The 137,476-nt window shown below is 32.0% G+C and overlaps 18 protein-coding genes and 4 long non-coding RNA genes across 33 annotated transcripts; 10 read left to right on the top strand and 12 right to left on the bottom strand.

Moving 5' to 3' along the window:
* Positions 1-6,036: 6,036 nt before the first annotated feature.
* Positions 6,037-7,129, top strand: LOC108478857 (syntaxin-112). Its single transcript, XM_017781315.2, has one exon. The coding sequence runs from the start codon at positions 6,055-6,057 to the stop codon at positions 6,955-6,957; it is 903 nt and encodes a 300-aa protein (XP_017636804.1). The 5' UTR covers positions 6,037-6,054; the 3' UTR covers positions 6,958-7,129.
* A 1,489-nt stretch (positions 7,130-8,618) lies between these two features.
* Positions 8,619-12,033, top strand: LOC108478858 (tubby-like F-box protein 5). 2 transcript variants are annotated; one of them, XR_001870360.2, is made up of 6 exons: positions 8,668-9,122; positions 9,357-9,749; positions 10,144-10,231; positions 10,605-10,734; positions 10,821-11,600; positions 11,692-12,033. XR_001870360.2 is itself a non-coding variant. In XM_053021550.1 (5 exons), the coding sequence occupies exons 2-5, from the start codon at positions 9,396-9,398 to the stop codon at positions 11,491-11,493; spliced, it is 1,245 nt and encodes a 414-aa protein (XP_052877510.1). In that variant the 5' UTR covers positions 8,619-9,122; positions 9,357-9,395; the 3' UTR covers positions 11,494-12,033. The 2 variants fall into 2 exon arrangements, 1 of the variants encoding a protein (XP_052877510.1); XM_053021550.1 differs by having other exon boundaries at positions 8,619-9,122; positions 10,821-12,033.
* Positions 12,034-17,418: 5,385 nt separating this feature from the next.
* On the bottom strand, positions 17,419-21,073 carry LOC108478754 (uncharacterized). 2 transcript variants are annotated; one of them, XR_001870345.2, is made up of 4 exons: positions 20,842-21,072; positions 20,625-20,690; positions 17,925-18,057; positions 17,419-17,708 (listed from the first exon to the last, which is right to left on the bottom strand). It is a non-coding gene; the product is annotated as an uncharacterized LOC108478754 (long non-coding RNA). The 2 variants fall into 2 exon arrangements; XR_001870344.2 differs by having other exon boundaries at positions 17,419-18,057; positions 20,842-21,073.
* Positions 18,904-20,526, top strand: LOC128283631 (uncharacterized). Its single transcript, XR_008274026.1, has 2 exons — positions 18,904-19,384; positions 20,291-20,526. It is a non-coding gene; the product is annotated as an uncharacterized LOC128283631 (long non-coding RNA).
* A 6,179-nt stretch (positions 21,074-27,252) lies between the features above and the next one.
* LOC108478426 (zinc-finger homeodomain protein 6-like) lies at positions 27,253-29,553 on the bottom strand. The gene has a single exon (XM_017780885.2). The coding sequence runs from the start codon at positions 28,315-28,317 to the stop codon at positions 27,424-27,426; it is 894 nt and encodes a 297-aa protein (XP_017636374.1). The 5' UTR covers positions 28,318-29,553; the 3' UTR covers positions 27,253-27,423.
* Positions 29,554-32,126: 2,573 nt separating this feature from the next.
* Positions 32,127-36,874, top strand: LOC108478894 (sugar transporter ERD6-like 6). Its single transcript, XM_017781350.2, has 18 exons — positions 32,127-32,440; positions 32,543-32,605; positions 32,693-32,782; positions 33,459-33,518; positions 33,612-33,677; positions 33,817-33,882; positions 33,970-34,045; positions 34,228-34,292; positions 34,390-34,482; positions 34,579-34,659; positions 34,741-34,825; positions 34,993-35,039; positions 35,114-35,176; positions 35,369-35,428; positions 35,622-35,687; positions 35,840-35,899; positions 36,285-36,399; positions 36,627-36,874. Exons 1-18 carry the CDS (start codon positions 32,252-32,254, stop codon positions 36,737-36,739), a joined length of 1,458 nt encoding a protein of 485 aa, XP_017636839.1. The 5' UTR covers positions 32,127-32,251; the 3' UTR covers positions 36,740-36,874.
* Positions 36,875-38,543: 1,669 nt separating this feature from the next.
* On the bottom strand, positions 38,544-41,958 carry LOC108478397 (uncharacterized). Its single transcript, XM_017780857.2, has 6 exons — positions 41,810-41,958; positions 41,345-41,405; positions 40,352-40,528; positions 39,726-39,824; positions 39,398-39,643; positions 38,544-39,151 (listed from the first exon to the last, which is right to left on the bottom strand). Exons 2-6 carry the CDS (start codon positions 41,399-41,401, stop codon positions 38,861-38,863), a joined length of 870 nt encoding a protein of 289 aa, XP_017636346.1. The 5' UTR covers positions 41,402-41,405; positions 41,810-41,958; the 3' UTR covers positions 38,544-38,860.
* A 1,726-nt stretch (positions 41,959-43,684) lies between these two features.
* On the bottom strand, positions 43,685-46,074 carry LOC108479453 (uncharacterized). 4 transcript variants are annotated; one of them, XR_008274314.1, is made up of 5 exons: positions 45,935-46,073; positions 45,769-45,835; positions 45,189-45,684; positions 44,032-44,195; positions 43,685-43,945 (listed from the first exon to the last, which is right to left on the bottom strand). It is a non-coding gene; the product is annotated as an uncharacterized LOC108479453 (long non-coding RNA). The 4 variants fall into 4 exon arrangements; XR_008274313.1 differs by having other exon boundaries at positions 44,025-45,684; positions 45,935-46,074; XR_001870469.2 differs by having other exon boundaries at positions 43,685-45,684; positions 45,935-46,074.
* Positions 46,075-47,341: 1,267 nt separating this feature from the next.
* LOC108478364 (sulfite exporter TauE/SafE family protein 3-like) lies at positions 47,342-51,639 on the bottom strand. Its single transcript, XM_017780817.2, has 12 exons — positions 51,106-51,639; positions 50,792-50,951; positions 50,347-50,547; positions 50,164-50,228; positions 50,042-50,081; positions 49,120-49,181; positions 48,936-49,022; positions 48,769-48,819; positions 48,398-48,619; positions 48,014-48,107; positions 47,735-47,875; positions 47,342-47,645 (listed from the first exon to the last, which is right to left on the bottom strand). Exons 1-12 carry the CDS (start codon positions 51,325-51,327, stop codon positions 47,563-47,565), a joined length of 1,428 nt encoding a protein of 475 aa, XP_017636306.1. The 5' UTR covers positions 51,328-51,639; the 3' UTR covers positions 47,342-47,562.
* A 4,099-nt stretch (positions 51,640-55,738) lies between these two features.
* On the bottom strand, positions 55,739-57,868 carry LOC108478972 (probable polyol transporter 6). Its single transcript, XM_017781419.2, has 2 exons — positions 57,584-57,868; positions 55,739-57,377 (listed from the first exon to the last, which is right to left on the bottom strand). Exons 1-2 carry the CDS (start codon positions 57,678-57,680, stop codon positions 55,975-55,977), a joined length of 1,500 nt encoding a protein of 499 aa, XP_017636908.1. The 5' UTR covers positions 57,681-57,868; the 3' UTR covers positions 55,739-55,974.
* A 5,966-nt stretch (positions 57,869-63,834) lies between these two features.
* On the bottom strand, positions 63,835-65,930 carry LOC128284267 (uncharacterized). The gene is made up of 2 exons (XR_008274656.1): positions 65,620-65,930; positions 63,835-64,240 (listed from the first exon to the last, which is right to left on the bottom strand). It is a non-coding gene; the product is annotated as an uncharacterized LOC128284267 (long non-coding RNA).
* Positions 65,931-70,818: 4,888 nt separating this feature from the next.
* LOC108479006 (homeobox-leucine zipper protein ATHB-40-like) lies at positions 70,819-73,017 on the bottom strand. Its single transcript, XM_017781447.2, has 3 exons — positions 72,873-73,017; positions 72,428-72,738; positions 70,819-71,150 (listed from the first exon to the last, which is right to left on the bottom strand). Exons 1-3 carry the CDS (start codon positions 72,949-72,951, stop codon positions 70,920-70,922), a joined length of 621 nt encoding a protein of 206 aa, XP_017636936.1. The 5' UTR covers positions 72,952-73,017; the 3' UTR covers positions 70,819-70,919.
* A 15,992-nt stretch (positions 73,018-89,009) lies between these two features.
* On the bottom strand, positions 89,010-91,409 carry LOC108476831 (NEDD8-conjugating enzyme Ubc12). Of its 3 annotated transcripts, none has more exons than XM_017779188.2 (6): positions 91,038-91,409; positions 90,316-90,429; positions 90,006-90,114; positions 89,812-89,890; positions 89,604-89,720; positions 89,010-89,523 (listed from the first exon to the last, which is right to left on the bottom strand). In XM_017779188.2, exons 2-6 carry the CDS (start codon positions 90,422-90,424, stop codon positions 89,386-89,388), a joined length of 552 nt encoding a protein of 183 aa, XP_017634677.1. In that variant the 5' UTR covers positions 90,425-90,429; positions 91,038-91,409; the 3' UTR covers positions 89,010-89,385. The 3 variants fall into 3 exon arrangements, with proteins under 3 accessions (XP_017634677.1, XP_052878215.1, XP_052878216.1); XM_053022255.1 differs by lacking the exon at positions 91,038-91,409 and adding an exon at positions 90,947-91,027; XM_053022256.1 differs by lacking the exon at positions 91,038-91,409 and adding an exon at positions 90,677-90,699.
* A 13,026-nt stretch (positions 91,410-104,435) lies between these two features.
* On the top strand, positions 104,436-106,357 carry LOC108479848 (geranylgeranyl pyrophosphate synthase, chloroplastic-like). Its single transcript, XM_017782669.2, has one exon. It carries the CDS (start codon positions 104,879-104,881, stop codon positions 105,995-105,997), a length of 1,119 nt encoding a protein of 372 aa, XP_017638158.1. The 5' UTR covers positions 104,436-104,878; the 3' UTR covers positions 105,998-106,357.
* A 2,129-nt stretch (positions 106,358-108,486) lies between these two features.
* LOC108477405 (pentatricopeptide repeat-containing protein At2g01390) lies at positions 108,487-111,658 on the top strand. The gene is made up of 2 exons (XM_017779944.2): positions 108,487-109,512; positions 110,263-111,658. The coding sequence occupies exons 1-2, from the start codon at positions 108,783-108,785 to the stop codon at positions 111,267-111,269; spliced, it is 1,737 nt and encodes a 578-aa protein (XP_017635433.1). The 5' UTR covers positions 108,487-108,782; the 3' UTR covers positions 111,270-111,658.
* A 1,113-nt stretch (positions 111,659-112,771) lies between these two features.
* LOC108478160 (cold-regulated 413 plasma membrane protein 1-like) lies at positions 112,772-114,739 on the top strand. Of its 3 annotated transcripts, none has more exons than XM_053021933.1 (4): positions 112,772-113,330; positions 114,065-114,167; positions 114,258-114,328; positions 114,415-114,476. In XM_053021933.1, the coding sequence occupies exons 1-4, from the start codon at positions 113,239-113,241 to the stop codon at positions 114,461-114,463; spliced, it is 315 nt and encodes a 104-aa protein (XP_052877893.1). In that variant the 5' UTR covers positions 112,772-113,238; the 3' UTR covers positions 114,464-114,476. The 3 variants fall into 3 exon arrangements, with proteins under 3 accessions (XP_052877893.1, XP_017636068.1, XP_017636069.1); XM_017780579.2 differs by having other exon boundaries at positions 112,778-113,330; positions 114,065-114,172; positions 114,415-114,739; XM_017780580.2 differs by lacking the exon at positions 114,065-114,167 and having other exon boundaries at positions 112,779-113,330; positions 114,415-114,739.
* Positions 114,740-115,208: 469 nt separating this feature from the next.
* LOC108478484 (lysM domain receptor-like kinase 4) lies at positions 115,209-117,432 on the top strand. The gene has a single exon (XM_017780945.2). The coding sequence runs from the start codon at positions 115,273-115,275 to the stop codon at positions 117,208-117,210; it is 1,938 nt and encodes a 645-aa protein (XP_017636434.1). The 5' UTR covers positions 115,209-115,272; the 3' UTR covers positions 117,211-117,432.
* Positions 117,433-118,224: 792 nt separating this feature from the next.
* On the top strand, positions 118,225-120,645 carry LOC108478772 (lysM domain receptor-like kinase 4). Its single transcript, XM_017781233.2, has one exon. The coding sequence runs from the start codon at positions 118,525-118,527 to the stop codon at positions 120,415-120,417; it is 1,893 nt and encodes a 630-aa protein (XP_017636722.1). The 5' UTR covers positions 118,225-118,524; the 3' UTR covers positions 120,418-120,645.
* Positions 120,646-120,799: 154 nt separating this feature from the next.
* On the bottom strand, positions 120,800-122,948 carry LOC108477622 (serine/threonine receptor-like kinase NFP). Its single transcript, XM_017780143.2, has one exon. The coding sequence runs from the start codon at positions 122,814-122,816 to the stop codon at positions 120,951-120,953; it is 1,866 nt and encodes a 621-aa protein (XP_017635632.1). The 5' UTR covers positions 122,817-122,948; the 3' UTR covers positions 120,800-120,950.
* Positions 122,949-123,530: 582 nt separating this feature from the next.
* On the bottom strand, positions 123,531-125,855 carry LOC108479195 (cold-regulated 413 plasma membrane protein 2-like). Its single transcript, XM_017781653.2, has 4 exons — positions 125,402-125,855; positions 124,343-124,450; positions 124,190-124,260; positions 123,531-124,069 (listed from the first exon to the last, which is right to left on the bottom strand). Exons 1-4 carry the CDS (start codon positions 125,578-125,580, stop codon positions 123,816-123,818), a joined length of 612 nt encoding a protein of 203 aa, XP_017637142.1. The 5' UTR covers positions 125,581-125,855; the 3' UTR covers positions 123,531-123,815.
* A 2,276-nt stretch (positions 125,856-128,131) lies between these two features.
* Positions 128,132-131,544, bottom strand: LOC108479194 (uncharacterized). Of its 3 annotated transcripts, none has more exons than XM_017781652.2 (7): positions 131,084-131,544; positions 130,437-130,657; positions 129,991-130,191; positions 129,747-129,837; positions 129,276-129,549; positions 128,832-129,195; positions 128,132-128,484 (listed from the first exon to the last, which is right to left on the bottom strand). In XM_017781652.2, exons 1-6 carry the CDS (start codon positions 131,401-131,403, stop codon positions 128,860-128,862), a joined length of 1,443 nt encoding a protein of 480 aa, XP_017637141.1. In that variant the 5' UTR covers positions 131,404-131,544; the 3' UTR covers positions 128,132-128,484; positions 128,832-128,859. The 3 variants fall into 3 exon arrangements, with proteins under 3 accessions (XP_017637141.1, XP_052877453.1, XP_017637140.1); XM_053021493.1 differs by having other exon boundaries at positions 128,132-128,493; XM_017781651.2 differs by lacking the exon at positions 128,132-128,484 and having other exon boundaries at positions 128,551-129,195; positions 131,084-131,470.
* A 125-nt stretch (positions 131,545-131,669) lies between these two features.
* On the top strand, positions 131,670-132,232 carry LOC108479196 (uncharacterized). Its single transcript, XM_017781655.2, has one exon. The coding sequence runs from the start codon at positions 131,670-131,672 to the stop codon at positions 132,174-132,176; it is 507 nt and encodes a 168-aa protein (XP_017637144.1). The 3' UTR covers positions 132,177-132,232.
* The last annotated feature ends 5,244 nt before the right edge of the window (positions 132,233-137,476 follow it).

Below are 137,476 nucleotides of genomic sequence, written 5' to 3' on the forward strand. Positions count from 1 at the left end.
ATGAATTTTAATTGTATGATTGTTAGTAGCAAACGTAGCACGGATACGTTATCAAAGAAGGAAAAGAGAAAGTGAACGAAGATATCGATTAAATTCGATAAATAGTGGTTTGTATTTCTATAAACCGAGCTTAATCGTTATTGCTATATTTGATATTTATATTGTATGAAAATGTGAATGAGGTAAGTATTTTTACCATATTGAAATGAATGTGATTTTGAATACCCTATTAACGATTGTCGGGCTAGTCGGATATAGTTGACATGTCATAGGAATTGGAAGTATTGGGATATTCGACATTGAGTCGATGAGACACTATGTGTCGACTCTCGTTAAAGTTCGGATTTGTTCCGATGAAGTACTTTGTGTACTATAATGTTAAAGTTCAGATTTGTTCCGATGAAGCACTATGTGCTTATCCCGGAGTGTGGGTTGGATCCGTGTATCCGTTAGTGTCCGAGTTATGTTAATAAGGGTAAATAAAGTAAAGGTTATTAAAGTCTTGATTGATATTGAATAATAGCAATAATGTGTTTGAATTACCATGTTTTAAAGTTGATTAAGCTATTGTTTATGGAAATACCATGAGAGTATTCTCAGTGACGGTTTGTTTCGTCATGCAGGCTAGGTACGAAAGTATAAGGACTCAAAGATACAAGCCAATCCCCAAACTCAAATTGGTGAAGTTTCTATCTTTTGGAAAATGGCATTGTACCTAGGATGTCTTTTGGTTATATTGAAAGTATCTAAGTTGTTAAATGATATTTTGGTATGTTTTGTAAATGTTACCAAAACCTTAAGAATGGTATGTTTTGATATGTTAGTGAAGAGTAATAAGAGGAATTGTTGGTAAATGTTGTAGAAAGAAGAAATGAAGATGTTATAAACTTAGTTATCAACATTTTATACTAAAACAGATTTGGACAGTAACAGTAGTCCAACTTTGAAAATATACCAAAAATAGTATAAAGTGAATTAGATGATGAATAAAATATGTAATTGAAGCTTAATGAATCTATTTTTATATGGAAGAAACAAAATTGGTAAAAGAGTTGTATTTTATGAGATATTTACGTTTTGGTGAAACAGGGTTAGAACAATTTCTGGATTCCCTATTCTGACTTTAGAAATTCACCATAAATTGTGTATTAAGAATTAGGACTCAAACTTTATTTGTATGGATTCCTTATTGAGTCTATTTTTAATTGAAACAAATGGAATAGTCATTGGATTTCTGTACAGGAAGAAATTTGATTCGTAGTGCACAAGGGTCAGAGTAGCTGAACCCTGAAACAGGGGAGACTTCTTATAATAAACTGTACTAATTGGCCTGACCAAAAATTCTAAAAAAAAATTAGTAAGTAGATATATGAGTCTAGTTTCAGGAAAAATTTACGGAATTGGATTTCGAGTTTCGTAACTCGAGATATGATTTTTTTAGCGACTGTGACGCAGATGGATAGTTTACTACGAAAACTGTTTAAGTGCTAAGATAAGTTTTGTAATGTCTCCTGCTTGACTCCGGCAACGGTCTCGGGTAGGGGGGACGTTACAAAAATTGTCTCGAAATCTTCATCTGCAAACTCTAAACTATTTCAATTACTCTTCAAGTAAGCTTTTTTTAAACATAGTGAATTAATGTTACGAAAGTTAGTCATAAATTATTTTGACTAATATTATGATATTATTTTATTTACCAATTATTAATGGTAAATTTGTAAATGTGTTTTTACCAATGTTATATTACTATTGTCGTCACTACCTCTTGAAGATGTTATATATGTATGTTATAAAAAGTTTTGTAATTGAGAAGATGACGAATAAATTTATGATCAAAATTTATTTGAACGAGTATATGATTTTGAATGAGGATAAAGTTGTATTTTAAATCGAAAACTCTTTTTAATGTGAATTTTAAGAATGATGTTACTTACAATTATAAAAAGAGAATTCTTAGAAATATTCAAGTTAGAGATACTAAAAGGTCGATATTCAATATGAAGTGTATAAATATTAGGTTTAGCAAAAGTGTAAGAATAACAATAGATTTTAATGATGATAAAGTTGTCGAGACGATAGTCTTGGACACTATGAAAGTAGTGATGGTACAATAAAGCTATTAATAGAGCTTTCAGATATTACATATACAAGTTTCAAAATTTTAGATTATGCAAGCATATTGAATATTTAAAACTCTCTTATTTAAAGTATTTTATTATAATTTTGTAGGAGTAATTTTTAGTCTTTTAGGTTTTTTTATTATATTTTATAGTTTTCGAATTAATTATATTTTATATACCTTTTATTTATTTTATTATTTTTAGATTTAATTTAGATTTAATTATTTTTTCCCTTGTAGTTCAAAATAAGAACGAAAGAATTAGAGCATAAAACAAGAGATGGTAAAAATAAGTCTTTTCACTCCATTGGACCATATTAGTGATAGAACATATTTTAAGTTCAAAATTATATTTTTTTTTATTTGACGGAGCGCCACAATAAAAACTCAACATTTAAGGATTCGAGATAAAAATTTTTTTGGATAAAGGTAAGAGTAAGAGTTTATATGGAGACAAAAAAAAAAAAAAACACTCTCACACCAAGAGAAACTTCAAGGCAGGGGCTATAGTACCCTCTAAAATGAAAAATTTCCCTTTAGTTCTTTTTAAAATTTATAAATTATAAATAATATATGGTAAAATTATAGTTTAGCCCTAAAATGATAAAATTTTAATTTCATCTTTCTAAAACTATAAAGATTAATTTAGCTAATATAATGGTAAAATTGTAATTTAGTTATTATAAAAATATATAAATTAGTTTCAACTCGTATAAAAAATTTTAGCTTCGTCCCTACTTCAATTTTGAAAAACAAGAAGAAAATTATATCAAAATAACTCCATCCAAATTCTTCATCTATTTTCTTTATAGATTATTTCTTTTTACTATTTTTATCGATGCAAGACTGTCTTGAATATCTTTTGTGATGTTTTCTCAACTTAAGATAAATTAAACTAATTATTTATTCAATTTAAGCATATTTAATCTGCCTGTATGGTGAGTGACAATATGTATTAATTTGATAACCTTAATTTATCTTGAAAAAGAAAATTAAGGTTGAGATCTAGACTAAACAAATTAGTATTAACTCTAGCTGCACTAATGACCAAGTTAATCTGTGGCTAAAGTGGGAATACGTCCCATACCCTAATTAACTCGATAGGTTTGTTCTTAATGACTTAATTCAATTAGCCTAACATAAGAATATAACTAGTGGGAGAAAGAGATTGACTTAACTAGTTGCTTGAAAGGTCTAATTAATGCCATTAAATCTTAGATTAATAATTACATACATTGAATAATCAAATGAGAGATAGTTGATTAATTATATTAAGTGAAGTTTCTAAGTTCATAAAATTGATTGAGACATTGCCTTAATTCTGTAAAATCTTTATAATTTGCTTAGTTTAATATTTTAATAATAATTAGAATTAAGTTTATTGATTTGGATGAGATAAATGTGTAATTATTGGCACTAACCAACTTAGAAATTGGTGTTTGTCTTATCATTATGTTACTTGAGTGATACATTAATTGGCACATACAATTTGGGTCATCAACTATCCTGGTGCCAAGAGATTATTGGGAGATTCTCCTAATGCCAATATTTTTGGTAGCTATGTTGTGTGCTATATACGTAAGAGTCGACAATGCCAAATATTCGTGAATTGCAAGGAAAAGATGATGGTTGTTTCACTGTTGGGAATGCAGTGCGTGTCTTTTAAAAGATATTGGATAAGTATAGTAAATACTGAAACCTCAGGTATTCTCCCAACCAAAACATCATTATGATGAAGTTGGTGAGTTCACTAAAATCGAAGTCGAAGTTAAACCCAGGCTGAACTCAATATTGAAGCCCCACATATATGATCCAAAGCTAAAACACAATACAACAATTGTAGTTCTAATGACTCACAATCATCTTACATCACCACATTCGTAAATATGAATTTCTTAAATATATCGAAGAATGTATGGTTTGAATTTTCCTTTATTTAAAGATAATAATAAGCTTACAGTTGGCCAAGTCTCTCTATAGGAAGAGGTTGTCAGTAAAAGAATTGAGAACTAAAATAATTTAGTGGTCATCATTCGAGAGAACAAATTTTAAATTAATTAAATTGAGGAGTTTTATTTTATCATCTTAATTCGATTTGAAATTTTTCGAATTGAGTTGTGTGAAATAAAATTCGAATTAACTGAAATTTTTAAGTTGAATTAAAAATTAAACATGTCAAATAAAAATTTCATTACAGTATAATTAATTCAAACATAAATTTGAAACCATATATATTTGAAAAATTTTTCAAAGAAAAATAAAAAATACTTTAATATAATAAACTTGAATCATTAATTCTTATTTAATTTCCCAAAATTATTGTTCTAGAAAATTTTAATTTTTAACTTTCTTTTGAATTTTTAAAATTTTTAAAATATTTTGAATTTAAAAATATTTTTTATTTTTGTAATTTTTATTGAGATAGACCAATTTGCTCATTTTAAATTTGACAATTACTAAAGTGATATTTATACTAATCTGTTATTTAAATTATTGAATTATAAAATTCAGTTCAATTCAAACTTGAATTACTTATTTAAATTAACTTGAATAATTTTATTAAATTAACTTAAATTTTTTAAATAAATTAAATTTTATTCACATATAAATTCATGAAGTCCAGGGTGAACGTATATACTTGTAAATGCATTAAATACAATATTGATGCAGGCCTTCATTGTAAGGTTTGTTACTGACCAACATATTTTCCATATTTGCTACCAATTCTAAGATAGGATACGAAGTAGCTGCCTTTTCTACGACAAAGACTGTTGTCTTGTCTAATCCCTGCTAATTTACTTCATTTTCATGCGCAACATTTATGTCCTGCTACGGAGCGCAGTATTTTCTATCAGCAGATATGATAGGGGCACAGCTTCAATACCGCAAAATATGTGACGGACACACTAATTAATAATATGAAAATAAGATTAATGACAGTTGGAAACATAGCCTTCTAATTTTATAAATTTAATCCTCATTTATTTTCATTTTATTAGCACTTAAATTTATAATTTTTTATCAAATCACCTTAAAATAAAGAAAAATTTTAATATTTTTAATTTTATTGAAATTATATGTATACAAATTGCCATGTAAATAATATATCATCATTTAATTAATTTTAAAAATTTTAAAATTCAAAAGATTATAAAAAGTATATCCAAAAATTTTGTAAATTTTAATTAAATATTAGCCTGTCACATTGTGATAATTCATATATATGCTACATTAATATTAACAAATCATGTGAAATGCTAATTTTCTATTCCCTACTGTGTGATCAATAATAAATCAACTTAAATAACAAAAATAAAAATAAAAAACAAATCCAGTGGATGAATTATACGAAACGGCTGCGTTACATGTTTAACCTGTTGTGGCGGACTTAGATTACCTTTTTAAAAAGGGAAAAAAAAAATCCAACGGCTATTGTATGTGAAACGAACCTTTAAATTCCGTAACCGCACAATCACATTCCCGGATTCATTTCAAAAACTCCCCCTTTCAAGCAAACCCTATAATCTTACATAGAGAAGAAGAAGAAGAAAGAAGGCTTTGGCACTCAACAAAGCATGCTTAAGAATTATCCTTAGTTTTCTTGGAATCCCACTTTCAGGTTTTCTTCTTTACTTTCATTACTATTATATTTCTCATGGGTTTTTTTTAGTTACCTTATCCTTGCAAGTTGCAACTTTTTTTCTGACTCTGTCTCGGCTAACATGGTGAATTTAGATTGCAGAAGAATCATTTTAAAAGGAAAACACTGAGAAATCTGTACGAGTTCATCCAAACAAGGTTTTTTTTTTCTTTCTAATTTCTCTTCCTTTCTGATGTTTATTTTCTTTTTCCCGGGAGAAAAAAAGATTTACATTTTCTATTTCTTGATTGTTTTTTCTTTTTCAGGAGGGTTATATTGCAAAGTTCTTGCAAAGATGAATGATCTAATGACAAAGTCTTTCTTAAGTTATGTGGAACTGAAGAAACAAGCAGAGAAAGACTTGGAATCGGAGCTTGATGTCGAGAAAGGCTTTGGGAGACTCAACCCTACTGATGAAACGAACCTATCTAAGTTCTTCCAAGAAGTGGCATCAATCAAGATAACAATGGAAGAGATTACCAATCTCGTGTTTGATCTTCAAACCCTTAACGAAGACACTAAGTCCACTCACAGCGCTAAAGTTGTTCGAGGGTTAAGAGACAGGATGGAATCCGACACGGTTTCCATTCTCAGAAAAGCAAAGATCGTCAAGGCAAGGCTTGAATCACTCGACAAATCCAATGCAAACAACAGAAGATTATCGGAGGCATATAAAGAAGGGACATATGTTGATCGAACCAGGATATCTGTAACCAATGGCTTAAGGGCTAACCTTAAGCAAATGATGAATGATTTTCAAGCCTTGAGAGAGAAGATTTTATCAGACCATAAAGAAGACCTCAAGAGAAGATACTATACTGCAACCGGAGAGTTCCCGACCGAAGTCATGCTCGAAAAGGCGGTTTTCGGCAGCGAAAACGATCGGTTTTCGTTGAAGGAGACAGTCGAAATGGATTTGAAGAACAAGGAAAGGCATGAAGCAGTGATGGACATTCAACGAAGCTTGCAAAGGCTGCATCAAGTGTTCTTGGACATGGCTGTTCTGGTGGAGACACAAGGGGAGAAAATGGATGATATTGAAGAAAACGTGGCCAATGCAGGTAATTTCATCAGTGGTGGAACCAATAACCTTCATTATGCAAATCAAATGAAGAAGAAGAAAGCATGGGTTTTTTGGGTTTGGGGTGTTATCGTTATCATACTTGTGGTTTGCGTCATTTCGATGTTAGCTTCTTGAGAAGTACAAGATTAAGCGATAGTTCTTTTTTAATGTTTCATAAAGCGAGTGATATGAACTCTTTGATCCCATTGTCTAACATTAATGGGACATCACAATTGGTTTATTTTGGTGGGTTTCGGCATTTTGAATATTTCATTTGGATTCTGTTTTTTTTTGTTAAATGCACTTGAAGATTTTATACGATTGTTTGGAAGAGACATCAACTGGTAAAAATATCATTCTAGTCCCTTTTAGTTTAGAGACTGAGCTAATTGATCCCTCTTAAAGAAAATAGAGTAATTTAATCCCTCTCAATTTCGAAAGTGAGTATCTAAGGAATAATTAATCACAATATTAATATTTTTCGTTGATTGTACATATTTTTATTACTATAATAATGAAATTTTCTTTCGATGTTTATATATTGTAAGTGTTAACATAATGTGTAAATATTGTTGCGAGTTAAATTTACTAAATTAAAAAGTAAAATAACAAAGCATGTAAATGTTGTGAGTTAAATTTATTAAATCAAAGATCAAATTGACGAAATGCGTAAATATTGAAGACTAAATTTATTATGATACCAATAAAAAGTATCTACAATTTTCAAAAACATAAACATTGTCATCATTAATTATCCTTCACTCACTTTTGAAATCCACATTAATTAAATTGTTGTGATTTTTTAAAAAGAGACTAATTTGTTTAAAATTAAATTTGAGAGGGACTAGAGTGATGTTTTTACCTTGTTTACACAAAACTAGCAAGAAAGGATCATATATATATGGGTAGGGGTGTTCAAAAGTTAACTAATCGGTTCACTTAATCGGATTAGTATAAACCGAATTAATTAAACTTTTGAATTCTTTAACCATTGACCAAATCAAATTTAAAAAAAAAATTAACTGAACCAAAATATTTCAGTTAATTCGATCAGTTAATCGAATTCATCAAATTTATATTTTTTATTAAAATAAGTATAAAACATATAAAAAATAAATTGATAATGTTCATTTAACCGGATTAGTCAAATTAACTGAACTAGTATTAGTCTAATACATATAATATTTAATATTATTTATTAAGTTTGATTAATTACATTAATTACTTGATTTCAATTGAATTAACCGTTAATCAAAATTTTAAAAACTTTTAACAAACCTCCTACCGAACTAGATCAATTAATCTTTTGATCAACCAAATTAGATTAATTTAATCAATCAATTTGATTTTAACCGAAGTTTGAATACTCATAAGAGGGAATGGAGGGTTATGAGATTAGGTAGAAAATGGGAAAGGACTGTGTTATAATTATATTTAAAATGTTATAGTTTATATAAAATTTAATATATTTTATTATGTAACATAATATTTTTAAATTTATATTCTATGTCAATTTATTATTTGTAAAATAGTATGTATATCTGGGAAAATAGAAATTTCATTTTAAAACATTAAAAAGGTCGGTTGTCAAATACTAATCGTGTGGGTAGAAAAAGACGTATCTCCGCAAATACCTGATTGATTGCCATGTGTCTTCATCTACACGCTTTTTTCACTCAGTACAAGTGACAAAAATGTGAAATAATAATTAATCCTTAAATTAATAATTAATAATTAATAAAAATCACTTTTTAACGGACCTTAATTAAAAGAAACATCAAACAAATAAATTATATTTATTTTATTAATTTATTCTAAAACCAGAAATTAATTTTTTAAAAATATTATATATAAAAAACTTTGGATTCCCTTTAAGTGAAAGAGAGCTCTGGTCTTAAAAAGAGCAGGAGGGAGTTAGTTTTGGCTTCTGATCTGCGGAGAAAAACGGTGTTGATGGCTGCGGCGGTGACCGGGAGGATTGAACGTCGGCGTTAACGCTGACTGTATCGGTCACACTGGCGTTACCAATGACGTGGCCATCTTAAGATTCCAGCCAAAAAAAAGAAAAGTTGGCGCTTTCTTTTTCTAATACTGAAAACCTTCTTAATTATTTATTTCATTCTGATCTGATCTTTGTTTTTGGTTTGTGGTGTTGATTGAACTGTGGGTCCCTAAGAGTGTGTGGGGGGAGTGCATCTGAGCTGGTTCAGTTCTGGGTTGATTTGAACCGGTTTGGCTTAGAGCTGGTTTCCTCCTTTTCTCGCAATCCTGCTTTCAGGTTTTCTGGGTTGGTGATTCAGGTAAAAAAGGAAACTCATTTTTTTGTACGTTTTATGTTATTTCATTTATTGGTTGTTGATCTTTGGGCTTTCTTTCTTTTTTGGTTTTGGGTGTTAATTATGACTCAAGTTTTAATATTTTTAATTATGGAGTTTGATTTGATAAAAAAAATTGTTTTAGTGGAACTGGGAGCCTGAGATTTGAATAGTAGAGAAATGTTTATTTTTATTCTTTTTTGGTGTTTATATTTGTAGTTGAATATTGAGAGATTGGATTTGGCATGCTTATAAAAGATGTCATTGAAGAGTATTATGCGAGAGTTAAAGGAAATGAAGGAGGGGATTGGGAGCATATCAAAGAGAGGAGGGGAAAGCAAGGTTTGGCGTAGTAGGACTCGATCCCATGTTGCTCCTGATCGAGCACCAACTGAATCTGAATCTGTAGAACAAAGCCCTTGGGCGAACCTACCGCCTGAATTGCTCTTGGATATCATCCAGAGGGTTGAAGAGAGCGAGACAGCTTGGCCTGCTCGAGCCGTTGTAGTATTTTGTGCTGCAGTATGTAGGTCTTGGAGAGAGATTACAAAGGAGATTGTGCAGACTCCTGAGCAATGTGGAAGGCTCACATTTCCCATTTCTTTGAAGCAGGTTGTACTTTTTTCTCTATTGGAAATTATCTCATTTGATTTTGTGGACGGAAGGACTGGTTATTTCGATGTTAGTCTAATTTACTTAGGCCAAAATCTTTGCACTGATATATTTGTTGTTGCATCTTTGTCAAGAACATAATTGCCTATATTTCTATATTGTTGCTTTTTCAATCATGAAATAGATACTGGCTTATAATGGAAGGTTTCATCTTCGTATTATGAACTCCCAAACGCATGCTTATAAGCTAGGTCTAAAGTTTTTCTTTGTGTCTGCTATATACATTCAACAATAGCTCCGATGTCTGTGTACATAAATAATGGAAGTGACTGTTTTTTATCTCACTCTTCCATTTAAAAGGTTGTTTATATATTCTGTTTATGTTTGTGAACAGCCTGGTCCCCATGAGTCCCCGATTCAATGCTATATTAGAAGAGACAGAGCGACTTCGACATATCTTTTGTTCTATGGTCTGGTGCCTTGTAAGTCCTCTTGTCAGTTGTGCCTTTATGCTTCTATTCATCAAATTGGATTCATTGAGGATTTTGTGCTAGGGGAGTCAAAAAATAAGCTTGATATCTTGGGTTTTTAAATAAATTAAGATGCTAATCTCTCTATTTTGATGTGAAGGCTTTGAAACATGGTATAACATTGCATTTCGGTTTTCCTTTTCCCACAGCTGACTTATACTCATTGAATTTGGCTTTGAGTAATCAGGGTTACTTAGCTTTGTGGTTATCGTATTTTGTTCTCATTTTTTTAGCCAATTAATAAAGATTTGTTTGGGGTGCCACTTTTATGAAGCTTCCATACATTTTGAGAAGTATAAACTTGTGTTGCTTCTTTCATTTACAGCTGAGGGAGAGAGTGATAAATTACTGTTAGCAGCAAGGAAGGTCAGAAGGGCTACCTGCACGGATTTTGTTATATCTTTGGTTGCTGATGATTTTTCTAGGGCCAGTTATACATATGTCGGTAAACTAAGGCGAGTCTTGCAATTAGATTTCTTATGTTTTTCTGATCGTTCTCTCTTTATAATATCTGTGATGACATGTTGAAATTTCTTTTCAGGTCTAATTTTTTTGGTACTAAGTTCACAATACATGACAGTCAACCTCCGTGTGACTCAATAATCCCATCAATTACCCGATCAAGTCGAAGATTCCACTCGAAGCAGGTGTGTCCAAAACTATCTTCATCCAACTATAATATTGGTACCATTACCTATGAGCTCAATGTTCTGCGAACACGAGGACCAAGGAGAATGCATTGCGTCTTGCACTCGATTCCCATTTCTTCGATTCAGGAAGGAGGCACTGCACCAACACCATTAGCGTTCCGCCAATCCTTTGATGAACAACTTTCTCCCTTAATCAGTTCAAAAGGAAAGGAACCGATGACAAACCCCAGCTCCCCTACCCTCCCAGCTACTCCATTACACCCCTTGGGCTCAGGAGAGCCACTAACCCTAAAGAACAAGGCTCCTAGATGGCATGAACAGTTACAGTGCTGGTGCCTTAACTTCAAGGGGCGTGTGACAGTGGCCTCTGTTAAGAATTTCCAGCTTGTTGCTGCTGTTGAGCCATCACATAATGTATCACCTGAAGAGCAAGAGAAGGTAATCTTACAGTTTGGAAAAATCGGCAAAGACATCTTCACCATGGATTATCGATACCCTCTATCTGCTTTCCAAGCCTTTGCAATCTGCCTAAGCAGCTTTGACACCAAACCAGCTTGCGAATGATCAGTGAATTGGTGTTGCCATGGATTAACTCTCCCATGCTTTCAAGCCTTTGCGATCTACCAGAGCCGCTTTCTTCCAAATCCTCCTGTGAATGATATAGCATGTTGGTAAGAAGATACGTGCATCTCTCCTTTGGAATGCTTCCTTATTTTATTACTATCGTCATTTATGTTCCTAATGGAAGCTTTTCTTGAACAGCCATTGCTGGCTAATGCTTAGCTGTTCGGTGCCTGGCATTTCAGATCATGCAATCTGATTTGTATTCTGTTTGAGTCGTATCTTTGAATCAAAACTAAATTAACCGCAAATGCCTATATCTAGTCGTATAGTTAATCTTATTTAGCATGCATGCATATAACCTTGGTAAACTTCAACAATAGATATACAAGGCTATGTTACTTGAATTTGAACATAGTGTCGTCTGACATCAGTATGTTGAAAATTTGTAAGCTTTTTCATGAATTTGAAGGTTTATATTTTCATACCATGTCCGAATGTATCAAACAGAAGCATATCGAGCAGATACAAGGTATCCAAATATCTATAGCCTTTTTCTTGAATAATGGAATGGTCACGTTGTCTAAAGACATTGTGGAAAAAGAAAATCAGGAAAGAACCTAAAAGGGGAGTCTATCTAAGCTAGTTTTAATCTAATTGATACGACAATACTTACTCATTTTCTTCTTCTATCACTAATGATAGATATAAAGCCATCAGCATGTTTTATATTTACTTTCCTAAGAAAACCACGTCTTCTTAGTTCTGAAAAAATATTGGTTGTCTTGAGCAACACCCATAGTTCTTAACTTGGATATATGTTTAGCACAAGTACATAAATGTTCTCTCAATTTCTTCTGTGTTTAGAATGTCTTTGGATGATCATATCTCTATATATTCATGGCCGAATGTGTTGGACTTGGATGCTTCAAAATAATGGCTTGTAACAGCATTAGTTTTCTTCAGTTTAGAACAAGATTCCAGAAATCATATTCGACGTTAGTTTTGACCGAAAAGCAAGCTATTAGATCACATTTTACCATCTCAGAGTGGGGCATGTAATGAATTCCCTAGAGGTAAATTGGAATGGTGGGGTGGAATAAGATTCCTGCAATACATCATTAAAAAAAAAGGGTTTAAATCTAGAATATTGGTGATCAAAGAACTGATGCACTGAAAAAAGTAAGAATCTGTTGTAAAGAATCTGTTGTAAATCACGGTTGAGGTCCATAAACTTCGATCTGGCGGACATGATTATCCCTACCAATCAAGTGATTTGACAAAGCCACGATTTGCAGTATATATGTATTTAAAAGTTCTACTGCAAGACATTACGCCAAGTGTAATTTACCTCGATAATTCATTGTTATATTCACTTGTGTTCTCCGGGTTATAAACTGTTTATATTAACCAAAAGTGCCTAGCAACATAAATCGAACACAATTATTTTCATGAAACTTAAGATACAGGCATATGAAATTCCGGTACATCTCTGTTTTTGGCCCATACTAGGTCTTCAATATCAGTACTCCACCGTATACGGAATGTAAGGCTTTAAGAGTCCTTGTTCCAAGATGAAAATGGTTGCAGTTGCAGAAATATGATTCAGAGGGATATAACACAACAAAAGGCCATAAATCAAAGCGTTCAATATTAAGGCTTAAAACAATAGGTGGAAATAATTACAACGATGCAGCGAAGGGAAGAGTTGTAACGTACGTCAAGAGGCCTGTTGGGAGGGTGTTTACCAACTTCATATGGTTATATCTCCACAAGATTTCGTCATGAAGGCTCCTCGGTCCTTAATAACTTAAGCTGATCAGACTAATTTGAGTTCCAACCCAGCCACTGGCTATTGTCCCTTGCCAACTACTCATCGAACCTACCAATTATCCAAAACTTGCCTAACAACTAAAAGGGCCCATCAATTTTAAAGAACTTAAAAGCGAAGAAAGCATAGGATATGAGTTTATCATCTGTATTACGGGAAACTTCAATTACCTATTAGCTTTACATCAGCCACAGAACAAAATAAGTCGAAGTCATGAAATATTCTGAGGTTTGAGATCGTTTTCTAGTAAGAACAATTCCCTGCATTTGCAGGAAGCAAACCGGGCATTTATATGAAAAAAATGTGGAAGGCAATGATGTTTACCTCGGCAATCCCTGTATACAAACGTGTTCTATTTGTGATCTCTCGACCAATTTGACAACTTACCAGAATCTGATCATAGATAAAAAGAATTACACGAAGAACTTCAGAAGTTGCCAACAGCTGTAAATTCTCAAGAGTTATAGAACCAAAAAATTTATAGCAGATGCATTATACACATATTCAAATCTAAGAAACTAAACCATCAAAATTAGTGTTGGAGCCGGAAAAAATCATTTACCAACTAACTATATTTAGTTATAGTATGAGGATGTTGTAGCCACATTCCGGGAAGTGAACCCTTCCCAGGCAAGGAGAAAGAATATTACCAGGCATAATACTTGTTAACCCCAATGTTAATAAAGAGAAAAAAATCCAAGTCTAACCACACTAACTAAATTAAATTTATCTGAAAGTAAGTTTAGGAGGAAAACAACCCCTCTATGAAGGAAATGTTATATGTGGTAATGCACATTTGACCCTAATTATGATGAAAGAGTTATTAAGCATCCAACTTGAAATTATTTGGTTATATGTATAAAACCTAAGCTGAATATGGGATAACGCCACCTTTTTTGTCTCCACCTACGTGATGAGGTTTATTAAACCCATCACCAATATAGTAATCTTCTCTGTATTGGTGAACTGAAAAATATACTTTATGTGTACCCAGTTGGTTACAAATACTTTTTAGAACCAGGTAAAGCTTTTGTAAACAACTCTGCTTGTTGGTCCATAGATCTTATTGACTGTGTACTAATCATACTCCATATAAGTTTGTCTCAAACTTGATGATAATCCCCCTCAATGATTTTGGTTCTTTCATAAACCTCCAGCTTTGAGGTTATAGAAAAAGTATTATAAAAAACATAAAGTATTGTGTCCCACACCCTATCCAAGTTTATGGCTAGTGAGTGACAAGGCGATATCCATGAACTAGACCTACCCGCAGGCTCAGAACCTAACATATAACCCAGAGAGCAGAGGCCGTAAGAGAAGAAAGTATACAAACATGCAAATAAGAGGTGGAAAAACACTGCATCCAGTTGGGTTCATCATGGTCTTGATAACGATACAAGAGTACTACTGTTTCTTAACCTCCCTTCTATAATTGATTCATTATATTATCCAAGCGATCCATTATGATATGCGGTTAGATAGGATGGTAAAACTTGATCTATTCAATGGATTTTGAACAGATTCATACCGAATGGGGCAAATTTTTGTTTTTGAACAGTAGATGTAATGCGAAGCAGGATGGGGTGGGTGAATTTTTTTTGAAAAAGAATAATTATGTTAATTACTTCTCGCCCTGTCCCACCCATCATATAAAGTTATCTTTTTACCTTTATATAGGGTGAAAATATAACATTTGAAGAGACGGTGAATTTGACAACGTTTGCACTTGTCCTGCTCTATTGCCATCTCTAAAAGATATTAAAATTGGCTATTAACTTTCTATCATAGACTAGCATGCATGCGAATGAACCCCAAAGTCTGAAGCAAAGAAAGAACATTGAAAGATCTCTTTTGCTCCCTCAATCAGATTCACTTGTTATTAACATTTTTTCCTGAGCCATCTGTTCTTTTGTTCAAAAATTCCCTAAGAAAAATGTTCCATGCTTATGCTAGCAGATGTAGACTAGACAAAATTAGTGGATTTACTTTCATTAGCTTCGAACCAAAAGGTTAAGCGTTACTGCTTGATTGACTCATTATTAACAAGTTGGATTAGAATCCTAATATTCAGCCACTAATGAACTTACATCTTGAATTTCTGTATGGGTCTATTGCAGACATCTTCTGTTCTTTGATATGGAATCTAACCACAAAGGAACAGGAAGGCTATCTAGGCATCTTCTTTTGACAATTTCAGTCACTTCTTTAGGTAAATTCAAAGCAGCAGCCACCAAATGAGAACAATTCTATCAAGGTAAAAAATGGGAATCCATCCGTGTTACTTTGGAAGGAAAGCGGAGATATGATTCCAAAATCTTAGACAGATGAGGTAAAATGATAGTGCATATTCGCTCTACATTTAACCCCAAGCCACTATCACCCAACGGTTAGCCCCCACAACTACCCTTCTATTATTATTTGACGCCAACTAGCCAATAGTAACAACTACTCATACTGTGTAACAAGAAGAAAAAAAACCCTAATTCTTAGTTCTAACTTATGTTATTTGGATTTGGGTGGAAGTGTCAAACAGTATGTGTTCAACACATATATGTTTTTCTTTCCCAAACTTAGAGGTCCCAGTATGATGTCTAAATACGTGTCAAGACCGATATTTCAAGAAAAATGAAATGTTGGAATAATGTAGGTTCTGACTGCCATAGCTTCCAGAACCTTGTTGTCACTTAACCATTGTACAAAAAGGAAATATTGATCAAGTGAGTGAGAAGATGCAACTGAGTAACTAAAAAGAGAGTATAATTTCTAAGCATGAGCGTAGTAAAGACAATCAGCACATATATGCTTATAGCTAGTTAGATATAAAAGGATACGAAAACTGGATAAAATTTCCGTACGTTCCTCCTTTAGTCCGGTTGTTAGAAAGCAGTTTCTAGATTTTAACTGCGATACATACACATGATCACAGTTCCACTTGCAACAGGTCTGTTCATCCTACCACTTGCACAGTCGGCTAGCAAGGTTCTAGGTATATGCCGAGATATTATCTTCGGTTGAGAATCCATATGCCTCACTTTTCAAACGGTAATTTATATTTATATATGTATAGATTTTAGTGAGAATTCAGTCCATGTCTTGTTGGGAATAATAGCAAGTGGAAGAATCAATGGTCACAATCTGTGAGCCACGGAGTAAAAAGATTAAAGGCCGCAAATGATAAGATTCATCATCAAGATCTTTCAAGATTTGGTAGCGGTCCAGTAGGGTGCCATTGACAAATAATACAAATTCCCAGTACTATTGACCTTGATTATTTGATGTATTACATGAGGTATGCCGAGTCACAATCTGCTCAGGTTCAGAAAAAATAATGGAATTGAAATCTAAGTTTATCCGTTTGATCCTGAGGGTTCGATCGAATCGAGTGAAAAGTTTTTTAAGTTGACAAGTCAAATTTTATCATCTTAACTCGATTTAAAATTTTCTCAAATCGAGTCAAGTGAAATTGTTCAAGTTAAATTAAAAAAAACTAATTTCATATTAGATCCCATAAATTTGAAACAATATATATTTAAAACTTTTTCAAAGTAAAATAATAAAAAATATTTTAGTATAATAAACTTGAATCATTAATTATCTTATTTAGATCCCAAAATTATTATTCTAGAAATTTTTATTTTTTAACTTTCTTTATATATTTTTTATAATTTTAAAAATTTTATAATTTTTTAAAAATATAAATTTTGAAAATTTTATAAATATTTTGAATTTTAAAATTATTTTTAAATAATTTTGTAAATTTTGTTAAGAAATACTAATTTGCTAATTTTAAACTTGACAAGGACCAAAAGAGTATTTATACCAATCTGTTATTCGAATTATTTGAATTATTCTAGTTATTCTAATTGTAAATTCAATTTAATTTGAACTCTAATTCGAGTTTACTCGAATAACTTGATTCGATTAACTCAAAATTAAATTTTTTTCGATTTTTTCAAATTAAACCGAGTTTAGTTCACCTCTAATTCCTACTATTAGCCTAGCCCTAGCTTTAAGGTAGTAAAGTTATGCTGGTTTGCATTTTTTACCCTCCAAGAACATCAAATAATCGCCTTGTTGTCCCGTACATGAATGGTTCATTTTGGTAACAATACAAAATAGATAGATCTTAAGAACACTGAGAACCTAAGTACATGCTGGAAAGATACAGGATCATTGTCAAAAGCTATTAGAAGGTGGATCTGACTTAATCACTGCAATTTATGATTTATACATGCTCAAGAGGTGATTGCCTAGTTGATCAAAGTAAATAACCATGGTTGTTTGGAAGTTGAGAAGCAACTCTTATTCATGGTATACATTATAACAAATACAATTAATTAGACTTTTGAAGCTTTATTCTTCTGCTTCCCTGGAAGTCTTTATTCAGCTGGTAAGGAGTTGCAGAGATAAAAGCCGGTGAATCAGAAACGATTAATTAAGAAAGAATAACAAAAAAGTTTTTATATCTTTCGTCTAGCTATCATGGTTCAGTTGGAACCAACCATTGCACTTAACTGAGAGCTGAGCAAAAAGACCGTTAATTCACACAATAAACAATTATGGCTTTGTATGTATAACTTGAAACACCAAAACGAAACCTTACGAATCAATATGCGCCTTTGGTTTTGCTTCAAAACTCCATATCATTAACTTAAACTTCACCCGTCTTCTTCAGTTAAATAAGCAAGGCACATCATCATCTTTCTTTCACATGAAATTCATCATAACTTCGGCAGCTGCTTCAAGGTTTTGAATTTTCATTTGGGAAAAAGTGAAACACGTATTATTTTATAACACTTCGTTAGAAACATGTCAAAATCAATACTGACGAGCTGTTAATGTCTCTAAAACCCAGTTAGAAGACTAGAACCATTACCCAAGGTTAACTAAGAGTGAAATTATTCTTCACATGCTTGTAACCCAAGAATAAAAGGAAAAAGGAGTGAAATTTTTCTTCACATGCTTGTAACCCAAGAATAAAACGAAAAAGCGACCATGACGAAGTAAATCACTTGCACTTACCAAAAATTCTTAAACTGATCAACTTCGGTTTTATTGACCTTACGTTTCAATTATTCTGATTATCCCTTTTTGTTTTTCTATAATTAATATTTTATTCCAAAATCCAAAGCAAGAAAGAAAAACTTGCTACAACAGCAAAATAAGGGTAAAGCATAACAAGTTTTAACTATCATGGCTTATACCCCTCTGATGTCCACTTTCATGCTAAAAGAAAATTTATTAATTATGATTAACTAATGCAGCTACTGCTTTGCTAATTGATGCTTCATAACACACAACAGAGGATGAGTTTGCTCCAGCTAATGGTATCTGTATATGATATTTCTTTTCACTGACTAGCAAGCAATAACTAGCAAGGCAAATCCCACTTGCCACTGCTAATCAAGGAATACGGTCTGGTTTTAAAATTATAGAGATTGTTTTTTGATACCAATTCTTCTCTTTTTAATTTTTGTTCCTTGTACTACTCCATCTTGTGGTTCCTATGGAGACGGGTCACTTTATACTCTGCCGTTTTGGAGGATATATTCGCCCAACTGGCTCAACCCCACCACACTTTTCCTCCTGCTTATAAGGAGCTCCCTTCATTTCTCCCATACAACTCCTTCAAGTTAAAGTAATTTTCTTTGAGAGAAATAACCCCATCTTTTCCCTTTATACAAGTTTCAATTTATTCACTCTTTCAAATTCAGTAATTGACATAGTTCTCTAATTTTTTAGCCTGTCATTCTGATCCGAAGCTTGTTAAAAAGACCCTCTGTTTTCAGTTGTACTTATTTTCACTTATGTCATCCAATTTTCTCACTAATTCACGTTGCTCTAGCTCTTCCTGGACACCTAAACAAAACAAAACGTTCGAGAAGGCTCTGGCTAAATATGACCAGGACACTCCTGACCGCTGGCACAATGTTGCCAAGGCTGTGGGTGGAAAGTCTGCTGAGGAAGTCAAGCTGCACTATGATGCCCTAGTCAGGGATCTCAAAGACATTGAGTCTGGCCGCTACCCTTATCCATATCCAAGTGGAAGCAACAGCTAAAGCGGTGAGTATAAACAACGGCAATGTGCTCTACTTCGTATTTGCAAGTTATCCACAAACACTTAAATCTCTTCAGTTAATTAAGTGAAGAACCCTGTCATATGCATGAGTTTCACATCCTAAATGCAGTTTTTTTTCTTTATTGTAAGAAATAGCCGAATTCTACGGAGTTCATTCGATAAAACAGTGACTTCTAAGAACTACCAATGAGGGATCCATGAACTATATCCTTATCCTTCTAGCACCACATACCCACAGAAACTCTTACTTAGACATATACCGCCATTCCCGAAGTCCTTAAACATTGATAACTGGAGTCCCTAGTGGATATAAAATAATCTTGAAAATGGGAATAAGAACTCTTTTAAGTCCCTAGTGGATATAAAATCAGATTTTCTTTTTCCGTGGCATTCCAACCATCCAGTTCAACTAGCTGCTTCTCAAATTATCATTTATGTTTGATGTTCTTTTTAGGACAAAACTCCTTGGAACAACTTATCCTGTCTACAAGCCAAAAGGAACTCAATATGAGATTGGTCCTTTACTTTATACCAGTTCAGAAGATTCCCATGTATAATAAAAAAAAGGACCACCTTCTTTTGTTTGATTTTAATAAAGGGCCACTCAAAAAGCACACAACTCAATAGTTCACCATCTTTATTCTTGCTTTCTCAGTCACTTGGAACATTCTTTTATTAAAATTTTATGCATTTTGTCTTTACGCAGGACCAAACCAATTGCTTTCCAACTTATTTGGAAACATTGACTGTATTATTGCCTAAACTGATAATGTTTCTTTTTCCCTTTTCTGGATCGTTTTGGATTCGTTTTCAAGGTTTTCAGTGAGCTATGAAAAATCAATAAAATTCCTTTTTCCCATATTCTAACCTATATTCCCCTTGTCTTTCAGGTTCCCAAAGAGTTAAATACTAAAATGAACAAGAACATGATACTCGCAAAACCAGAGACCTCAGTCGCACAATCGCAGAAATACTAGCAATCTAGCATTGTATGATATTCCCCCAGAAAAAAAGAAAATCCCTACTGTAACAGTATATGCTGCTATTACTATTTTCTGTATTATCACTTTGTATTTTCCTTTGACTTTGTCTAGTTAAATTAAAATGTTAAATATTTATATAGTAATTTACCTTGTCTTTCCAAACACAAAAGCAGTGCCAACGAATCAGTTTATACTAAATTATAAACAAAGCAGGCTACGAAACCGTTGAAGAGAAACGAACCTGCTTAATTTCTGGAAAATCAATCCAATCGAAGAATCCTGTAGATCTAGCAGATAAGATAATAACCTGCAGAATTCAAGAACAAAATTACTACGAAAAAGATGGTAACACTTGAGAATTATTTGTATACATTTCAGTATCAAACATGAAATTGTTATAAATGAAAATTCAAAAGGCTCGGTTCTGAAATTCTACAAATAAAGTGTGGAATACCGACCTGATCGTTATAGAATATCGGGGATTTTTCGACGATTCGTAAAGCGATCCGATTCTCATTTTCCATCGCATAGAAGGAATCTGGTGTATCGTTATGATGAATTTCTAGGGAAAAAGGAGGACAAAAGTCGAAAAAGGAATCCAAATTCAAATGAAATGAAATTGTTTGTGTAAACGTAAATTTGCATTTAAAATAAACGCATGGTTTTAAGGCGGGAACTTGTTTTCCCACACGTTTTCCTGCTTAATAAGAAATCAAATTAAATGAAACAAACATTGATTCTTTTTATAGATTATGTAATTTATATTTCTTTAATTATGCTTATATTATTGTTTAATGAAAATAATAGCATGTCATTTTGTTTATTTTTATTATATTTTTAAAATTATCTTTCTCTATATCAATAGACTCTTAACTCAATTGACATCGATGTTGTTGGAAGAATAAAGAACATATGTATTTAAATACGCTAAAATATATTTTTCTTTTATTTAAAAGTAAGAAGAGATTATGCCTAGTTTATTTCAATAATATTATTTATGTTTATTATTTTATTTATGATATAAATTATATAACAAATCAATATAAGTATTTCATGTTATCTTGGATTATGACAACTCACTATATGAGTAAAAATGAATTTGATTGAAAATGTTAAAATGATTTCTAAGAAATGAAAATGAAAATATGTGAGACTAAAATAAAATAAAAAGTTGACTAAAAATGTTTTGTAAAATGAGAATGATAAAAATAATTATTTTTAAATTTAAATTAATTAACTCTTATTCAAACCCATATAAATGTAAAAATATTCTTCCTTTACAACCGTTTTAAATATTACATTTGATACATTGATTCGAATCCATATAAAGGTGGTTTTTATTTCAACTAGAGAAAATAGTTATAAAAATGTATTCATTTTTCGTTATTAAAATTAAAGTTCAATTTTTATTTATCAAACATATTTTTCCAATTTTAAATATAGATAATAAAAATAAAAATGAAACCAAACCAAACCAAACAAAGCTTTAATGTTTTAAGCTTAAATTATGTTATATGTATGTATTTTTTCTATTTTTAATATAAAAGGTAAAAATACTTTTAAAATAATATATTTTAGAGTATGTTTGTTTCATTAAAATGACTTTTAAAAATTATTTCTGGAAAATGATTTACTTTCCTAACAAAGTTAATATTTTTGGTGCTTAGATGAATTTTTGTAAAATATTTTCTGTTATTTAACAAATTTCTTAAAATATTTCATAAAAGTTGTTTTAATTAAACAAATATACATTTGAGATTTTTTTTATCTTTTAGTTACTTAATTGAGTTTATTTTATATTTATAAATTTATATTTTACATTATTTTTACATATGTTAAAAATATTTTGTTAAATTCAGGTAAGTCATTTTTAGTTACATAACTACTAAATGAGTATTTTTATTTAAAAATATGACATAAAAAATATTGACAAAAATATTTAACAATGTCAACAATTGGACTTGATTTTCAAATTTGAAAAGTAGAGGATTTAATTCTTGAAAATAAAAATACAAAGATTAAATTGCAAATTTTTGAAGAGTACAGACTTATGACATATTTTAACCTTTATACTACAAAATATTTATTATTAATATACTTATTATTAAAATAAAATTGAAATATTAAACAATTTATTAAAATAATACAGTATATTAATTATATTAATAATTTATTATATCACTAAATGTAAGTAATTAAATATGTATGTTTAATAATATTGAAAAATATAATATTTTATATTAATATTTTAAATATAACAATATTAAGCTTGGTTTAAGTTAATTTTATATAAAAATACCTATAAAGGAGTTCTTTTCCGAAAAATGACTTAAGCTTTTTAAAAAAGTAAGTCATTTTTCTTGTAAAATACTTACTTTACATTGACATGTAAATCATTTTCCGTTGACCAAGTTGTTTTCTGTGAAACGAACACAGGAAAATGCAAAATACATGTTCCGTAAAACTTTTTACATGTAAACAAACGAACCTTACTTCATAAAGTAACAATATTTTAATTGTTATTCAAATGAATTTATGCCCAATTAGCTTATGACACCAACTTAATTAAAGACCTAATACATAGTATAGATAATTAAAAAACAAATTGGGTTGAGGTAAGATTAAACTCTGAATATAAAACCCAACTCTTCTTTTTTTTTATAAATAAACCCACCTAATTTCAAGTTTGACCTACTCCTTTCATGTTATGTTAGAATGAGTATTTTTTTCCATGGAATGATAAAATGAGCCTTGAAAAAAATTTCAGCCAATTGAGTTTGATTCAGTTGAGTCTAGCATGTTTGATAAAACAAGTAGCATGATTAAGCTATAATACAAAGACACTCAATTGCTTCTTAATTCGCTTGAGATTATTGGATAAGTATTGAATTCTTATTATTATCTCTTTGGTGATTAAGAAATTAATTTAGAGATAATTATCTGATTTCTCAAAGAGATTTTTTTCAAAGGTTTATTTGTTGATTTAAGAAGATTATTTTGCTATATTTCAGCTTATAAATAGGCGTTACTTTCCCTTTGTGCTACACGATTTTGAGAGTTGGAAATCTACCATACATTTAAAGTTCTTTGTAACCGGCTTTTGTTTATTTTATTGTATTGAGTGTTTTACTTTTTTGGTGATTAATTGACTAACTCTTTTGAGTGAAGAGTTAGTAAAGAAAGTATGAGCAGTTTTAGGTTTTATTTGATAGAGATGAGTTATTACGATTGTTTAATTTAATGATAACAAAGTTTCGTAAATATAAAATTATTGTCTCGAACTTAGTAAATAAAAACTAGTTTTATTCCTTTTCTAAAAACTAGTTTTATTGTTTTTCTTTTCCTTACCTTATTTTTTTTATAATTAGTAAAGTTTTCGTTATTGAAAACTAATATTTCTTTTCACCCATTTCTATAATTAATTAATTAAATAAGTAGTTAAGTTAAATTAACTTGTAATCCCAACTTAATCTTTAATTTAAAAATAGTAAAATGAAAGTAAATGAGATGTAGATTCCAAATCAAAAACTACTAAAAAGGCATATAAATAAAAACCCAAGTCAACTTAAACACTTCTAATTTACGTTATTTCATTACTTGGCAGTAGTTAAACATCGAATGTTCATTTTTCTGTGTTCCTTTTTATAATGTTAATTGCCTGTTAAATTTTATGTTATTATAGGGACTCATCATTCTCATTTTATCACATAGATGAATAAAATTTCAAATGTCACCACCCTTAAAGTGATCTAACTTATTTGATTCCATTTTATCATATAATTATAATATTGTTTTAACTTATTACTAATCCTTTTCAAGAGGTCATCCTGTTTTGTGTTTCAACCATATTAGCACATTATATATATCAAGAATCTTAGCAAATTCAAGCATAAATGAATTTAACTAAGATGTACCGTACAATTTTATCAGAAAGAAGATAAACTCAATCTTTAATTTAAAAAATAGTAAAAATAGATTCCAAATCAAAGCCTACTAAAAAGGCAAATAAATAAAAACCCAAGTCAACTTAAACACTTCTACTTTACGTTATTTCATTACTCGGCAGTACATCCAGTGTTCATTTTTCTTTTTCCTTTTTATAATGTTAATTGCCTGTTATTTTAGGGACTCATCATTCTCATTTTTTCACATAGATGAAACAAATTTTACATGTCACCACCCCTTAAAGTGACTTAGAATGGTATCACATTGTAAACAAAATTCAGAAAATAAAACTATAAATTCATGACATCTAACTTATTTGATTCCATTTCATCATATAATCATAATATTGTTTTAACTTACTAATCCTTTTCGAGAGGTCATTCTGTTTTGTGTTTCAACCATATTAGTACATTATATATCAAGCATCTAAGTAAATTCAAGCATAAAAATTTATTAGGAAAAACAAAGGTAAATTATTAAAATAGTCACTTTTGTTTCCCTCAAGTTATATTTTAGTCACTTATGTTTGAAATGTTACATTTTAGTCACTTACTTTAACATGTTGCAACATTTTAGCCATTGAACTGTTAATTGCCGTTAACAGCGTAACGGTAAGCTAACGTGACATGTTAAATTATCATTTCAAACAAAAATTTTAGGTTAAATTTTACAATTGGTCCTCATATTTTTTCATTTTGAGCAATTTAAATTTTTTTTCTTTATTTTCTATTATTTTTTGCTTCTCCCTCTATTTTCCTCCCTTCTCCATCTCTTTTAACGTAAAAGAAAAAAATTAAATTGCTCAAAAAAAATATATAGGGACCAATTGTATAATTTAACCTAAAATTTTTGTTTGAAATGATGATTTAACATACCACATCAGCTTACCGTTAACGGAGATTAACATTTAGTGACTAAAATGTTATAACAAATTAACGTAAATAACTAAAATATAACATTTCAAACATAAGTGACTAAAATGTAACTTGAGACAAATAAAAATGACTATTTTAACAGTTTACCCAAAAAAAAATGATGTACCATAAAACGAAACTTAATTGGGTTGACCTAAAAGCCCAAAATTAACATGAACTTATTCCATTTCTTCCCAAATCCAACACAAACCCATCAATTTGTCAAGTACATATTAATTAGAGAAAAATATTTGACAGACAGTAAGAATTTTTAGATTTTAAAAATGACATTGTCCATTAAAAATTTAAGAATTAAAGAAAAAGGATGCGGCAGTATTTGAACCTACTCTTAAGAAAATACGAAATATGTTTTGTAGTTTAGAACATAGAAATCTTAGCTGAGTTTTTTTATATATTTACAAAATTAACTTAGGTTAAAGATAAGAAATAAATTGCAAATGTTAGAAATTTGAAGTTATTGATACTAGATTTAAGTAACCTTCCCCTATTGATTATGTGCGACTCTTGGCAGCTGTTCTCCCTTCAGATGGACTTAATTAATGCTTTCCTTTTGTTTTTTTTTTTTGTTTTTATTTTCTTCCTTCACCTACTTGTACCTCCATAATTTACATTGCTGAACAGTGTTCCTTAACTATCGATCACTTAATATTTAACCCAATCCCTAGTTGCCATTACTTAATGTTTCATTTGAATGACCGGTGAGGAGTCTCCGGTGCAACGCCAAACACCATATATGGTACGATTGAAACAATTTCATACAAATGAATCACTGACTAGCTAAGATATATATTAGTATTCTTATGGTTCCTTCAATAGTTGGGCTTTGTATAAATAGTGTGTTTCTCAAAGGTATAAGCTAATATTTAGTCCCTGAATTTAAAGATTAATATGAACTAAAAGTGGAGAGAAGTTGTCAAATTCCATATGATCCAATAAAAGAATTGAAGGATCAAATTGAAAAAAAGTATCAAGTTTAAGGATTAAAAACTCTTTTACCCTTTTTTGAACTATCTAAAATGTCCTTTCTTCCAATGAGAAAGGATTGAATGAAATAGTGACGCTACGTCATCTGTTTCCCTTTCCAATAGTTTTATGCCACATCAGTATTTCTAAAACTATTAGAAAGGGATACAGATGACGTGACGTCACTGTTTCATACAATCCTTTCCCTCTTCCAATTTATTTACTATGCATCTTTGATATATATCACAGTTGACATTAATCTGACTAAATTATACTTGTCAATTAATCTCCTAGATAAATGTGTGTATATATATATATCCAAGTGATTGTCTAGCATTTTCCACATTTCCATCAGTCTTTACCACAAAAGAATCTCTCAATTACGATAAGTCTCCTTCAAAGATGGGGCCAATATACATTAACACTTGAAACATAGAGAGTAAAATCAGGATTGCCATGTAAAAACATGGCCCAATTTGTAGCTCCAAAACAACAAAAACTCGGTTCCATCCAAAAAATTCTTAACCATAGAAATGGGATCTATGTATGATGCCTATATAATCATGTTGATATCGTAAAAAACCCATCAAATTCTCGTTGCCCCGGCTTTTATGGTAGGGATTGAAGCAACCAAAGATACCATGATTAAGGAGTGAATGTCAAATGGAAGTGGTGGAAAAAAGGTTGAAAATATCTGCATGCATAAAAGTAAACTACACCATTTATTTACAAACTAGTGAAAGAGCTGAAGCCACGGAATGGGGAAAAAAAAATAATAATGGGTCATGGGTCACACTCTTATATATGTTCTTAGCGGAATGTGTTGACTGTTAAATTAAATTATTGATTTTATTTAAATTCTAATTAATTTACTCACCTTAAAGAAGAAAATATGTTGCACATAAAAATCCTAGATGTTTTAGGGAAAAAGAAGTACAATCTTTATGTGTTTCGAAAGTTTGTAAGAACCGTAATATGTCCGAATCTGAAATACAATAAACAAACATTAAGAAGAAGAATGCCAGATTTAAATGATGTTAATTAAACAAACATTACTTTCTGAAAAAAATCAGGGATTATAGTAAGAGTTCTAATCTATTTCTTTATGCACATTTCTGACTTAAATTTATTCTCTCAATGTACACATTCTCCAAGGACTTGCTACTAATTTTAAAGGGTATGGTACAAAAATCTTCCTTACATTTGCTTTTTCTTCATAGCTTGTTTACTGTTGTGCATCCAAACTTTAAAAACCTGTCTCTTAACTCCCACTTCAGCACAAAATTGCTGCACTTCTGGTTCATCTTGTTTCTGGATTCTCCAACCCAATTTCTCAGCAAATTCCATCATCTTATCCTTTTGATCTCGGCTGAACTTTGTTCGAAACCTCTTCTTTGATGACTGTGGATATGATGGTTGTCGACCTCCTGCTTCATTAGAATGAAACATGTTCAGTTCTTCACTTGATGACTCCGTCGGGCCGCCACCGAAGTTCATCATCGCAGCCGGTGCAATTGGCAAACACGGACTGTTAGAGAATCCAAGGGAAAATCTTTGTTGACGAAGAGGTGTTGGTTGTTGAGGATGAACGGGTCCTCTTCTCTCATTGTTTTTGTAGGTAAAACAACACCTTGTGGCGGGATATTGTGTTTCGCCGTCGATTTCTTTTCTGTGGAAATTCCTATGGCATTCACAGGCTGCACATTTCAAGGCTTCTTGGGTACCGTCTTCGCCGCTGGGCATGAATTCTCCGCAGCCATCGACGACATGACCGCCCATGCTGGCAACGTGGTTCTTCAAACATTCCCTATATCTTATCAAAGGAGTTGAGCTTATAGTTGTTGATGTTGGAGCAGCAACTGTTGGAATCGGAGCTGAAACTGGATTTCGGTCATGATCTGGATTGCTTCTGGGATTGTCTATTTGATGTTGTGATGGGTTTGATTCATTGTATTGATCTAGGGTTCTTGATTGGTTTATAGGTGCAGAAGAAGATGAAACTTTTAAGGAAGAATCAGCTTGGTTCAGCTTATTATTACCACTAAAAGAGCTCGGCATCCCCATTTGCTTATCTTGGCCTTTCACTTCCATTAAAACTATGATTTCTAATGTATAAAAAACTCTTGATCTCAGACACCCTGACCTTTTATTAAACTAAAATATAGTAGTAAAACATTTACTAAAATCTTTTAAACCCTAATTCACCATCATTTATTCACTTAATTAAAGGAATAAGCAATAATACCCAAAACCTGTTTCCTGAAATTGTGTTTGAGTAGACAAATGAAGATTTTTTGAAGGACTAAAAGGGATTAATTATATAAAAAACCATAAATTTGGCATGAAAATTCAAACTGGAAATGGGAATAAATAATAAGGGGCCTTAATGGTAAAATATGCTAAAAGTTGCAAGAGAACTTACCTTTGATGAATTAAACTGATAAGAACTGGTGTGTTGTTGGATGTAAGAAAGTCAGCAGTTGCATGAGGCAGCAGATGGAAATGGAAGGAAACTTGTTTTTTAGCATAGATTAAGGAAGGCAAAAAACTCAACTTTGAATCTTAAAAAACTGATAAGTAAAAGGAGTTTAAATCCAGGACAAAGAGGTTAAAAGAAAAAGGATAGAGATATGTGAGGGAGCTTTTGTTTCCTACTTACCCATCAGATCCAAATAAAATCCATATAAACAAAGGAATAGGTGGGTTGTTTTGTACTAAAAACAACTAGTGATTAGTATTAACGACTGGTGCCATTGAGAGACCTAGTACTCTTACAGAACAACCGACAAGGCCACGTTAGTTCCTCTCAGAACCTGCAATACTGGCCCAGCTCCTAATTATTGCCTCCTTAACACCTTATTTTTATTTTTAAAGACCATTCTCTAATTCTCTCTTCTCTCTCTAATCTAACTGCAACTCCAAACAAACCCGTAAACTTTGATACTAAAAGACATGTAAATAATATTAGCTAGTATGTGATGAACGTTGGGTCTGAAATCTTCCTGCAACCTCAAGAACCCACATTAGGACAGGTTTTGAACAGTGGTTGGGGATTTTGTACATCACCAGACAATGAAACCTTTATAATTATTACAGAATCTGTTAAACAAAGGTAGTTAAGGTAAAGATGGATGGATGATCTAAAAGAGAGAGAGAGGACCCCATCCTGACCTTTATCTTTTGTGTTCAGCGGCAGTTGAAGTGCGGGAATGGTGATCCATAGCTAACACTGCACTTGTCCTTTTAGTGTGTGTATGCGTGTGTCAGATTCTCTTTCTCTCTCTACTTGAACCCTGTTTTACTTTTTAGGTGCAAGCAACAATTTTATTTTTCTCTGCAAGTCCACTATTAACTTTTTGCTCTACTAGAGATACAAACGCATTTATTGGAATTAGTCTTAAATTTAATGTAATATAAGATAATTAATTACGAATTCTTAAAACATTACTCTGAAGATTAAAGATATTTTAAAAAATATAAAAAAACAACAACCTCCCAACCTTCAAAAGTGTCATCCATGCCAAAATCTAACCCAGTAAAACTATTTCATTAAAGTTAAAAGTGAGTTTAAATAAGCGATATATTTATCCATAATTAATATAAAAATAACAATAATAATAAAATTAAATACTATAAAAATAGACTAAATGTAATACAATCCTCTCAATTACCCTTCCAAACTCATCCTAAATCTAATGGATTTTCTCGAATCGAACATCGGTTAGTTGTGGGGTTATTTTTGGGTTACATATTTTGTTGCTCTTTTCAACGTCTACTTTGAGTTTTTCCTATTTGTCTTGGTGGTAAGAGCGTGGACACGTTTTGTACCCCCAAAAATAAAAAAAGAAAAAGTGTTGACACGTTGGCCAATATAAAGAGATGGAGTAGCTTTTAAAGGATCTGCACAACACAGCACTATAGTGTTTTGACGCATTCTCCCACCTCCTTTTAGGTCCATGCTTTGCTTCTCTAGCCATCCATCAAACATTACATTAGATGAGCTTTTTCCCATTCTCATTTCTGCCATTAAACCCCCTTTTTGTTTCACTCAATATTCATAACACCGGTTTTAAATAAAAAGGCATTAATCTACATTGTAAAGTGAGAGTAAAAAGCCTGGGGTTTTCTTCCCTCTTTAATCATCAATCCAAGTAGGAGAGGAAATCAAATGGTTAGCTGTGTGGAGAGGCAACAGTCAACTCACTACTCGATTTTGCAAAAGAGTATGAGCACTACTGCACTACCCTCGTCTAAGTTTCCTAATTAAAGAGTTCATTTGTAGGACATACTTATCTCCCAGTACGACCTACAATTTCATATAAATCCAAACAAAGTGAAATGGATTAATGAAGTGGTCCATTTCAATGTTCTTCTTAAACCCACTTTCTCTTTTTTGTCGTAATAGAGATCACACCCTCCCCCAAAACATCCTACTTAGTTTTATGTCTTAATCTCATTCTAGAATTTCAAAACAAAAAATTAATCTTATTCTAGCTTTTCAACTCAAACTTTTACCTATAAACAAGTCGGGTTATTTTTTCAAAATAACATTGAGAGTAATTTAAAAAAACAAAAAGCCCATTTCGTTCCAATTTATAATATTGTCTTTCATTTATTTTAATTATTATATTTATTAAATATAATTTATATATTCAAATTAAAATTCATTAATGGGATTACCATAATTTGTTTATACTTTAATTATTGTCTATGTTAAATATTTATTAATATCAAAATAATACTAACATGACATATCGTGATAATAATAAAAAGATATGTTAAAAGAACAATACTTTACATACGAATCAATTATTCTATTAATAATAAAGATTTTATTAATTTATATAAGTGGTTTTAACATTTAAAATATATTTTATATATTCAAATTAAATTTTATAAACAATTTATATTAATTTCTAATATTTTAAATCTTAGATTCACTCGTTTTAAGATTATTAATTTGATGGGATCTTATATATTTCCCCTCGAAAGTTTATTTATGGAAAAATGCAGCACTAGTTGAACTCAAAGTTGATCCATTTTGATACGATGGATCAAAACGATTAATGCTTGACCATTATCTCCGGCGGCCCATATTAGGGTTTTGTGTTTGTAGAGTGAGAATCAAGCATGGACTGCTTACTATATTTGGGTTTGCCTAAGAAATACACAATCATTAATCACAGAATGTATTTCGATATTTTGTTGTGTCCAAATAATTCTAAGATTCGGTTATTATCAGTTGGACCCAAGCGAGTTAAGTGAGCTTTTGATCCAAGCGAAAAATATCACAAACTTTTGGACCGACAAACCAGTTGGAAACTTATCTGAAAGATGGTGGAGAGAGGTAGCTATCTTTGTGAGCTGAGACGCCAATCTTTCTTAGCTTTTCCGGGAAAAAAAGAGAGAACTGTTTGTTGGATTTATTTTCTCAAAGGGAAATGAAGGTTCTTGGAAGGTAACGGGATTCGGAAAGAGGAGTTTCGGTGGGGAATGGGCGGAAATGAGGGCGGCGCTGGACAAAGAAATGGTGAGGAAACTTTGCGGGGATTCGGTGGCGGCGTGGACCTCCGTTTGGAGGCAAGCTACTTGACGGTACTTCTAGTGGTAATAACGGTGGCTTGCGGTGGAGATTTCATTAATGTTTAGTTAATTTGATGTCTCAAAATCAGTCCCTCCAAAGCTTGAAAAACTCGAGCAAGTCATCCAAAAATAGTAATAAAGTTGCCATTGTAATAGGATCTAGTCTTTGAAACCACGGACAAGACCCCGACCAAGATCTTTAATTAACAAATTAAACTAAAAATATATCTTTAATTACAATTATACCGTTAATTACCCCCAAAATGGCGCCACGTGTTCTTTCCTCCACTTAAGAATATTAACCGATTGCCAACAGTCGTCCTCTTCATTTTCAGCATCTTCATTTTCAGCATTCCTTTTCGTTTGTCTGTTTCAATCAAAAGATTGAGCTTCAACTTTTCCTCCAAATTCTATCGTTCAAATACGCCATTTTTTTGCTTCGATGAGTTTCCGTGACGATACTGAAGATGGCCGCGATCTCAAGAAGCCGTTTCTACATACCGGAAGTTGGTATCGGATGAGGCAGTCCAGTATTATGAGCTCCTCCGCTCAAGTCATTCGCGATGGATCAATCTCCGTCGTCCTCTGTGTTCTCATCGTCGCCTTGGGCCCTATACAATTTGGCTTCACCGTACAAAATTTCTTCATCTTTCTCTTTTTCTGTTTCTGATTTAAGTGTTCAACTGTGAAATTTAGGTTTTTCTTAAATGATTTTTCAAATTTGAAAATGCAGTGTGGATTTTCTTCACCTACGCAAGATCAAATCGTTGAAGATCTCAAGCTTTCGGTTTCAGAGGTCTAAATTTGAATCACTTAAATTCCCATTTCATTTTTTTTTCAATTTAAATCGATTTTATTTTCTCAAAAAAAAATTGTGATGCAGTATTCTATTTTTGGTTCGTTATCAAATGTGGGCGCAATGGTTGGTGCGATTGCCAGCGGTCAAATTGCTGAATACATTGGCCGAAAAGGGGTACAAATTGATTTTCATCGATTAATATTTTAAATCTGACGTATAAATCCCAAAATCCTCAATATTACCCATTAATGTGTAAATATTTTAAAAATATATAATGTGAAATTTTCAAAAAATATATATATAGTGATACTAAAATTTTGAAATGAGACTTCAATTTTATACCAAATTTAAAAAGAAAAAAATGTAGATTATAAAAAAACTCTGAAAATAACATTATTAAAAAATCAAACAGAAACGTCCAAGTAATTATGAAAAATATTTCCTAAAATTAAATAATTAAATACATTAAAGAATGATATTAAATTTTCTTAAAATTCATTTATACTAAATGGACTAAAACATTATCATATATATTTAGCTTACGAAGATAACAGATAAATCCAACCTTTGAATAAACATAAAATGGTGTCAGATAAATTATAAATACGTTAAAATAAAATAAAAATATCATATATATATATATATAATTGTAAGGTTTTGAAATTCATCCTGAATCTTATCATTTCTTTAGTTCTTGGTTTCTCTTATTTACTGTCTGATTGATGCAATGTTTCAGCTTAGAACTCAATTAATTAATATTCCTCATTTTTGTATTTATATTTAAACTATAATGCATGCTTCTTTTAACATTGAATATACTGCATGTTGTGTGCATGTGTTGAAATTGCAGTCGTTACTGATTGCAGCGATTCCAAACATAATAGGATGGCTGGCCATATCTTTTGCCAATGTGAGCCACTTTCGCCACTTTTGTTATTGTTGCTGTGTCTCCCATGCAGAGCTTGTTGCTAATTAATTTTACTATGCCTTTTGCTATTTGTAGCATTCCTCATTTTTATTCATGGGAAGGTTGTTAGAAGGTTTCGGTGTCGGCATTATTTCTTACACGGTAACTTCAACTCCTTCTCTTCTCCTTTTAAGTAGGCGACAAAAGAACAAAATATCAAATCCGATTTTATAAGCATATATGTATTTTTAATTAATAGGTTAAAATAGCAGTGGCATCATGCTGTTAATTGTGTGTGTAGGTACCTGTATATATAGCAGAGATAGCACCCCAAAACATGAGAGGAAGCCTTGGATCAGTAAACCAGGTTTGTTCCACATTTATATCCATATTAGTATCCCATACTTAATACTTTTATTAACTGATTGGTGGAGTTAACTTGTTTACTGGATAGCTATCAGTCACTATTGGAATAATGCTGGCTTATCTGTTGGGATTGTTTACAAATTGGAGAGTGCTTGCAGTTTTAGGTACGTGGCCAACAATATGTAAAAGGTTTTCTTAATAATTGAACAGATTCGAGAATTTTGAAAATATCATATCTTGCATGCATACGCGTGATAGAACTCGAGCATGGGTCAAGAAGCTACCATGGGTGGACGGATGCTCAGTGTTATGATTAAAAGATTGACATCATCTTTCTTCTTTGTAGGAATATTACCATGTCTAATATTGATACCTGGGCTGTTCTTCATACCCGAATCTCCTCGATGGCTGGTATGAAACTTGCTATTGCTATCATTCGTATTGGATTGGACCTCTTATAATCTCTTTTGTATATATGTTGTTGTTTCGGGACTGGGTTGCATACCAGGCACAAATGGGAATGACGGAAGAATTTGAAGCCTCTTTGCAAGTTTTGCGTGGTTTTGATACGGATATCTCTGTTGAAGTTAATGATATCAAGGTATACAAGTACTGACTTATCGATACAACCGCTAACTGCTCATATTTATATTTACACATCGATCCTATATACGAGAATTTTTGTTGTTCCCTGCAGAGAGCCGTAGCATCATCAAGGAAGACAACAACAATTCGATTTGCAGATCTTAGGCGAAGAAGATATTGGTATCCTTTGACGGTAGAATTTGAATCTTTTTATTTCATGTGTTGTCCTTCGAGGGAACCGTCTTTTGTTTTAGTGCTAATTGGTATGCCGCAGGTAGGGATTGGATTATTGGTGCTTCAGCAACTCAGTGGCATCAATGCTGTTTTATTCTATTCCAGTAATATCTTCGAAAGAGCTGGTAATTACAACAACGTTTCTTTGATGTTTAACACAAGCCCTAGTAAAAGGATATATATATACGCAAGTTTAATACAATGAATTTCCCATTTTCGTCTGAGTACTGCTCTCATTGTATAAAAGCTTTTGTGCTACATCTGTATGTAACTTTGCCTTTTGGTTGCCCAGGGGTTAAATCTAGCAATGTGGCCACGTTTGGGCTTGGTCTTATTCAGGTAGCATCTCTAAGTTGTTCAGTAAATTTTATTTTATTTTTGGAAAAAAAAGAAATTTGTATTGTGTGTTGTAGGTCATTGCATCTGGTGTGACGACGTGGTTGGTAGACAAAGCCGGTCGCAGGGTGCTCCTTATGGCATGTTTTCTCTCTTTTATTATTTTTAAAATACATAAAAATTGTAAAATTTGAATATACTCATGTCAAATATATACGAATATAGGATACTTGCATCCGAATTTGAATATATAACATAATTATTTACCTTGATAATAAACTAAATCGAAGATAACAATAAATAAAATGAATAATTTACAAATGATTTTGCAGATATCTTCGTCTGGAATGACTTTAAGTTTGCTCCTTGTTGCCACGGCATTTTACGTTGAGGTTAGTGATAATGTACTCATTTAATTATTTTTCAATATATCTTCTAATGCAAATTTCAACAATTTAGTAACCATTTTTCAATGCATATTCAAATATGAGAAATTCAACGAACACAAATGTCCTACATTCAAACTGGAATCCCGGTAAGATAACATTTTTATCCATTTTCCTCTTGTATTGTGATGGAGAGCAGGGATACATCTTAGAAGATTCTGTCATACACAGCGCAATGGGAATAATGTCATTGGTGGGCCTTGTGGTAAGATTTCCTCCATACATCATGTTGTTGGATTCATTTCAATTATGGTTCTTTCTATTGCAAGTTACCACAATTTATCCAAATTACATTTAAGAAAATGGTTGACTGAGTTATTTGATCAATCTGATTGACTTTTTTTCTTTTCCATCTAGACTTTTGCAATTTCCTTCTGTTTGGGTGTAGGAGCAATTCCATGGGTTATAATGTCCGAGGTAGTCAAATTCTTCTCATATGTTCATCTTCAATAAAATGCAGAATTTCGATGCAAAATTTATATTAAAAGTTGGAATTAATTTGTAATTTTAGATTCAAAACACAAATTTTATGGACTCAAAAGATAATTTTATCAAATTGAAAAATTTAAGAAAAAGAAATTAAATATTATCATACCTACCTTTAAATATAGTATTTAACTAGTTTTTTATCCCGTGTGATACACAGGTTGATTATATATATTAAAATTATTTATAATATTTAGAAAACATTATTTAATATTTATGGAATATAAGTATAGAATTGGCAGTTTAGGTTGTGCATTTTCAGTAATTTTCTTAATAAAATGTTCCTTTAACATAGAAAAAAAAAATCATCATTCAGATACTTCCAGTAAATATTAAGGGTCTAGCCGGCAGTGTAGCGACGTTGTTCAACTGGATGACGGCTTGGGCAGTTACCATGACTGCAAACTTGCTTCTCTCTTGGAGTGGTGGAGGTATGTACAACATTTAATGGCAGAATTTCAATTCGTTTCACCCAAGTGACATGGATTAATTTTAATAATTACTTCAAGCACGTTTTGGATTTAAAAATAAAAAATAAATAAATTAACCATTTGATTTGGTGAGGCTAAAATTACTATTTAAAATTTTTAAAATATAGTTTAAATTTAAATTTAACTGTAAGATAAAAGAAAATAAAGCTTACATGGTTTGGTTTCAGGGACATTCACAATTTATGCTGGTTTGGCTGCTTTCACCATTATATTTGTGGCACGTTGCGTTCCGGAAACAAAAGGAAGAAGCCTAGAGGAAATTCAATCCTCCTTCAGATAGAAAATAGCATATTTGTACATCCAATCTTTTGACTTTTTTTATATTATGCATTTATCTCCCTCAATCTCTCCCTAAACTTGTTTCCAACACATGTAATGAATATATGGATAAAGATGCACTTTATTATTATTAAAATTCTATTACACACATAAGAGTGTGAAAATCATGAATTTAAAATATCAACATGTGTTTAAAAATAACATATAATAAATATTGGAATGTATGATTTGAAACTAATTAATAAAAACACGTGATATATGTATGATATTAAAATGAAAAAATAGACTAAATTGTATAAAAATAAATATACAATTGATAGAGGTATAAAACGTACATATTAAAATAATATATATATATATATATAAAAGATTATATTAAAGCTTTGATTGAGCAGTAAATTTAAGATTTACTAATGCAAATAGTTTGAGTTCAAATATTATCTTATGTACATTTTTGTTTTAAATAAAAAATTAAAATATTCTTAAATAATATAATTTATTTTAATTATAAAATATATTTCTATTATTTTCCTAACCGAATTGGTGATGCACCAATTCATAACACCAATTCGATTACGGGCTAAAATAATATTATAGATTTATTGATAATACTATATTTATAATTTTATATGCTATAATTGTGTATAAGATGTATTTATAGAATGAAGTGAAGTAATTTTTAATTAATCACGAAATAGTTACTTAAGGAAAAAGGAAAGAAAAGAATATAAAAGTTCTACCTTTTAATTTTTTATAAATATATAATTACTTTTTATTTAATTTTTTTTAAAAGAAGATGCCATGTCCCATAAAATAATTGGTTTCAAAAGAAATTTTAATAGTTGATTTAAAAGTGGCAACCAATAAAAGAAAGTACCTAAAAACAAAATCACTATAATTTTTATTATGGGTGAGTTTTCGATTGGATTGAGTTTAATTGAGTAAAAAATTTGAGTTAATTGAATTGACGAGTCCTATTTTATCATCTTAACTCGATTTTAAATTTTTTTGAATTGATTCGAGTTGAATTGAATCAAATGAAATTGTTCGAGTTAAATTTAAAAATTAAACATGTCAAATTAAAATCTTGTTAGAGTATAATTAATTTTATGTTAAAGCACATAAATTTGAAACCATATATATTTAAAACTTTTTCAAAGCAAAATAATTTAAAATTACTTTACTATTATAAACTTTAATTATTAATTAACATATTTAGGCCCCAAAATTATTGTTTTAAAATCATTTAAATTATTTATAATTTTTATAAAATATAAATTTTGAAATTTTATAAATATTTTGAATTTTAAAAGTTTTTTTAATTTTTTTGTAATTTTGTTGGGAGACCAATTTGTTCATTTTTAAAATTGATAGGAACTAAAGGAGTATTTACACCAATCTATTATTCGAGTTATTCAAATTGTAAAATTCACCTGGACTTGAACTCGAAACTCAAATTACTTATTCGAATATTTTTTTAATCCAATAGTAAACTGAAAAGCGCTGTGCAATAATTTAGTGTTTGTTTACATGGTACCGTTGTGTAGCTGATTCAGAAGACACACTAAAATGGCGAAATACCAGTCAACACCTGCAGTCGACGTGGTCGTCATTTGTATATAAAGATATGCCTGTACATACTTATAATAAAGATAGAGACCGCATATGTATATAAAGATATCTTTCGTCAATTTATGTCCGTATTTTATAACGACCTTAATCATTCCGTAATCTCCAAGTTCCTCAAGCGAGATGTCCAACGTACCTCTACTCATCCAATTTCATCACCTTTATAATCTGGTTGATTTTCCTTTAAATTTTCATTTCTTTGCTTTTATAACAAGAAATACACAAACACAGGGTGAGCTAAATAGCCAAAGGAGAAGATGCATAAACATGTGTCATACAGAATATAGCCATATCCTCTAAAAATAATCTGTACTAGCATTTATGTCAGCAGAAAACATGCTCCTTTTTTTGGTCTTAATAGTTAGGAAGTGAAGGGGGGTAAAAAAGGAAATAACTTTTATTCATCATCTAAAGAAGGATATGGATGTCGATTTAAATAGGCACATCACTTAACCTCAGAGACAAACCAGTTATAGAAAATATGCAAGTTGTCTCAGCTCGCTTGTTGTGCAATGGGCGCTGGCTCCAGTGCTACTGAATGTCCATTGCCAATTTGGTATGGTTTCTCATCAATTCCCCAGAATTTAGCAGTTTTTACATCGTCTTGAGCCATCAATCGTGAGAACTCTTCGTGGTCATACTTTAATGTTGCGTTTCCCCCAAATTCGTTGGGGAGGTTCTCAATATCAAAATATAATTGCATCATCTCCACACTATCTTTGTTTTTGGGGTAAACAAATTTCACCTTCTGAGCTGTTTTTGGATCCAGAAAATACCTCACAGCCTGTGGAAAATGTACATAGCAACACATCAATCAGATGAAATATTGCAAATTCAAGGAGCCAAGTACACTGGTTTTATGTTAGTTCCTATGTTCCTAAATACATGTTGCAATATTAGCGTCAAACATATAATCAGATATCCGTAGGGAGATATAAATAACTAGGTTAGGCAATGCTCTTCCTGCCAGACTTATAGAATGCTTAAAGAATACAAGAAACCAAATTAATGGAAAGGCTGGAGAGAAAACCTTATAGAAGGCTTCAAAAAACCTTGGTGGATTATACAAGAAAGCGATTGCCAGCCTCTCTGGATAGTGGCTTTGAAGGATGTATATGATATCCCGGGCTGTTCTTATGGGAACACTGGTGTTCAAGGAAAATCCTGTGAAGTCTATCAACCATGACATTTGCTCTTGGCCTTCGGAGAGATTTATGATAGCATTTTCTAAGAGATAGACCAAATAGCGAATATTATTTTCCGCTGATGTAGTGTTCTGCCAAGACATATAGGTGGGAAAATTAATAGGGCATGTTTGGTGACGAAGCTTAGCAAACTGAATGAAACCTACTGCAAACCTGCATTTCAGGCCTCAATATAAGCACTGTTCTTCCTTGACGGTCATGGAAACTCGCTCGGGATACTTTTCCGGTCTCACCTTCATGTGCCACTTCGTGCTGGAGAAAAACATGTCATGAGGTAAATTCCAGAAACCGAAAATAAGCCTTTAACTCCATAAATTGTACTAGTTATATACTCATAATCAAACGCAAAAACAGGAATGGAACATGTGATCCGTGATTCATGATCAGGTAGAAGGAAAGAACAATTATCCAGTTTCATAACCATCAAATCTTAAATTTATAGAGAGACATCAAAACTGATCTAAACGAGTTTTGACTTGAACTTATTAAACAACGTTTCAAGTATTCTAATACGCTTTGGAATCTCATCCTGCACTAACAACTCTATGTTGCTAAGACTATTCATTTTCATTTTTCCGGGAATATCTATATCCTATATATATCCAGATGAAAGGGTATAATCATCCAAATACTTAGAAGATACATGAAAATCTTGAAATGAATGAATATACAAGTCTCGAATATATATCCATGTCTGACACTCACAACCAGAATTACATAATGATTACTAAATTATCCACACATTACTACCATAAGGAGGCAGGAATTATCAAACATACCCAACGGATTTCTTCAGGCTTATAAGTCGATCGCCACTTTAATGTCTCTTCTAACATCTTCCTTGCCTTGTCTACATTCCAATTCCGAGCTTCTAAATATCTCATGAGGCATGCATCGGTACAGAACAATGAACAGCGCCCAGACAGGGGTCCTATTGCAGTCCTGAGTTCAATGACCTGCTTATCAACCAAGTATATAATTCAACTTTTTATATTTAGATTTGCTTTGGAATCAAATGTAGAACACATAAGCTGTAAGTAGGGGTGCGCAAAATCCGATTCGATTTAAAGAACTCGATAAAATTTTTAAATTTTGAATTAAATAGTTTGAGTTATTTGAGTTAATCAAGTTACACAATTCGAGTTATCTGAAAATCCAAATAAGAAAAGACAAAACTACATCATTTTAATAAATGTTTACCTTTTTAAAATTAAAAGTTAAAATTATTAAGTTAAAGGGTAAAACTACGTTATTTTGATAAATGTTACTAATTAAGTTAAAAGTCAAAATCATTAAATTGTTTATGTTGTTAAATAATTTTATACTTCGTTTACTAGTTAAATAATCAGTTTATGTAACGTTCATGTAAGCACAACATCGAGTACAAATAATAAGATTCGTTAACTCGACTCGAAATTTTTTGACTCGATTCGAAAAAAATTCAAATTGAGTTCAGTTGCTAAAATATGATTCGTCAACTTGACTAACTCGAAATTTTTTGACTCGATCTAACTCGACTCGATCGAATACTCACCCCTAACTGGAAGCAGGAAAAATGAAGAGTCGAAATAACAAAGAATTCAAAAATACTTTTTAGACTTTAATTTGACGCCTCCCGTATTTACAACATCTAGAGATCAAGTCCATAAACTTTGAAGCATTTCTCATTATTTCCAATCCTTTGATCAACAACGATAAAGCTATGAACCGAATTAATTAAATTTAGTCTGCTCAAAATACAAATATATTCGAATAAAATAAATAAATATTACCTTTGCATCTCGTTGCTCAGAATCATCCTTCTGTGTATGCCTTCTCCGAAGAAACATTTCCCTGCAAATCAAGTCAATCACAATCTTAACATGCTCAACTTTTCAGTTTAAAAGGTATTAATTAATTAATTAATTAAAACGATTGTTCTGATATTCATAACAAATTTGATTATTATTATTAGCATAAACTAAACAGCTGTAATGAACGCCAAACAGAGGTCCAGAACTCTTAAAGATCCATCAATTTAAAAACAGTTTTATCTCTACGCAAGCTCTCAAAAAAAGAAGGGGGGGGGAAGGAGTAGTTTCTTCAAATCTTATAATCAACACAAAAATTAATAATATGGATGAAACAGTCAATGCAGATAGATCTACTTTACAGCACAAGAACACTGTAAGTGTTGAAATATTAGAAATAACAAAAACGAGATTAGAAAAGAAGGAAAAATTTTAAATTATATGTACCTGGTTATGCAAAAACCAGCTGAATCTCGAAACTGTCAGGGGCAGTGAGAATATCAAAGCTTTCAGATTTCTTCCTTTATTAATGATGGGAATACAAGAGTATTGTTGGTTTGAGTTTATTTTATTAATGTTTTAGAACCCAAGCGTGGGCCTCGTAGCCTTGTTTTTTTTTTTTTCAAAAAAATATTATTATAATACGATGTAATTATATAATTTACTAGAAAAAATTAATTATTGTTGATTAAGTCTTAGCTAAATTAATATTGATATTGCTGACAATACAAGAAGATATGAGTTTGAATGTGTAAATCCGTCAATGAATTAACGAAATTTTTAGTAATAGTGACTAATTCGGATAATCATCTTAATTAAGTGACTAAATTGAAAAAGAATTTATAATGACCAAAATAAACGAGTGACCTGGTTGCAATTTACTCCTAAAATCTAGTTTCAGAAAACAGAAAGAATGGCTAAAAGCTATTCTCAGAAAAAAGAAAGGCCGAAAGCTTGGACCACCGCATTATGTTTGCGTTTCGACTTTCCACGCAATGGCACCAGTTTCAACTCCAATATGGTATGTTTTTCATTTAATTTATATATTTTTATTTTTAAAGCATTATATTAAATGGAAATTAATAAAATTCAGTGTTCCAGAAAAGAAATTATGTCTTAAAATTTTTATTGAAAATGCTAATCCGAGATGATTGGTCTAATAAAAAGATTAATAAATAATAAATATATCAGTGGTTCTTTTTGAAAGAAAAAAAGTTTCTACTTTATAAGTTAGACAGCTAAAAATTATAAAACAATTTTTTGTTCTTATAGAATTTAATATTCTTTTTTTCCTGTTCAACCATAGAATTTAATTTCCATATAGAAATAAGAAGTTTCCGCTGAGATTTTCTAGGTTTTCTAAGAGGTCACTGTTTTCTTATAAAAATGTTCATTTTTTTTCCTTCTTAAGGTAAAGACAAGTTCATTGTTTTAAACGTTAGCATTAAATAAGTTATTAACATTGTTTGCTGAGTTAGTACTATATACAGGAAATTTTAATTTTATAAATTAAAATCGAAATAATGCTATGTCTCATTTTATAATAAAATAATATTTATTGTTTTATTACGCTAAGAAAGATCCGTGTTACTCATCTGAATGCTGCTTGTGAAAATAGTCCCAAGCAATAGATAGATATTGCTTTCTAACATTAAATTTTCAAAATAATACTAAATTATAAAAAAATTAATATACTTCTAAAGAATTAATATAGAAATAAATTGATCGTTGTCAAAATTATAAAGTTCCGACTGTTATATTCATATTTTTTTCATTACCGAAAAAACGAACAGATCTGGATGGATTCGAACCACCAACCTCTCGACCCCCGCCAACGGGATCGAGCGCTCTGCCGTTTTGAGCTTACAGATCTTTAAAAATAACTTAGACATAAATGGATCAATAATGCACTCATCCAACATTATTCCATCTCCTTTTGATTTTTACAAAAATATAAACAAAATTTAGTGTGGACCAGAGTTAAGAGTCGAGACAATTCGCAGAAAAAAGTTCACCTTAGGAAAAGATTTTCGAATATAAAGAACTTCCTCAGAAACTAAAATGTGAATCATAAACAACAATTTATATCCGTAAATTTTTTAAAAAAATGGAATGAAATAATATTTTTATAAAAAATTATTAAGAACCATTATAGACAACAATTTTTAAGAGCGAAGCCTTCAGAGCCCAAAAATTTTAGCGACTCTCAAACCTGAAATAAAAACTCGGGTTTAAAATCACAGAGAAACTCGATGGTTTTTTTCTTAATACAATAAAGAGATTTAACTTGAGTAGGGTTATTTAGTTGAAAACGTTGAAAACTTTTGGTAGAAAGAATTAATGGGATACCATTTCTCTTCGAACGGAATCAATAGTGAAGCGATTCAACTTCGGCTTGGTAACGAATGAACATAAGAATATAGAAAGAGACACCAAATTTACGTGGAAAACCCCATAATGGGGAAAAAACCACGGGACCGAAGTCCACTGAAAACTTTTTACTATGTAAATGGAACTGGTTACACATTTGACATATGTACCTCCCGTATCAAACACTTCTTCAAAACTAATCCCAGTAGAAAACTGCACCATGTAAAAAATCAAGGATTTAATATATGCAAAGACTTCAATGCTTCAAGAACTAGGAAAATGATGGGAAGACCTTCTACCACTAGAACCCGCAAAAGCAACGAGCTCTTCATCTGATGCGTCCCAAGCTCCACGCTTTAGAAATCCATAAATCTTGAAAATCGACCAAAGCTCAAATACATTGATTCCCGATGCTAATCAAAGCCGACATATGCAAACTCCCAATACACAAAATACCTCCTCACTGCTGATACAACTTCCGTCAATATCTTCAACAGCTAGTAAATGAACTACAACCTTCAACGCAATGAATAACAAAGGCCCATGCAAGAGCCTGAACAACTACAGAGCAATACAAGATATGTACACGTACTAAAAATATTCTCAAAATACGCAGTTCGTAGAAAAACAGATATGAGGATAATCCATTTAAAGGAAAATAATAATGATAAAATGAAAAATTAGCATAGGCAATTAAATAGAACCAAGATTGATACTGGTAAATTGATCATTGTATTAAGATATCTACTTTATCGGGGAAAGCCTTACCGTGTCCGCCTAAATGTAATCCAGAAATGGAATCCAGTATTTTAGTAAGCACTTTGCAAAGGGAATTGGTGAAATTTTCAGCTGATTCAAATGGACATACCATTGAATACATTTAAAAACAGATATTGCCTAATTGCTCTACCTAAGCCATTAGCATATTTTGGGTTATTTAAGCTGGGATATGTGAAGACAAATAAAACGAGTACCGAATTTTTGAAACAAAATCTAACCGACATACCACCACTTGAATACTATACTCTTGTTCTTATTAGATCAACTAGCTATTAAAATTAAATCTTAAAATTTTAAGACCATGAAAAGTTTAAAAATTGAATAGCTTATTTTAACAATTTTTAAAAAACTTATTTGGTAATATAATTAAACTCCTAAAAATATATAGTGAAAGAACACGGTCTGCCAGGAAAAATCAATTTAATTTAAAAGTTGTTATCAAAACCGTTATTTGAAAATAATAGACCCCGTTTTTAAAAATAAAGACAAGTACCAAAAATCTAGAATATATCTATATTTAAGGCATATACGATTCTCATCCTTATCCGGCTTATCCTGTTAACCCAAGGATAGTTAGGTGCATATTTGTCAAAGTTAATGGTAAATTGACTGGCATGATAACTAGCAAAAGTCTATTTTTTAAACTAAAATTTTGTTTTGAATACGTAAAAAATACCTTGGGTTTGAGGTTTGCAAGTGGTTGAAGATCAATTGCTTCGACAGCTTATTCCGAGTTGGTGATGATAATGTGGGATAATGCATCCATCCCGTATGTTGCAGCGTATATGAAGTAAATAATGGAAAGCAGAAAGGGTAAAAAAGTAAAGAGGCACGAGACACAACAGCAGAGGGGAGAACCCGGGCAACCCCCGTGCGAACTCCCCCTGAAAACACCGAAAAAATAGAATTTTTATTAAGTTTCGGTGACCTGCCATGCAAGCGCACCCGACATGGCAAAGGTCTTGGATGACAAAGATAGATCAGGACTCAGCCCTATTCTTATTTTCAAGATAATTAGGACCTCTGCCCTGACATCTTACACATCCTTCCAAACATAAACCACCTTTCGATCCAACATCGCTATCTCAGAACATCACTTGTTCTACTACGATAGATCCTAAGATCAAGAAAAAGAACCACAACCTCTGGCGAGATCAAATCTTTCACCATCCCTGCAAGATTACAAGAAAAATATATAAACAAAGGAATTATTGAAAAAAAACTACGGAAAAAGAGAAGGAATACAGAATACATACTTAGGAAGATATATATCTTCAAATAGATAACGATTCCTGCAAACCTTTGGATCTTGCCGTCTAAGGACTTTTTAAAACATTAGATCAGACAACGTTAACCCTCGTCAAATATCTGATATCAAAGAGAAGATCATGAAACTGTGGTACCGGATCTGAAGAAACAAACCTCGGATAAGGAATCATAGAAGATAGATCTGAACTTTTGCAAGAACTAGACGGCGGGAAGGAACAGAACATAACAGAGGAGATGAGAAATTTAGAATGAAATTTTCTGTGCAACAAAACCTAAAATATATAGGCGGCTTTTTGAAGAATGGACGGTCAGTGTTTGGAAAGATGAATGGTTAATGTTAATCCACGTGTATTAAGTTGGCATCTTTTTTTAATTGAGGAAAAAGGGTAAAAGAAATTTGGCAGACACCATCCAATAGTTGTACGCCACGTCAAAAATGTAGTTGTTATGCAGTTGGCGTTATGTTTTTTTTATTTTTTTCTGATAAAATGAAATAGCGTTGTTAGTACGCAAATTGGGGATGTGTTCTCATCTCATCTTTACCGTCCGTTCTTCGTTGCGCTGTCCTTCTCTCAGTGCGATTGAAAACGACGCCGTTGGTTCTCTCGAAAGACACGTATACAGTTGCATCACATGCGTTTCCTAGGTAATTGTTTCAACTTTCACCATAATTTCATTTTGAGCTTTTTTTTTTTCGTCAAGAAGGACGAAGATATTAAAAAGAATCTATACTGTATAGAAAAAAATAGGGTAAATTTTAAAAATAGTCATTTATATTTATCTTAAATTACATTTTAGTTATTTATGTTTGAAATGTTACATTTTAGTCACTTACATTATCATTTTATTACGAAGTGATCACTCTACCGTTAAACTTCGTTACCTCCTTAACGGCAGTCCTACGTGGTAGCTCAAATGGGTTTTAAATACTAACTTAGATGTCCGGTTGTTGAAATGAAAAAAGGTTTTTAATTAAATAAATTTAATTTGGATTGTCATATAAGACATCCAAGTTGGCATTTAAAATCTATTTGGACTGCCACGTAGGACCATTGTTAGGGAGGTAACGGAGCTTAACGATAGAGTGACTACTTCGTAACAAAACGATAATGTAAGTGACTAAAATATAACATTTCAAACATAAGTGACTAAAATATAATTTGAGGCAAACAAAAGTGACTGTTTTTAAAATTTACCCAAAAATCCATGTGTAGCTTTAGAATCCACCTGACAGAGGGAAAAGGGTGATGGCCACTTCTGGCGCTAAAGTGTTGAATGGAGTTCAGAGCCCACCTGACTGAGCAATCTGCATATGCTGTGATGCTTTTGACAACTTGGTACCGTTTTAATAATAAGTACCTTATGGATATTAATGCTTTTCTCACCCGAATCCAAATTTTATTTCAATAGACCACAATGGTTGTTTTAATAAATATTAATTTATATTACAGTTTTATTAAAATAACAAATATTTTTGGATGACCAATTACATTTAAACAAAACTTTATATATTTTTTAATCTAAAAACCATTAAAGGGAAAAAAATGGAAAAATAAAACATTTGACTGCAGAAGGTTTCTTGCATAGACTGGACAAGAAAATGAGCGTCCACCAACATATAACAAAACCCAAATCTTTAATTGGAAATAATTGACAAGTGCTTTGACTTTGAAGTCCTAAAAGTTCAATGCAATTGCTTGTTCTCTGCTGAGAAATTCCATCTGTAATAAGTCAAAGTAAAAAATACAAAAGGAAAAAAAAAAAAAAGAGAGAGAAAGGACTCAAGAGAGCTTGCAAAGGTTTTCAAATCCCATATACTCTTCATCTTCCAGTTTTTCAACCATATCAGCAATGCCAACTCCACCTGCAAACATTCATCCAAATTGTATGGTTCAGCTCTGCTTCTTATAATACCTTCTTCGACTGAAGTAAATTAAGTAGAGCATTCTATACCTAAACTGATTGCACTGATAAAGATGGTTAAAGCCAGAATGAAGATGATTATCGATGCTCGTCCGAGAACTGCGATAATTTTTCGGACTACATGCTGGCCGGTGAAAGCCGCTATGGTGGCGACTAGAACGAAATAAGCAGCTGCAGGGTAAACAAAAAAGTTTAACATCAAGACTATTAAGGCAGATGAAGTCTATGTCGAGAACACGCCTTAGGTGCATATTTGTATTTGACATTCATGCTCAAATCCGAGTATTTTTCACTTCTAATGTCGCTTACCATATGGTATTGGGAAACGATTGAGAAGATAATATTGTACAACTGACATTGAGGATGAGAACGCCATTGAAAACGTTGATGTTGCACTAGCTACCTGGACAATATTGTATAGTGACATGAATCTTTTTTTCAGCTTCTGGTTACTTGAAGACTCCTACATATCGGGATATGACTCGTCCCTGTGTGTACTTGCATCGAATGTATTGTCCTCGTTGATCACCCACCGACTCCTCAAAGATTTATCATCAGCAGGGTGCGTCCCTGGTTCGAACCAAAGAGTCACCTTGCAAGTGGCAAATCTTTGAGAGACCGGTGAATACCCATAGAGAAAATACCTTTGATGTAAGCATACGCGAAAATTAGTGATACTAGTTTAAGTAATACCTGAGGAGGAATTCCAAGTTCAAGGAAAAGAGGACCCAAGATGAAGCCACCTCCCAGTCCAAGCAAACCACCAACCATACCAGCAATTATGCCACAAGAACAGTAAATAAGAATCTGATATATCTTCCAGTTTGTGATTTCTTTTCCTTTTGATGCAATCACCCTTCTCCCTTTGTATAAGCATATGGCTTCAAACACTGTTACAGAGGCAGCAATGGGTATCTATAGAAAAAACAACAATAACAACAAAAAATTTGAAGAGATATCAGCCATACGAAACTCTACACTCTCTGTTCTGCAAAAATGGGCATCTCAAGCTTTCCAGATTCTACATTTTTTTTATTAATTATCTAGAATTTCAAAGTTTCTACCTGCAAAGAGTTCACAATCCAATACATGACCGAGCAAGTTTGAAGATATTCCTGCATAAACAAACATGTGGGTCACCTTTAAACTCGAACTCAGTTTCAAAAACTACCTTATATAAACTTATCATTAAACATCTATGGTTGTTGAGATGTGGACAATAATAGCATACCTTAATAATCTGAACGATAAGAAAACCAATCCACACATAAACGAGCAGCGATAACTCTTTCCAGTATATGTTATGTATCAGAGAAATCTGAATTCAATGATTAACAACAATGGTTAACAACATTGTGATTTAGAAATGAAAGACTGTTTTCGTAAGGAAACTGAAAATGTTCTTAATTACTCACATCATCATCTGGCATGGTGCTTGGGCCACTAGGTAACATTTTGTAATCTTGAACAGCTCCATCTGCAACTCTCAAAGTTTAGTACAACCCGTTTGCTATGTTCTTTAATTATGTATGTAGAGATATTTCTGCTTTTCACATATATTATTTTTCATACAAACTGTGGTTTGAATCTGAGCCCATTTCTTATTTGAATTTCTTTTGAAGTTATTTCTTCTTTGAATTTTTGAACTCAAATTTTGTGGCCAAAAATAATAAATTGGACAAACCGTTTATGCCTGCAAATGACTCAGCACTTAATTAGGGGCGTTTACCCGTCAAGTTTAGCTCAAACATTTCATTATGGCGCATTTTTTTTCTTCATTCGATACAAATTATTATCTTAAAATTTTGTTTAAATTTATCTATATTTTCAAAAGACTAATCAAATTACTTTTAAACTCATCTATATTAAATTTTTCTTTTTTAAATATTTATACTATTTTAATTTAATATTTAAAATTTATTATATTTTTCATTTATTAAAATTTTATATAAAAACAACTTAACAATTTTATTTAAATATTTACATTGCAGTATTATATATTACTATAAGTTTAACTTTTATGTTTTATAAATTACATAATATATTAAAAATAAGTCGAACTCATTTTTAAGTTTAATATTTTTATTCAAATATTCTAAAATTCGAACCAACATTCAGAATTTAACAGATAACCCTATACTTAAATATCTAGCTCGATTACCTATCTTCATACTATTGCATTACATCCAAGTTTATTGTCCTTTGTGTAAATCCATGTGGATCCCGGTCATTACATTTACAAGTTTATGCAAGGATCATTAGTTTAATCTTTATTTCTCATTTGAAATTTACTTATGGATATAAAAAGCTATTTGGTGGATCAATTAAGGCACTCACCAGCTAGTTTGGACACCTCAGCTTCTAACCTTGCTGCTTCCTGAAAAGAGAATCTCAAAATCCTCATTAATAATCCTTGCCAAGGAAAAACATGAAGAGAGAAACCAAGTTGGAAACTCTACCTTTTTCATCACTGTCTCTTTCTTCCATGTATCTACACCTTTGAATAAGGCTTTAGTCGAAGTACCTGCAGGCAATGGCATGTGAAATAAATCATAATTAATAGTTAAAAAAAAAAAAGTTATCTTCCTGGCCGAAATGGTGAAAATGAGATAGAATTCCCAATATTATGTTATTATTGTTACCAATGAAGAGTAGGATAAGCAAAACTGTGACCATCCAATCAGCAAACATGATATTGAGGGTAACTCCAATGCTGATTCCAAGCATAAGCATGGGCTGGAAGAGCAACGCCAAGTCATAATCTATGAGAGGCATTTCCAGTGTTGGATGCCTAAGTCTCAGGTTATAGTATACTGTTGATCCAGCTGCACCCATTATCATACCTGCAATCTCCAAAATATACATATATGTATCTTTCTTATCAGTATACATGATAAGCCTATCATGCGTTATCAGTGCATATACCAACGTTAAATTATGTTATGGCCATGCTTGCTGCAATACCCATACTCTTAATAAGCACGTACGTGTGTATTCATATTATGACATGGATTCATACATACTGACATTAATGCAAAATGAATACTGAGATGGAAATATTTGAGCAAATTAAGAAGAAACTCTCACACTTGGAAATGGCAGTGGAAGACTTGGGGTCGAAACCTATGATGAGAGTGAGCATTGGAACAAAAATCCCACCACCACCAACCCCTCCAACGCTACCCAAAGCTGCACCAAGGAATCCAACAATTGTTCCCACAACTATTTTCCAACCAAACTCCATCTCCTGTTTCAATCATTAATTTAAATTCAATTATCAAATCTAAACTAACTTGCAAAATTAAAGACAAGTGCATTTATTGGAAAGAAAAAAGGATTTCAATTTTCAAGGCTGTTTCATCTTGTTCATGTTCAACAAGGTTAAACGGCGGCTAACTCACCGGCCAGACTGGTTCGTAGGCAGACTTGCCACCTTGCCATAGGAAGCTGACAACCCTAAGTAGAAGCCCTCGTGTTTTTTCGTTTTCTTTGGAAACTTGGTGATTTCTTTCGTCTTTCAATAATCTCTCTGCAATACCCACATTGGTCATCATCACAAGAACCATAAAGACTGTCCATGCTACCATTGCCAAGCCTCTCCGTCTCACATGAAATTGACCCATTTTGGCTACTGCCTGGAATTGTTAGCAAGGAGGGAGTCAAATGAGAAACTTTACTTGGGTTTAAGTTTTCTTAATTCTCTTCTTATCCCTTTTTGCTCTCAATACAGTAGCATAATACAAATGGAAGAAAAGTTGAAGAAATTCAATGAGTTCACTCCTTCGGTACCTCTTAGGTATCTACATTTATAAAACCCTCTCTCTCTCCTTTCCTAGTGTCTCGAATAATGAATATCGAATACGGATACGTATTCAGTACGTATATATTTTATTTCCAGAAAATATTTTAAGATCGTATGTTATATCTATATCTAAATATAACATAAATCTCTACCATACATGCCATTGTGAACTTTTAACCATTTTATCATTTTAGAAGACAGCTAACAAAAAACTTGTAACTTAAAATTTCAGAAAAGAACACTTATGAATATTATGTAATTTACTACAAATTTGCCTTGTCTTTAAGTATCCCATTTTCCCTACATGTCTTGAATTTTTTTTTTTTTTTTTGCGGGAAGATAATAAAATGCTTTATGGTAAATAAATTACATGATCAGGTTTCCAATTCCATACTCTTTTGTTAAACAACTTTACCATATTTGACCTGACGTAGGATGTTAATAAAAATGAACTTTGCATGGATAAACTTTGATGTTTTTTACCGATTATGGTCTATGATGATTTTAGTTTGAACGTGTAAAACACAGGGTCTTTTTTCTATGTACGTAAAGGGTCTTGGAAAGATAAGATTTTCATATTCATGCTCAAAATAAAGAGCAACATAGATTATTATCACTCTTTTTAGCAATTTTCTTTATTGTAAGTTATATTAGCTCTTTGATATGAATATATGTCTAACATAATATATATATCCTCATTCCCTACCCACTACCCACAATTATATAAACAAAAAATCTAATGCTCTGACTTTTTAAAAATATATTATTTTATCCTTCATTTAATTTTTGTCTTTTTAATTTTAAATTTACATTATTTTTCAAATCACTCCAAAATTAATAAAAAAATTAACGTTTATTAACTTTCTTGACATAGCATTTCATGTGTATACCACATTAGTAATTAATTAATTACTATTGTGACATTTAGGTAACAATCATATCACATCAATAAAGTTAATGTAAATTTAAAGACTAAAAGAAACAAAAAAAAAAATTAAATAAAAGATTAAAATGATTTTTTTATAAAATCGAATAACCAAATATCTCATTATTAAAAAAATAAAAATTGAGAATCTCTCCACCCGTTGAATGATTTCTATATCTTGGATAATCCTTTTCTTACTATGTTTATAGGAAGCTTCAAGGCTATTTCCAATTTGACTTTAGTTGATATATAATAAACTAGTTAATCAAACCATGTTTATACCAATTTTAATGATATTTTACACTAACAAGCTTCCTTTCATAAACATCCATTTCCATATAGTAACGTAAAAGAAAAGTAATTGATCCGATGATGATCATGACCCAGATTGTGATTCAAAAGTTTTCAACTCAATCGATTTTGATATCCAAAAAAAAAAACATTAAATTTAAATCTAATATTAAGTGGTAGTTTTGTGGATAGATGCTAAAACTGAAGAGTAAAGGGGTGGCAATTGGTAAGGTTTGAAGGAAACTTCCTAAGAGCATATAATAAAGTTTTCAAACATTTTAGTACGAAATATTAAAGGTTTACGGGGAAGCCATATGAAGCTTCATAGTTGCGTCAATATTCAATCCAACTTTGGCTTTTCTTCTTTTTAATTTCATTATTATGTCTTTTGCTGGGTTTTGGAACTTCCTCATTTGTTTTCGGTACAGAAAGAGAGTTCAACAAGACAAATTACCACCTATTTTACTTTTTTTTTCTTTTTAATGTTCACCGCCTTCACCAACTGTAAAAACTATAGACAAATTAGAAACATTGAGAAAGATTTTTTTATTTAAATTACTTGGGATTAAATTAAATTAATCTTCTAATTAATTTAAATTTATTGAAAAAATAAAATAAATCTAAATTATAATAAAATCAATATTTACCTTTAAAAGATGTGATGTAAATATTTATAATTTTTACAAAACTTCTATGTAAAATGTATTATAAATATTTATAATGTTAGTAATTTTAATTTGTTTTGATATTTTAAAAATTTAGAATAATTATTAAAAATAATTAAAAATATTAAAATAATAATTTGTTTATATTTTAGGGATCAAATTAGTTATTAGCCTTTTAAACTAATATGTCATGTCATCATTTTAGCGGAAGTAATAGATGAATAAATGAAAATTCAATAACGCTATTATATAAAATTGAAAAATTGGACAATCAAAATGTATTTTCACCAAAGTCATGTGTATATTTTCAGATAACGGGCCATGAATCAGGTGAAGTTAGATACGAAAAAGGGATGTGTATAAAATCCGTGAACCCGAATTCATAAGGCCAAGCCTATTAACAAGAAAGGAAGGCCGCAGTGAACCCGAAATTCTATTTGCTATGGTTTGCATTGAAAAGCCCAAACTTTCCCCTCTCTCTCTACTTTTTTACTATTTCCTTTTCCTTTTACATCCAACATTTGACAAATAGAAAACATCATTTGCTTCACTTAAGGGGAAGGCTAAATGTGTTTGAGTCAATTTTATTTAATTTTATAAGTATGAATTTTGTTTATATTTTTCACCATAAATTTATAGTTCATAAAATATAAATTAAATTACCATAAAATAAAAATTTATAAGGGTTACGGTGCAAATTAGTAAATATTAAAATTTGTCACGGTGTTTTATTTTTAGTGATATTTGCCATTATATTTTAAAAATATATGAGTAAGAATATTAGCTCAGTTGGTATCAACAATTGATGGTACAAGAAGATGTGAGTTTAAGCGTATTTAAGCGCTTTTATCATCTTATTTAAGGGTTGGAAATAAGTTATAAGTAGCTTTAAGCATTCTATAAAAAAAAATCGAATATGAGTAAATCTTTGCCACTCAATTTTTATTGGAATCAACTTTATCATTAAACTTTGAAATTTATTAAAATTTACCAACGACTTTTATTTTTAATTAAAATTTACCATTTGATATTGATTTTGATGGTCTCAAAACAAAATATTAGGAAAAAACATTGTTCAAATATTTATATTATTACTTAACAATAAATTAATTTAAAAAATAAAAAATTGACTTCAATTTTTCATTTAATGAAAAAATACTTAGAAAATTTAAAACAAAAAATAACATTATTTTTATTTTTATAAATAAGAGTTTTATTGATATTTATACTTAATTTATAATCGTTAATTATTAAAATTAAATATTTAGAATATTTTATTAAAATTTTCTTCAAGTTATTTAAAATTAAAATTTAATCAAAAATCGTTTCAAATTTTAATAAAGCAAAAGTGTAGTAAAATTTAATATAGAGTTAAAAATAGAATGATAAATTTACCTTTAGTCCAAAAATATAAGAGCAAATTTCAATTTTTACGGCCAAATTTACATATTAACCCAATTTAATATTTAATCACATAGCAGCTCCACCGAATAATTAAAAACCATGCATTTATTGACAGAGGCAAGGTGCAACTCTCACCATATTTGTATAGGTATGTATGATTAAGTAGCACGAAATGAGATAAGCGACTAATAATTAAGTCATTAATATAAAACTATGTGCAATATGATGTGAATATAAAGTATAAATTTGGGATTTATATGTACAAATGGTCCGATTTTTAGTCAACAAGAGATTCAAACGAAAGAAAGAAAATGAGAAAAAAAGAATAGATGCAAGAAGAGAAGGGAAGAATAAGAAAGGGAAAAAGAAACTCCAAACTTTAAATGTTGAAAATAAGATTTTGTGGTTATTATGATTCTATTGTGATTTGGTTGGGTAAATTTGATTTTGTTTATGATTTATTCTTATAAACTTCATCATTTAGTATCGAAATTAGTCAATTTATAAATTAAAATTTTAGTATAAAGTGTTAATTTCAATGGTTCAAATTATAACTTTATGTATTAAGGATTCGAGACTTTAATTGTGCCACTTGACAAAAATGGGTATATTTCATTTATTGATAATAATAAATACTCCATCTATTCCAGTATTGCATTTATATTTTAGTCCTTCGCAAATGGCCATTGCACCGAAAAATATATAAAATTAATTTCGTGCTTTCTTTCATCTTATCTTAAGAGAAAGATTATGAACAAAAACTTGGGTAAAAGCCGTTTCCATAATAATGGTCATATTTTTTAATACCAAAGGTCGTTTGGGAGAGATTGGAAACGAAAGACATCACTCATCCGGTCAAGGAAAACTCAGTAGAGCAGGCTAATTTAGTGGTTTCGCAATCATGACTTATTCACTCAATAAAGTACTATTAAGGATGCCACTCTAAGTTTTAATGAAAAATAAACCCCATTAACAAAAGATGTGGAAGAGAAAGAGACCAACTGGAAAGCAAGTATGAAACTATATGTATATCTCACATCGGGTTCGGGTTTGCATAAGAACTTAACCAAACCGGTCCAACGTGATTTTGCATATAAACTAGTATTCATTTTACATAGAATACAAGTCGAAATTTGCCAGTTTTTGCTTAAGAATCACTTTCAACATACTAATTTAAGCCCTACTAAACACTATTACTGGTTGTTGGTTGGATTTCTAAGCCCTGGTTTTCATGCCTTGTGTTCTTGGTGAAGAGTATCTCAATCTCTTCCAAGGATTTCCCCTTGGTTTCAGGCAATAGGAAGAAGAAAAACCACCAGGCCACTAGAGATACTCCTGCAAACATAAAGAAAGCACCTCCAATGGTAATGGCTTTATAGATTGAGATAAAGCTCATTGAAACTATAGCATTCATCAGCCTATTAACAGCCACACCAATGCTGGCCCCTTGTGCCCTTAACCTGAGTGGAAATATTTCACTACTGTAGACCCATGTGATGGGACCAAGTCCTATGGAAAAGAAAGCCACATATAGATATGTGAATATAATGCTTAAACATAATGCCCATACAAGCCGCTCGCCAGGGTTCAACTCCACCATTGTTAAAGCAAAGCCTAACCCTGACAAGGATACGACCAATCCTGCGGTGCTGGTTAATAAAAGCCGTCGTCTCCCGACTTTGTCGAGGAAAACTGAGGCGATTAAAATGAAGGTTGTTTTTGTAAGGCCGACCCCGACAGTGGCGAGCAAAAGCTTGTTCTTGCTGGTGACTCCAGCTTTGTGAAAGATTCTTGGACTGTATAAAACGACTGCTTCGATTCCTGTTGCGTGTTCGAAGAAATGGATTCCGATGGCGGCGATTAGAATCCGACGAACGGCCGGTGTCGGCCTTATAAAAAGATCTTTCCACACGCCTTGACCATGGTGGATGTTAGGTGGCTTGACGACTTCTTCAACACAATCCGGATCGATCCCTGCTGCTATTTTTATGTCGTGGAACCGAGATTCGGCTTCTTCTTCGCTGTTGGATATCAGTAATAAGATTTTCTTGGCTTCTTTTAATCGACCTTCTAACACTAACCATCTGGGAGACTCGGGCATTTTCAGTATACCGAAAGCTAAAGCGAGGGAAGGGACGGCGGCGACGCCCAGCATCATCCGCCAGCCAAGCCTCAATGTCAATTTTCCGAACAAGTAATTGGAAGTGTAACCGAGTAAAATGCCGAAACTGATGCAAAGCTCTGGCAAGGACGTTAAGAAGCCACGGGTGGAAGGAGATGAAATCTCTGCCGAGTAAACTGGAGCGATCATAAGGGCGAAGCCGACACCAACTCCGGCAGTGCATCTTCCTGTCATTAGAATGGCATAGTTCGGAGCATAGCCCATTAAAACTGCACCAATCAAGAAAATTATTGAAGCTAAAACGATTGTATATCTGCGTCCAATATAATCAGACGTTCTTCCTGCTGCTAAAGAACCAACCAAAGCACAAATATTTAGAATTCCAGCCAGTATTTCCACTTGCACGTCACTGATTTTCAGGTCCTCCTTTATGAATATCATGGCCCCGCTCATTACTCCGGTATCTGATCAACAATCCAACAATTTGATTTACTTAATCAATATTATATTTCGTAATTAGATTAAAGTGATGGCTATTATGCATGTTAATATATATAATAAGCATCGCAATGGAAATCGAAAAAGTACTTTAATTACCCAGTGAAATATATAACACCAGCATGCATATATATATATATATATATTTGTTGAAGGACGGAAAAGGGATTACCATAACCAAAAATGATGGAGATGATAGATGCAATAATAGCACATAAACAAGCATATCTATTGAAGCTGTTCTTGTTTTCACCACTCTCTGCTGCCATTGAAGCCTACCTTACTAGTCTCCCACTGTGCTTCTTCGTACAATTTGTTTCTCAATTGTTACTGAACACAACAATCTCCCATATATATAAACAAATGAGATGACATAAAAAGTTGCAATTGTAATAGTTAACAAGTGGATGTCAATGTTGAATTTAGAGGAGCATTATGGATAGAGGTTTTTTTTGGTTTTGTTTTTCACATTTATCTTTTAATTTAATTATCCTATCTCTTTTCTCTTTTTAGTTTTATTTTATTTTTTATAATTTTATAAAAGATAATTTTACTTAAAACTGATTTCTTTTAAAAATAGAAAGTTTTAATTACGGCGAAATTTTCAAAGATGGATAGATAATTAAAATTAGACGATAAGATAATCTCTAATTCTCTATGGAGATTGAAGAACTTAATTTTATTTTTGCCAAAATAATGATACCATTTTTTTTAAAAATAAAACCAAAAATTAGTTTGCAATTGGGAGGACATTTAACTTAATATGCATAGTTGTCTGAAATATAGGATATCGAAATGTGATTATCTAATGGATTTTTAGCCTTTCATTTCGATAATTAATTTCCTTATTTAATTGCGATAAGAACGCCAAGCAATCTCACCTATATTTTCAACAGAATCGTTCCCCATTGAGTACCCCATCTCTATTTTATTAGAATAACATTTTGTACCTGAATTTGGAATTTTTTTAATTTGACACCTAAATATATTTTTTTTCTAATTTGGTATCTAAATTTGATACTTTTTCTTAATTTGATACGTAAAATTTTTTTGGCCCAATTTAGTACCTAAATTTATTAAATGTTATACAAATTACACAAAACACTAAGTGTTTTTTTTTTGTTATGCTACAAAATGTTGCTAATATTAGAGGAAATTTATGTTAAAAAAGTATTAAGCTATACTTAACTAATTAATATTAAATAAGAAAAAGAGTTTTAAAACTCAAATTAAAAGAAATTCATTATTTTAATTAATTAAATAAATAAAACTAAAATTAATTGAACATATAAAGTACAAAAAATATTATATCATCTATCACATGTCATTCATACATTGATTATTTTTGCTACTCATAAAAAATAATATTGTTAGTATATTGAAGTAATTTGTAAAACATTTGACAAGTTCAATTATCAAATTGAACCAAAAAAACAATTAGGTACTAAATTAGAAAAAAATAAAGTTCATGTACCAAATTGAACCCCAAAAAGATTAAGAACCAACTTAAGAAAAGTGTCAAATTTAGATATCAAATTAGAAAAGAAATATTAAATTTAAATACCAAAAACTAAAAATATTTAAATACCAAATTAGGAAAAAGTATTAAATTCGAATATCAAATATTATACTGATCCTTGGAATAATGCTGGTATGAATAGAGCAATCAGTATCAAATTAGGACCTTTTACATTAATCATTATTTTTAATTGCACTATCAAGTGATTGTACGTGTATGTTTATTTATTTTTAGATTTTTAAAAAAAAATTTTAAAATGCTATTATCTAATCTTCGCTCGAGAATTTTTTTATTTTCAGAAACAATATACTAAATAATAATTGATTAAATGTTTAAATTGGATAAAATTTTTATAAATTATACATTTAAAATAAATATATAAAACTCATCGTTTAAGAAAGTGCTTAAATAAATATGAAAGCTGTAAAATAAAAATTAAACTTTTTCAAAAGTGTTCAAATAATAAATTTTAAAATTTTGTATATTAAATTCTAAATTATGCTTTTACTTTTTCTTTTTAAGTAATATTGGATTCAATTGTTATATATTTTATTTGAAACACCTAAACATTCATTCCATTTTACTATAAATTAAATTAAAATATATGATTTTTTTATTTAAGTCTTTTCGTTAACGCTTTACCTAAACAACACTAAAAAATTGAATTGGAGCTCATTTGAGGACTTAGCTTTTTGCTTTTTAACATAAAGTTGTATATACAGCTAATTTCCAAATCCAATTTAGCCATATAGTTGGAATTAGCTATTTGCTAAATCCAATTTCTTCCATCTTTGTGGTTTAGGGTAATCATGACTTCCACAGTACAATTTTCTTTTTATGAATTAGGCATTCAGAGTAGAATAAATTTATATTTGCATATATACAAGGACGTCGCCAACTGAGACAGGCGATTTGCAGCATTGGAAGCAATTGGGTTTCACTTTCAAGAAAATGAAAGCCAAGGGCCGGGGGTAACACATGATAGTTTTAAACATAAAAATAACACAATAAATTTAATTAAAATTAAAATTTTATCACATTACATATTTAAAATTAACATATAATAAATAATGAAATATATAATTTAAAACTAATTATTAATAATAAAGTATGCAATATGTATAATATTAAAAAATAAAAAAATTAGATCAAATTATGAGTAAAATGAAACTTAAACACGTAAATACATGAAATTAAAATTTAATAATATTAAATACACTATGAACCTCAAGTTGTGACCTATTCTCCAAAAATAGTTTAAGCTCAAATCATTGTTATACTAAAAATAATAATAAATACACTACAAGTATTTATTATAGTATTATCATCAATATCGAGTTTGCGTTTAAATTAACTTGTAATACTAACTCAATCAATAATATTATCAATATATATAATTGATGGAGGTGAGAAATTATGCATAAAAAATTAAAATATATTTAACATTTTAAGATAGAACATTAATTAAGTGATAAAGTTTATTTATTAATTTTTTAAAATATAAAAGACTAAAATATTATAAAATAATATTATTTATTTTAAATACGTAATAATTTTTTATAATCTTTTAATTAAATTAGTACTTAATTAATTTGTGATATATCATTTATATATTTAAAATTTTATGATATATTTACTGTTTACATGAAAACGAAGATCAACATCGTCTTTGCTTTTGCGCTTTTACATGGTGGCATGGCCATGTCACTTATATGACAGTCATGACTCATGACATAAGAATATACAATGCACCGAGCAGGAGTCAAAAACCTACCAACCCATATGCCCCTCTAGTGGGTTTGAATGGTGGAAAATTTATTAATCCAAATTGCTTTCATTTAAATTGGATAGTGTTTGTATTGGAATTGAGGAGAGAAAGAAAAAACAGCTTCAATAGAGGCAGACACAGCGGACTATTGTGGCTGCTGGTCGACGTGACCAAATTTTGGTGCATCTTTTTCTACATTATTAGAAAGTGAGTTTGTCGTGTGGCCTTCTACCATAAACCAAAAGTTCTCGGATTGAAGAAGTAAATTTCACGTGTTTTTCACATTTATGTTTTGGTCTGAATTTAAATTGGCGTATATATATTTATTATGTCATAACATCGTATGAAATTTTAAAAATCATATGTCATCATCATATTTTTACACTATTCAAGATCAAATATTAATGTAGATTTTATTGTTAAATTAAGTAAATCTAGTTGTTGAGTTCATTATAATTGATTCAGTGAGATTTTTGGTCCTAGATTAATACTTTTAGGGCGGATCTAAAATTTTTTAGCAAAATTGAATTTAATTATAATTTTTTATAATTCAAAATAAAAGATTACATATTAATTTATGTTTTCATCATTTTTTTATAGACTAAACATAAATTATGTTAGTTTTATGAGGTTAAAGTGCAATATTACTATATATTAATTTATAATTTTCTTATTTATAAGATGAATGAATTGAGGATTTTTCATCGAGGTCAAACTGCAATTTCTCTATATTAATTTATAGTTTCTCTGTTTATAATAAGACTAAATTAAAAAATTTCATTTTTGGGGCTAAGGTCTCTACTTATCTCCTTCATATTCGTCTTTGAGAACCTCCACTCCCACCAAGTGGTGTTGTAGTGTGTGTTAGTTTGATTCCTCAGTTTTAGTTCAGATTATCCTAATTCTTAATCTATTTGTGATTAGTATTGGTTTGATTTTCTACTTATAATTGCTCATATATGTATTTGTGATTGTACTATAATTGTATTGTATTGTACTTATGACTTTTGAAAAAAAATAATCAATTATAATTTTTTAAGTTTTATAATATATATTTTAAAATTTTATATCAAAATATCTTTTTTAAAACACAATAACTTTCTTTAATAGAGAAAGGGTCATTTGAGGCCAAAGTAATGGATTTCAATGGCTCAACTTCATCCCATTTTCACTTAAATACTGCGGCGCTGAGTGAAACAAATTAAGAAGCGGGCAGGGATTGTTGTGGACCTTCGAGAATGATTAAATAATAGAAGTGTTTTATTACACATGAGCTCTATTTTGACCTTATTAATTAATTTTAAAACACGATTGTCCCCTTAATATGATTTATTATTTCGTCTTCTTTATGATATTTCTGGTTTCAACTCTTTCATGGGACTACTGGTTTTGTTTGCTTTAAAGTTTCTCAATTGATATCACCTCTCATATGATCCAAGGGACAAATAGTTAACGTTAAGCCAAATCTAAAAGCAATTAGCAATCTACGTTGTCTGTCTTTCCAATGTGCCTACTTCCTTGTTTGGTTCCACTACATCATATCTTTCTTACTTTACATCAGATAATTAACGATAAGACACCCAAAACACCTACTGGTATTTCACAATCTCTCCTACCATTGTTTTAGATGATAATTTAATTAAAATTGCACGAAAATATCAGAGACCAAAACAGGATCTAGCAATATGGTGTGAGAAATATGTCACATTCACAACTTCGGTTTGTTTTTTTTTGGTCAAAATGAGTGTACGAAGTAGGCAAATAAAAGACCTAAACTTATCTGAAAAAGACATGGTAAATTGTACCTTTCAACATTCAAGTAGTACGGGCAAGATTTAGCGTATTTTGCCAACATTTGCCAATAAGATTTACAGACACTCTTATCTGATCTTCTGAATGTTTTGTAGCGTAAAATGAGTACCAGCTCCGATACCTGCCTGCAATATGATAACTTTTTTGGTGAAAGTAACATGTAAGGTTTCTCTAAGTTGGAAAAAATTGTAAATTGATCAATTTGTTAAAAATTCACTTTTAAAAATGATGGTGCGGAAGAAAATATCATTTAAATTTGGACAATTATTTGTCAATATTCAAATCTAGGTTTATCATGGACACTTGCTAACATTGGTATTTGTCATGTAAATATAAGATACTTGTGGCACATTTTGTACTAGTATTTAGTTGATCCGTCAATCACATTATCACTTAACAGTAGATATGGATGAAATATTTAACCGAATGATCAATTTGCTATTTAATCTCATTTTTTAAGTAGAGGGGATAAAATACAATGCGATTTCTACTATAAGAGCTTCCATAGTACTTTTAACTGATTGACTCATCCTTTAACTCCACGTCACTAGCATTTAAAAATTTTGAAAAAGCTAAATAACTACTTAAGAACACAAATTGATGAAATTTTTAAAAAAAGAACCAATTTGTACTTTTTTTAATGTAAAAGGTTTAACTTACTCATTTTTTAGTAGAATGAGAAAAATATAATTAAACTTCTAGTATGAAGGCCTCCATGATACGTTTACCTTCTTTCTTTAAATTTTTATTATCTGTGTAACACCCCTCGCCCGCATTCGACGTCGGGACGCGGTTCGAGGTGCTACCTGACTTTTACTAACACTCCATACTAAACAAGGCCATGAAATCTCAAATAATTAAAAACTTTTCTTTTCACATGTAATCTGTCCCTTATGCAAGCTTACGAGGCCCAATACATGCATTCGGGTGGTTCGGGACTCAACCGAGAACTCATGAAAAACTTAGGAAATCTCTTGCATCAAGGCTCCACGCCGTGTAGGTATAGAGCACACACCGGGTGCTAAGGACACGCCAGTGTCCGAACCCATGTCCAAAAACACGGACAAATACAAGGCTATTTTCCAAGCCATTTTGTCATACTCACAACACATGCACGCATACTTATACAATAGCATACAACATGACAAAATTAGGCACTTAAACCTTCCTAACATGACATGACCATGGTAATTTCACATGCAACCATTACAATAAGTTTTTCTTTCATCTTTACCATATTAATGCTATAGCTATCAACATGTCATCAAACCTCATGTCCATCACAAAGCATGCATAATCATATCCACAAACCATTCATGAAGCATTATTAACTATTTACCAATCACTTAATCCTGCATTAGTTATTAGCTCATCAATGAATCTCAATTCAATCTCTAGGCATACATGTTGTAAGCCACATCACAAGAGATAATAACATACATGCATAAGAATAATCATATGGGCCCATAACGATATTAGCCGACATAGGCCAATTTACATGACTAATACTACCTTAATAACAAGCCAATGCCTTTGGCTAAATCATAATATTACAATACTACCTTAATAACAAGCTAATGCCTTTGGCTAAATCATAATATTACATACTCACATTAAAACCCTATACATGCCATAGACTAGAATCACTTGAGTTTACTTACGCCGATAGCGTTAACTCGACAGTGTGATAATATCTCTGACGGCTTCCAACCCGAGCTAACCTGAAAACTCTAGAAAACATGGGAAAGAAGAGGGTAAGCTTTCGCTTAGTAACTTCATATGAAAACAATAAGCAACTCATTAACTTGTTTTATCAATGTTTACAACATATTCTCAAGTTCACTACAAGCTGTCTTCCTAAGCAGCAGTCACTAAATTATTTATATCTGGAGCTACGAAACTCCAAATTAAGTTCCGTTAATTTTCCCTGAAACTAGACTCATTTATCTTTCTTCCATAAAATTTCCAGAATTTTTGACTTAGCCAATTAGTACAGTTTATTCCTCAAGTTTGCTCCTGATTCACTGTCTGACAGTTTCAACCCTTTTGCACTAAAGTTCAATTATCTCATAGTATAGGACTCGAATAATGTTCTCGTCTATTTCTCTTGAAACTAGACTCATATGTATAATTACTAATTTTTTTCTAGAATTTTTGGTCAAGCCATTTAGTACAGTTTATTAGTTAAAGTTTCCCCTGTTTCAGGGTATGACTACTCTGACCCCTATGCACTACGAACTGAATTTCTCCCTATACATAATTCCAATGATCATGCCGTTTGTTTCCCTTAAAGATAGACTCAATAAGGAATCCATGCATGTAAGGTATGACTCTTAATAATTTTTTTACAATTTACGGTGAATTTATAAATTCAGAACAGGGGATCTCGAATTCATTCAGACCCTGTTTCACGAGAATTTAAATATCACACAATATAGAATTCTTTTTCTTCCTCTATTTCTTTCATGTGAAAATAGACTCATTAAGATTTAATCCTATATTTTATTCTGCCTCAAATTCATTTTCCACTATTTTTAGTGTATTTTCAAAGTTACACTACTGCAATAACTCAAATCTGTCAAGGCTAAGTTACTCATTCATGGTCATTGTTCATAATATTAATACAACACCATTTTATCCATCATGGTAAGAACACATATTATGCATCATAGATCATCACATATCAAGGCATTCTTAGTATACATACTTGCACAACTCGTAACATAACTCGAGTGCATACTCACCAATGACTTACCTCATTGAGACCATCATCAACTCTTTCCTTGGATTGCCCGTTGAACACTTGGAATACTAATTGGATACTCGGAAAAGCCTTTGCACATAAGTGCCTCAATTGTAGCTAAAGCTATCTCATATCTCATGACATTTCAATGCTCACTATCGAGCTAGTCATGTAGACTCATAATTCCTAGTGACATGTCACTCGTATCCTAATTTATTCCTAAGGTTCAAACGGGATTTTTCCTTGCCTATTAAGGCTGTCTTATCATATTTCTATTAATCACATACACATTAATATCTGTACAATTCATGTAATGATAACATTTAAATACATGTATAGCATGGTATTGTTTACATACGAACTTACCTCGATACCACAAAGGTGAAAAGACATACTCGTCCATAAATTGATTTCTTTCCGTTCTAGGTCCAAATTTCAATTTTCATCATCTATAACATCAATTTAGCCTAATAATCAGTCACAATATTCATATGGGTCTAAAAATCATATTTTTACAAATTTTCATTTTGACCCCTAAACTTTTGCATATTTGCACTTTTGCCTCAATGCTCGTAAATTAATTTTTATCACATTTCTTTACTCCTTGAGTCTAGATGAACCATTTTCATAACTACAGCAACTCATAATTTCAACTATTTTACACATTTACAACTCATTTTACAACTTAGCAATTTAGCCCTTTTTAAGGCATTTTCATGCAATTTCTTTCACAAAAGTTGTTTATTAGACAACTAGGACTCATAATCTTCCATAAAAACACAGAAAACAACACATTTACTCTCATGGTAAAACCCTAGACTCTTCATCATTTTGCAAAATAATCCCCTCTTATGAAAGCTCATGCTTTAGGGGTTCCAAAATGTAAAATCATCAAGCAAAGACATTAAAATCACTTACTATAAAGGAGTTTCTTTGCTGAAAGTTTCAACTTCTAAACCCTTTCTTTGCTGCCATTTTTCGGTGGAGAGAATATGAAGAAAAGATGATATTTTCTTTTCTTTATTTTATTACTAATTAGTCAATTAAAACACATAAAAGCCACAAATTTTGGCCTTTTGACCAATTGGTCTCCCCTTGGCCGGCCACACACTTAAAAAGGTTCTAATTGCCTTTAAATGCCTCCAATTTTAGTTCTCTAGTCTATTAACACATTTAGGCATTAACACACAACTTTTACCTTTTACGCGATTTAGTTCTTTTTCGAAATTGGACTAGAAATCGCTAAAATTAACTTACCAAAATTTACATGCACTTATAAAATTATATTATAACACAAAATACTACTAAAATTATTTTCTCTGGCCTCAAAATAGTGGTCCTGAAACTACTGTTCTGACTAGGCCCAAAATCGGGCTGTTACAATCTGACTAAAAACTTAATTAAAGAACTTTAATATCGGTTACATTATGATGACTCTCGTTAGTGCCCATATATCATAAAGACAGAATAATTTATTTGGCTCTCCAATTTTATAAAAAAAATTATTTTAGTTATTTATTTAATTTTTCATCTTTTTTATCTCTTAAACCTGTGATTTTTTTTGTCAAATCACCTAAAAATAGATAGAAAAGATAATATTTTTAAATTTTTTTGACGTGACATATACATGGATTGTCACGTGGATGACACATCATCATTTAATTAATTTTAAAAATTATAAAATATTTAAAATATATTTTTTATATTTAAAATTTTAATTAAATATTGACATATAATTTATGTAGGCATTTCACGTGTATATCACGTCACATCAATAAAGTTAAAATACATTTACCTTTCCATCCATTTTTGGGGTAATTTAACCAAAAAAATAAGTTCAAGGGTTAAAAACCAAAAATTAAATAAAAATATAAAATAACTTTTTTAAAATTAAAAGGTAAAATAAACCATTATACCAACCATAAAAATAACTTTTTTTTTTCGGTAGAATCACGAACTACCTTCACTGTTTGAGAAAAATCATCCCACCCATTCAGAATGAATAGATACAAAATCATCCCTTTGATTTACGGTACAATTGATAATCAAATTGAAGTGCAATCTATTTATGGAGCCTGAAGTTGCCAGTTTCTAGTAAAGAAGAAATGGATGGATCAAACAATGTAGCGTCGGCAAAAAATAGCGGACCAAATGATCACTCGAACCCAGTGTTGGTGAGACCTGAAGCCTTTGGACCATTCAAACTATTAGACCTGCTGCAAATGGCAACCCCGTGCTTGTCATCAGAAAATTATTACATTGAACTATAAATTTATAGCGTCAATGTGTAATATTATTATTATAGTAAGAGATAATATAATATTTGGCCTTGAATTTATTAATTAGGTTCATTTCAGTGTTTCTATTTTTTTCCAGTTTACTTTAACGCATGAACTTAGTTATTAGATTCATTTTAATAATTAAATTTGGATTTTGTTTACATATGATAATGTGACCAGTGTTATTAGAATAGAATTGAATTAGTCGATTGGATCAATTGGACTAAGAATTGGTCAATATAACAAGCCGAACAAAGAGATTGAACTGAAAACTACTTGAAAATGATAAAAATCCTAAATTAGGACAAAAATTTGCAGTTGAATCGATTTAATATTTTTTTTAGATTTTATGATTTTTTAATTAATTAATTATTGTTGGTCTAGCGGTCAAACTGATGGCCTAACTGGTTAAACCTTCAATCCGGTTATTAAAACATTAAATAAAACACTTGGAGACTATACTATATCATTACCCGAAAATTTTTACAATTTTTTTTTATATTTCAATCAATTATGTGAGATAATCTCGAACATCACATCGTCAAACTTTTATATTTTTTAAGTTTGGGATAGCGATAAAGAGAAGTCCAAAAAAGTTAGAATATCAAAATAAATCTAATTGTTTAGAATATCAAAATAAATCTAATTGTAAATTTAATCAAAAATCAATAATTATATTATTGTTTTTATATTAATTTATAACCTCATAAATTCTTTAAAAAAATCACAAATTTATATTTTTGGGTGGAAGTATGTATGTATCCTGTAGCTCCGCCCTGGCGCTCATGTTTGTAGGCCATCTCGGCGCCTGACCAGCAACCTTAAATATGCAAATCCTGGTGTGTCACGTAACTACATTATGGGCAATACAAAGCATAGGTCCATAATCAGGGTTCACGTATTCCTTTAAGACATGAATATTTGCGTCACTTTCGTGGTTACATGGACAAAGTTGGATCGTTCACCCAACTTTATCGATTGTTCTAATTTGATATTGTGCTTCATCCTAAATATCTTTGGTCTTTTCTTTCCTTTTGTCACCAAACAAATCATGATCTTAACTTTGTCATCCTCATTATCTTTCTATAAACGTTTCATTTTATCGTGCTTTTTTTTCTTTTTGGTGTTTTATCAAGAGTTGGGATTATATGACGGGAAAGGGGCCGGAATTAATGTTCCAAATTTTAAGGGTCTTCCCATATATACCCTCTTAATTAGGCATTGCAGAATCTTCTTTATATAACCCTAAATTAATTGGATTCTTAGAAGAACAGATAAATCTTAAATCTATTACAACATAAAAAAATAAAATACAATAAATCACTGTAAAAGTTATCTCTTCTACTGTCGACACGTTGAAGGGTTTTTTAATGTATATATATATATTGGATGGGGATGTAACAGGAAAGAAAAGAAGGAAATAAGAGGAAAAGGAGCAAAAGTTGTATTCTTATTTTTATATTTATATTAAAAGACAATTATATTTTTATTATTTATCTTAATTTTAATTTTAAGTAATATATTTAAAGTGATGAGTTCAAATATTAACTTTAACGGATTGCATTAAGATTCACATTTGATCATATATGTTTTTTTGTTATACAATACTTAGAACTACTAATAGTTTCTCTTAACTCATAAATTGGAGGATAATGTACTTCAGCACACTCGAACTCACATCATCCTATTTATGAATGATATATTTAAATCACCGACTCACACAATCTGTTTTTATTTGTTTTTAAATGCTGTTATTTTTGCCATACTAAAACAAGCATGCACAAATACTTAGGAAATTATATTAGAAACATTAAAAGAAAAAGAAACACGATTAATAACTTAAATGATGTATTTAAAGGAGTTCATCCATATGATCAATTTAATATTTGCATCAAGCTCACTCTAAAAAAAAGTTAAATAATTGGTTTTTTTTTACATTATCATAAATTTAAATTAAAATTATTAGAATATAATATTATTAATATTTCTTTTCAATAAAAATGTTTGAACAGCATGTTAATTTGCAAATTAATTTAGTATCCATACACGATTAGATTGGAAAGTTTATTCTCGAGTTCATTCCATATCTATACTCCAACTTGCTTAACAATCTCTCTCTCAATATATTATTTTAAGGGTAAATTGACAAAATAGTCACTTTTGTTTACCTTATATTACATTTTAGTCACTCATGTTTGAAATATTACGTTTTAGTCATTTAGCGTTAATCTCATTAATGATGTAAGCTGTAAGTTGACGTAGCATGTTAAATCATCACTTTAAACAAGAAATTGAGATTAAATTATACAATTGATCCTTATATTTTTTGTTTTAAGCAATTTAATTTTTTCTTTTATGTTCTTTTAACCTTTTTTTTATTTTCCATTCTATTTTGCTTCTTCCTTTGTTTTCCTTCCTTCTCCATCTCTTTTAACATTATTTTTTTATTTATTTATGTTTTTCATTTGTTAAAACTAGTCCCCATACTTTTATTTTTTGAACAATTTAATTTTTCTTTTTATTTCTTTATTTTCCTTTTCTTCTTCCCTTTAGTTTTAACAAATGGAAAACATAGAAAAACTACGTTAAAAAAGATGCAGAAGGGAGGAAAATAGAGGAAGAAGCAGAAGAGAGTGAAAAAAAATTAAAAAAATATAAAAGAAAAAATTTTAAATTGCTCAAAAAGAAAAAATATGGGGACCAATTGTATAATTTAACCTAAAATTTTTCTTTGAAATGATAATTTAACGTGTCACATCAGTTTATCGTTACACCATTAATAGCAATTAATAGCTTAGTGACTAAAATATTACAACACGTTACCGTAAGTGACTAAAACGTAACATTTCAAACATAAGTAACTAAAAGATAACCTGAGATAAATAAAACTGATTATTTTGATAATTTACCCTTTTTTTATATTATTCATTTAAAATGGATGTTCCATAAAATAATTTATTGTATGTAGTCAATATTATTTAATAAAATTTTATTTTCCGAGCAAAGAAGAATGTAGCCTATATTAAACTATTATATAAAAATAAAATAAAATTATTATCAGACACACATTTAATACAAATTCAAACTGTCCTTAACTCATCTCCTACTCTAATATTATATAAAAAAATAATGAAACACAAAAGCATAACTATGGAAAATTATGAAATTGTCGGACCAAAACGGGTAAGGTCTTAGAAATTGAATGTCTTTGGTTTGAGTTAATTTACCTGACTCAACCCTCGTAATAGTTACTGATCAGTAATTAATAACAATTTAAAAAAGAAAATTGGGGTCAACGATAAAGCATGAGTTGAGAAAGAGAAAGGACAAATTTGCACTGGTTGTCATAATTATGTACAAATACTAAAGATGAACCTGCTACTTAATTTACATATACATATTCATCCACTCCATGCCAGGGATATTATTGTAACTATCCTCTGCTATGTAGAAAACATTATCATATCCTTCTAATCCAAATTCACCTAAAAAAGGTGTAACCATGGCTTCCATTGTCAGAGATGAGCTTGGACTATTACTCGAACCCCTATCTACTCGCTCCCCTAGCCGTTGGATTTCCTTCTTTGCTTCACAAAGTTTCTCTGTAAGCTTTGTAACCTACAATTATATATAGATGTGACATTATGAATTTATATTCTGTAGAATTAAATTAAAATTATTAAAAACTCGTAATGAGTCTCCAAGTGGGCCTTGGCTAAGCCCAACCTCAGCCACCTCAAACATGGCCGTACGGACCCTTGTCGTCTTACGAGGTGGCAGTTTTCTGTTCACTGTTCATTGTCAATATTTTGACGCCTAACAACATGGCATGGCTTTCTTCGAGCCCAGAGCTCATGCACGTTCTAAAATGGATCACTTTTTTTTTTTTCCCAAAAGGATGAAGGTTTAAAAAGAAGGAGACATTTGCTTCATTAATTTTATTTTTTCAGACCAACAATTAATCTGTATGTTTAAAAAATTAACTAAGCTTTAAAAATGTTAATCTATACTTCTTATAAAAAAAATAGTGAATCTACATATATAAAAGGAAGGAAGGTCTACATGACACTTTTCTAAGTTTTATTTTGTTCTGTTTTTAACCATGATAACATAATGGTTAAATTTAAGTTTAATCCCTTTGTTACGTTTACATTTAAAATTTAATAATTATATTTTAATTTAATATAATTTTGATTATCTATTTTTTCAATGCGGTGAATCGTCTAAATAATACTGTCTTTAGCTATTATGATTAAAATGATGACATGAATTTTTATTAAAATTATTATTAACATAAAAAATAAGTTAAAATAGATATTTAAAAAAAAAAATCAGCCCAACATTACTACTTAGAGTAATGATAATATTACAAAAGTGCAAGATTGAAATTATGTTAAATCGAATTATAAAAATAAAACCTAAATTTAAATCTAATAGAGATACCATCACTGTGAATTTAACTTAAAACAATGTAAGCCGAAGCATGTGGGGATAAAAAAAAAAGCTCTCACCGTAAATTTTGTTTATAATAAAATAAAACGGTTCCATGTTGAATAAAATATTACTTTTTTATTGTAAAAAAAAAATACTAACAATAAAAAACGAAAACATTATTTCCAAAAAAAGAAGAAAAAAAGAAAACATATTTGTCGACCCCATGAGACCCTGAGGAAAAGAATGTGCAGAAGACAACACCCTGATAATATAATTAGCTTCTGTTTGGTTCCCGAGAAACCAGAATAGAAAATTAAAAAAAAAAAAAGGGATGAATTTGTATTTCAAGTTTAAACATCCAACTAAACTTAATCAATTAATCACGTAACCTTAAACATGGTATTTTTAGTTGACTTTGAATTATTTTCCTTAGTGAAACTAAAAGAGAGAGAAATTTATACCTCGGATTCAAGGCGAAATTTCTCAAGAACAACTTCGTCATGGTCAGACTTCAACTTGCTAAACTCTTCCTCGAGCTTCTTGTTCTTCCAACGAGCTCGTCTGTTTTGGAACCAAACAGCAACCTGACGAGCATCCAGTCCCAGTTCGGAAGCAAGCCTGTCTTTCCTTTCAGACTCAAGTTTATGTTCATTACCAAAATGATGTTCAAGAAGATCAACTTGTGCTTGGCTGAGCTTCCTTTTTTTAGTCTTTGAAAGGTTGTTTTCTCCTCCTTTGTTCTTCTTCCGCCGCCGTCGAGGCTTTGATTCCGCTGCTCATCACCAAAAGAAACTCCGGTTAACTTAAACTACAACTTTCAATTACGTATCTTACACAAATATTTTCCAACTTTTTACGTGCATTTGAGTGTAAAATATAAATATTTCAAAAGAACAAAACAAATACCTTGTTGTGGTGCAACTTGAGGGTATCCACCAAGATATATTTGGGAGATAAGAGCCATTTGATCTTCAAGCTTATTCATTTGATCTCTTTTTTTCTATTTTCTTTTTTTGAATTTAGTAATGGGTGATGAATGCAAGGAAGTAAGGCTGTTTATTTATAGGGTTGAGACTTGAGTAGGAGTTAAGCAGTTTGTTTTAGTTTACTTTTAAAAGACCTTTAATAAAAAATTGGACTCACTTGTCCAATGAAATAACATCAATGCCCTTCATGTGTTACAATTTGGTATAATTAATGGGAGACAAAATATAATAATAACAATAATAAAATGAAATGTGACGTCTAAATTATATGATAGAACTTAACCCATCTTGTTGACATATTCGACTTCCTTTTTGATATTTTAATAGTAAAGCTTTTAAACCTCACAACACTGTTACAGCACACATCTCGCAGTACTATTAAAGCACATGTCTCCTTGTCATTTTCAAATTATGCTGTAAGAGAGTTTTTGCACTTAATATAATATTTTTTTATTGACTTAAATATATAGAATGAAATTAAAAAGACCGAAATTAACATACATTTTTTAAAAAAAAAATGACAGTAACCTAACCCTATTGTTGCTTCTTTGAAATTCCAGTAGATTCTTTTAATTGATTGTGATCCCCCAGATGAAACTAGGTTTTGGGTGTAGGGTTTCCTAGTTAATTAATTAAGACAAAAGTTGAAGCTTGATGATGCTGGTGGAGATGGTGACTGGTGAGTTGGAAATTGAATTTTTTTTCTTTTAAAGTGTTTAGGGATCAGAACCTGACCCACCTTGAAGTCAATAAACAATGAATGGCCTTGGATTTTTTGATGCAAGTCACCTTTGTTGTCCAATTAGGTGGGGGTATTTTCATCTATTTCCATGTCTGTTATACCAGCCGAGCCATATTCTACTTGCCTTAGCCAATAACCATAGTTATTCACTAGATGTTCCCAAAAAAATATTATCCCTTCATTAAGATTGTTGATATTACATGAATTGTTATGAAATGTCACATAATTATATAATAAATTTTAAAATTTTAAAAATTCAAAAAATATTATTTTAAAATTTTAAAATCAGTAAAATTAGCAAAATTTAATATTTTAATTTGTAAAAAATTAAATAATTGCTAACGTGGTATATACATTGATTGTCACATGGATGCCATATAAACAAAGCTAGCAAACGTTGACTTTTCTATCAATATTGAGGTGATTTATTAAATACTGTAAGTTCAAAAGCTAAAAAAAGTGAAAAAATAAATGGAGGACTAACATGACTTTTTTTGTAAAGTTGGAGTGCCAAATAAGACATTTTCTCAAAAAGATATATCATTTTGGTTTTTGAGTTTGGTTTAATTTTTAATTTGATAAATGAGTTTAGTTTCAACATTCAATTTAGTAACAAAGCCATGCAACATCATGTGGTGCAATGAATATTTGGCATGTGTGCTCTAATAAAAAAACATAAATACTTAATTGCTATAAAAAAAACGTAGATACTAAATTGAACATTAGAACCAAACTCAAGTACTCAAATGAGATAATAAAAAAACTTAGTTACTAAAATGAACATTAAAGACAAATTCAAATATCAAATTGAGACAAAAAAATCAAATATCAAACTCAACTATCAAATAATATATTAACCTAAAATAAAAAAGAAAAAATCAAATTTTATAAAAAATTTAATGAAAATTTTCATCAAACGGTTGGATCTAATTCATACGTATATTTATTAACTAACTTTAAATTTGATTTGATATAAAGATTACGAATATTTTTATTATTATCCAACCCACAAATTTACTCTTAACTATGGTTTATTATTAACTGACTTATCGTGTCTATACAAGAAATTATATATAAAATATATGAATTATCAATATGTATGGTGTGTGAAATATTCTCGTACTTTATTATTATTATTATTTTGATGAATTCTATTAATCTATCATCGATCACGCTTCCATATATCGTCATTGATGACGTTTTCAAGTGATTACTATTGCAATGCATTTCCATGTGATCTTCTGTTTTTTTTTTTTCTTATTAATTTATATAAAATTTGAGATGTTTATAAATATAAAATTTGTGATATTCGAGGATGTAATCATATTTTGAAGAGTTTGGATGATGAAAAAATGGAAAGCCATTACATGCAAGAGTTTTTGGACAATTTAGGAAAAAAAATAAAAATATTGATGGTTTGAGGACCACTTCACTTAAAAGATGTAATATGTTTGTTATCTCTGTTGTTTTATATTTGACTTTGAGCTTAATTACACTTAATTTTGTAATGAAAAATAGCGCCACATTTCTAAAATCTATCAGAAAAGTTGAAAATCTATTAAAATCGAAATATTTGGATTTTTAAAATTTAATTTTATTTTATATGATGTAAAATAAATCGTATATATTTTTGAAAATAAAGTTTATTTTCTTAAAATAAATAAAAAATTTAAACCCAAAATTAATATAAAAAATTAAATTATTATTAAAGGTTCAAAAATGCAGATATATGATTGAATTAAACTAAAATTTCTTAAGAAATATTTATATAAAATATTTTATAGACCTTTTTATAACATCGTTTATGATATTTATCAACTAAAAAAGACACATTATCATTTTTTTCACGTCATTTATACGTAATAAAATTTCCAAGTCATCATCTTTACAGCTCTATCAAACTTTTTCCATCGTTATAAACCCAACATCAAATTTATCTAACATTTCCGAGTAAAAATTATATCTAATACTTTTATTTTAATGGGGCTGAAAATTTGAAATGAAAAATATTTTAATATTTTATTTTATTCGATAATGTTGGATAGATTTGATGGTAGATTTATGGGATGGAAACAGATTAATAAATTACTTTGAAATTGTGTTTTTTTAATTGGTAAGTATCATAAATGATATGTAGGAATATCCATAAAAAGGGGTGTGTGGAATGTGGAGTGTGTAGATGAGAGAGGAGTGGTGGTGGGAATCTAATATGGGTCGCTCAAACTGTAGCCATTCAAGTCAATAAGAAAAGACTCAATATCAGACAAACCAAGATAAAGTGTAATTGAGAGAGGCAGAGGGTGACAAAGTCTGCTTTACGTGGCTTTGGAACGCACATGGGTGCCTCTCTTACATTTAAATTCGTGTCACCACCCCAACTAAAGCACCTCTTTTCGAGAGGGACCATCTCTCTTTTATATTATCTTATTTAAAATAAAAACATGCATATATATAAAAATTTATATTTAATTTATCTAATATTCGAAAGATATTTAAAATGATGAATTGATATGAGTTATTTATTAGATACAGACGTAGACAGTTTTCTGACCTGCCACCAATGAGGACTTTCATCTGTTTTACATTTTCATATTCGCCATGCACCCGAGCCGCCATAGCCATAGCTCAATTGTCAATAGCTATCGATTTAATCAATATAGTACTCCTCTCATTCATGCATTGTAAAACAGAAGCTTGATTTTGATTCTCTAAAACCTCACTTTAACCATGGATAGTAATTAACCAGAAACGCCATTACAATAAATGGAATTTTCGGGAGAAAAAAGGAAGATAACTTTAGGTGCATGTTGCTCATTTATCTTTTTTCATTTTACACCTTATCTAAACGAATCCCCTTACACATTTCATAAGGAAAATGCTTTCGGCTTTGTATCCATTAAAGCAAATTCAGAAACAACTTAGGTGTCGACCATTGATGCACAACTACTAATGTTTGTCGAAATAAAGTATGTGTATGTATATATATGTCAGTATTGGGTCCCTTTGGAGCGCAAATGGGATGAGATTTGTCGATGTTGGAAAGGGTATGTCGATGAATGATAAGGTTGTCTGTCGAGAAAGCATTGATTGGGGGATTTTGATTTTCACAACGGGTTAAGTCATTGGATCAGATAAAGCCCTTTTGTTTTTTTATTTTTACTATATACGTTGGTTTCTTATTTGTTAAGTGAAAAAAAGGGTTTCTTCATCTTAAAACAAGTTGGTGATTATTTTAAGCAATATATATAATATGTATATAATTTGTAAACCAAGGTTAAACTAGGATTAAGCAAAGCCGAAAGATGGTCAGAATAGGATAAGGATGAAACATTGTCATAATAAGAGAGAAGGTGAGATTACATATGGATTTAAAATTTTATATTATTAGCTTATGAATTTATAAATTATTCTAAAAGTAGATCATGTGATATTTTTAAAAGTAAAAGAAAAGGTATTTATATATTTTTTAAAAATTGTAATTATGTGGCATGATTTGGTTCCCTCAATATCTTATACACCTATTATATTTTCAATTTAAGATAATTTAATCATACTTTCTAGAGTTTATATATTTAATACACTGGAACTATATAATTATACATTCAACCAGATCATGCCTTATCAAATAATAATTCAAAAATCTATATTATTATTTAAGCTCTTAATTGAATTAGTGTCACAATTAATTGGACACTAACTTAATTAGAGAATAATTAAAATAAGTTATATTATTTGGATGTACTTTAGTATTTTTATTTAAAAATTAATATATATATATATATATATATATAGTAGGATTTGAACTCACATCATTTGTATTAATAAAGACTTTAATTTACTACTAAACTAGAGATGAATACCAAAACTATACATGAATTATGGTTTAGTGTGCAAATTAATTGGATATGTGAATTTTGATTTGATCCAATTCTTGTAAATTATTAACACAATTATTATTTTTTGCTTCATTATTAACACAATTATTGATATAATATCATTTTATATTTATATATTGCAGACATAAATAATTACATTTATCTAATATAAAAATAAATTGATGTATTTATTTCTTTAAATGTGTATGATTAAATCAAACTTAAAGTGTCAAGTATACATTTGAGCCACAATTAGAGTTTCATGTGTACAATTGCACCAAATTAAAGTTCATGTATACAATTTCACATTAAATCAAACTTCATGTATAATTTTGAGATTTATCCCATAAAACTTTATCTTAGTAGTTTTCTACATTTTAATTTTATTACGCACACTTTATCACCTTAATCAACTGGATATATTAGTAATGTTGTTAATTGAATTGGTATTATAAGTGAAATCGATACCGACTCAAGATCGACTACAACACCATGATAAACAATTGTATTCATTTAATATTCTTAACTTGACGTATTTATGTGTCTTAATTTTTTCTAATTTTAATATAGTACGTATTTCATGTATCATTATTAATTCGTTTCAAACCATATGTGTCATTTTATTTGAATTTTTTTTTAAATCGGGGGAGGGGAATGAGATTGCTTGAGATCAAACCCATTTGGATGTTATTTTTAAACACACATTTATATTATAAATTGATGGTTTCACACACATATGTATGTGATAAGATTTATAGTAAATATTAAGAATTTTATTTATATTAATTTCTAGTACATCAAATACAAATATATTTTTCAAATGGATTAGTTTATTATTATTATATACGAAAATAGATTATTTAAGAAAAATTATTGAATAAAAAATTTAAAATATTTAAAAGAAAAAAGAAAGGTTAGGCTAATGAAGGACGATGCGCATGGGATGGGAAGGATTCCATTGTATGCTTTTTGAGTTGTTTAATAATCATTTAAACCCTAAATAATGAAGTGAAACTGTTTACATTAATGCTTGTCATGTTTCTCCCGACATTTCCAACTCTTGTTTCCCCATATTCCAACTTTCATTACATGCTAACCAGCTATGGGCAACTAGATTTTACAATCTTTTATTTTCCATTTCTTAACTAATTAAACCTTAGTTTATAATAACCCTAAAGAATTAGATCTTATAGTTTCAAAACTTGAAGAGAATATGCAGTGGTCCATTCCCTTTGGTCTCTTGTTTTCATACAGGTATATATTTTACTCTTTTTTTCCAGGCTTAAATGTATTAAAGCTCCATCAATATTTTACTCTTTAACACTTTTTCAACTGTACATTCTCTTTTGTTTTCAACAAATGTTTAGAAAAAACGATAGATTTCCTTCTTTCCATCCAATATTTTAAGCTATTATTTAATAGTAAAATAGTTTTATTTATACATTTCCTTCCTCGCTCTTTCCTTTGGTATATTGACAATTTTGGATTATTTTTTAAAGACCGTGGTGCCATCGGATTAGTGTGAGCGCTTATCAATGTCCATCTTTTGTTTTTGTTTTAATAAAGTCAAATTTGTTTGTGTTGTATATGACAGAAACAGTACACTTCCATGTTTCCCTCTTCCCATACTAGAAATCCCCTTAACGCCTTGTCTTATAAGGTCTCTTGCACATGTCTCAGTTCAATGCACCAAATTAAATAAAATTCAGGCCATTAGATTCCTTTTTAATTTACCCTACGTTTTCAAACAAACCCTTGAATCGTGCCTACATTTAAGCCATCATCTAAGTAGGGTTATGAATTTTTTTTTTAAAACTTGTACAATATAGTAATTTTATAGTAAAAACGTAGTACAATGCCTTTGTCCCTCATTGGGTTCGTGGTGTCAAGACGAGAGCGCGTGTGGCATGTTAAAAAGAAAAAATGGAGGAGAGAAAATAATTAACCCATTAATTAAAGAAACCTAACCCACAAAATACACATCTATAATGAAAGCTAAGGCAAACCCTTGGCCTGTCATTTTCACTTTCTTTAAAGTCTACACAAAAAAACATTAGGTAAAGTAAGGATTATATTCCCCATGTTTAAAAGCAACAAATCTTTAAAAACAGCTAGGTTTGTATCTTTTGGAGGGGGGTATTTAATAATGATTAAAAGATTCCACACTACTTGATTCACTCCTTAATTAAATCCCATAATTTATTACCCAACATTTAAAATAAAATCGTACAAAAATGAAACGTGTATGGAGGACAAGTGGATTTGTGGCAACGTTTGGTCCATGTAGTGAATATATATTTTGTTCCCAAACTTTTACGAATCCCAAGCTGTCTTTGTTTCCCTTGATCAATGGATGCCCCCTCCCCCTCTCTCTTGCTTGGTCACATGATAACCATTTATATCACTTAGACGTATTACATATTTAAATCATATTCTCTTATTCATATCGTGATAGTAAGGAATGGTTTCCCTGGTTTTAAGTTTGATTATGTTCGGTTAGTACGTGTTGGGCAAGGTGTGTAGTATGGGATAGGGTAGGGAATCTGGGTAGATGGTAAGAGCTAAAAGGCTGCCTTGCCTAGATTGCTCTTATCAGATGCTCCTAGATCCGAAGACAATGGTATATGGCGACCATTTTTTGTTTCAGAAATTTTGGAGCATCATTTTTTTGTTGGCAAGCCCTTCACCATGGCATTGCCACCTATTTGTTATCTTTATAAGAAATTTATTTGTTTCTGATTTATGGAGAAAAAGAAGTTTACCCTACATTGTAGAATTTTTTTAAACCTCAAAGTTGAAAATTTTGTATGATGTTGGATTGAACTGTGTTGGGGATAAATCTGTATAAGTAACGAACAAGTAAAATAATGAGAAAATTGAAAAGATTAAACATAAAAATTTTACGTCAAAAAAACTTTTCCGAATATGATAAAAAATCACAGGTAAAAGAAAATTTAACTAATAAGATAAAAATACAATATAGAGATAATCAAAACAAAGAAAACTCATAACCTCGAAAAAAAATCCTTTAAATTGAAACACAAAATTATCGTTTAACTGCGTTATTTTTGTATTTAGGTCTAACTCACACATTAATCCCGATGGTTGTAGGGTGACTTATATAGGCTACATGTTACTTGGAGCCCACTTACTCTAGATACACTTTAGATACTAATTGATATAATATACTATTAAATGCTTAGGGTCTAATTAGAAAATAATCCCAAAATTGTCGTACAAGTAATTAATTGCATATTTTCATATCTCGTCTTGACATTGGCTACTCTTCGCGATGTCGTGTTTTCTGATGTTGCGACGTCACTCTCTGTTATAACCTAAAATACGAAGCATACTCCACAAAATATTAAAAATTTATGGTTAAGTTGTGTGAAAAATAAAATAGAATAAAATAAATAAAAATAAAGAACACATAAATTTTACGTGGAAACCCTTTCGGGAAAAAAACCACGGGCAGAGGAGAAGAAAATTCACTATGTCGAAAAATTTTTACTCTAATACAAGAGGAATAGACTATGTCTATTTATAGGCTTGCAAAGCCATATTCTAGTAGGATTGAAACACCTTATCCTAATCAATATAAAATAGATGGAGTTTAATAAGGTTTAAAACCTTATTCTAAAATAAAATAAAAGAAGTCTAGTTCTATATGGATTTTACTTTTATTTTATTTTCCATCGTATTTTATTTAAATAAGAATTTGGGTCACTTAATTCTAACAATCTCCACCTTGACACAAATTCTCAATGAACAAGTTCTTCATCACGAACTTTCAATAAACAAGTTCTTCACCTCTTCCAAAAACCCCTTAAGGGTTTAACTTCAACAATGAACACCAACCAAGTCTAAGCAATGCTCAAACTTGGTTATAGGAAGTGACTTAGTCATCATATCTGCAGGATTTTCATGAGTGCTAATTTTGCTCACAACAATATCACCACGAGCAATAATATCACGAACAAAATGATACCGAATATCAATGTGTTTTGTTCTCTCATGAAACATTTGATCTTTGTAAGAAAGATGGCACTGATTGTCACAAAATATCTGTCTTGATTTGAAGGTCTTCATTGAGTTCACTAAATAGTCCCTTCAACCAAATAGCTTCTTTACAAGCCTCAAGAATCGCCATGTACTCGGCTTGAGTGGTAGACAAAGCGATCGTAGTTTGCAAAGTGGCTTTCCAACTAATTGCACAACCTCCGATTGTAAAGACGTAACTGTGAGAGATCTTCTTCTATCAAGGTCTCCAGCAAAATCAGCATCAACATACCCTATAACTCCATCTTTAGTTCTTCCAAAGCTGTAAGCAAACATTAGTAGTGCCTCGTAAGTATCTTAAAATCCATGAACTACTTTCCGGTGTTCTTTACCGAGATTCGCCATGTATCGCTAAGCGCACCGATTGCGCATATGATAAATCGGACGTGAACAAACCATAGCATACATGAGAGATCCTCTGCACTAGAGTATGGAACATGTGACATGTACTCAATCTCATTATCGATTGAGGAGATAAGGCCGATGAAAGTCCGAAATGGTCGCTAAAGGAGTACTAACAGCTTAGCACTCTGCATATTGAACACGCAAAGAACTTTCTCAATGTACCCTTTCGACTTAGGTACAATTTACTTGCTTTTCTATCACCGAGAATCTCCATACCAAGTATCTTCTTTCTCTGGTCCTAAATTTTCATCTCAAATTCTTCACTTAGTTGGGCTTTAACCTTTCTTATCTCTCTTTTATCTTTTGCTACTATAACATGTCATCAACATAAAGAAGTAGATACACAAAAGAACCATCACTTTTTTTCTTAAAGTAGACACAACTGTCAAAACTACTTCTTTTGAAATCATGAGAAGTCATAAAGGAATCAAACCTCTTGTACCCTTGTCTTGGTGATTGTTTCAAACCGTAAAGGGACTTTTTCAAACAAGCAAACATAGTCCTCTTTTTCGAGACTATAAAACCCTCTGGTTGTTGCATGTAAATATCTTCCTCAAGTTCTCCATGCAAAATGCGTTTTACATCTAACCGCTCAAGCTCCAAATCATGCATGGCCACAATACCAAGCAAAGCTCGAATCGAACTATGCTTAACAACCTGGAGAGAACACATCTGTGAAGTCCACTCACGAATTTGATGTAACCCTTTGCAACAAGCCTTGCTTTATATCCGGTTCTTCAACTCCTGAGTCCCTTCTTTCTTTTAAACACCCATTTACAACGATGACCTTTTTACCTTTAGGAAGTTTTACAAGATCCCATGTTCGTTTTTGTGGAGTGATTCCATCTCCTCTTGCATAGCAAACATCCACTTTTACGAGTCTTCACACTAATCGCCTCGAATAATTAAATGGCTCTTGATTAGCATCTATATCTTCACCACATTTAAAGCATAAGCAACTAGATCAACCTCGGCATACTTCTTTGGAGGTTTAATTTCTCTTCTTGTCCTGTTTTTGGCGATAGAGTATTGCGGTGAAGAAGCAACTCTATTCTCAATTTTGTCTTGGCTTGAGGAGTTGATTACGTATTAATCGATGCTCCACCGCTTTTGGTTTTCTTTATTGGAAGAGTCTTTAAGAGATAAGTTAGGTAGCATAGCAGTTTCATCAAAAACAACATCTCGCTAATCACAACTTTTCTATTTTCAGGACACCATAACTTATGGCCTTTTACACCGACTTTATAACCAAGAAAACGCATTTAATGGATCTCGGTTCCAATTTTCCATTATCAACATGAGCATACGCAGGACACCCAAAAATCTTTAAATCGAATAATTAGCGGATTACGGACCATACCTCTTGTGGAGTCTTTTTCTCAATGGCAGCGGATGGAGATCGGTTGATCAAAAACATGCGATGAGGTCGCTACGCCCAAAATGACTTCGGTAAGTTGGCATTTGACAACATACATCGAACCTTCTCCATGATCGTTCGTTCATTCGCTCGCAACGCCGTTTCTTTGTGGAGTATGACGAACGTCAAGTGTCTCATGATCCCTTCGACTTGCACAATCTATTAAACTCATCGAGCGAACTCTAAGCCATTGTGCATGCGGAGGTATTTTATCTGCTTTTCCGTCTGTTTTTCAATCATAATTTTCCAAGACTTAAATGTGGAAAACACATCGCTTTTCGCTTGGGAAGAACGCCCAAACTTTTCGGAAAAATCATCAATAAAGGTTAGCATATAATTAGCTCCACCTCTCGAAGGCACTCGGACGGCCCCACGGATCGAATGGATATACTCCAACGTTTCCTTCGTGTTATGGATTCCTCTAGTGAATCGAACTCTCTTTGCTTCCCAAAACACAGTGCTCACGAAATTCGGTTTGCAAATTCCTTGCCCATTAAGAAGTCCTCTTTGCTTAATTCGCCATGCCATTCTCACTCATATGCCCTAGGCGCATATGCCAAAGTTTAGTAATATCATCATCGACAAGGAAGAGGAAGCGGCAATTGCATCACCGATAATAAATAGAACCATGTAAAACATATAACTTGGCAATCTTTCTTTGCCCTTTCATCACAACAAGGACCCTTTGGAAATCTTTAAAACCCCACTTTCAGTTGTGTATCATGCACTTTTGAATCAAGAGTACTCAACGAAATTAAATTTCTTTTCAATTCGGAACATGCCGCACGTCACTAAGTGTTCGACAACTCCATCAAACATCTTAACTTTAATTGTTCCAACACCGCGATTTTACATGAAGCATTATTTCCCATCAAAACAACACCTTGAGATCATTGTTTCATAAGTTGTAAACCAATCCCGATTGGGACTCATGTGGAAGGTGCAACTGAATCAAGTATCCACTCCTCGCCACTTTAGAATCATTGATGAAGCAACTAGAAGTTCACCATCGCTGTAGTCTTCTACAACATCGCCTTCACCGAATTTTCCGTTGTTTTCCTTTTGATTCGCACCTCCCTTTTAATCTTATTTTGTAGCTTATAGCACTCAGATTTAATGTGCCCTTTCTTCTTGCGAAGTTGCAAGTTTTACCTCTGTTTGAAGATTTCGATCTACCCTTAGATTTACCACGAGGATTCCGTTCTCGTGTTCTACCACGATCATCATCAACATTCCGGTCTTGTCTCCCACGAACAATGAGACCCTCTCCCCGAGAGTTGGGTTTAACCACAAGATGCTTCACTTATCATACGAGGTTAAAGAATCATAAACCTCATCAAGCTGTGAGAGACTCATGGCTATATAAAATCGTGTCTCTAAAGGTTGAATAAGACGGGGCAACGAACAAAGTAGAATCAACCCTAGATCTTCCTTATCATCTTGAACCTCCATGGCCTCCAAGTTTGAGAGAATTTCTTTAAACACTGTTAAGTGTTCGTGTCTGACGCACCTTCCTCCAAACGATGAGCATAAAGACGCCGCTTCATATGCAACTTGCTTGTTAGAGTTTTCGACATACATATTTGTTCTAGCCTCTTCCATAATGCAATGGCAGTTTTCTCTTTCATCACATCCCGCAAAATTTCGTTGGACAAATGCGATGTAATTGTGTTAATGCCTTTCGATCCTTACGCTTCTTCTCTTCATCTGTTAATGTCAAGGCATCTTATCTATCCTAGCAGGGCATCCTCTAGATCCATCGTGCAAGAAGCGCTTGCATCTTAATTTGCCACAACGCAAATCGGTGTTGCGATCCAACAATGAATTTCATACTTCAAAGACGCCATTACCGTGATCGAGATGAATAACCCTAAGCTCAGATACCAATTTGTGAAAAATAAAATAGAATAAAATAAATAAAATAAAGAACACATAAATTTTACGTGGAAACCCTTTCGAAAAAAACCACGGCAGAGGAGAAGAAAATTCACTATGTCGAAAAATTTTTACTCTAATACAAGAGGAATAGACTATGTCTATTTATAGGCTTGCAAAGCCATATTCTAGTAGGATTGAAACACCTTATCCTAATCAATATAAAATAGATGGAGTTTAATAAGGTTTAAAACCTTATTCTAAAATAAAATAAAAGAAGTCTAGTTCTATATGGATTTTACTTTTATTTTATTTTCCATCGTATTTTATTTAAATAAGAATTTGGGTCACTTAATTCTAACAAGTTGAACATAAAACAATATTGATATATGATGGTGATCAAAACATCAAGTAAAGAATTTTCTGGAGAGTCCTAAGAAAGACATTATTTTATGAGAGCATTGCACCAAAACTTGTGTATTTTATAGACCCATGTTCTAGAAAATTTACGATATTTTATAGTATTAATCTTTAAAAAATCAATAAGTTTTGCACATGAATGATTAACAGGTTGCCACAAAATGTGGATATGGTTCTTGCCTAATCAAAGAGATTAGTGGATTAATCAATTGGATTCTTATGTCATGATTATATTATGATATTCTGATGGATTTAATCAATTTCATATATGTTATTTATGGGACGACCAACTATAGTCTCATTACAAGAAACTATGAGAACGACAAACATGCCATATCCATGGCTTACATCTTAGAACCAACAAAATCAGTGGTTAAAGTAAATTATCTACACAATTCAAATAAAATTGTTTAACTTGTTGAAATATTTAACTATTAATTTTTTATTAAATTATCATTAGATCGAATCTAAGTCGAACTTAGACAAAATTTTAAAATTTTAAATTGATCCAACCCATAATACAATTGATATTTTTATTTAAATTTTATTATAAAATATTAATATAAAATAATTTTAAACAGTAAGTTAGTAACCATGACCTCGCCTAACCTAAATAATTTGATCCTTTGGATATTTGATTGAGGAAAGGAAAATCTTGTGACAGACAGTAATAACGCAAATGATAGGGGCCATTTGCTTATAGGTCTAATCATTTTTCCTAACAACATGGTTTGGGAGGCCCATTCCTCACTTTATTATGATTCAAACTCGATCCGCTGGACCCTTTCCTCTGCCCCACTCCGGAATTCAAGAAGCAAAATTCTTTTACCTATAACATGGGCCAAGCCCAATTTAACATGCCTTGACCGACAACACTTACGTGTTTTCCAAGCTAAATCATGATTTCAAGTACGGATGAACAATACCCAAGATTTTAACTTAAATTTGTAACTTCTCACTTTTCTATGATTAAATTAGATGTCAACTTTTAAATTTTCTCTTCATTTTTATAATTTTTAAATATAATTTTATATTAAAATTAATATATACAATTAGTTTATATTTATTAACTTAAATTCAGTTAATGTATTATAATATTAACAAATTATCGTAAGTTATTTTATTATTTTATATTATAATTTAAAATAAATATTTATTAATATCAAAATAATAAGAATAACATGACATCACCATAATAATGACATGAAAAAATTATATGTAATTTTAATATCTAAAATATAATTTATATTAAAAATTTAAATTATATTAATTACTTAAAAATATTTTAATTCTATATTTCATATATATATTAATAATATTAATGAATTTAAAATCATTTAAAATATCTTACTTTTTTACTTTAGCTGCAAAAAAAATACCTTAAGAAAATACAAAAAAAAATCAATTAAGCTCTTACATTAAATTTGCAACCAATTAAGTCTCAGTAGTTAATTAAAATAATCAATTATGCCTCTCTGTTAATGATTTTCGTCATTGACCACATTCACCATTAAAATAAATTGGGGAACCAATCAGATGGTGACATGTGGTAGCTTATGGTTTAATCTAATATTTTCTCCTCTACAAAATTTTAAAAATCATTAAAAACAAAAAAAAATCAAATATTAAAAATACTAAAAGGAAAAATTGATTTAAACTTAAAAATTATAAATAAAATAAAATAAAATAAAATTTAAAAAATCATAAAATCTAATAAATTATAAAATATATATATATATAATTAATAAAATAATCAGTTGGATCGATTAGATAGAAACTGGCAAGGCTATCGACCCAGCCATTAGACCAATTGACTTAGGAATCGGATGGTTTAACCAATCCTTTTTAATTTTTAATGTTTTATTTAATTGAATAGAATAAATCAGTTGAATTGGCAAATTGGTGACTGACCGGTTTGACCACTGGTCTAATTTTGAAAACCTTGATTAGAATATTTCATTTTAATATATGTTAATAGTTGAATAATGAAATTTTGGTTTGATAAAAATATTTAAAAAAAAAATCAGTTCGACCGCTTGATTTCCAGGTCAACCGGTCTAATGGCTTCCTCCAGACTTGTACCCTTGCCAATCTCAAGCTAACCAGTGCAGTTAAAGTTTTTATGAACTTTTTTGTAATTTTATAAATTTATAGAAATTTTAATATTTTAATTATATTTTAATTTATTCTTTTTAAAAGAATTCTAATACTTTTTTATTTTAAATAAATTTTCTTAACTATATATATTTATAATGTATTAGATTTTTTTATGTTCTTATAATATTTATAAGTTTTATAATTTTAATACCTATTTATAAGTTTAATAAGATTATATAAATTTTAATATTTTTAAATATATTTTTAATTTTCTATTTTTATGATTTTTAATATTTTTATGAAAAAAATTAGATTAAACCATAAGCTGTCATGTGTCACCATATGATTAATCCATCAATTTATTTCAACAGTGAATGTGGTCAATGACAGAAACCATTAACGAAATGGCTTAATTGATTATTTTAACTAATTGCAAGAGCTTAATTGGATGCGCAATTAATACAAAGGCTTAATTGTCTTTTTCTTTTTTTTTTCATTTTCTTAATTTTTTGAGTAAACACATAAATTCTTAAATCAAACTTTCAAATAGGAATGGCAACGGGGAGGATTTTTTCCTGTCCCGACTCCGACCCGAAGCTTGACCAATCCACCCCAACTCCACCCAACCTTGATTCTTAAGAAAAAAATTCATCTTAAACTCCAACTCAAAATTTTATATAGGATCCAATTCCACCCAACCTGATCCGACCCAAATTTAATTGTTTCATTTTTTTTTAATTTTGAAGCAGATTATATATTTTAACTATTTTATTTTTATTTTGAAGCAAGTTACAATTTTTTTTAGTTTAGACTTAAAAGTTTAATATATTTATTTATATATGAAATTAAAAAAATTAAAATATATATATTAGGAGATTTTTATAAATATCTTGAATCGGGATAGATTTACTTCAAACCCGATCTCGACCGAATTATTTTTCTAATTTCATCCAACCCTATCCACCCTGAACTAGATTTTTCAAAAAAAAAAAAATCTGATCCTGACAGATCAGGTTGAGGCTGAACCCATCGGATTCAATATTTTTTGTCAGCCTTACTTCCAAAAAACACTTTACCCTTAAATCGCCCAATCCAAACCAGAAATAACTTTATCCCGAAAAAACTTAAAACATGAAATTACCTGAACTCAAAAAAAATCCGAATCCATTGTTCAACAAGCACATCGGATATCATATCATAAATAAAAAATAGGTGCAAGAAACAAAGACAACATCTTGATTTTCAGATTGAGAGGCATTAAGGAAGAATATCATGTTCTAAGCCGGTGCATAAAATTCAGTCTATCCTAATTCTACATTTAAGATGATAAATGCCACACCAACATACAATATAGCATTAGGAAAGCTAAAGTAAAACACAACTAGAATTTCAGCTGCTTGGTCTTGTAGAAAATATTTCACTCAGATTCACTGAGAAAATCAAAGGGGATGACAAAGGGTAATTTCCAGACAAATTATACAACCCACAGAAACCCAACTGTCCATAACATAGCGAGTTTGCGCTTTCAGCTACCTCGTAAAAGCTACATGCACCGTGGGAAATAGGTTTGCCCCACATACCCACCATACATAGCCCTTTTCACATTTGATTCAAACATCTTCGGATTATCCCTCAACACTGCAGCAGCATCATGATTGAGGGGATCCTCATAATTTGGCTCCTGCACACAATATGGAAAGATTCGAGTATCAGATAGCTGAGAAATCATAGAATTGTTGCCATAAATTCACTAGGCATTACCGTGAAAAGATGGTATAATCCGTAGATTACAGTGTTTATATTTAGCACTGGTTTCCAGTCTTCACGCAAGATGTTTAAGCAAACATTTCCTTCCAAGTCAATATTTGGATGGTAGACCTTGGTTTATAACCAAAAAGCAAATAAGACCATAACATGAATGCGGTAAAGGAAAAAGAGGCCTAGAAGTGAATAAGATGAGCCAGTCTACCTTGGTCTTGCATTTAACTTTTGGTGCCTCATGCGGATAGATGGGAGAAACTTGGAAGGAGAACAAAAACGTGCCACCGCTACAAAAACGGAAGCCAGTCAGTTGAATACTTGTTTGTGTTATTAACAAGAGAAATGAATGTATATAGAATAGCATCTCTTTCCCTGTAAATTGGAATGAAAAAAGTTCCTTACAAATAATATCCTTCATCAGGTCGAATTGAAACCTCGAAATTCATCAGGTCATCCTTTCCATTTGGAAATGATATGGAACATGATTTAGGCAGGTTCAGCTCAGAAATGTCTGCAAGTAACATGAAGCTCACATTTACTAAGTACTAATTCAATCCTAGATCAAACACGGATCTTCTTAAACCCAGTAAAATTTCAGTGCTTGAGCAAACTACATTAACCTCATTTAAGATCTCTCTCCTTCATAAAGGTAAATCAACTAGCAATACATATTTATAAACTGAATCAAATTCATTAAACAGGGCATGCAAACCTTTGTGTAAACGCAACTCCCCTGCAGATTGCTTTTTGATAGGTGATCCGCCATTTGCGTTTTCAGCAAGTTCTCTCTGCTTTTCCTTTACTTTGAACAGCCGTATCATAGCTCCTGCACAAGTATTTTAAAATTGTAAAACAAACCCATTAATTTCAATAGTCGATAGCAGAATTTAAAACAAACCCATTAATTACATCAACAAAGTAATTCCATTTCAAAATCTAAAATAAACCACAAAAAAACGAGATACTTGTGCTTCATAAACCCTAACTGAAAAATTTTTTATTAGTACCAAGTCAAAATCTAAAATAAACCCTAATTGAAAATCCTGTTTTTGTTATATAATTTGATTTCATACTTTTTCGACTGTTGTATGCAAAAAGGAACAAAACAGAGCACTCTTTTAACCGATTAAAGAAATGGAATCAGTATCACACAATAGAATTCGAGCAGACCACTTCTAATCGACTTTACTTACAAAAAGAAAAAAAAGCCTTTTTCTTCATCTTTGCAATATAAATTTAAAAGGGCAAAACAGATTCAGAATTGAATTAATTTGAAACAGATCGTATTTCAAGATAAAGCTAAATGGAAACAAATAAATCTTAAAATATTAGAGCAACTTAACAGATTTAAGTAAATAAACTTAACAAACAGATGAAAATCGATTATTAGAAATGTGAAAATTAGTGTTTTGGTTTTATCAGACTGTGACGAACCTGCTCGATGAAAAGCCTGAGAGAAATTTGATGATTGTAGAATCCAAAAGAAAAAATGGAAATGAATTATGAGAGAGAGGGGGATGCTTTGGATTTTATGGATGTGGCAATGAAAGTAGATGAAAGAGTTGCTTTTTTTCAACGCTATATTGTGGAATGAATGAACCCTTTTTGTTTTAAGAATAAAAAATCAAATTTCAAATCTATTTTGTGTTAATCAAAGTAATTATATTTAATATTCTCAATTTTTTGTACTTGATTTGAAGATTTTTTAATTTTTTGGGTTCTTTTCTAAAGAATGATGAAGAATACTAAGTACCAACTAATTGCATATAAAGGTCTAATCCGAGTTTTATCTAAACTGTGTGCAGCAGCGTAGTAATAACCTTATGTCTAGCTTCATTTATCAAGAGATGGACAATACAAGATCCTGAACAGTCACCTTCAAAAGACAAATCTTGAAAAAGAAAATAACATCTTTTTTTTAACTATTTAAAGTGCACAAATAGCTGCCCTGGCTTCCACATGAAAAAGGGTCCTACATTCTTTACTTCAATCGGCTAGCAGGCTAGCCCTCAATGGATCCTTTAGATTCCATTGTACACCCATTGTTGCTATTTTTGTCTTGACGTGAGAAATTGAGTTTGGAAAATTTAATGAAAAATAAATTTAGAGAAAAATTAGAGTTTTAATATTTTTTAAATAAAAGTTTAACTGTAATATTTAAGGGAATAAATAATTAATTAAAATTGTATATTTTCGATTTGTTTAGGATGAACGCTTCGATCGAAATACTATTAACATAAATATTTAATTTAATTTAATATTAACATAAATACTATGAATAATAAATATTATTAAATTAATAAAATACTATTAATGTAACACCCCTTACCCGTATTCATCGCCGGAATAGGGTAGGAGGCATTACCGAAGTTTACCGAATTAATTTTCCGTTAATACGAGTTAAATACTATTTATTTACTAAAACATGTCATGGTGTCCTTTAGATGGGCCTCCAAAGCCCAAAACATACTTCGAGACCAGACTAAAATTAAATCGAAACCATAGGGGATTTTTCGCAAAATCCCAAAGTGTTTTTTTTTTTTTGCTCAATATAACCCCTTTATAAATATTTAACCTTCCCTGCAATTTTTAAAACCGAGACCAATCCAACCAACCAATTCATTTCAATCAATTTAATACAAAATTATACTTCTATTATAATTATACTATTTAACATACTCATCATCCTTTACTTTAATTTATAGTCATTAAACAAGTCTTAATATTTATATAATCACCAAGCCTTATACATGCCATATAAATCAAAAAGGAAATTTACAAAAGTTACCGGAGATAATCTGGATAGTGTGATCCTCTGTGTTGATCCGATCCTCCGTATACTTTCACGTCAATCTACAAGAGACATTGAATACACTCAAGTAAGCTTATAAAAGCTTAGTAAGTTTGTAATACCCTGAAAATCTTTACAGTAATATATTATCCTTGATATAATAAAATAAGGAAATAAAGTGATAAAAAGGGAAGTTTTGAGTTATGGCAACATTAGGAAGTAAATTATGATATCTTGATTCAGGAAAGGACTAAATTGTAAAAGTTAAAAAAGTTTTGTTGCCTAAGAGTAAATACTCAAGACTTAAAGGGTTAAAGTGTAAATATAAAAAAGTTGAAGGACCAATAATGTAAATATTTTAAGGGTAGAATGATCTAGAAACTAAGGAAAATTGATGAATTAGGACCAAATTGAATAAGTGAAGAACTATGAGGGACTAAATTGCAATTTTACCAAATTAAATGATGACTCAAGGATGGAATTCTAAAAGATCATGAAGGGCAAAATGGTCAATTAGTAAGAGAGAGAATTCTAGAATGTAATGATTATGTTAATAATATTTTAAATTAATTAATTAGATAAATATTATTTTATTAATATTTTATGAGATATTTAATATTATTTTATTATTATTTATTTAGTATATAAGGAAAGAAAGATGAAGAATTTTCATCATCTTTCCTTTCCATGCAAACTAACGTGAGAGAAAGAGAGGAAGAAAGAAAGTTTTACTTTCTTCACAATTTGGTCTTTTTACCAAAAATTCACCATTTCCACCCAAAAATCAAATGAATTTCCATAGCTACCAAGAGAGAAAATGTTAAGGAGAACATGGGGAGTTAGAATATCAAGTTGGATTCAAGAAATAGAAGCTGGAGGAGAGAAAATCAAGTTAAAGATTGGTATCAAGAGAATAAGGTAAGTACATCAAGATTTTAATATGTTTTTAAGTTTGTTATTGTTGATAAATCATGGAAATAATGTTATAGTAGAGTTTTATTACATAAGGTCCTATGTTCTTGATATGTTAGTGAAGAGAAAATAAGAGAAAGTGATGAGAAATGGTGTAGAAAAGAAAATAAGGGTGTTATAACATAGTAATTAATATCTTGCACTAAAACAGTTATGGACAGCAGCAGTAGCCTAACTTTGAAAAATCACCATAAATTTTATAAATTGAATTAGAAGATGAAAAAAATATGGAATTAAATCTTAATGAGTCTAGTTTCTCATAGAAGAAACATTGTAAGCAATGAATTTGTAAATTTTGATATATAATGAATTTTGTGAGACAAGGTCAGAATGAATTCAGGTTCCCTGTTCAGACTTTGAAAATAATACAAAAATGAAGAAAAATAATTAGAGGCTTAAATTTATATTTATAGAATCCTGAATGAGTCTAGTTTTATTAGGAACAAACTAGAACATCATTTGAATTCTGTAAAAGGAGATAACTAATTTTTAGTGAAGAAGGGTCAGAACTGTCAGACAGCAGAACAGGGGTGACTTTAATGAATAAACTGTACTAATTGGCTAAACCAAAATTCTGAAAATTTTATGATAAGAATACATGTGAGTCTAGTTTCAGGAAAAATTAACGGATCTTAATTTCGAGTTCTGTAGCTTAATATATAAATAATTTAGTGACTATGACGCAAATGGACAGTTTTGAATGTACATATAAGTAAATAGTGAAATTATTGATAATGTTACTTGTTGTATGTTATATAAATTAAGGATGTGGAATGGAGAGGAGGAGGAGGAAAATATGTATGAATATTCATCTAGCATGGCTAATTTGCATGTTTTAGGCTCAGGGACTAAATTGAATAAAATTAAACTTTTATGGGCAATTTTGTAAAAATGTCAAAAATGACTAAATTGCATGAAATAGATTATTTTATTATTTAAATTACAAAAATTTAACGAAATTATCAATTTAGTTCAAGATCGGGGGAAAACATGTTTTAGGGATTAAATTGAAAAGTGTTGAAATTATGGAAAATTTTGATATTTTATAGAATTCATGGACTGTTATCATTATATATGAGAATAATAGTTGGAAATAAGGATTAAATTGCAAGAATTTTACTTTCCCGTCCCTAAGGATGAAATCATCATTAATTAAAGTTTAGGGCAAAATGGTAATTTTGCCTAGAGCATTAATTAAATGTATTAGAATATGAAATGAATGAAAATGATGATCAAATTTATTTATAAAGATCCGGACGACACAAATACGAGACTTGATCATGGAAAAGAAAATATATCAGAATAATGAAATAATAAACACGAGCAATCAATGAGGTAAGTTCGTGTAACTTGAATTATATTCTTAAATGCTTGAAATGCATGTTTTTGATATGAATATGATTTGAATGTTCATTGTATGAAAATTTATAAAACATTGATATATTTGATAAAATGGGAAGAAATCCGGTTGAATAAAAGGAAAATTCGATGGATTTACGAAAAGGAATTGACGGTAAAAGGATCTAGCTGGACGGGTGATCCTATCTGATATAGCCCTCCGAAGAATATGTGTAAAATGGATTTAGCCGGACGGTAATCCGAATTAGGGTCTCAATTTAGCTCGACTGGTAATTCAGATCCAAGCTCATTAGAGTAATTGTCGTTGCAGGATTTAGCTCGGACCGGTAATCCCGACAATACTCTATGAGTTTATATTGCGAGGATTTAGCTGGGCTGGTAATCCCATTGCAAGGATGAGGTTCAAGGAGTGTGCTCTCGATATGAAATGTGTAAGACCATGGTTGAAAGATACCATGGCAACTCGATATGAAATGTGTAAGACCATGGTTGAAAGATACCATGGCAACGTGATATGAAATGAACAAGACCATGGTTGAAAGATACCATGGCAACATGATGAAAATGAGTAAGACCATAGTTGAAAGACACTATGGCATCATGTCAAATATAAATAAGACCGTGGATGGGAGACGCCTAGCATCTCATTGAACAATTGATATTCGTGTAATATGTATCGATGACGAATGGTTATATGAAATAATTATGAAGATAGATAAACGAAATAAGTACAAGTACATAAAATATAATTTATGTTAAGTTTGATATAAGCTATTAGGAATAAATATACATAAAATATATGGAAATGATGGAGCATGAAATATTGATATAATGAAATGAATGATATATGCTTATGAAGAAAGCGGTAAGAGCATGATATGTTTCATGACATGTACATATATGGTTATCTTTGATATGTTGATACAAGGAAATTATGTAATTGAGACTATTATTAAACTCAAGTACGATATGTCGAGAAAATAGATATATCGTGTTGAATTTATATGAGATATGTGCAAGTATACTAACAATGTTGTTGTTTGATGCTTATACAACTGTCAAACTGTTGATTGAATGGTAATATATTTATTTATATGATGCATTGAATCGGTAAGTATTTAAATTTTTTTTAGTGATCTGTAAATGGTAGTAATGCTCCGAAACCCTGTTCTGGCAGCGGATACGGGTTAGGGGTGTTACAAAGTTCATAGGGATAAAACATAAATCTTACTAAATATTTATACACTTATACTATATACACAATTATTAAGTTCACCTGTCAATCACAGTCATTGGTGAGTTCCCTATATAAACTCAATTTTCCGTTACCATTCCTTAATTTGGTTAAAAAATGATATATGACAAATGGGCCCAAAAGAATTAATGGGTTGCAGACCTTGAGAGAGAAGCAGTTGTATGCAAAGTTCAGCAAGTGTGAATTTTGGCTACAGGAGGTTGGATTTCTGGGTCATATTGTTTCAGCTGAAGGAATTCGAGTAGATCCAAGTAAAGTGTCAGCAGTAGTGAATTGGAAAACACCAAAGAACGTAACAGAAGTGCGGAGTTTCTTGGGATTAGCGGGATACTACCGCCGATTTGTTAAAAATTTTTCAATGATTGCCTTGCTGATGACTCGACTACTTCAGAAGAATGTTGAATTTGTATGGTCTGAAAAGTGCCAACAAAGTTTTGACCAGTTGAAGAAAATGTTGACAGAAGCTCCCGTGTTAACTCAACCAGAATCAGGTATACCATATGTTGTGTATAGTGATGCGTCTTTAAATGGTTTGGGTTGTGTTTTAATGCAGTCAGAGAAAGTAGTGGTATATGCTTCTTGGCAATTAAAACCACACGAGAAAAATTACCCTACCCATGATTTGGAGTTGGCCGCGATTGTGTTTGCTTTAAAAATCTGGAGACATTATTTTTATGGGGAAAAATGTTATGTGTATACCGATCACAAAAGTCTGAAATATTTGATGACACAGAAAGAGCTAAACTTGAGACAGAAACGGTGGCTCGAACTATTGAAAGATTATGATCTTGTTATTGATTATCACTCAGGGAAAGCTAATGTGGTAACTGATGCACTTAGCCGAAAATCATCATTGTTTGCACTTCGAGCAATGAATGTTCATTTGTCTGTTAATGAAGATGGTTCAGTATTAGCAGAATTGAAAGCAAAATCTATATTCCTTCAACGGATCCGTGAATTACAGAGTGATGATCCAAAACTAGTGCTGAAATGACAAACGGTTCAGGATAATTTGAGTTCAGAATATAGCGTTGATGATGGTGGTATGTTGCGTTATCGTAATAGAATTTGTGTTCCGAATAATTCAGAATTGAAAAATGATATTCTTGCTGAAGCTCATAATAGTAAGTATTCTATTCATCCGGGTAGTACAAAAATGTATTGCGATTTAAAAAGAATGTACTGGTGGCCTGGTATGAAACGAGAGATTTGTGAATTTGTTGCAAAATGTCTAATCTGTCAGCAAGTGAAAGCAGAGCATCAAGTACCAACGGGTTTATTACAACCTATTATGATTCCTGAATGGAAGTGGGAACACATTACGATGGATTTTGTATCAGGATTGCCTGTAACTCCGAAAAAGAAAGATTCAATCTGGGTTATCGTTGATAGATTGACAAAGTCGGCACATTTTATTCCAGTCAGATCAAATTTTTCATTGGAGAAGTTAGCGGAATTGTATATTTCTGAGATTGTGAGATTACATGGAGTTCTAGTATCTATTATTTCGGATCGGGATCCGAGATTTACTTCGAGATTTTGGAATAAATTACAGGAGCCTTTGGGCACTAAATTAAATTTCAATGACTTTTCATCCTCGCATGCATGCCGTCGAGCGAGTGATTCGGATTTTAGAAGATATGTTAAGGTGTTGTGTACTTGAGTTTGGCGGCAGCTGGGAAAGGTATTTACCTTTAGTCGAATTTGCTTATAATAATAGTTATCAAACTAGTATTAAAATGGCACCATTTGAAGCTCAGTATGGAAGAAAGTGTAGAACTCCATTATATTGGTCGAATTAAGTGAACGAAACTAATGGGAGTGGACTTGATTCGGAAACCAAGAAAAGTTCAGTATTATTCGAGATTGTTTAAAAGCTGCCTCCGATCGACAAAAATTATATGCAGATTTAAAGAGAAGAGATATAGAGTTTAATGTGGGTGATCGTGTATTCTTGAAAGTGTCACCGTGGATGAAAGTTTTGCGGTTCGGTAGAAAGGGAAAACTCAGCCCACGATTTATTGGGCCGTATGAAATCATTGAAAGAATCGGTCCGGTAGCTTATAGATTAGCTTTGCCCCCGGAACTTGAAAAGATTCATAACGTGTTTCATGTGTCTATGTTGAGACGGTACAGATCAGATCCATCACATATAATTCCTCATACGGAAATAGAGGTCCAACCCAACATGACTTATTCAGAAGAACCGGTGAAAATTCTAGCTTGGGAAATTAAAGAGTTAAGGAACAAATAGGTACCGTTAGTAAAAGTGTTGTGGCATCGACATGGTGTGGAGGAGGCAACCTGGGAAACAGAGGAATCAATGAGATCACAATATCCGAACCTATTTTCAGGTAACAAATTTCGAGGACGAAATTTCTTAAGAGGGGGAGAATTGTAATAGCCTGAATTTCCAGTGGTGTTGGAATAGTGATTCGAGATCACTAAATCCGACAAATGAGTAGAAAATATTAATAATTTAGTGAATATAAGTTAAGTGTGAAGTTAGGAAAATTTTTGAAATAGCGAATAGTGTACCAGAAATAAAAAAATTAAATTAGAATCGGAAACGAGATATCGAGAGTTTGAAAATTTTTAAAATGAGCCATAAATATTTTTATAAATATTTATGGAGTGTTAATAAGTTAGTATTAAAGTTTCGTCAAGAAATTTTAAAGTTTCGATAGTTAATTGAATAAAAAGGATTAAATTGTAACAAATGTAAAATTATGGAAAATGATTAAATAGCTTAAATGATAAAAGAAAGAGGGTTTAAAAGGGAAATAGACCCCAGGTCTATTTGGGCTGGACGGCAAGGTGCATGAAATCAGCAGGAAAATTGATGAATTAAGGGCAAAATTGGAATATTGCAAAAATTTACTTAATAAACTAGGACTAAAGTGGAATTATCTAGAATCATTATTTTTCTGCATTCTCATCAGAAAAAACACCATAGAAGGGTTTTCTTAAGCTGGTTTTTCATATTTTTACTGCAAGTAAGTTCAATTCTTGATTATTTCTTGAAATTTTTGTGTTTTTATGACTTTTACAACTAGGTCCACTTGTTTAATTCATTAGTTTTTGATTCTATGAAAGAAATTGAAAGCTGATATGAATATGTGCTGGAATTATATGATGATTTAGCATGAAATTAGAGTTTTAAATTGTTTATATGCTGATTTTATTGAAAGAATTGAATAGAAAGTGAATGTTTGGGATCTAAAGGTGAAAAAGTTTGAAGTTAGGGTTTTATGTGGAAATTCTGAATTTAAATAATTGTGAAATAACTTATAATGTTAAGGTAAAGCATTAATTGGGAATAATTAGCTTCATTGAGGGATTAATTGAGCAAGGACTGAGTTGTATGAACTGTGAAATTTGGGGCAAAAATCGAAATCAACATTTGCACTAAAACAGTTTTGGACAGTAGCAATAGTCTAACTTTGAAAAATCACCATAAATTGTAGAAATCGAATTAGAAGATGAAAAAAATATGAAATTAAAGCTTATTGAGTCTAGTTTCTCATAGAAGAAACGGTGTAAGCAACGGAATTGTAGATCATGAGATATAATAGATTTTGTGAGACAATGTCAGAATGATTTCGGGATCCCCTGTTCTGAATTTGAAAAATCATAAAAAATTGGAGAAAAATAATTAGGGGCTTAAATTTGTATTTTTAAAATCCTTAATGAGTCTATTTTCAATAGAAACAAACATGGACATCATCCGAATTCTGTACGAAGAGATAATTAATTTTTAGTGAAGAAGGGTCAGAATTGTCAGACAGCAGAACAGGGGTGACTTTAAAGAATAAACTGTACTTATTGGCTAAACCAAAAATTCTAAAAATTTTATGATAAGAAGATATATGAGTCTAGTTTCAGATAAAATTAGCGGATCCTAATTTGGAGTTCTGTAGCTAAAGATAAAAATAATCTAGTGACTATGACACCGATGGACAACATTGGAATATACATAAGTAAACAATTAAATTATAGATAATATTGCTTATAAGCGGGTTGAAGATGAAGTCAATACTGATAAATGAATGATTTTACAATGATAGATCGAGAACCCAAGCAAGTCGAGGAAAAGAAAAAGTAGCTGATTAGTCCCCGAATTTTCACAAATTTTACAAATCGACCTGTAAGTTCATATGGTTGAAGTTTAATGATTATATGTTAATTTTATGAATTATATAATGTATGATGAAATATATTTATTGATGAATAGAAAATAAAATAACAACCTGAAAATCGAATAAATGATCAAATTGAGTGGAATGTCGAATTTGAGTACTTCGATCGATGACAAGTGATAAGTGGTAGTCTCACTACACTTATCGATCGATGATAAGTGACAAATGATAAGTGGTAGCTTAGCTACTCTTATCGATCGATGACAAGTGATAAGTGATAAGTGGTAGCTTTAGCTACACTTATCGATCGATGACAAGTGATAAATGTGATCGATGTAAGACCGCAAGGGACTATGATTTTAAAAAGTGATAAGTGATCATATGCAAGACCATAGTTATACTATGGCAAAGTGAAAGTGAAGTACTCAATTTTCTGTTACCATTCCCTAATTTGGTTAAAGAATGATATATGACAAATGGGCCCAAAAGAATTAATGGAAATGGGTAAGTGGTAGTGAGTTTATACAGGGAACTCACCAATGACTGTGATTGACAGGTGAACTTAATAATTGTGTATATAGTATAAGTGTATAAATATTTAGTAAGATTTATGTTTTATCCCTATGAACTTACTAAGCTTTTATAAGCTTACTTGAGTGTATTCAATGTCTCTTGTAGATTGACGTGAAAGTATACGGAGGATCGGATCAACACAGAGGATCACACTATCCGATTATCTCCGTAGCTTTTGTAAATTTCCTTTTGATTTATATGGCATGTATAAGGCTTGGTGATTATATAAATATTAAGACTTGTTTAATGACTATACATTAAAGTAAAGAATGATGAGTATGTTAAATAGTATAATTATAATAGAAGTATAATTTTGTATTAAATTGATTGAAATGAATTGGTTGGTTGGATTGGTCTCGGTTTTAAAAATTGCAGGGAAGGTTAAATATTTATAAAGGGGTTATATTGAGAGAAAAAAAAAAAACTTTGGGATTTTGCGAAAAATCCCCTATGGTTTCGATATAATTCTAGTCTGGTCTCGAAGTATGTTTTGGGCTTTGGAGGCCCATCTAAAAGACACCATGACATGTTTTAGTAAATAAATAATATTTAACTCGTATTAACGGAAAATTAATTCGGGAAACTTCGGTAATGCCTCCTACCCTATTCCGGCGATGAATACGGGTAAGGGGTGTTACAATTAACGTAAATATTAAATTTAATTTAATATTAAATCTATTAAAATAATATTTTTTTGGAATAATTAATCTGAAATCAAATTTTCTAATAGAGTCTTAATATAAGTGTAATTCTTCCATTGGTCAACCGTCGAAGACTCACCGTCACGACTATTTTTCGACCATTAGAATGTTGCCGTTGCAGCCGTTGGCATCTTGAGCTGGTACGATTTTTGCTGGTTCGGTCCGGTCCAGTCACCAGTTGGTTCGTCTGACCAATTTCACATACCATGCCTGGTTCGACTAGTTTTTGGGTCTTGTTCTCGATTTTTGGGCTCTTGAGCCCAATTTACTATCTTAGGTCCATTTTCCAAGTTCAATTACCTATTAGGCCAATTTTCTGACTTGAAAATTAATTTCTAAAAATATCATATTAGTTTTAATTAACTTAATTTTACTTTAATAAAATTAATTTTCCCAAAAATGACAGAATTTTCAAATTATTTTTTTAAGAAAATTCTTTAATCAAATTCTGGAGTTTGAACAATTCTTACGACCGCCTAATTTAATTCCAAATTGAATAAATCAACTCAATTAAATTATTTTCAAAGTCGTAGAATTTATATCTAATTCAAATCCAGCTCGATCGAGCTTTTATTGAACTAGCAGAGGGACTAATCAGACATATACAATTAGACTCTAGTAATTACAGTTATTTCTGGAAGCACCGTTCCGATAATTTACAATTACTTAATTTTAGAGTTAGTCCACAAGAAGTACCATAATTGAAAACTCCTTATTGTATGTTTTTTATGAGAGCAATTCATCCAAATGTTTTATCCAATTACTTGATTATGTGTGTGTTATCCTCATATGATATCATTGATTCATTTGAGTTAAATCTGTTCACTCAATACAATCCTATTTTATCTCCTTGTCACAATTTGTCTTTTTAATGATTAATATAATTACTGTCAACAAATGATTTTGATAAATTACTCGTTCGAAAACTAGCAACCCATAACCATGTTCCATATTTATCAATCCACGCAACGTCAATGAGAAGATATCATTAACTATTTAATTAAGTTATGAATTTCATTGTTGTTAATAAAGTGATACCATACACAAGTTATGTACCTAACATACCAACTATCTTAAGAGTTATACACTCATAGTTAGCGACAAATAACCTTTCTTTAACATTTGAATTAAATAGTTAGCGACAAATAATCTTTCTTAACATTTGAAATAAATGCTAACTTTGATTAGTTTACGAAATTACGGACTCATTTAGATTATTTATTAAAGTAAATTGTCTTTCTTGCAATATAAACATTCTTACAATGTCACTTATTATCAGTTTGAACTTAGACAATCAATAAACTAATATTTACTTGTCACAATTTTACTATGCATGCTAAGTATGAAAGATAAAAATATAAAAGATATAACATGAAATGTGAAATTTATTTAATTATCATTAGAATATATAAAAAATAATTACATATTATAATATGAATACATTTCCCAACATTAAATTCCTTAAATAGAAGTGTTCATTTTCCAGTTTGCTCCTATATTACTCCTCTATGCTGAGGATTTGGAGCTTCCTCGTGCAAGTCGCCATTTCCACTCTTTTCAGATTGTTGGAAGTGATGTTGCTTCACGTTTGATCGTCCAATATAAGTTGATGTTATCTCATTCGAAACCCCGAATTGGTTATTCTTGCGCCCGTGGACCATTGTTTTCGTGATTTCATATCACTTGAAACACAATCCACTGTCCATTATCCTCATTTAACATAGATTTGACTGCCCTCTTAACAGAGGACTTTAATTTTGCTTGGGACCTCAACAATCCATAATTCATTTAAGTTGACCTTTGTCATTTGTTGGCTGTTATTCATTTCATAGAAACTTTTTAAAAAAATAAAATATTTTCATATTATGTATATTTATATTTGACACTCACACTAAAATTTAAATAGCATATTTTTTAGTCATTTCTCCATTTTGTTAATAGGTATCAAATTCATAGTAATGGGTTTCTCTGCTACCAAAAATTAAAAACTTTTGAATATCTTCTCATTTTTCAGTGAGTGGGAGCTGTATATACATATTTCTGAACAAATATTCTCTCTTTGATGTTCATAAGACAAGCCATGTAACTTTGTTGATACTGCTCCAACGAGGAAGAACGGGTGCTAATTTTCCACCCAGATTCCAACGAGTTCAAGGAAGCTCAATCAGTGGTTTAAAGTAGTGTAGGCGTTCCAATTAGTGTCAATCCCAAGATAAACTGGTTTTGATATTTGTCACTAGAAAAGGTAGTGAGAAATTAAAATATAAAAAATATTAAACATAATAAAAATTTTAATTTATGTATTTGTTCTATCGAAAAGTCAAATTTTAAATTATTGGGAATCGAATGTGTTGTTGTGAGAACATGATTTTAGTCTTAAAATAAAAAAATTTAATCTAAAACATTAAATTAAAATTTACAATGCATTAAAAAAATGTTCCGATGCTAAAGAGACTATTAATATTGAGCTTTCAGTAGATTTATCATTTATCCTTAAAGCATTAAAATTTTATAAATTTAGATAAAGGACCACAACAATAAAATTAATTTAAGCGAGAATTTAAAAATAGGGTAAATTAAGAAAAGAAAAGCAAATTTCTTTTAGTAAAGTATGTCATTTTTTTAATATATAAGAAAATAAGTTGATTTTAAAAGAAAATTAAAAATATTTTCTATTTATGTCTTTGAAAACGTGTTTTATAAAATATATATTTTTAATAACTCGATACATCAACTCATTTATTCAGATGATTAAATGTTTGTGATTTTTCTTTTATTTATATTTATATTTTTCATTTTAGGTTGTTTTTAACTTTTTTATTTTTAATTAATGTATAACATAATGATGAATATAAAAATATAATTTTATTATATAATTTCATATTTAAAATCAACTTATTTCTTTAAATAGGAGAAAAACTACTTACTCTGCTATTTTAAAATTACCTTTTATCTAATTTACTCTTTAAAAATATGCAATATTATAATTTTTTTTAAAAAGAATCTGTTAAGAAACAATAAGAATTCACGGAGTTGCAAGGGATAAAAGAACTCCCATTTATGTACGGCTGGGATTGTCAAGAAGCCAACGTTACACGAAGCTTTAAAACCTAATCTCCATATCCTATATTTGTCGGCTTCTCTTTCCACCTCCATTTCCATATTACCATATAATGCTCAATACTCATCCGTTTCCATTCACGTATACTGCTCATCCACTTCCTCCCACTTCCCCCCACATATCCTTCATTTCCCAGATCTGTGCCACTTTTTACTTCTTTTTTTTATTCATTTTATGCTATTTTCCAATGTCCCAACTCCCCATACCCATTGCTTGACTTCATGATCGGTTTTTGTGTTTTCATAGTGGAATTTGCATTGCAAAGATTTTGGTTTTTTTAGCTTTCATTGTAATTAGCTTGTTTTTGCTTCTACATCAAACAAAGATCCCATCTTTTAAATACCCAAGAGAGGAAAAGAAAAATATGGCTTCGGTGAATCTGTGTTCTTGGGTTCAATCTTACTCCATTTTCAACCAAGCTTCTAGATCCAAATATTCTCTTTTGCCCAGATCCCTTCCATTCAACCCCCTCATGAATCTGTCATCTTCAACCTCCAAAATCCGCGGCTTTGCATCTATTCCTTCAATTTGCTCGGTCATTACCAAAGGAGACGCGGTCAAGGAAGAAGAAGAACAACAGCAGCCTCAAAACCCAAGCTTTGATTTCAAAACTTACATGGTTCAAAAGGCCACTATGATTAACCAAGCCCTGGACTCTGCTGTTTCACTCCGTGAACCTGTTAAAATCCATGAAGCAATGCGTTACTCTCTTTTGGCAGGTGGCAAAAGGGTCCGACCGGTGCTTTGTTTAGCTGCTTGTGAGCTTGTTGGTGGCCAAGAATCCATGGCTATGCCAGCAGCTTGTGCTGTTGAAATGATTCATACTATGTCTTTAATCCACGATGATCTTCCTTGCATGGACAACGATGATCTTCGGAGAGGGAAACCAACTAATCACAAAGTTTTTGGTGAGGATATCGCTGTCTTAGCTGGGGATGCTCTTTTAGCTTTTGCTTTTGAACATGTAGCTGTTTCTACAGTTGGTGTTACGCCTGGTAGGATTGTAAGGGCAATTGGAGAATTAGCTAAATCTATTGGGGCTGAAGGGTTGGTGGCTGGTCAAGTTGTGGATATAAATAGTGAGGGACTAACAGATGTGGGGTTGGATCATTTAGAATTCATTCATGTTCATAAAACTGCTGCTTTGCTTGAAGCTGCTGTAGTTTTGGGGGCAATTCTTGGAGGTGGATGTGATGAAGATGTGGAAAGGTTGAGGAAATTTGCAAGGTATATTGGGCTTTTGTTTCAGGTTGTGGATGACATTCTTGATGTGACAAAATCATCTAAGGAATTAGGGAAGACTGCAGGAAAAGATTTGTTGGCTGATAAAGTCACTTATCCAAAGTTGATTGGGATAGAGAAGTCAAAGGAGTTTGCAGAGAAATTGAGAAGTGATTCATTAGAGTTGCTCCAAGGATTTGATTCTGAGAAAGCTGCCCCTTTGATTGCTTTGGCTAATTACATAGCTTACAGGCAAAACTAACTCTTTTGTTTTTGTTGTTGTATAATTCTTATTCTTGTTGGTTTAGATGAGGTTGAATTGTCTAAAACATTTGTTTAGACGAAAAGGCCTTGATTTGATGCTTCTTGTTATGTTTGATACAAAAGGCTTTGTGAAAGAAGCAGGAGAAATAGTTCTAATGTTGGATGTATTCTTCTACAAGGATGATAATGATAGAATTTCGTTTTCTCTTTGTTGCTGTAATTTATATTATATAAAATTCCCATTAAATTGGGATTTAATTGTTAGTTCTTCCTCAATTGTTGGTCTTATGAGTTCTTACATGTATGGTGATCTCTATAAAGAATAGTTGTATGGAATTGAGTGTTTGAATTTGGAAAATTTTCATTACTGTCCACGGCTTATGTATGGTACTGCAGATTTTAGTTTATCAAGGGACAGATTAGGCATATTTTGTGACAAATTGCCTGCTGTAACACTGCCTCTGCAGATCCTTCCCCATTTATTTGTAGGATACTATCAAGTTAACAAATGCATCTCGATCGATGCAGTTCAATGAAATGAAAATTTTCAGGACAAAGCTTGTACTGCTCTAATGTTATATTCAAATTACTTATTGGATATATATTTGAAATGTTTATTACCTGGTAATGGTATTTTCTGGCTTGTATGCATATATAAGCTAGAACATGATCCGTGTCGGTTAAAGTGGAATCTCGAGGTAAGCAATGTAAAACGAGATGTTTGTGAATTAACTGAAGCCAAGTGGTTGGAAGCTGCAGAATCAAGCTGCAGTAAAGTTGAAACTTAATGCTAATATGGTATTTATGTTCAGTATGGTAGTTTTGCTTGGTTACTTGATGCTGTATTGCTTAATTTGAGGGCCAAAAGTGCTCTGATCCTGGGCAGCTATGTTACTTGGATTAGAGTGCATGTGTCGTAAACAGGTAGTTCAATGTTTTAAGGTTCGTTTCTGTTAAATTTTAAGGGTTCTTGGAAGATCATATCCCATACTTATATGTTGGGTATCGGACTAGGACATTTTCAAGAAAAATAAAGGGACAGAGCAACATAGTATGGCAGATTCTAGCTAGTTGTAATTGTAATCTGCAACTTTTGGGTATAAGGATTTCATTTTCTGCAGGTATTTGATTTCTGGGATTTGTCTGCTGCTATTAAAGTAGTAATGCATGTGCATTTATCCATCCCAAGAGTCCTAGCAGTTGGTTCTTTGACTCAATTTTCACCAATGCTTCTTGCCTGTGCAATTCAAATATCGGATCTACTTGCCCTCCAGGGTCAGCTGACTTACAAATTTTAATGACCATCAGATGTCTCCCCCACATCATTGCACGTTTGGTCATCATTCCCGCGTACTCTAACATCCCCTTGAGGCTTTGTCATCCAAAAATGATTTCTCCTTTAAAAGAGTTCTTTTGCTTTCACAAGGATTCTCTTAATCTGGTGGTGTTTGTTTCGATCTGAGAGAAGCTCCCTTTTGGATGACAAAGCCCCGAGACTTGTGAGTGTCCAAAATGGACAATATGTTGAGTGCTGTCCAAATTTCAGAATGTGCAGCAATTGGGAGAGATGTACGAATCCAGATCACCACATAAATAACATGATGATCGGTGTGGTTCTTGCTCTTAGTTGAGATGTTAGCAGTTGAGTCTTTCAAGAATAAATCTTGGAAGGATATTGTTAAAAACGTGGCATCGTTGATCAATGGGATGGAGATCAGAGTATGAAAGGGAGCATTAGGCAATTCTATTTTGATTCCTCCTGGCAAACTATTATTACTATAACTAGCAAGATTTCTCTGGTTTTCCCCACGGAAATTTAATAGCGGTTGTAAGTTGTAACATGATGTTATGATTGAAATTTTCTGTTTTTACTTCTTTTTTCCTCCCTTAATATCTTTGGCATATGCAGCTTAAGGATAATGAAATTTGTATGTTCAATGAATTTTGTCATGAAGATGCTTAATTCAAGGGCTTACATGCTATGAGAATTTAAGATAGTATAGATATAACAATAGGAAATGAGAAATTGTTAATAGCTTGAGCAAAAAAAAAAAAAAAAAAAACAGAAAACCCAACAAAAATAAGAAGAGGAAGAAGCTCGAAACTTGAAAGTTCTCTATCAAGAAAAGAAAAAAGAAATGTAAACTCTGAAGCTTAGAACTTATTGACAATGAATTTGGATTGGAAATTTTAAATTCATTGGTTGACATTTTTAAAATTTTATTATCAAAGTCGAATTTAGGAACTAATATTTTTTTAAAAACGCATTTTTTCTGCTCAATAATATATGTGGTCTGAAATTTAATTAAGCTTCAATAATATTGTCGGATTAAAATAATTATTCAATACTTAAGTTTGATTTTAATGTTTAATTTAGTATTTAATTTTTTTGTTCTAATTTAGTATTTAAGATTGTTTCAATATTTAATTTAGTATTTAATTTTTTTAATTTGATATTTATATTTGTATTTTTCTTAGTTAAATATATGAGTTTAGATTTAAGTTTAATTTGGTATTTAAAATTTTTTTATCCCAAAAAATAAGTACAAGTTTTTATTGTGCCATGTGATGCGGGTTGGTATGGGAGGTACCAACTCAAGTACCAAATTGAAAATCTTCTCAAGCTTTTCGACATTTTGTATTGGCCTCAGCCCTCAAGCCTTTCCAGGTTAAATAAATCAGCAGTCTACCAGCCGGTTGTCAACTCTTCTCGGCTCCTCAGCCATTGGGATTAAAAAGCAGAAGCATTTCCATGAAAAACTTCTCATCTGTGAGCTCACTACATGTTGAGAATAAATTATCTCCATGGACTTGCTGCAAATTTCAGAAATTGGAATCGTCCCCTCAAATTTTTACATTCCCTTCATCAAAACAAACGCAGAACACCACCCACCAAACATAAGTTTACCAAAGCCTTGAAAAATCCAATGAAACCATTTGATGTTGAGCCAAAAGTTTACATGAGAGACACGATCTCAAACATTTACAAAATCCTCAAGTACTCAACTTGGGAATCGGCTGAAACCCAACTGAAACAGTTACCCATCAGATGGGACTCTTTTACAGTCAACCAAGTTCTCAAAACCCACCCACCAATGGAAAAAGCTTGGCTTTTTTTCAACTGGGTTGGTAAAGTTAAAAGCTTTAAGCATGACCAGTTCACTTACACAACAATGCTTGACATTTTTGGAGAAGCTGGGAGGGTTTCATCAATGAAGTATTTATTTCAGCAAATGCAAGAAAAAGGCTTAAAAATTGATGCTGTTACTTATACTTCGATTTTGCATTGGCTTTCAAAGAGTGAAGATGTTGATGGGGCCGTGGAAACGTGGGAGGAAATGAGAGGAAAAGGATGTTTTCCCACTGTTGTTTCATATACAGCTTATATGAAAGTTTTGTTTGATAATCAAAGAGTTAAGGAAGGTACTGCTGTTTATAAGGAGATGCTTCAGTCTGGTATTTCTCCAAATTGTCACACTTATACAGTGCTAATGGAGTATCTCTTTGGGGCTGGTAAGTTGATGAAGGACTATTTTCAGTATTGCTGGCTTCCTGTTTGTTGATATGTCTAAATGAGATGCACAATTGCTCTGTTGCCTATAATGACGTAGCTGGTTGTAATTTAATGACTGTATATGTAATTTACACGTTGATAGTGCATCAAATATAAAGTTAGGATGTTCATATGCATAGGTAACACCACTTTCATGGCCTTGTATGTTTTAATTAATGAGGAATGAATGTTTTGTTTATGATACTCTCTTTGGTTCATTTGAGAGATTTTAAGGTAATGAGAAACACCAATGTCAAGGGAGGGGAGGAGAGCCCAAGAGAGCATGGTTGGATCTTTTTGTTCAAACAAGGCCTAGTTTGAATGCTTGTAATTTTCTTGAATCTTTTTGTGGATCTGATTTCATGCTTCATATCCGAGCATGCTATCTATTGAAAACTCGGATTATCTAAAACTCTTGAAAACTTCAGCATTATGGTAGATGCCCAAACGGTGTGATGACTCGCATTCATAGGCTCTTCATCTTGTTTATTTTAAGATCATATTTTAAGTGGTCACAATAGTACAATTAATGTGAAGGCTTATATCTGAGTTTGTCAATAGTTTTCTTTGATCAAGAAATGTACTTGTACAATTTTTTTTTTTTTTTTGTGGTTTGGCATAATAAGAGATGAATGAATTTGCTTTGGCTATATCTAGCTGTCTTTCCTGGAGTATAATGCTTACAAGGATGATGTTGGTGGTGGATCCAGGCAAGTACGAAGAAGCCCTTGAGATTTTCAGCAAAATGCAAGAAGCCCGAGTTAAGCCTGACAAAGCTGCATGCAATATTTTGGTTGAGAAATGTTGCAAAGCAGGGGAGACATGGCCAATTATCCAAATCCTTCAGTACATGAAAGAAAATCATCTTGTCCTCCGGTACCCCATATTTCTATTAGCTCTTGAAACTTTGAAAGCTGCTGGCGAGAGAGATGCCCTCCTCAGGCAAGTTCATCCTCATATCTCTGTTGAATGCATTGACAATGAAAGAGTAGTTGAGTATAAAGGAAATGATTTTGAAGATCCTTCAAGTTTAGACAGAGGACTAGTGTGGGTTCTTTTGAAAAAGCTAAATCTTCAAGCTGTTGACAGTTTACTTACTGAATTGATGGATAAGAATATAAAGTTGGACTCTGAGCTGATGTCCGCCATCGTACATGTAAATTGTGGTCACTGTAGGGTGGGTGGTGCTTTATTGGCCTTCAAATACAGTGTGAAAACAGGTATAAAACTTGAGAGAACAGCGTATCTTGCTTTGATAGGCTGTTTAATACGATCAAACAGGTTTACTGATATAGTGGAGATAGTTGTGGAAATGACTAGCACCGGACATTCTCTTGGAGTTTATCTAGCTTCACTACTAATTTATAGGCTTGGTTGTGCTAGAAGGCCAACTTGTGCCGCAAAGATTTTTGATTCACTGCCTGATGATCAGAAATGTGTTGCTACCTACACTGCTTTGGTTGGTGTCTACTTTGCTGCTGGCACTGCTGATAAAGGACTTAAAATATACAAAGCAATGCGAAAGAAAGGGATTTATCCTTCTTTAGGCACATATTGTGTTCTAGTAGCTGGTCTTGAGAAACTCGATAGAGTCTCAAATGCAGAAACATACAGGAAGGAAAAGAAAAGCCTACAGAAGGATGCTTATTTCCGCGAATCCATTCCTATGGAGGAAAAGATCTGTGACCTCCTATTTGCTAGAGATGTGGTATCTTGATGAACTCGTCAGATTCTATTTGGAGATTAAATATCAATCGTAAGACGAAGTTACCGCTACTATTTTAAGGTGTTCGTGACTCAAAATCCTGATTTTATTTGCAGACTCGTTTTAATGGAAGTGTTTCCAATGGAAGATAACTGAAATTCTAGAGGGAAAAAGTGTGGTTGAATTAGTCCACAGATTCAATCTATTTGCTGTTGATCATTCTGATAGGGACTTGTTGATGACATGTTGAACAAATGTGTGTTACATTTTGAATGTGATCCCAGGTGCCAGTAATTTACAAAGGCTCCTATGGTCTGTGATTCTTGATGAATCACACAACATTGACTAATCTTCTTGTAAATCTTTTTAACTGCAATAGCTGAAACATGGTTAAACTTCAATTATCATTTTGTACACTTACATTTTTAACATTTTCTTTCTATTATTATTTCAAATTAGAATGATTTATTTTTGTTCATAAAAATAAAAATGATTATATTTCTTATTTTGTTTTTCTCCCACTTTTCTCTGCTATCAAATATGTTAAGAATTAATTTTCTTTTCATTTTTCGGTCTCTGTCTATTTCCCTACTTTTTGACTGGATAAGCATATCCTAAATATGCATCTTGATATTTTTCATATATATATATATATTTATAATTTAATTTTTCTACTATCATTTTAAAATTAGTATTTATACTTTTTTAAATTCAAAATTTAAGGTTGAATTTTAATACGTTTAAATTTTTTGTTAAATTTATTAATATGACATTTTGCAATTAAAATAATATATTTAGCGTTATGTAACAAAAATAATTGTGTTATAATGAAATTGAATTTAACATAAGAATTTTAATAGTTTTAACAATTGAATTTATATTTTAAATCTGAAAAAAAGAGACTAAATTCATTGAAATAATTGTAAAGAACTAAATTTTAAATATTCAAGGAGTATAAGAACTTGAAGGATATTTTACCCTTAAATGTTTCAAGTTATATTTATTACATTGGTTTTCATGTTTATAATAAAAAAATTATCATAAAATTGAGTTCGAACTCCTAAATGTGATTAGTTTTACAAATTTACTTGGATAATAATAGCATTTTCTTTTTGGACTTCGGATAATACTTTTAATTTAATAGATGTAGACCCTAAATCTTCCCACTGGATTTTTATTCTCAATATTGTTTTTAACTCCATAGCTTTTAACATAAAAAAATATATTATTTGATATTTAAGTTTGGCTTCAATTTAATAGTTGAGTTTAATTTTAATATTTAATTTAGTACTCAAATTAAACAACATCCCAATAAAATTTCTCATATGCGCTCTAGTAAAGAAAAATATAGTTTCTTAATTAGAACAAAGAAAACTTAGCTATCAAATTTAATATTGAAACCAAACTTAGGTATCAAATTAAAAAATAAAACTTAGGTACCAAATTGAATATTAAATTTAAACTTAGGCATCAAATAGTATATTAAACCAGAAAAAGCTATTGCTTTTGCATGTTTAACAGATAGTCTTACCATGGGCAAGATAGTGACTGAAATGCTAATGGCTAGAGTTTTATGAATGTATCATTAATTTCCTTTGTACCTTTCCCTTTGTTTGATGCTGTGGGCTATCCGTAGGCCTTAATTTTGGAGTTTGGAATAGAGATTCAGCTTCTTCTCCTACAAAGCTTTTAACTGAATTTTCATTTCCATTTTTTCGTTTTTCTCCTACGAAGAACAGGGAATAATCATATATCAAGATCCTTATCTCAAACATGCAAGGGCTACATATCTGCCACGTGGCAAAAATTGCGGGTAGACAAACACTTCGGGTTCTGGATATCCCGACCATGAAACCAATCAGGCGACAGAAGTCAACATCGTATTTCCAAAGCTCTGTTGAATGACAAGACTAGACTTTTAACTGGAAGAGTCTTTTAGAGTTTTGATAAACATTACTTAAAAAAAAAAAAAAAACGGAATATGGAGATGAAAGTGAACAGTTTTTCTGATTTTAATTTTGGATCTACTGGGGCTCGATCCGCTTTTCAATGGGGTGGCACCATTTTTGCTTTGTGAGTTAACACACTTCTTGCTTGCTTTATTTAGCTTTCTTCGCCATATTGTTGCATTGATTATCTTCTCTTTCTTTTTTTGTCAATTTGGGGTTGGCAAAGTTAGGGTTCTTTTTTTTTGGGGGGGGGGTGGGGTGGGTTTCTACAATGGTTCAAAGATGTTGATTTGGTTGTATAATCAAGTAAAATATTAGTTTCTTTTCCTTTAATTTTAGATGAAAACTAGTGATATTCTCCTTAACCAGAAATGCTGGCAATCTGTTGATGCCAACTGGGGTACTCTTCTTGCATAGGATTTCAATAATTCAGCTACTTTTGCTGTATTCTAGGATTAAAGTTTGAGGATGCTTTGGGGTTTAAAATTCTTAGAAGGATAAGATAAAGGATTAAGTTTTGAAGGCTTTTGGGATGCTGAAATTCTAACAAGGATTGTCATACCGTCATACTTGTCCGAAGATAGAAATGGCGGTTCCTCATATGCATCGATATAAATGGTTTAGGATCAGAACCAGGCCTGCTGGAAAAGAAAGAGTAAAGAGATACAAGAGACACAATTCATCAAAAATAGATTGAACAAACTACACAATACTAAAAAAATAGAGAAGAGTTTGTTCGATCTCTTGACTTCATTATTTAATTATTGTCATGCATGCCTTGAACATGCTTGGATAAGCAAGTAGTAGTATGTGATATATGAACAGATTATTTTTGTATATTATTTGCTTTCTCTACAGATTTTTATTACTCATGAACCGAATAGGACAGAGATCGCACATGCTGACTAACCTTCTAGTATTATATCTCTTCGCCAGTTTCCCAACTGTACTCTTCAAAATCGTAAGGTGCTAGTCGATATACAATATCGATCTGAGTTGATTAGTATCGGTTTCAGTGTTTTATAGTGTTATATTTACTAAAATGATGCAGAGGCCAATTTGGTTGCTGGGTTGCATTTCTTGCTGTTGCTTTGCACCTGTTTTTTCCAGATACCTTTCCAGGTTCGAAACAAGATTTTAAACGTATGCACACAACTGTTTTACATCTCACTTTGGATAATGATATTCTGTTTGTTGACTGTAAACAGTTTCGCGTTTCATCCTGTTTGTCATTACGCCAGATTGGTTGGCCGATAGATTTCGAGATGACATTGTACCTGGGATCCTGTGTCTTGTAATCACGATTTTAGTTACCCTACTTGAAATCCGCGGAGTCGGAGGATTACAGAATTGTGAATGTAGTTGTTATTGTTTTAGTTATTGGTTCGGTATAGCTTGCTTAGTATGCATTACGATATTGTATCTTGCCATTTAAAAGTATTGAGAAGTTCAGTGGGAGAACATTGTTTTCATTTTTACTTTTGCTTGGGCTTTTCTTATAGCTTCTCAATGTGAATGAACTTTTTCAACAAATTAGAATGTCTTCTTGCTTGGATTTTTCTTCACTTCATATATTTTCGGAACATCCATATCCATAAAATTAATTAAAAACTTGTCGATATTTGAATCTATTTTTCATCCCGAAACCTCTCTGCTTCATTTGCCCTTGATATAGGCATAAAAATAGATCCAAATTTGAAATGATCTAAACTCAAGTGGTCAAAACTTGATATGATTGAACACACTTGAAAACTTGAACTTTTCTGACGGTTCCGACAGTCGGATTTGACCAACCAGGCAACCAACTAGCATCCATAGCAATAAAGTTTTCAACTTTGGCTTGTCTGCAAGTTGCAACGGAAGGGGAAGAAAGAGAGAGATTCGGAATTGGTAAACCACATAAAGAGAATACTTATTATTACGCGTATATCGTGTTTTTCTTATCCCACCAAACTGCTTTATTACAAAATCCAATATGTTGACTACTCTTCAGTTTCACGTTGTTTTCCAAAAAACCAATATATTCACCCATCTCCGAACAATTCTCCACAATCTAATATTCGGCCATGGATTCTTTGTCTCTCGTCTCTCTTTTAACCCTCTGCTTATTTTGCTGCTGTTCCTTGATTCAAGCTCAGCAACCTTATGTCGGAAAAAAGACAACAGATTGTCGAAATCCAGACACTTCAGATTCTGTTCTTGGGTACACCTGTAATGGCGTAAACAGGAGTTGCCAAAGTTACCTGGTTTTCAGATCCCAACCCTTGTTTAACAACGTTACATCAATCTCGAATCTCTTATCTTCTGATCCATCTCAAATCGCCGCCATAAATGAAGTTTCTGAGACAGCAACATTCCAAACAAACCAGATGGTTATAGTTCCAGTCAACTGTTCATGTTCTGGTGACCGTTATCAGAGGAACACAAGTTACATAATTCAGAGTGGAGATGGGTATTTTTTAATTGCAAATAGCACTTTCCAAGCTCTTTCAACTTGTCAAGCTATACAAAACCAACAGCCTGTGATTCCATCTGAAAGTTTGACCCCTGGAATGAGAATTACAGTTCCTGTTAGATGTGCTTGTCCCACAAGGAATCAAACAGATGTTGGAATTAATTATTTGTTGAGTTATCCAGTTGATGAAGGTGAGACTGTTTCAAGTATTAGTGCATTGTTTGGGGCGGATCCTGAGAGGACTCTTGAAGCTAATCAGCTTCCTGATCCCAGTTCCACCATTTTTTTCGAGACTTCACTTTTGGTTCCTCTCCAGGATCCTCCGTCTAGAATCACAGTGCCTTCTACACCTCCACCGCCACCACCGTCACCATCACCACCAAATTCCCCCCCGAGTGGAAGCTCAGACAGAACATGGATTTATATACTTGCTGGTGTTCTTGGGGGAGTTGGTCTCATATTGGTTGTTTGCATGGTGATTTTCTGTATGTTCTTCCGCAAAACAAAGAAGAAAACCGACCCGATCATTAGCTCGGAAAGCTTTGAGGCTTGTGAAAAACCATTGGAGAAAAGCTTGGAGGATGGATCTCAGGCCTTCTTGGATAGTATGTCAAGTATAGCTCAATCAATCAATCTCAAAGTATACAAATTCAAAGAATTGCAGGTTGCGACAGATAACTTCAGCACCAGCAATCATATCAAAGGATCGGTTTACCGCGGTGTAATCAATGGTGATTTTGCAGCCATCAAGAAAGTTCATGGAGATGTCTCAAAGGAGATACAACTGTTAAACAAAGTCTACCATTCGAATCTTATTCGCCTTTCCGGGGTTTGTATCAATGACGGGAACTGGTACTTGGTTTATGAGTATGCTGCCAACGGCACATTGAGCGACTGGATCTTTAACAGAGACGACAGTGGGAAATACTTAAGCTGGAAAGACCGAATTCGGATTGCATTAGATGTAGCAACAGGACTTAACTACCTGCATAGCTTCACCCATCCTCCTCATGTCCACAAGGACCTAAAAACCAGCAATGTTCTTCTTGATGGTGATTTCAGGGCTAAGATTACCAACTTTGCTATGGCGAGATCAACCAAAGGGCGAGAAGGCGAATTTGCATTGACAAGGCACATTGTTGGAACAAAGGGTTATATGGCTCCCGAGTATTTGGAAAATGGTTTAATCACCACAAAGCTTGATGTTTATGGATTTGGGGTTCTCTTGGTCGAAGTAATAACGGGAAAAGAGGCGACCGCATTTTATAGCGATGAACATAAGAACTTATCAGACAGATTGAGCAATGTTGTTGAGAATGGAAAGGAGGGTTTGAAGCACTTGATTGAACCCTCTATGCTAGAGAACTATCCTGCAGAACTTGCCGTGGTTGTTGTCCAATTGATAAATAGTTGCTTGAAGCAGAATCCAACAGCTAGGCCTGCTATGGATGAAATCGTGCAGTCGTTGTCCAGAATTCTGACTAGTTCATCGACATGGGATTTGTCAAGCAACATGTCATGGTCTCAAACATCTACTCGGAGCTCTTGATGACACTGACTGAAATGGAATATCATGTTAGTTTTAGTGAGTTTTCTAGCTTTTATTTATTCATCAAATGTTTGCAAGTTTTTTCATGCATATTACCAAAACTCTGTTGGACCTCTTAATCATACGACTTTCTATATCCTCGTACACTCAATCTCCATGTTAACCATCAGTTTCCGCTTTTTGTATTTGCTCCTAAATAAATTTTTTTATGTGTTCTTTTTTATATAATATCTAAATTTATCCATAACCCCTTCTAACTAAAAAATAAAAGGATAATACACTTCAGCGCTCTTAAACCCATATTCTCTTACATTAATAATAATGATCATATTAATCGAACTAAAACTCAAATCTCAATTGGCTAAACAATTTGTTTTCTTCCTTTAACATAATAGAGCTCGGAGAAACTTGGGTCATTGGCTAAGTCAAAGGTCCCCGACAATGACAGTTGAATAATTACATTTTTGTAATATCTAATTTGAACTACTAATTATGAATTAAAAAATTGAGATTTTAGTTTTTTATTTTAATTTGCAATAATTTAATATCCATATTTTACAAAACTGAAAAGGTAATTCAATTATTAGTAAAACTTAGAAGTTCTGATTAAAATTTTAAAATTTTGAGAAAATTAAACTAATTAAAACTTAGAAGTTCTGATTAAAATTTTTGAAGATAGTAAAAATTTTCGAGGCAAAGGCCTCTTCCATTCCTGATAGCATGTAAAGACAAGTTAACTTTACTGGCGGCTTTGACAGTCTCATTTGACCAACAAGCCAGCAGCCACAGCGGTAATGTTTTCATCTTCATATCGTCTGCAAATTGCGACAGAAGGGGAAGAAACAGAGAGATGCGGTCAACCCTTGGATGGATTTCTGAATTAATCATTTTGTAATTATAAAACCAATCAAACCCAAAGTCAACTTTGTAATTCAATATTATAATCTTCACTTCGATGTTACGTATCTGAAGACTTCTTTCAAGTTTCAAGCTTGGAAATGGTAAGCCAACCTACACAAAACACCTGTCATTTCGCGTACTTTATATTTCCTTTCTCTATCACATATTATAATTATTTTTCCTATTCTGTAATCGTTTAGCATTGATTGATTGATTATTATCAAAAAGTAAAAAAGTTAAGAATTGATTAATGTTTCAGTCGCCCACCAATCTCCCTGTGTAATTCTCCATTACAAATTCAACATGATGCAGGCTTGTTAGACTATTCTTCAGTTCCACATGGTTTACCAAAAACCAACTTATTATATATTCACCTATCGAGAAAACATATTCTCTGTAATCTAATATTCGGCCATGGATTCTTTGTCTCTCATTTCTCTTTTAACCCTCTGTTTATTTTGCCGTAGTTTCTTGATTCAAGCTCAGCAGCCTTACGTCGGACGAAAGACAACAGATTGTGAAAATCCAGACACTTCGGATTCTGTTCTTGGATACACCTGTAATGGCGTAAACAGGAGTTGCCAAAGTTACCTGATTTTCAGATCCCAACCCTTGTTTAACAACGTTACATCAATCTCCAATCTCTTGTCTTCTGATCCATCTCAAGTCGCCGTCATAAATGAAGTTTCTGAGACAGCAACATTCCGAACAAACCAGATGGTTATAGTTCCAGTCAACTGTTCATGTTCTGGTGACCATTATCAGAAGAACACAAGCTACACGGTTGTGGGTGGAGACGGGTACTTTTTGATTGCAAATAACACTTTTCAAGCGCTTTCAACTTGTCAAGCTATACAAAATCAGCAGCCTGGGATTTCAACTCGAAATTTGACCCCTGGAATGAGGATTACAGTTCCTCTTAGATGTGCTTGTCCTACAAAGAATCAAACAGATGTTGGAATTAACTATTTGTTGAGTTATCCGATTGCTGAAGGTGATAGTATTCAAGGTATTAGTGAATTGTTTGGGGCGGATCCTGAGAGGACCCTTGAAGCTAATCAGCTTCCTGATCTCCGTTCCACCATTTTTTTCTTCACTTCACTTTTGGTTCCCCTCCGGGATCAACCGTCAAGAGTCACAGCACCTTCTCCGCCTCCGCCGCGGGCTTCACCACCACCACCAAATTCTCCCCCGGGTGGAAGCTCAAACAGAACATGGATTTATATACTCGTTGGTGTTCTTGGGGGAGTTGGTCTCATATCGGTTGTTTGCATGATGATTTTCTGTATGTTCTTCCGTAAAACAAAGAAGAAAACAGATCCGATCATTAGCTCGGAAAGCTTCGAGGCTTATGAAAAACCATTGGAGAAAATCTTGGAGGATGGATCTCAGGACTTCATTGATAGCATGTCAGGTATAGCTCAATCGATCAATCTCAAAATCTACAAATTCGAAGAATTACAGGTTGCAACAGACGACTTCAGCACCAGCAATCATATTAAAGGATCGGTTTACCGTGGTGTGATCAATGGTGATTTTGCAGCCATCAAGAAAGTTCATGGAGATGTCTCGAAGGAGATACAACTGTTAAACAAGGTCTACCATTCGAATCTTATTCGCCTTTCCGGAGTTTGTATCAGCCAGGGGAACTGGTACTTGGTTTACGAGTACGCTGCCAACGGTGCATTGAGCGACTGGATCTTTAACAGAGACGATAATGGGAAATACTTTAGCTGGAAAGACCAAATTCAGATTGCATTAGATGTAGCAACAGGACTTAACTACCTGCATAGCTTCACCAATCCTCCTCATGTCCACAAGGACTTAAAATCCAGTAATGTTCTTCTTGATGGTGATTTCAGGGCTAAGATTACCAACTTTGCTCTGGCGAGGTCGACCGGAGGAGGAGAGGGAGAATTTGCATTGACAAAGCACATTGTTGGAACAAAAGGCTATATGGCTCCTGAGTATTTGGAAAATGGTCTGGTCTCCACAAAGCTTGATGTTTATGCATTCGGGGTTCTCTTGCTCGAAGTAATAACAGGAAAAGAGGCGACCGCATTCTATAGCGATGAACATACGAACTTATCAGACATATTAAGCAATGTGGTTGACAATGGAAGGGAGGGTTTGAAGGACTTGATTGAGCCCTCTATGCTAGAGAATTATCCTTCAGAACTTGTTCTAGTTGTTGTCCAATTGATAAATAGTTGCTTGAAGCAGAATCCAACAGCTCGACCTGCTATGGATGAGATCGTGAAGTCGTTGTCCAGAATTCAGACTGCTTCATCGGCGTTGGATTCGTGAAGCAACATGTCATGGTCACAAGCATCTACTGGGGGCTATTGATGACACTGTGACTGAAAGCGAACATCGAGTTGGTTTACTGAGCTTTTTAGCTTTTATTTATTCATCAAATGTTTGCATGTTTCCATAGGCTCCTCTTGAGTTAATCCATATCTTCAATGGCTGCAGTTGCAGTTCTTTGTTTTTCCACTTTCCATAATTGAATATTTTGTGTTTTTCCATATGAAACTGTTTAGTGTTTTCAAGTTTAAGCAGTTATGCTAGAAATGAAGGTCTTAAACAATCGGAAGTGCAAAAGACATGTGAAAATGATACTGATAACTAAAACACAAAATGATATGAAAAATAATACAAATACGACATAAATATACGGCTTGTCAAGTCTTGGTCTAATTGCAGGATTCATATTCACTTTAATAAAACTTAGTCCAAAACATCTTCAAAACTGAAGACCAAGCTCAAACTGTATATTACAAAGTAGAACTATACATTGGTTACTACATAAACGGGAACCTACAGATTTTCTGCAACACCTAACGAGCAACGACTGCAACAATCATCTGGTTGAGTTCTGTTTCTATCCCCGAACCCCAAGAGCCTTCCGATATCTCGAAAGATGACTGAATAAGAACTGAAAGGCTAAAGACGATTTCAGCCATGCTTGGCCTAGCCAGAGGATTCTCTTGAGTGCAGGCCATTGCAAGTACTGCCAAGCTTAGAGCACTATCAAGGGGATAAAAGCTCTCCAAATTCGGGTCCATCCATTTTCTCAGCCTTTTTTCCCTTTTCTCTTCGATTTCCAAAACTTGCCTTATCTGCTTCCACAACATGAAAATCTCACCATTTTCTTTTGTTGTCATTGCTTTCTTTCCTGAAAGCAGCTCTAAAAGCACAACCCCGAAGGCAAAAACATCCACTTTTGGCATTATAGCGTTTGCAATTGTTTCAGTCACAGAGAAATTAGAAATCTTGGCCTTAAACATGGAATCAAGAAGTATATTACTTGTCCTGATATCTCGGTGGACGATGTTCGGTTGAGTGTGCTCATGCATGTATTGCAGGCCATTGGCAACATCCAGTGCTACTTGTAACCTCTGGCTCCAGGTGAGAACTGCAGCACGGCTCGAAGAACACAAACTTTTCGGATGCAACCACTTATCGAGGGATCCATTTTCGGCATATTCATAAACCAAGTAGCAATTTCCATCTGAATCAGCTGAGACACCCATTAACTTCACCAGATTTGCATGATTCACTTTCTGCAAAATCTTCAATTCCTTTGTAATATCATCCTTTGTTTTCTTTATGGCTAACAGTTTGCCATCAATAGTGGCCCTATAGACTGTTCCTCCAATTCTGCAATGTTCATTGAGGTTCATGGTTGCCCCCATAATCACATGAGCCTCATACATGATTGGCTTGCCTAAGTAGCCTGAAACTCCAGGAAGCAGCTTATCTTGTATAATCTTTGGCTGGAAACTTTCGCTTTTAGTAAGATCCTTCACCGGAATCAAACCGACCGTCTCCAGAGACCAACCATTGTGCCTAAAGACCTTCTTTCTCTCATGTATTACTACACCTGCTAAAACAAGCAAACAGCCTACTATGCTTAAAACAACTATAAGGACCTCCCGGTGTTTAGATTTGCTTCCTCCAGAGAACTGAGTTTGCGAAAGCACTGGCAAGTTCGACACAGGGATCATCAATGGGGGAATCACAGCCAAGCTAATATCCTGGTAATCATTTAACTCATTTTCATCAATGATGGCTGGTGCTGATGCATTGAACTTGGCACTTACACTCCAAATATCGTCATTTGGTTGCCAGACATAGCTAATGAAATATTCAGTTCCATTCTTCAATTCAGCTTTTGAAGGGCACTTGCAGAACAAAGGAAACACAACTTTGTCACCAACCTGCAAACTTTTTGGATCTAGAGAAGGATTCATGTCTCCCACTGCAGTAAAATTGGTGAGATGCTCAAAAACAGTGGTTGAAACTATGTAATAAGTGTCACCAAACTTGATATCATACGTAATATTAGCAAAATAATGGTTCCTGGTGCAGCCACAAATTATAGGGACCAGCAACAGCTGGCCTGGGAATAACCGAGTATCTTCAGAAACCAAGTTGCTAGCTCTTGCAATCTCTTGAGGGCTAGTTCCGAACAGTTTGGCGATGTTTTGCAGGTCCAAATAGTCCGGTTCTTGAGCAAAATATGCTGTGTATGCCGGGCATGGGTCCGATGATCGCCAGCACCAAAAGTCAGCACCATTGCTGGATGATGGTTGAGCTCTGATATAGGAAGCAAAAACATAGTTAAGTACGAAAAACACAACTTGTAAGGATTGCCATTGATGTAAGGATTGCCATTGATGAGAAAGGAACGAAATTGCCATAGCTTTTACGTTTCGATAGATGAAAAAGGGCCTTAAGATGCTATAATGCTCCCTATACCCTTGTCTGGATATGCAATAAATTTAAACGTGTCACTTAAAAGTTAATGGAAAAGCTAAAAATCGTTGCTAGTAGTGAATATGTAAGTTTATTTGGGAATAAAAATCTAAGCGGGCATTGTCTTTAGCTTTGAACTTAAATGATTACTTCGTTTTCATCTCCTGTCCCCAACACAGGAGAAAATTGAAAAGATGACAAAACTTCCATTAACCTGACCAGTTTCTGGATTATACTTCAATTTCTATTAGGAATCTTTGATTAGCATCGGATTAGTTTAATGCAACAACCCAAACCAGGACGGCACGCAGTTGTAGTCTCATATAAAATCTAAACTCATACATCAGCATTCACTTACGCTATAGGTTTAATTTGGGCAAATATTATGCTAAAATAATCATATCATCGCCGGACATTGAATATCTGGTTGGTTTTTATCAAAATATATTTCTCTAGAGACATCATTTGCTGGTTTTTTAATTAATCTCTATATCTTTTGACTTCGTATCTTAGATTACAAGCATTCAACTCAAGATTGTAGGAAGCTTTGAACAATGTTCTAAGAAACCAATATATATACACCAGAAAGATAAATAATCTGGGTGATTCACATTGGATTACAGCAAAGTGTTTAATTATCGACATCATAACATTAAGAATTATGAAATACATATTTATTAACAAACAACGATTTCGAATTTGGATGCCACCCTAAACATTGAACTTCTCTGCCATTTGGAAAAAATACTAAACAAATAAATTTATGGGCATTTTATTCGTTCGTACATTCACTGGCTCACTAAACACTAACTATGAATCACAATTCAGGCTCTTGGTGAAGGCTTCAACATATGAAATACAATAAAAACACCAAAAGTTTTTTATTTAAGTTTTTGCCTGCAACAATTCAGCACCACACTGCATTGAGTGCGTTTGTGCACCAACTAGACGAAGTGGAGCACAAGTGCCCAGACAGGGTAGACTAACAGAAGGATAATGCCGATGGTGTTTGATATTCCATTACTCTGAGTGAAGGAATTCCGGAATCCGCCCGATGCTCGGATGTGTTCCTGTAATAGGTAACATCCAATGAGGAGGCATATGAAAACACCAACCAAGCTGTCCTTCAAGGTGACTGCAAAGAAATTTGGAGCCACCACCAGTAAAAGAATCAAAGATCCTGGCATCTCCAGCCAGTCTGCAACTCACCCAATTTTTACAGTATCAGAAAAGGGAACTAAGTAACACAGACAAGCGTTCGAGTTCGAATTTGGAAACATTTAGCCTACAGATACCAGAACTGCAGTTACGATTATACCTGGAAAGTGTCTGGGGAAGAACAGTTTTAGAACGACAGCAATGAAGGCAATCCATTTTCCAACATCCCCCCTGAATGTATTTCAAAAGATATTTCAGGAAATAATACTAAAGCAAAACAAAAGTTGAGGAAAGAAATGGTAAAAATTGTTACCTTAGAAAGCTGAACAATCCTGAAGGAAGACTAAAGAAGATGTAAGGTACCAAAAGTGAGGTCAACATGTTTGTTCTCCAGTTTGTTCGGTCCAGGATTAACAAATAACTGCAGGGACCATGTAGATTAAGTATTTATTGTGAATTTACCATCCTTGATGTCTGATACTGTACTGCATGCATATGTATGTAATCATTTTGAACGAGTAATTACCAGATTACTATCAAATTAAGAAGAGAAGATTCTTTATGTCCTTGGCCTCATGCGTGATTGCCACCCATTAAACAATGTCAATTATGATTTTTTTTTGCTTAACAAGTACTTATTAAATCATATAAAATTCACCATTGAATCTGTAGGCCAGGTCTTTCTACTTAAGGGCAGCTAGCCCTAGTACTGGATATAGGCTACTTTAAGGGAGCTCATGAAGTTCAATTCCCATGGAAAAAATGGACAAAAAAGCTAGAATGAATCAGAGTCATTTATGGAACTCATAGGAGAAGACTAGGATAGTCACAATTGTGTGAATTTGAGCAATGCATAGGCGAATGGCTCGGAAAAATAGCACAGTCTGAACTACAATTCCCACGTTCTGCATTGAAAACAAAGTTGTCAAATCATCTGTAAACATTTTGGCATTCCCACAATGCATCTGCTGATTGAATCTTCATACTAGCATTTAAAAGCTTTTCTGGTTGCTAGCATAGGCAGAAGCCAGTAGCCCTTGGTGCTTGTTCACTCAGACTGATACATAGTATGAAGGAAATTGCCGATTAAGTTCCCTATGTTCTAGAGTTCCTCCAAACATATTCAGGGGGACACTTTCTTGTTTGACTAATTCTCTTTAGAAAATGAGAAAAAAAGCACGAAAATCGAACATAGGGCTTTCCACATAGGACTCCATTTCCACCCGTGGTGAAGAACCAGATATACAGACAAATAAACACATACATACAAACCCAACTAATCCAAACCATCATAAAATCTTGGGAAATTTAACAACCCAACAAAGAAAAAACAAAACACAGTGTTATATGAAGGTGAAAGAAGAGAACTTACATAGCAGAAAATGAGGCGACCCATTTAAGAAAAGAAGTTCCAAAACCAAGACCTCCAAGTTTAGTTGCATCATCCATCAATTTAATCGCAGCCAGCTTGAGTTCTTTGATATCGGAACTGATCAATTCTTGAGCAACAGGATCCGTTTTCATTGCCAAATACTGTCGCATTCTCCCCATTTCTCGCTCTCTTTTTTTCTCTCGCAGATCTAACCTAAACAAATGAGAGTTATTGGAAAAGAATGGGAAAATAAAAGAAGAAGAAAAGGTTATGATCTATTTCAAGATATTGTAATAATAAGGGACAGACTGTCTACTTATGTTTATTAATTGCTTTGCTCAATCTTATCTGAATTTGGTTGCTTAGAAAGGGATGCAATTTTTTTACGTTTCAGATTAATCTCAAGTGTTAAAGAGGGATGTGAAAGAGGATCCAAGGTTTCGGATCCATAACTGTATTATCGGATTCGAGTCTTTGACTATGTTGGATATGAGGGACGAGCTTGCACGTGGCGTTTGTTGATTGGATATTTGTTGAACATTGACAAGCCAATATGCGGGCCAGTCTTCACTCTTCAATCTTCGCGTTGTGAACTTGAAGATCAAGAATTGATGGGGATGACGACAAAGAAATAGAGAATTGAAGGACATAATTTAACAGCTGGGAGTATGGTGCAAAATGAGGGTTTAGATTTGATGGTAGAGATATTTCATTACACATTGATGAATCGGTAAAATTCTGTAATTGCATGCCAAAAATTGATTTTTTTTAATTTTATATTAAGGATTTTTTTATTATATTCAAATAAACGAAAATAACAAATATATCTATATTAGAGGCAAATGCACAAAGGCGGAACATTCAACATCGGAATTTGGGTATCGAGGAACTGCATCTAGTCATATCTTATTGATGTCAGGTTTTACAATGTGACTCGCGCGCAATATAAGAAATGGATTCCTACATTGTTTACGGTGTTGCTTGAACATCAAATTTCAATCTCATGTATCTCATGCCTCCATCTATATATCAAATAAATATATTAGCTATATAATTAGAAAATAACTACAACGGTTTATACAATTAAATAGTAAAAAAAATGGTACCAAATAGTAATCTATTCCAAGCTCAAGACTACAACATTGTCATACAACCCATCTCATCTACCTATTTCAGGCACCTCGACGCATCTCTCAATATAAGAATGCAACACTCGTCCAGATCAATTATCAATAGGAGATATGCCACGTGAACTAAATTATTGAATTTATCAAACATCAACATTCCTTCTATCAAGTGCAAAACATTTGCTCTTCTAGCTAGTATTATTTGAATTGAACCTAAATTGTTATTTACTGTAAAAATTTGTTCCAACCATGTCAACTTCAAATGGAGACCTTTCGTGTATTTGCTCTCTAGAACCATGCCCAAAAACATTAGACAAATCTAATAAATGTTGTGCTTGACAACATAATTTTCAATCATAAGCTGACTGTCAATTGGGAGGTCAAGTTGTAACGTTACATCCTCTAACGTTATCATGTATTTTTTGTACAAAAAGTGAAATCTGTGCATCTTACGTCTCAAATATTCAACCAACATTTTAACCAATGTAATAATTCATTTTTCAATTCATTTTTCAATGCCGCACGTAAGTCGTATTGTAAAACCCAACATCAATAAAATATGAATCAATGGCTGGATGCAGGTCTTTGATAACCAAATTTTGATGTCAAATATTACGCCTTTGTGCATTTATCTCTAATAAAATAGATATATTAATTACCCTTTCCGATTATTTGAATGTAATAAAGAAAAATTCTTGATATAAAATTTAAAAAAAAAATCAATTTTTAGCATACTAAGAAATTTTTAATCACAAGATTTTTACCAAACCATCAAATCTGAACTAACTTCCAACCATTGTCGCAATATCTATAATTTATCTCGGATTAGAAATTAACATTTAAACTGACAATAAACTGACAATAAACTATATATTTTAGGAAATATGGGTAATTTTAAGTTTTATATAAAAAAATAATATATAAAAATATAAATTAATCTATAATTCTATAAACATAAATCTATAACCAAATTTGTAATTAAAATACAAATAATTTTCAAATACTTAATAAAATAAACCTTACTATAAACTTAAAACAAATAAAAGAATACATAAAAATAAAAATATAATAATATTTAAACAATTAGTAATAAATTATATATTTTTCAAACACTTAATAATATATATATCAATATATAAATAAACTAATATTCAAACTAATAATAATCTTAAAAAATAACTAACATTTAAAAAAATTTCTCACTTTAAAAATCTCTTTATATTTCCTGACAAAACCATTAAAACATTCAAAAATACAAAATATAAAAATATCTTAACACTTAAACAAAAAAAAAAAAACCAAATATTATACAAACACTTAATAATATATACCAATATATTAACTTTCAATCAAACAATATAATATTAACTAATAATAAACTATAATATATCAATATACCAATATTTTCCCAAATAGTAAACTTAAATTTTAAACAAATTTAACAATGATAATAATTAATCTTTAAACAAACAATATACTAAAATATAACAAATACTAACATCTAAAATAACAAAAATATCAAATATAACAATAAACATTCAATTAATCTCTAAATTTCACATTTTACAACTAAAAAGAATTAAAAAATTAACTTACTTGAATATGTTGGAAGTTAAGGGATGGATTTGTAGAAATTATGTTACAAATATGTTGTGCTTGGGAAGAAAGTGAGAGAAGAAAAATATGTTCGGGAAAAAAAAATGAGAGAACAGTAGGTTTGCATTTATATACACAAAATATAAAGGACTAAAATCGCAAAACATTTAAAACTAGTATTCAGAAATAATAATATGCCCATACTTACCTACCTCGATTATTTACCCGCATTTCAAGACTCTGCATGCTTCAATTATTTCGCTGCTTGCTGCAGTTTTCTGCTTCCTGCATGCTTGTACATTTTTCTGCACTCAACATTTTGTTCTTCTGTATCTGGTGTCTCTTCTCTCAATTATTATTCTACAACACCTCGAAAGATTAAATAATCACTATAAATTTTACAATTTTAAATTCACAGCCAAACAATTTATATGGAATTTAGTTCATCGCAATTGCATCAATAATTTTCACAAGATCTACTATTGATACTGTGATTACATATTGGATACATTAGTAGATAATGAATTTGCCAAGAGGAGGCAAAATGTCAAGCCAAATGCTCTTAGAGATAGATTTTGTTCTTCAGATGCATGTCAATTAAGAATACAGATAGCAGTTATAATAAGCATAAGTTTAGCGGCTACGAAAGAATCTGTTAACATCAAGCATTAGCGAGCTATGATTCAATAGCATACTCCGGTGATTACCAATTCCTGGAATCTAAGATCCGAAACATCAAGACGCACTGCTGCTATCTCCTTTGTCAGATGAAGGTTCAATTGCAGGTTTCTTTATTGGGTTTGATTCTACCATTGATGTACTTGTCAAAACACGCTTTACTCCTCTTCCTACAATGCCGAGATGTGTGACCCCCGGAACCCCACTTGTATTAGCAGTTGAAACAGTTGGAGAATCAAAATGACCATCACTGTTAGCAGTAGCCATCTGTGAAGAGCTAAGCACAGAAGGTGATGGACTCTTCTCACCACCCCTTGCCCTGGCAGATGCCATTCCCAGGATCTCTGCAACAATTGACTTTGGATTGGAGACCAGCTGTTGTAGATCTTCAAGCTGCAAACACAGAAATAGAAGGAATCTTAAAGTTATACGCTAAGGTTTTAATTCATAGAAGTGATCAAAATTGCACTTGCCTTCTTTTCCAGGTCTTCAGCAAGACCAGCAAGTGTGTTGATTTCTGCTTCTTTATCTTTGACAGATGAAACAGTCTGATAGCCATTTGAGGACTGTTGTACACCATTATCCAATTCAGAAGCAGCGACAGATGATGCTGATTCTAAAGAATTGTTTACTTCATTTCTGAGTCTCTCCAGCCGAGACTTGCAAACTGATATGGCTTTCTGACAGTATGGAACTGCTTCTTGGGGCTTTGAGCCAATTTCCAAACACATACATATTCGAAAATTTCTAAATTAAAGGGTTAAGTAGCATATATAGAATCTGAACGAAATTGAAGGGTGGAATTAGGAGGATCCACGTTTATTTTTTGACTAGTATGCATTCATTAACCAAGATACAACACTATTTATTTCAACCTAGTATCGAGTGCTACATAAAGAGTAATAATCCCAATAATATAGATATTTCAACCCTATCAAGGATACAGTTCAGCTATTTGACGGTGATCTGGTTCAACCAGCCGTAGCAAAATGGATAGAGCTTTCTGGTAGTCACCAAGTGAAGATTCAATGTCCTCTAAAGAAGCATATCAGAAACCAAAACCGATGTTTTAGATGAAATAAAATGCTTAAAGAAAAAGCTATTATCAAATCGGTAGAGGGTTCCTCCCCCCCACCTATCCCCAACAAGCATACACAACAAACAGTAATGAGTCATTTAAGTACTGACCTCTTTCCAAGGCAACTTCAGCCAAAGCAGATAAAATATCCACTATCTCCATGGTATCGCCCAACTGTTGTTTTTCAGAAATTGCCCGGGCAACATCTAGCATTTTCCATGCCAAATCCAAGTCAGACTCATCTGTGTCCTCAGCTTCAGCCGCATCATCGTTGTCGCTATCATCATCTTCTTCCTCCCCACCTTTTCCACCTGAAACACAACGAAATAAAAAACAGTTGACATATCAGCTTATGGGCAACATTTGCAACAAATATTGATCATAAAGCAGCTACGATCTACAATTGACAACACTCTTGAATGAAATTTTGACAGATAAACTGATGCTTTTATGTAAGCAATAGCAAAAATATCAAGACATTGGCAAATATTCAGCTACACTCAAGTATCCTTGCTCAATTCAACTAGAATACAAATATCCTTTTTGGAATGCATACTGCCATCTTGTTCAGAAGTGCTTGATACGGAAGCAACTGAAGTTTCACGAGTTAAAGCACTTTTAAACGACCCTTCTTTCTTCGCATCTTGCTGAGCCTCACCCTCCTTTGGTACAGAACCCAAAGGATCAGCCTCCTCTTGAGCCTTGTACAGCAGTGCACGCCCATAGAGATAGTAAGCCTTGATACATTCAGTTGCAAGTTCACCATGATGAGCAACCCTAGAGCAAAATAAACATAATTTTGAAAGAAAAAATCTTGAAACATAAAATGTAAATTGAGCTACTAATTGAAATTCTATAAACCTCCCTTAGGTTGTTGCATTTTCCAATTGCATTTCTTCATCAAAAGACGTTAATCAAACATAATTACCTCACATCTTAAAAGATAATAGTACACGTCCGTGAAAAAAGTTAAATATCTAAAGCTTAAAAAAGTTTCAAAGAAAAAAAAGAACGTAAATTCCAGCCCTAGCTCTAAATTCAAGGCATAGTCCCTCCTTGCAAGGTATTATCTGTTGTCACACGAGGGTCTCACGGTTTTGTTCTGCACCTCACGGTTATAGGTTTAAGTTTCTCAATCCAAATTTACTGGGAAATATTTATGAAAACAAAAAGAGATGAAATGAACAGAAGCGAAAGTTTAACCTGATTTCAAGGGCGCGACTAAAGCAATCAGCGGCTTCGGCAAAATCATCTTCTTTGAAAGCCCGGGATCCTCTCTCTGTCAACTCATCGGCAAACTCCAGCGTCTTCCCTCGATCAACATGCGGAGCAACTACACAGCTTTCAGGATTACTGTTATTGTTGCACGTCGACTCGCTGCCTCCTTGAACCGCACACTCAATAGTGGCTTCGACTGAACCTTGTGTTTCTAGGGTTTCCTCCATTCTCGGGCCTGGAGTTTGCTCCGTCATTGTCACCGACGCTTCTGATGCTACCGCCTCCGCAGTAACTTCTTCAGCCATCACTTCTTTGCTTCAGTAATTTAGAGAGAATTTAAAATAAAGGGCGATAGAAAAGAAGTTTTGGCGTTTCCCTATTAAGATTTCTTCGAAAAAACATTTCTAGCGGAAAATTACATAAATTAGGGGTTGTAAGACGAAAGACCGAACATAAACGGCGACGTTTCATAAAAGAAAGCGATGGAGGGTATTTCCGTATTTTAGAGAAACAATAAAATCTTTTAAATTTATTGGGTGTCACACATTTTGATTTCCAAAGGATAGCAAAAATGGCTTCCACAATTTCGCCACCTATATTCCACGCTCTCTCAGTCCACTGTGAGCACACTTCCCACCGTGGACGATCTGTCAAGGTGCATGTTAGTAAACCTGCGCCGGTAGTTTCTCTCTCGAACCGGAGGCAGCTTCTGTTCTTTCTGACTACAACGACGGCACTGACAGTTAGAGAGCGGGAATCGAATGCGGAGGATATTCCGTTGTTCGGTTTTAGAAAGAAGTTGAAGAGCGCGGAGGAAGAAGCGGTGGAGATCGTGAAAGAAGGATTGGAGACGGCGGAGAAAGGGCTGGAGACGGCGGAGAGAGGGATCTTTACAGTGGAGAAAGGGTTGAAGACGGCGGAGAAGAAGATAGAAACAGCTGAAAAGGAGATTGAAAGTGCCGTTGGTTTTGGCGCGTTGGCTCAGGCTGGTGCTGTGGCGGGAGCCGAGTTTCTCGGTGTTGTGGTGGCTACTTCTATTGTTAATGGAGTTTTAGCGGCTGAGGCCCCAAAATCATGATTTTGTTAACGAAATGTAGTTATTTATTTTTATTTTAATTAAGTTTAATTAAATAATACTGGTGCCTATTTTTTTTCCTAACCATATATTTAAATTATAATTCCGTCCAATTATTGTTTTTGTTCAATCGATTAAGAGTTGAAACGTAATGAGAGGATTTTTTTTTTTTAATTGAGTTGAAAATGACAAAATAATAATATTTTCTAATTGAACCAAAACATGGTAAAGAAAATATTGCTTAACTTAATAAAAATAGAATAATATAATTATTTTGTAACAATTTGATTTTAGCTGGTGTCAAAAATTCGGTTTTAAAATCGAGTTGATTGGAAATTTAATGAAAATAATTATGTGTTCGGTAAGAAATAATAATAATAATAATAATAATAATAATATAAGTGATAAAATTGATTAAGCTATTAAAAATAGTATACTAAATTATAAAGTAACTAAAATTAGTAAAATTTAATTGAAAACAATTAAAAGGTTTTAATGTGCAATTTTATCAAGGACTATGAAAATATTAAACCAATTATAATTCATGAAAATGTTTTAGTATGATTATATCATCAAAGTCCACTGGCCACCGAAAGTGAAAGAAAGAAAAATTTTGAAAAATTTCCAGGCTTTTGCCGATCCAAAATTCACAAGGTAAGAATGATATTTTTGTGAATTTTTTGTATGGATTTTATATCACGAGAGCTTGGTTTATATGACCCAACTTTTACATTGCTCAATTAGGATGACTTGATGAAACTGTCATCAATGGATTTTAGAGAATTTGAAGCTTGATAATGATGAATTTATTAATTATAGGCTTGGTATATATTAAGACTAAAGGTAGTAGAAAGTGCTAGATTAAGTTAGAATTTAATTTAAGCTTGTTAGTTAATTTTATGATATTAAAGACTAAATTGAATAAAGTGAAAGTTGTTGAAAAATTTTGATTATAGATTAAAAATACAAGGTACTTAGTGAATGAATGTGAAGTTAGATTTTAATTCGATCAGAAAAATTCAGAGATACAAACATTTTGGATATTATGATTTAAAAAAGGATTTAATTGTAAATAATACAAATATGGTTGGTTGTTGGTATATCTTTATTAGATGAGGAATTAACCTTAATTCTGTAATCGAATTTGTCGGACGTAGTTAGCGACGAAATTGAAATATCGAGGATCAAAAGCGAAAATAGATAACGGGCTACGAACTTGATTGTAGTTAGCGACGAAATTGAAATATCGAGGATCAAAAGCGAAAATAGGTAACGGGCTACGAACTTGATTTAGGTTCAATTGAGTGTAAAAAAAAAAAAAAACTTAATTATTTTCTTTAACAAAATTTGAGAGCTTTATACACTCGCCAAAATTTTTTTAAAAAAAGAAAAATCATCTTCATGTATATTCGATATATTTATAAATTTATTGGTATGTTGAATCTCACCTCCGTTCCAGTCAAGTCAACCATGGTTGTTAAACTTTTTAAAAAAGAAAAATCATCTTCATGTATATTCGATAATTTTATAAATATCTCGCTGCAGCTTATTTAGGATTAATATTTATTTTTAATAAATTTAAGCGAGGTAGAGCAAACAAGTTATCAGATCTGTTTTATGATCGACTTTGAAACCCAAAAGAAAAACTGCTATACATTCACTATTCAAGAACAAAAATAATCTCGATTCAATTTAAAATTTATGGGATAATTCGGATTTCACCATCTTTACATTATTTAGGGATAACGATCTTTGAACTCTCCGAAACAAAACCCCATTGCAAATATGTCGAGAACAGAAGAAGGTTGCGACTCTGACGCACCCGAAGAACTTACAAACGAGAAGGGAGAAGAAATAAGAGAAATACAGAAAAGAAAACAAAGGCCAGGTTAATCATTAATTATTTAAAATTGATTTTTTAATATATTGAGTTAAGGTTTTTCTTTTAGAGGATTGTTTGCTTTTTTTTTTTTTTTTTTTGTGTGTGAAAGAAAGTCGCTAGGCCCAGGGGAGATTTTTGCTCCTCGTTATTGTAGCTAAAGCTGCTTAAGATTTAATGAATTGAAGAGAGCATTGAATCTCGAGACTAAAATATTGAGAGCTCCAGTGCCGGATCCATTTGAAGCCCCAATTTTGAAAGTGCCCTTGTTTTGGTAGGTGGGATTTTATTATACTCGTATTTCTTTTTGTAATTTATAATATGGTTTCAACACAGAGATCCAATTAACATTCACTTTACAGTTTTATTAAATTATTAGCTCCACCTTTCTCAGGTTACTTGCTCTCAATAGGATTAAAGGCGAAATCCATTTTGAGTTTGATCAACTTTCCTTTATTAATTTGAGTTAAAAATCTCAGAGTAAGACGAGCTTTCCTTAAATTACGTTGGATGAAATTGAACTTCTTTTAATACTAATTAAAAAACTATTCCAGTCAGATAATCAAACCTGAATTCGTTTAATCTAAATAGGAACATAAAATATACTGTTATTCTTCATATGCTCCTAGATTCGTGTGAACGAGAAACCATGCATTCCAAATTAAACAGCTCTTCTAAAACAAGAGTGTTACTGTCAAAATCTTTCATCATCATCCATGATCAACAACATTCAAGCCATTTACAGATCCCATGAATTTCTGGGTTTTTACAGAATTTTTAAGGACAAGTGAAAGCATCGCCCAGTTCCATCCACTTTTCTTGAGCTTGTCCGTCGCCGCCAACCAAAGCCTGAAAAGCACGTTTGACTCTGTTTTTGCACTTGTGATGACGGATTCGTCTAAGAACAGCCTCTTTCTCCAGCGCTTCAGGGGATGACCGAGGTGAGGATCTTATCTGGAGTTGGCTGGTGACGATGTTGTTTGGTTGTTGACCATGTTCACTTTCTGGGTTATTCGTATTCATCATCTTCTCATCAGTGACTGCGAAATATGGCTGAGCTTTGTGAATCATGAAATCGATAATTTTCTTCCTTCTGAGAGGTGAGGGAATGGAGGAAGTAATGAAAAATGGAGAATGGAGATACCAGATATGAAGGAGGCGAAATAAGAGGCAAAGGGGACATCCATTTATAGAAGAAAGGTTTGCTATTAATTAATTAAAATTCAGTGGGGGAGTTGGGTTAGTTGCCGGTTTTTTTTTCTTAATGGGTATTGTTTCAGTTTTCCACTCAAACCAGGGGCGAGTGCGGAGTGGGATACTCTTTAATATAAAATACTGTGGGTTTTTCCATTGAATACCCAAGATCCTACGTTGAAGCTGTAGACTGACACAGAAAGTTATTTGGTTGGCCCACTCCAAGCAGCCATGTCACCATGGTACGTGCCATTAGATCCTTTCGTATTTCGTTTTATTCGACATTTAGCCATCAGATAAACTGATAAATATAAAAAGAGAAAAAAGAAAAAATACAACCCAACAAAAAAAGCATGGCTCACAGGTAAAATCTGGTTATATTTTTCAAGAATATTAAGCAAAGGTTTAGACTTAAGATCGTACCAATGATAAGCTCAATCATCGGCAGCTTGTAAATACAGTATATGAGAAGAAGAAAAAAGCAGCCAAGTGTAGCCGATAAAACCAACGCACCAAAAGAAGCTATGAAAATCTATAAAGCTTCAGATAACAAAAAAACAACATTATTTAGTATCCAAAGCCTCGTACCCATAACTGAGGTGGCTTTGATCGGAACCCATGCTCATCACGTTCGCTATCAGCACCTAAAAGTTTTCTTTTTATTGCATATTGAGTTAAAAAAAAAAAAGAATCCCAAACTTGATAGTTAAAAACAAGAAGATTGGTTTCCAGAAAAAAAAAAACCAAAAAAACAAGAGGGAACTTTATTAGAAAAAAAGAATAAGGAAAACAAAGAACATGAGAAAAAATAAGAGAAGACAATGAAATGGTAGGAATAGAAGCCTACAAAAAATATTGATTCAAACATTATGTGGGTAAGTGTGTTTTTGTATTGATTGATTTTAGCAGTTAACGATTTAACTCTTATTATGTCCTTAATCAATTCCAACAACTCCAGTTCGGATCTTTGTTGGTTCCTAAATTGTCAACAATTCCTTTTCCGCCATATCCAAGCCAGCCTAAGAAGCACTGTAATGAAGGCTTTTCCTTTTAGTTTTGCTTGCAACCATTGTTGCTCACTTGCTCCTGTCTCCAAATCCCAGGTTCCCTGTTTAATTTGCCAAGTTTTAGTATCTCTTGCCAAATTCTTCTAGAGTAAACACTTTCCTCAAACAAGTGGTCTCTAGTTTGTTGACCTAATTTACAAATTATACCACTTTCATCTATGTTCATTCCTCAAGCCCTTACTTTATTTTTTGTAAGCAACCTGTCTAATGTAGCCAACCAAGATATAATTAAATACTTAGGAGTATAAATAGGGCACCGGATGACCCTACTCCAAGGCACCTTGCTAGCCTTTGGCCTTATTTCTTGCCAAACCTTACTGACTTGATATCTCTGTCCTTGCAATGGCCAACCTCTTGCTTGATTTATTAAGCACATCAATTTCTTCCAACCCCAGCTACTATTCTGAACTAAAGGCAATTGCATAACATGTCTTCCCCTTAGCATGTAAGCATTAATCCAAGCAATCCACAATGAACCAACTTGGATAAGAATGGGCTAAAGGTGTTAAATTACACATGCCTGTTCCAACTGGCAAGATCTTTAAGAATCAAACCTCCTCCATTTTTCGGCTTACAAATTTGCTCCCAAGTCACTCTAGCTACTTTAACTTTTTCATTTTGTCCTTTCCATAAAAATCTCATACACATTTGATTCACCAACTTAATCGCTTGCTTAGGCAAAAGAAAATGCCATGCCCAATAGTTCTTAATGTGAAACCACATAGCTTGAACCAATTGAGCCTTTCCTGCACAAGGCAAAGTTTTAGCTGCCCACCCATTAACCTTCATGACAACCTTTTCTAGCAAAGGAGCACAATCTTTTACTGTCAATTTCCTCACAAGAAGCGGTACCCAGTGGTACCCCAAATATCTTACTGGTAAACAACCCAATGTAAATCCAGTATCCTGATGCACCTCCTCCAACTCAACTTGAGACAAACCAGTTGAGTAAACCTCACTCTTTAAGGATTCAACTTCAACCCATAATGTACAGAACTCCAACAATAGACTCAAGCTCTCCTTTGATAAAAATGAGAAGATCATTTGCAAAACATAAGTTCCATCTTTCGGGCCCTAGGCTGGTAATGAAATACTTGGCTAGCTGCTACTTCATCTAGTAACCTTGACAGCACATTCATAGCCCTCACAAATAAGTAAAGGCA

The sequence above is a fragment of the Gossypium arboreum genome, chromosome 11, assembly GCF_025698485.1.
Source record: "Gossypium arboreum isolate Shixiya-1 chromosome 11, ASM2569848v2, whole genome shotgun sequence".
Classification (NCBI taxonomy): domain Eukaryota; kingdom Viridiplantae; phylum Streptophyta; class Magnoliopsida; order Malvales; family Malvaceae; genus Gossypium; species Gossypium arboreum.

Bases quoted from the DNA above. Each gene is read 5' to 3' on its own strand.
- LOC108478857 (XM_017781315.2), top strand. From the start codon at position 6,055: ATGAATGATCTAATGACAAAGTCTTTCTTAAGTTATGTGGAACTGAAG.
- LOC108478972 (XM_017781419.2), bottom strand. From the start codon at position 57,680: ATGGCAGCAGAGAGTGGTGAAAACAAGAACAGCTTCAATAGATATGCT. The intron at 57,378-57,583 runs GTAATCCCTTTT...ATTGTTGATCAG, and splicing joins CTCCATCATTTTTGGTTATG to ATACCGGAGTAATGAGCGGG.
- LOC108478858 (XM_053021550.1), top strand. From the start codon at position 9,396: ATGTCATTGAAGAGTATTATGCGAGAGTTAAAGGAAATGAAGGAGGGG. The intron at 10,232-10,604 runs GTAAGTCCTCTT...TTTCATTTACAG, and splicing joins GTTCTATGGTCTGGTGCCTT to CTGAGGGAGAGAGTGATAAA. The intron at 10,735-10,820 runs GCGAGTCTTGCA...ATTTCTTTTCAG, and splicing joins ACATATGTCGGTAAACTAAG to GTCTAATTTTTTTGGTACTA.
- LOC108478160 (XM_017780579.2), top strand. From the start codon at position 113,239: ATGGAGATGAAAGTGAACAGTTTTTCTGATTTTAATTTTGGATCTACT. The intron at 113,331-114,064 runs GTGAGTTAACAC...CTTTCTCTACAG, and splicing joins GGTGGCACCATTTTTGCTTT to ATTTTTATTACTCATGAACC. The intron at 114,173-114,257 runs GTGCTAGTCGAT...AAAATGATGCAG, and splicing joins GTACTCTTCAAAATCGTAAG to AGGCCAATTTGGTTGCTGGG.
- LOC108478894 (XM_017781350.2), top strand. From the start codon at position 32,252: ATGAGTTTCCGTGACGATACTGAAGATGGCCGCGATCTCAAGAAGCCG. The intron at 34,046-34,227 runs GTACGTGGCCAA...TCTTCTTTGTAG, and splicing joins GAGAGTGCTTGCAGTTTTAG to GAATATTACCATGTCTAATA. The intron at 35,040-35,113 runs GTAGCATCTCTA...TGTGTGTTGTAG, and splicing joins TTGGGCTTGGTCTTATTCAG to GTCATTGCATCTGGTGTGAC.
- LOC108479195 (XM_017781653.2), bottom strand. From the start codon at position 125,580: ATGGGGAGAATGCGACAGTATTTGGCAATGAAAACGGATCCTGTTGCT. The intron at 124,451-125,401 runs GTAAGTTCTCTT...TGGTCCCTGCAG, and splicing joins GTCGCCTCATTTTCTGCTAT to TTATTTGTTAATCCTGGACC. The intron at 124,261-124,342 runs GTAACAATTTTT...AAATACATTCAG, and splicing joins GGATTGTTCAGCTTTCTAAG to GGGGGATGTTGGAAAATGGA.
- LOC108478397 (XM_017780857.2), bottom strand. From the start codon at position 41,401: ATGTTTCTTCGGAGAAGGCATACACAGAAGGATGATTCTGAGCAACGA. The intron at 40,529-41,344 runs GTAATATTTATT...GTTGATAAGCAG, and splicing joins CTGAGCAACGAGATGCAAAG to GTCATTGAACTCAGGACTGC. The intron at 39,825-40,351 runs GTATGTTTGATA...GTTTTTCTCCAG, and splicing joins AGCCTGAAGAAATCCGTTGG to CACGAAGTGGCACATGAAGG.
- LOC108478364 (XM_017780817.2), bottom strand. From the start codon at position 51,327: ATGGGTCAATTTCATGTGAGACGGAGAGGCTTGGCAATGGTAGCATGG. The intron at 50,548-50,791 runs GTGAGAGTTTCT...TGGAGATTGCAG, and splicing joins TTCCACTGCCATTTCCAAGT to GTATGATAATGGGTGCAGCT. The intron at 48,108-48,397 runs GTATTACTTAAA...AATATTGTCCAG, and splicing joins AACTTGGAATTCCTCCTCAG to GTAGCTAGTGCAACATCAAC.
- LOC108478772 (XM_017781233.2), top strand. From the start codon at position 118,525: ATGGATTCTTTGTCTCTCATTTCTCTTTTAACCCTCTGTTTATTTTGC.
- LOC108479196 (XM_017781655.2), top strand. From the start codon at position 131,670: ATGGCTTCCACAATTTCGCCACCTATATTCCACGCTCTCTCAGTCCAC.
- LOC108477622 (XM_017780143.2), bottom strand. From the start codon at position 122,816: ATGGCAATTTCGTTCCTTTCTCATCAATGGCAATCCTTACATCAATGG.
- LOC108476831 (XM_017779188.2), bottom strand. From the start codon at position 90,424: ATGATACGGCTGTTCAAAGTAAAGGAAAAGCAGAGAGAACTTGCTGAA. The intron at 90,115-90,315 runs GTTTGCATGCCC...TGTTACTTGCAG, and splicing joins GGAGTTGCGTTTACACAAAG to ACATTTCTGAGCTGAACCTG. The intron at 89,524-89,603 runs GTAATGCCTAGT...TATTGTGTGCAG, and splicing joins GATTATACCATCTTTTCACG to GAGCCAAATTATGAGGATCC.
- LOC108479194 (XM_017781652.2), bottom strand. From the start codon at position 131,403: ATGGCTGAAGAAGTTACTGCGGAGGCGGTAGCATCAGAAGCGTCGGTG. The intron at 130,658-131,083 runs GTTAAACTTTCG...ATTTTGCTCTAG, and splicing joins AGTCGCGCCCTTGAAATCAG to GGTTGCTCATCATGGTGAAC. The intron at 129,550-129,746 runs GTATCCTTGATA...CCTTTAATTTAG, and splicing joins CACCGTCAAATAGCTGAACT to AAATTTTCGAATATGTATGT.
- LOC108479006 (XM_017781447.2), bottom strand. From the start codon at position 72,951: ATGAATAAGCTTGAAGATCAAATGGCTCTTATCTCCCAAATATATCTT. The intron at 72,739-72,872 runs GTATTTGTTTTG...GGTGATGAGCAG, and splicing joins TCAAGTTGCACCACAACAAG to CGGAATCAAAGCCTCGACGG. The intron at 71,151-72,427 runs GTATAAATTTCT...ATATAATTGTAG, and splicing joins AATTTCGCCTTGAATCCGAG to GTTACAAAGCTTACAGAGAA.
- LOC108477405 (XM_017779944.2), top strand. From the start codon at position 108,783: ATGTTGAGAATAAATTATCTCCATGGACTTGCTGCAAATTTCAGAAAT. The intron at 109,513-110,262 runs GTAAGTTGATGA...TGGTGGATCCAG, and splicing joins GGAGTATCTCTTTGGGGCTG to GCAAGTACGAAGAAGCCCTT.
- LOC108478484 (XM_017780945.2), top strand. From the start codon at position 115,273: ATGGATTCTTTGTCTCTCGTCTCTCTTTTAACCCTCTGCTTATTTTGC.
- LOC108478426 (XM_017780885.2), bottom strand. From the start codon at position 28,317: ATGGAAGTGAAAGGCCAAGATAAGCAAATGGGGATGCCGAGCTCTTTT.
- LOC108479848 (XM_017782669.2), top strand. From the start codon at position 104,879: ATGGCTTCGGTGAATCTGTGTTCTTGGGTTCAATCTTACTCCATTTTC.